General features: G+C 35.4%; 2 protein-coding genes across 2 annotated transcripts; one reads left to right on the plus strand and one right to left on the minus strand.

Moving 5' to 3' along the window:
• Positions 1-703: 703 nt before the first annotated feature.
• LOC124360968 (histone acetyltransferase p300-like) lies at positions 704-1,424 on the plus strand. Its single transcript, XM_046815004.1, has one exon. It carries the CDS (start codon positions 714-716, stop codon positions 1,422-1,424), a length of 711 nt encoding a protein of 236 aa, XP_046670960.1. The 5' UTR covers positions 704-713.
• A 12,512-nt stretch (positions 1,425-13,936) lies between these two features.
• Positions 13,937-120,290, minus strand: LOC124359065 (prolactin-releasing peptide receptor). The gene is made up of 7 exons (XM_046811472.1): positions 120,113-120,290; positions 72,534-73,330; positions 63,632-63,918; positions 45,965-46,345; positions 35,043-35,231; positions 18,501-18,666; positions 13,937-15,063 (listed from the first exon to the last, which is right to left on the minus strand). Exons 2-6 carry the CDS (start codon positions 72,856-72,858, stop codon positions 18,511-18,513), a joined length of 1,338 nt encoding a protein of 445 aa, XP_046667428.1. The 5' UTR covers positions 72,859-73,330; positions 120,113-120,290; the 3' UTR covers positions 13,937-15,063; positions 18,501-18,510.
• Between the last annotated feature and the right edge of the window lie 23,889 nt (positions 120,291-144,179).

Genomic DNA, 144,179 nt, shown 5'->3' on the forward strand with positions numbered 1-144,179 from the left:
TAACTTGCATATGCAATATGGCTGTCACAGAAGAGGAAATAAAGAACAAACAACGCTGCTGTTACTGTCAGCTGAATCGCAATGGATGGCTGCGAGAAATGTTAGTGACATGCCATCACTGTAAAATGCATTAGTGTTACAAAATTGTTCTAACTAAAAAGAAAATAACAGCTAAACTATCATGTTCATAACATATTAGATAAAATGCAGTTGCACAGGTTCATACAATGCAAGCAAAATAACTTTATAAAACAAAAGTAAAGATAGGGTCAGAACAATAAAAATGTTTTTAAACTATAACAGTACAATACACCAAACAAGACAGCTGATGACTACTTTATACTTCATAAAGTATGCATATTTTAAATTTTATCGTTTTCCCCTTGTTCCTTTGATCTTAATGCTTTATCATAACTTCAACAATTAAAACAAAGAAATATAGTAACTGTTAACGATTCACCTAACCAATTCCAGTATCTCCAAATAGCCTCCAGCCTAACATCCCCGCTAGTATTTAAAATAGAATAATATTGTTAACTATATATTATAATATTCTAAGCTTCGCTCTTGCTTGGAATAACATTTTGTTTTTGAAAACCGGAATAATAAATTAATGCAATGTTTTACCCAATACGTAGTTGAACAAAACGTGTTAAATGTAGAATCTAGGAGCATTGGAAAAAAGGGTTTATTTTTTGATAAAGACTGAACCTATGGATCATGAGTCCATAAAAGAAGAGCACACAACGATAAAAAAAGAACCAAGATCACCCAAAGAAGAGCCTGATATCAAACCACCTGTTCCCATAGAACCAATTGCCCAAGGATCTGACAAAAAGAAAAAGTGCCTGTTTAAACCTGACGAGCTGAGGCAAGCCTTGATGCCGACCTTAGAGAAATTGTATCGGCAAGACCCTGAATCACTGCCATTCCGCCAGCCCGTGGATCCTCAGTCCCTGGGCATCCCTGAATATTTTGAGATCGTGAAGCGGCCTATGGATCTGTCCACAGTGAAACGCAAGTTGGACACGGGGCAGTATTCAGACCCCTGGGAATACGTGGACGATGTCTGGCTTATGTTTGACAACGCCTGGCTGTATAACAGGAAGAGTTCTCTTGTATATAGGTATTGTACAAAGTTATCGGAAGTGTTTGAGGTGGAAATTGACCCAGTGATGCAACTTCTGGGTTACTGCTGTGGTCGCAAGTACACTTTCAATCCACAAGTCCTCTGTTGTTACGGCAAGCAACTGTGCACCATTCCTAGAGACGCAAAGTATTACAGCTACCAAAACAGAAGCTATGGTGTTGTGTCGGATAGATATACGTTCTGTCAGAAGTGCTTCAACGACATACCCGGTGACACAGTCACGCTTGGTGAAGACCCAACACAACCTCAAACTATAATAAAAAATGAGTATTGAACTATTAACATTTGATAATTTGTGAAGTGCCTGATGATGGAATCTTTGATTCAGAAAGGCCTTGCACAGAATAAAAATTATATATTGGAAAATTTTAAATTTGTTTATACTAGTGATAGTACGATAAAACGTGTTAAGTTAAAACTATTTATTTATATTACAATCAAAACAAAAATTCAGGTAAAAATTAAATATTTAGTTTTGGTAATAACGCTTGAAATACTACCTTGTGCTCTCAATATGTATAATAGAGATTGCCATAAGATAAACCAACTAAGGGTAGAAACTCTTAGAACAACGGTGTATTTGTTTTTCTGTTCATATGTTCGGGAAAAATGAAATCTCACTAAGAAACTAAACAACAAACTTACAGGGACACCGAAAATGCCTTACACCAAAAATAGATAACAGGGGCAGGAAGTAGAAGCTTTTTTGTAAAGAAGCCTTCTCTTACCGTAAGTATATTTGTATGTATAATTATGATATTGATCGTGACAACAAAACAAACTCAGCTATGCAACATAATTCATTTTAAACAGAATCCTACTATGAGGACAAACCCTGATATAAGAAGTGGTCACAAATTCTGAACCGCTTTGCATAAGCAACAAAAACAATATATCTTACTTAAGTCTGTTTCAAACTTAAAACTTATCACAGGAATCATAAATATCAAAATATCAGGAATAAAAAAATATCATAAGTGAATTTAGAAATAATTTTTCCCCAATCATCTAGTATTCTAGTATTACTGACATTTTTGGAGCTAGATACATAGTTTAGAACATTGAAGAGGCATGTAAGACATTTCAATGACCCTTATAAATACTGTTTTACTCTCTGTCTCCAGGCCTCCCAAAAACTGTTCTTTAAATTAAAATTTCAATTATTCTGAAATGGATCAAGAAATCAAATATCTTCCAGTGACTATCAGGAGTTTTTATTAAAAAATGGGAGAAGTATTTGCCTAATTTGTCCCTGCTATTCAATAAAAAATAGTCTACGAAACATAGGTTAGCTTATATGCCCATAATCACTTTATATAATTATAAAATAACGGTTCTGTTGAATCACCGTTACATTACACCTAGTTTTTCACAATTAATCATGAGTTATTTAAATTTTATCAACAATAATTTCATATTGACTATTTTACAACAATGTTTTTGTTCACTTATCTATTTATTATTACATATTATAGTTCTAATATAAGAATAGTATTAAATTACTAATGCCCATAACTATTTATGATATTACCGTAAGGCATAATTAGAATTGTATTTATAATGAAAAATATTTAGGATAAGCGAAGTAAAGAATATCCAGATAAAAATATATACAATTTTTTATCTGGATATTTATCTGGCTTAGCAAATGTAGAAATAAATAATATAGGCTTAAGTTATATAAGGGAATGAGAGCAACGCACTTTGTGGTCAAAATACACTCTATGAAATCTACAAAGAAAAATCATAAAAACCTTAGTAATATCATGTTCTTGAGTATTACAACGCCGGTTGTTTTGTTGGACAAGCGTGCGCCAGAGTTAAGTCTGGACAACGTATTATTGCGGAGTCTTGCCGCTTAGTTACACTAAAGAAACCTCACTTCTCTACACTTTAACAGTATATTTAAGACTGTGTGGTGCGGGGAGGGAGAACAACGGATATATATGAATATATACATATATAGTGACATACAACGTACGGTTGGTTTCTGGGCAGGGACGAGACTAGAGATCAGTATGAGACTAGAGGTAGAAGAAATATTAGGGTTTCTTTTGGCCAACGCTTAATTTATTAAATTGAATTTTTTTATTCCTGTTTAGTACCTACAATATAAGTTAAACATAGTGTTATTGTTAGGACACATATATTATTATTATTATATATTAACACTGAGTTCAGAACAAATGTTCTTTTTCTCCTAATATTCTTTATTAAGGCCAGATTTAATAGATAGCTATTCAGGCAGTGATTATAAAACTTTTAAAATCATAAATATGGAAAACACAATAATTTATTGCTAGGTTTTTAAGGATATGAGCTGTGTAGTGCAGGCACTCAGAGTTGGGAACCAGTTCTTTAACACTTTCTTATAGGCTAGAATAACAGACGTTCATAGCAGCTGTTCCCGGGTACCCCCGGCCCTACATTTAATCATATCTACATAGTTTTCCTTCAGCATTTCTAACACACTGTTTTAGTATTCACGTGCCACTGACGTCACGTACTTCAGTAACATTCAACGCCTTGTGTAATATCAACAAGGATTGGAAATGTGCGTAGTTTGTTTAGTAAAGCATGTAATGCATACTTATTTCCGTATACGAGGAAATCGCTTAATTTTAAATGACGTGATGCAACTACTTTGTAATCAAATTTTGTCGTGTTTTGTAAATACGCTGTGAAAAGGGAATAGTAACTTTCTCTTTTGGTGTAACTTGCCACTGACGTCACGTACTTCAGTATCAGTCAACGCCTTGTGTAATATCAACAAGGATTATTTAGTAAAGCGTGGTAATGCATTCTTATTTCCGTATGCAAGGAAATCGCTTGATTTTAAGTGACGTGATGCAAGTACTTTGTGATCTAGTTTTGTAAATACGCTGTGAAAATGGAATAGTAACTTTCTCTTTTGGTGTAACTTGCCACTGACGTCACGTACTTCAGTATCAGTCAACGCCTTGTGTAATATCAACAAGGATTATTTAGTAAAGCATGATAATGCATTCTTATTTCCGTATGCAAGGAAATCGCTTGATTTTAAGTGACGTGATGAGAGTACTTTGACCTAGTTTTGTCGTGTTTTGTAAATACGCTGTGAAAAAGGAATCATAACGGAAAACTAAATAAAGTGTTTCCAGAAACTGAGCATGATTTCATGTAACCATGATTTTACATGATGGCTTCAAAAAGGGACAGAATATTACGCCGAATATTGGCGAATATCGTCAAAAATGCGCGTGAAAACGTACTTTTCTTTTTTTATGCAACTCAAAAGTGTAATCAGTGACTGTTTTTTTTTCTTCGGTTACTCTACGTTATAACGGATTGTATCTAGATGTGAGCACTGCTGATCTCACGGCAGATTGTTGGTAAACAATACACGCAATCTGTGGAAGAAGAGTGCAGCAGCGAAACCTATTACTTTTTACCTGAAATAATCTTAAATGAGTAGTATCCAAAAGTAATAAGACCTTCAGTATTCAGATTTTTAAGAAAAGGGTTCATGTGGTTTACTTCGTAACATGGTTTTCTTATTTTTTATCTGCTGGCTCTGTAGAAACTAAAGTTGGTTTCAGACAAAATATTCAAAGTGATATTATTGACATAGTGGGATGATTATAAGTCACGTAGGTTCATTGCTTCTAAAAGTTTGATACTCTCGGTCTTTTTTTGGTACATAGAAGTATTCATGTAGGTACATATTTCCTATATTTCTGTTTGATTTCAATACTAATTCTCATAAAGGTATGTATTTTAAGAAATTCAAATATACGAACGTCATTAACTACTTGTACTGCTTTTCAAATACTTAATCAAGGTCTTATAATAGGTAAACAAATATACGTATTTTATACAAATAAATGAAAAGGAATTTAGCCAAACATATTAGTTATAAGCTTAGATGTTATATTGTGAATAACTAAATTGATTTTGCTTGTTCAGTTTTTGTACCAATGTATATGCTGTAGGTTTTAAGGAGTCAATCCATTTTGTTCTTTGCAAAGGAACTGTCTACAGACAGCACTGAAAATAAAACGTTTTACTAATGCTATCAAAAACACCTCGGTTTCTGCCAATTGAGAGGTGAAAAACTTTTCTAGCAAAGGCCTCAATTGGTTTTGTTCGTAATTTCTACTCAAAACGTTATGTAATTTATTATTCAGCAAACCTAATACCAAAAATCTAAATTGCTAAAAAAATACGTGAATGGGCTTGTGCAAGCATGACTCGTGACATACTGACACAGCGAGGCTCTTGCTTTAGTATTATCTAAAATCGCCTATCTGCAAGAACTATAAGGCTTTAAAAAGATATGTACATAATATAATCTAACAGATAACATGATGCCGGGTTACCTTGCTGTCCGATTGTGTAATGTGTTCAGATTTATTTACACCCAAACGATACAAACTATCAAGTTAATGTAGCAGATACGCTTGATAGCGGTGTAAAGCTTGGTAAAGAAACTCACATTTAATGGAACAATAATATGACCTAACGATGTTTACAATTACTGCAGTGATTGTAGCGGTAGAAGTAACTTTTGAAGGATTGAATTTTGAGTTTAACTCCAGTTGAACTTCCTTTTATTGCACTGTCTGGTATCTTACACCGCCTCAGACTTGACTACCGGAATCAAGACACTTATAAATAGGTGAAATGGTAGTCTCATTGCCTCATCGGGAACACAGCTGAGTGCACTACGATGTGATAGACACTATCACTAAGCAGGTAGGATGGGTTGATTCAATGTTTAGTTTTGAGCCTTATCCTTGTCGATTTTCTTTCGACATCTTCAGACGAACGTGAATTCAGATTCCAGGAGTCAATTCTGAGACGGTGTCAGTTACCAGATACTACAATAAAAGGAAAGAGAACAAGAGCTAAAATAAAAATTCAATTGATTAAACCTTCCTTTGGTGGGATGCTACGTTATTTGACAGATGTTATGACGTTTTGTGCCTAAGTGCTGGTGGGCAATATGTTATAATATACGACTTAACCAAACATTAAGAAGGAAATAAATACCATTATTTATGATTATGAAACAATTGTACATAATAGTTTTTGTGTAGTATAAACACAAATAAACAAACTACTACATATGTAGTTTTGACTATTCTGTAAACACCTCTGCCTGCAACATCGCCCAGCTTACCGGCATTATTCTAAATACTCTCAGTTCTCGCTCCTATATGTAAACCTAATACAATACATTGAACGTCCAGCTCACCGTCATTATTCTAAATACTCTCAGTTCTCGCTCCTATATGTAAACCTGATACAATACATTGAACGTCCAGCTCACCATAATTATTCTAAATACCCTCAGTTATCGCTCCTATATGTAAACCTGATACAAAACATTGAACGTCCAGCTCACCATAATTATTCTAAATACTCTCAGTTCTCGCTCCTATATGTAAACCTGATACAATACATTGAACGTCCAGCTCACCGTCATTATTCTAAATACCTCTCAGTTCTCGCTCCTATATGTAAACCTGATACAATACATTGAACGTCCAGCTCACCGTCATCATTCTAAATACCCTCAGTTCTCGCTCCTATATGTAAACCTGATACAATACATTGAACGTCCAGCTCACCGTCATTATTCTAAATACCTCTCAGTTCTCGCTCCTATATGTAAACCTGATACAATACATTGAACGTCCAGCTCACCGTCATTATTCTAAATACCTCTCAGTTCTCGCTCCTATATGTAAACCTGATACAAAACATTGAACATCCAGCTCACCATAATTATTCTAAATACCCTCAGTTCTCGCTCCTATATGTAAACCTGATACAATACATTGAACGTCCAGCTCGACGTCATTATTCTAAATACCCTCAGTTCTCGCTCCTATATGTAAACCTGATACAATACATTGAACGTCCAGCTCACCATCATTATTCTAAATACCCTCAGTTCTCGCTCCTATATGTAAACCTGATACAATACATTGAACGTCCAGCTCACCGTCATTATTCTAAATACCCTCAGTTCTCGCTCCTATATGTAAACCTGATACAATACATTGAACGTCCAGCTCACCATCATTATTCTAAATACCCTCAGTTCTCGCTCCTATATGTAAACCTGATACAATACATTGAACGTCCAGCTCACCGTCATTATTCTAAATACCCTCAGTTCTCGCTCCTATATGTAAACCTGATACAAAACATTGAACGTCCAGCTCACCATAATTATTCTAAATACCCTCAGTTCTCGCTCCTATATGTAAACCTGATACAATACATTGAACGTCCAGCTCACCGTCATTATTCTAAATACCCTCAGTTCTCGCTCCTATATGTAAACCTGATACAATACATTGAACGTCCAGCTCACCATCATTATTCTAAATACCCTCAGTTCTCGCTCCTATATGTAAACCTGATACAATACATTGAACGTCCAGCTCACCATCATTATTCTAAATACCCTCAGTTCTCGCTCCTATATGTAAACCTGATACAATACATTGAACGTCCAGCTCACCGTCATTATTCTAAATACCCTCAGTTCTCGCTCCTATATGTAAACCTGATACAATACATTGAACGTCCAGCTCACCGTCATCATTCTAAATACCCTCAGTTCTCGCTCCTATATGTAAACCTGATACAATACATTGAACGTCCAGCTCACCGTCATCATTCTAAATACCCTCAGTTCTCGCTCCTATATGTAAACCTGATACAATACATTGAACGTCCAGCTCACCGTCATCATTCTAAATACCCTCAGTTCTCGCTCCTATATGTAAACCTGATACAATACATTGAACGTCCAGCTCACCATCATTATTCTAAATACCCTCAGTTCTCGCTCCTATATGTAAACCTGATACAATACATTGAACGTCCAGCTCACCGTCATCATTCTAAATACCCTCAGTTCTCGCTCCTATATGTAAACCTGATACAATACATTGAACGTCCAGCTCACCGTCATCATTCTAAATACCCTCAGTTCTCGCTCCTATATGTAAACCTGATACAATACATTGAACGTCCAGCTCACCGTCATCATTCTAAATACCCTCAGTTCTCGCTCCTATATGTAAACCTGATACAATACATTGAACGTCCAGCTCACCGTCATTATTCTAAATACCCTCAGTTCTCGCTCCTATATGTAAACCTGATACAATACATTGAACGTCCAGCTCACCGTCATTATTCTAAATACCCTCAGTTCTCGCTCCTATATGTAAACCTGATACAATACATTGAACGTCCAGCTCACCGTCATCATTCTAAATACCCTCAGTTCTCGCTCCTATATGTAAACCTGATACAATACATTGAACGTCCAGCTCACCCTCATTATTCTAAATACCCTCAGTTCTCGCTCCTATATGTAAAACCTGATACAATACATTGAACGTCCAGCTCACCGTCATTATTCTAAATACCCTCAGTTCTCGCTCCTATATGTAAACCTGATACAATACATTGAACGTCCAGCTCACCGTCATCATTCTAAATACCCTCAGTTATCGCTCCTATATGTAAACCTGATACAATACATTGAACGTCCAGCTCACCGTCATTATTCTAAATACCCTCAGTTCTCGCTCCTATATGTAAACCTGATACAAAACATTGAACGTCCAGCTCACCACGTCATTATTCTAAATACCCTCAGTTCTCGCTCCTATATGTAAACCTGATACAAAACATTGAACGTCCAGCTCACCATAATTATTCTAAATACCCTCAGTTCTCGCTCCTATATGTAAACCTGATACAAAAACTTGAACGTCCAGCTCACCGTCATTATTCTAAATACCCTCAGTTCTCGCTCCTATATGTAAACCTGATACAATACATTGAACGTCCAGCTCACCGTCATTATTCTAAATACCCTCAGTTCTCGCTCCTATATGTAAAACCTGATACAATACATTGAACGTCCAGCTCACCGTCATTATTCTAAATACCCTCAGTTCTCGCTCCTATATGTAAACCTGATACAATACATTGAACGTCCAGCTCACCGTCATTATTCTAAATACCCTCAGTTCTCGCTCCTATATGTAAACCTGATACAATACATTGAACGTCCAGCTCACCTCATTATTCTAAATACCCTCAGTTCTCGCTCCTATATGTAAACCTGATACAATACATTGAACGTCCAGCTCACCGTCATTATTCTAAATACCCTCAGTTCTCGCTCCTATATGTAAACCTGATACAATACATTGAACGTCCAGCTCGCTAAATACCCTCAGTTCCTATGTAAAACTGATACAATACATTGAACGTCCAGCTCAACAATCATATGAACCACACCATTGAACGTCCAGCTCACCTCATTATTCTAAATACCCTCAGTTCTCGCTCCTATATGTAAACCTGATACAATACATTGAACGTCCAGCTCACCATCATTATTCTAAATACCCTCAGTTCTCGCTCCTATATGTAAACCTGATACAAAACATTGAACGTCCAGCTCACCATCATTATTCTAAATACCCTCAGTTCTCGCTCCTATATGTAAACCTGATACAATACATTGAACGTCCAGCTCACCGTCATTATTCTAAATACCCTCAGTTCTCGCTCCTATATGTAAACCTGATACAAAACATTGAACGTCCAGCTCACCATAATTATTCTAAATACCCTCAGTTCTCGCTCCTATATGTAAACCTGATACAATACATTGAACGTCCAGCTCACCATAATTATTCTAAATACCCTCAGTTCTCGCTCCTATATGTAAACCTGATACAATACATTGAACGTCCAGCTCACCGTCATTATTCTAAATACCCTCAGTTCTCGCTCCTATATGTAAACCTGATACAATACATTGAACGTCCAGCTCACCATAATTATTCTAAATACCCTCAGTTCTCGCTCCTATATGTAAACCTGATACAATACATTGAACGTCCAGCTCACCATAATTATTCTAAATACCCTCAGTTCTCGCTCCTATATGTAAACCTGATACAATACATTGAACGTCCAGCTCACCATCATTATTCTAAATACCCTCAGTTCTCGCTCCTATATGTAAACCTGATACAATACATTGAACGTCCAGCTCACCGTCATTATTCTAAATACCCTCAGTTCTCGCTCCTATATGTAAACCTGATACAATACATTGAACGTCCAGCTCACCATCATTATTCTAAATACCCTCAGTTCTCGCTCCTATATGTAAACCTGATACAATACATTGAACGTCCAGCTCACCGTCATTATTCTAAATACCCTCAGTTCTCGCTCCTATATGTAAACCTGATACAATACATTGAACGTCCAGCTCACCCTCATTATTCTAAATACCCTCAGTTCTCGCTCCTATATGTAAACCTGATACAATACATTGAACGTCCAGCTCACCCTCATTATTCTAAATACCCTCAGTTCTCGCTCCTATATGTAAACCTGATACAATACATTGTAAAACTGATTCAACTGCATTACGTCCAGCTCACCCTCATTATTCTAAATACCCTCAGTTCTCGCTCCTATATGTAAACCTGATACAATACATTGTACGTCCAGCTCACCATCATTATTCTAAATACCCTCAGTTCTCGCTCCTATATGTAAAACTGATACAATACATTGAACGTCCAGCTCACCATCATTATTCTAAATACCCTCAGTTCTCGCTCCTATATGTAAACCTGATACAATACATTGAACGTCCAGCTCACCCTCATTATTCTAAATACCCTCAGTTCTCGCTCCTATATGTAAAACTGATACAATAAATTGAACGTCCAGCTCACCCATCATTATTCTAAATACCCTCAGTTCTCGCTCCTATATGTAAACCTGATACAATACATTGAACGTCCAGCTCACCATAATTATTCTAAATACCCTCAGTTCTCGCTCCTATATGTAAACCTGATACAAAACATTGAACGTCCAGCTCACCATAATTATTCTAAATACCCTCAGTTCTCGCTCCTATATGTAAACCTGATACAAAACATTGAACGTCCAGCTCACCATAATTATTCTAAATACCCTCAGTTCTCGCTCCTATATGTAAACCTGATACAAAACATTGAACGTCCAGCTCACCATAATTATTCTAAATACCCTCAGTTCTCGCTCCTATATGTAAACCTGATACAATACATTGAACGTCCAGCTCACCGTCATTATTCTAAATACCCTCAGTTCTCGCTCCTATATGTAAACCTGATACAAAACATTGAACGTCCAGCTCACCATAATTATTCTAAATACCCTCAGTTCTCGCTCCTATATGTAAACCTGATACAATACATTGAACGTCCAGCTCGCCGTCATTATTCTAAATACCCTCAGTTCTCGCTCCTATATGTAAACCTGATACAAAACATTGAACGTCCAGCTCACCATAATTATTCTAAATACCCTCAGTTCTCGCTCCTATATGTAAACCTGATACAATACATTGAACGTCCAGCTCACCGTCATTATTCTAAATACCCTCAGTTCTCGCTCCTATATGTAAACCTGATACAATACATTGAACGTCCAGCTCACCATAATTATTCTAAATACCCTCAGTTCTCGCTCCTATATGTAAACCTGATACAATACATTGTAAGTCCAGCTCACCATCATTATTCTAAATACCCTCAGTTCTCGCTCCTATATGTAAACCTGATACAATACATTGTAAGTCCAGCTCACCGTCATTATTCTAAATACCCTCAGTTCTCGCTCCTATATGTAAACCTGATACAATACATTGTAAGTCCAGCTCACCATCATTATTCTAAATACCCTCAGTTCTCGCTCCTATATGTAAACCTGATACAATACATTGTAAGTCCAGCTCACCGTCATTATTCTAAATACCCTCAGTTCTCGCTCCTATATGTAAACCTGATACAATAAACTGTACGTCCAGCTCACCCTCATTATTCTAAGTACCCTCAGTTCTCGCTCCTATATGTAAAACTGATACAATAAACTGTACGTCCAGCTCACCCTCATTATTCTAAGTACCCTCAGTTATCGCTCCTATATGTAAAACTGATACAATAAACTGTACGTCCAGCTCACCCTCATTATTCTAAGTACCCTCAGTTATCGCTCCTATATGTAAAACTGATACAATAAACTGTACGTTCAGCTCACCATCATTATTCTAAATACCCTCAGTTCTCGCTCCTATATGTAAAACTGATACAATAAACTGTACGTCCAGCTCACCCTCATTATTCTAAGTACCCTCAGTTCTCGCTCCTATATGTAAAACTGATACAATAAATTGTAAGTCCAGCTCACCATCATTATTCTAAATACCCTCAGTTCTCGCTCCTATATGTGAACCTGATACAATAAATTGTAAGTCCAGCTCACCATCATTATTCTAAATACCCTCAGTTCTCGCTCCTATATGTGAACCTGATACAATACATTGTAAGTCCAGCTCACCATCATTATTCTAAATACCCTCAGTTCTCGCTCCTATATGTGAACCTGATACAATAAATTGTAAGTCCAGCTCACCATCATTATTCTAAATACCCTCAGTTCTCGCTCCTATATGTGAACCTGATACAATACATTGTAAGTCCAGCTCACCATCATTATTCTAAATACCCTCAGTTCTCGCTCCTATATGTGAACCTGATACAATAAATTGTAAGTCCAGCTCACCATCATTATTCTAAATACCCTTAGTTCTCGCTCCTATATGTGAACCTGATACAATAAATTGTAAGTCCAGCTCACCATCATTGTTCTAAATACCCTCAGTTCTCGCTGCTATATGTGAACCTGATACAATACATTGTAAGTCCAGCTCACCATCATTATTCTAAATACCCTCAGTTCTCGCTCCTATTATGTGAACCTGATACAATACATTGTAAGTCCAGCTCACCATCATTATTCTAAATACCCCCAGTTCTCACTCCTGTGTGTAAACCTGATAACAATAGCTTGTACGTCCTTGCTTGCCGATCTCAGGTCACTATATTGTCCTATTTCCTTGGTGCAGTCTAGGGATTAATTTCATTTGTATGCATAGTCAGTATGGTCGAGTATAGGGATCGCTGCGCTCTGCTCGAACTTTTCTAGATGTTGTTGAGGAGGGAATGGCGGAGGGAATTTTCGTATTTTATATAAGGTCATGTCAATATTCCGTGTCACAATAGGAACTCAATTTCGAGTACCCTAAGTACCACTTTCACAGTAAAGTTGTGTTCATTAAAACTATTAGGATAGCAATCTTGAATTAATAATGGCCAGAATAGACAAATCGATTGCAATCCATCATTGGTGTCACCTGTAGTAAGAGTGAGCTGATATTATCAGCATTGATGCTTACACTATACTGACATTGGAAACAGAATTGAGTATTGGTGGAATCAATATTTGCAAGTTGTCAAACTACTATTTTCTAAAAAAGCTTATTTGGGTTATGAAAAACATTTTAGACTAGATAGCCGTCAGGTTGGTTCAACCGTTCTCGAGTAACATGCTACCAACGTACAGCATTTAATTTTTGATAGCCTTTATAGATGTTTACTAGGATTATATATATATATATATATATATATATATATAATATATATATATATATATATATATATATATATACATATATATAAACAATATATATATGCTCTAATACAATCACATTATTAGTTAGGTAACAAAAGCAGGTTGTTAGCAATTTACTGAACACTAACAGGATGGAACACAAATGTTCATTAAGATGTTTGTGCAACGTCAAATATACAGAAAGGAATAATAAAGTGGCGACAAGTAAAGTGAATACTTTGATAAAAAATAAATATATTTATTGGCAAACCTGGCGGGGAACTGGTGGCTTGAGAGGAGCTCAAGTCTAAAGCCCTCAGTTCGACGCCCGAGTTAGCAACATGTACACAGACACAGTAACTCATAACACGATAATATATAACTTACAGTAAAAAAGCATACATAACAAATATTGTACAGTTGTACACTCAGTAATTACATCCATGGTACAATATAGGCCTTAATCTGAGTTCATCACGCCTGCACCTCCAACATATGATTTATAATATATATTCAAGAAAGACATTAAACTTAGAAGAATATTATAAATATACCTCAATCAGTCGAGTAAATAAATATAGAAAGTGGTCTCTGTTGTTACTTATAAACTTATATTTCATACCCAATATGAGAAATGTTCATGCTAGTTTAGCATTTCATTATGCGTGAAAACCTATGATACTATTATTTTTTTAAATAAATACTTTTATTAGAATTCTAAGTAATTTAAAATAAAAAATTACCTACAAAAATTAAAAAAAAAGTTTCTAGTTTGTAAGTATATTACTGTGTGACTAAATGTTTTCATTTTTAAATGAAATTAGAATATTATTGCAACATTACAGGAAACTCACAATACTAATTAATAAACTTCATACATATCAGTCTTTTCATTAAAAATAGTTAAGAGTATTTAAAATATCATATATAAACATTATATTTAAAATTACTACTAAAAATACAGAAATTAAAGCTACACCAAAGTCTGCGGTACTAACCTTTAACAATCAAAGTTAAGCGATTGAACTGAAAGATAAAACAACACCAATCTAAATACAATGTTCGGAGTATATTTAATCAAGAGAAATTTAAAAACCCAAAGTGTATAATAATTAAATACATGTTATAATCTGTACAACATGTATTTCAAGCATTATAAATGAGTATATGTCAACGTATCGCTATCTAATCTTAAAACTATATGTACAGTGAGACAGTGACAACACTCAACAATAAACACGAAAGTACAGTATAATTTATTACGTAGTATAACTTCTTCGTCCTTTTCTAGTTGTATATTGAGCAGTTGATAAATTTACAACTTTATAAATTTTATACTATTTTTGACGAAAACGTAATCCTTCGATTTCCTGAAACAGATCAGTTTTATTATTTTAAGGTAACACCAGATAAGTGACAGTGTTAAACGTAGATGAATAAATTATGAAAATCCTTTAGGATTAGTCGTTTTAATATTTGTGTTAATTTTAGAGTCTCACAAAACATCAGAAGTCACCACGCGAGTCTTTGAAAATTAAAATTATTCTTATCTATAAAGGCGAATTTTACATTAGTTTAAGAACAGAAGATGATGATGCGATATTGAAGACAGAAACTGAAAATGATATGCCAGTTGATGGAAAAAATTGCAATCAGCGAATTTCTTATTAGAGTTCCAATGATTGATTGATAAACCACGATTAAAAATAAATTAATAACATCACAAAAACTCAAAATATTATTTTAGTTGTCCCTGGAAAAAGACAAAGAAAGATAAAGAATGTGCTACAATTAACTTTATAGAATAACGATTTTGTTGGTTTTACTAGAATGTTAACAAATGTTTCAGTTATTTTTAAGATATTTTTCATAGATTTGAAGATAATACCAGATTACTCAACCTTGTAATAGATTTAACATTAATTCCCAGCAGATTTTAAATTGATTCCAATTAGATTTTACATCAATTCTGAGCAGATCTTAAAATGGTTTTTAGCAGATTTTTCATTCATTCAAAATAGAGTTTTTTTTAGTAACAGATATATAGTAAATATTTTCAATTTCACAATGAAACTTCTTAAAAGCACACAGCTAAAATAGGGTTAGATTTTTTTACATTTATGGTACATTAGACAGGCATTGGCAAAAACTTCAATTACATTTACACAGCATTGGTTAACGATACTTTGAACAAGATATTACATTAATTCCCTGTTGCTTTAAGCAGTGGTATAGAACCACCATATACATATCTACTTACATATATACACAAACATAAATATACATAAAACAGATAACAAAATATTAGGGACACATTGAATTACAACTGAAATAATTAAACTTAAAATAAAAAAATGTATTAATAGTATTTTTTATCATTTATCAGTAGTTGTTATTTGTTTAAAAAATTGTACATACATAAATTATACACAATGTTAATCTTTGTGAGATGAAAGACCCTCATATTTCAAGTATAATCTTATTATGTTACAGAAAATATGCTAATGATCGGTAAAATAAAAAATAATGAAAAATCTTTCTTAAGTGAAGTAGGCAACGTTGCTGAGCAAAGTAAATGCTAGATAACCCGTTAGCTTTACGCAATATGTTTGAAGAAACAAGGGCTTTATAATCTGCAGGGCCATTTCTGAACCAAGTTGAGAGTAATTTTACAAAAAGCTGGTGCCCCCTTGAAGGATAGTAAAAATCCAGTGTGTGTGTGTGTGTGTGTGTGTGTGTGTGTGTGTGTGTGTGTGTGTGTGTGTGTGTGTGTGTGTGTGTGTGTGTGTGTGTGTGTGTGTTTGTGTACGAAATTTGTGAGCAATCTTCATAACATTTAATTTATTTTAATACTAGAAGGTTTGTACTGGAATGTAGGAAATGTATATAAAACTTTATTTAACCAAATCGTTGAACTAAATAAATATGGTTTTATGGATAAATCATAATTCAATAATCAATATATCGTCAAGTTCAAATGTATGTGAAGGAAACAGTTTTTCTCCGGATATTTATGATCTGAACATATTACAAAAGTGTTACTGATTATTTTGCATAACCAAATGATGGCAAATGTCCGGAAAATACCATCGTTTTCCTCTCAATCCCCCATCTTCAAAAACTAATAATTAAATCTATGAACAATCAGACATCTATTAATACTTTAAGGTAAGTTTTATACATTCAATAATATAGAAACGCGTGAAAAGGTTTTAGTAAATATATTAAGTTATATTTTTATTTTTAAGTTAGAAATCTTAAGAAACGGCCACCAGGGAAGCTGTAGGACGTGTGAGATGTAGGCACAAATGCGAGCAGAGATTGATTGGCACAGGAAACGATATTAAGTTGTTATTTGAGATATTAGTACACTAGGGTTAGTTACAGAAACGTTATATAATTAACGAAGGTGATTATGTTTTATTCAGGGTTATACAGGAACAATACGCTTTAGATGTAATTAATAAAGATAAATAAATTAACAATATTTAACTTGCTTCGTACGAAGAATGTATAACTAAAGAAATAATTATTGCAATGACATAAGAATTTAAAATGTAAAAAACGTATCAGTTTCGAAAAACGTTGTAAGATTAAATTTAAAATTAATACTTTAGTATTTAATACTTTGCCTTTGAAACTGATGTGTACAAAACAAAGAAGTTGTATTCTACGTTAGAAACACAGTTTTTAGACATAAGTTCCAGTTTCACATTTTTCGATTGGGTACTAATTATAAATGTAATTACACTAGAATAGTTCTCAGCAACTTCACTATTTAAATTTTCTTTTGAAAATAAGAATATTCTTTATAAACGACTCTCCCTTACTTTTTTCTTTTACCTTTTTATTCTCTTCTCTTACTTTCCTAATAAACTTTTCAATCAATAATTGTTTCTCATCACATTTATGCGATCTACTGCAATACATGCACAAAAATATATAACAGTATATTATAGAAACTAGATATAGTTATTATGAGAAGACTACCTAATCGAATTTCTAACAGTTTATTTTTTTGGAATTAATTTGTCGGCCCACCACTAAAAGATTATGTTTATTTACTTTATATGATCCTAAATAATTTATATGTTTTATACTTTATCTTTATTCTTCATAAAGTTTTATAAAGAATAATACATAACGAGATCCGTTTTTGCTACAAATATTTTTATGAATATATGACAAACCATAATTACCTTAAGACTATTTCAATGGTTACTTGTTGAGACACAAATTGTAATTAAAAACATCGAATATGTTATCCATTTTGTGTATACTTATGGATAAATAAGGAATTAAATTTAAGAAAAACAGTTTTTTAATTTTATTGATACGAATCCTCCTTAAACTTTGAAATAAAAAAGATAATGTTCTGAGCCCCGCCGTACAATCCGTACAATTTGTTGGTTTAAATTGAACTTCTGTTCGTCAAAAATTTGGTTCGATTAAACAATTGTTAAATTCTAGACGTTTACCTCAGTTTTACTTTATCTTATACACTAAAATGCAGAACCATTGTTTACATAAATGGCACAATAATTGATAATTCATAAATTTGTTCAGGTTTAAAAAAAGGCGTTAATCAAATTTTAAAAATCTACAAAATAATCGGGATTGATGGGATACATCGCTTTATATGATTATTTTAAATATCAATGTACATAGGGCCGCTCAGTATAAAACGTTAAACTTAGAGCCACTTGTTGTAATCGCAATATAGATGCTGGTGTGAGCCCTTAAGAGGATACGTGCAACTCTCTCTCTCCTTAAGTAATAAAATAGTAAGTTAATACGTTGAGCTTACTTGGTCGCTGCTAGACTATCTCCGCTGTTAGATGTGTCTTATCCTTGTCCTTGGTTTTCTCCGAAGGGTCAGTGATGTGTACAACATCCTCACCGGCAGTGTACGCGACCAGCACCACCTCCACACTGTCGTGACTCTTGTTTATCCAGCCCCCTCTATTCGCGTCCTGCATCAGTACAATTACCCTAATTACTTGTATACTTGATGTACAACTTCTTAATGTTTATTATTATTACTTTATCTAGTTATATTGTATAGTTGAACGACTGTGTTACTACATCAGTAAGTAGTTAAATAGGATATATGGAAACAGTAAATGATATGTAAGAAAATCCTGGTTCCGATAAAGAGTGTCTAGTAGCCAGTCTGAGGTAACACTTACTAGGACATGTAAGTTATACGCTCCAAAACCTCAACAGTAACTAAGCTTCTGGAATTGGACTGAAGTTCGCCAAGACAAGTTTGTGGTGACACTTACTAGGACATGTAAGTTATACGCTCCAAAACCTCAACATTAACTAAACTTCTGGAATTGGACTGAAGTTCGCCAAGACAATTTTGTGGTGACACTTACTAGGACATGTAAGTTATACGCTCCAAAACCTCAACATTAACTAAACTTCTGGAATTGGACTGAAGTTCGCCAAGACAAGTTTGTGGTGACACTTACTAGGACATGTAAGTTATACGCTCCAAAACCTCAAAAGTAACTAAGCTTCTGGAATTGGACTGAAGTTCGCCAAGATAGAATTGTGGTGACTCTTACTAGACCATGTCAGATATACTCTCCAAACCATCAACAGTGACATAGCTTCTGGAATTGGACTGAAATTCGCCAAGACAAGTTTGTGGTGACCCTTACTAGGCCATGTAAGTTATACGCTTCAAACCCTCAACTGTGACATAGCTTCTGGAATTGGACTGAAGTTCGCCTAAAAAAGATTGAGGTGACTTTTACTAGGCCTTGTAAGATATACGATCCAATCCCTCAACAGTAACTAAGCTTCTGGAATTGGACTGAAGTTCACCAAGACAAGATTGTGGTGACTTTTACTAGGCCTTGTAAGATATACGCTCCAATCCCTCAACAGTAACTAAGCTTCTGGAATTGGACTGAAGTTCACCAAGACAAGATTGTGGTGACTTTTACTAGGCCTTGTAAGATATACGCTCAAAATCATTAACAGTGACATAGCATATGGAATTGGACTGAAGTTTGCCAAAACATAAGATAACTTAGTGTATACTTTATAGAGGTGAATTGCATTTTTGCAATTTCAATATCAAGTTGACTATTCATTTAAAATATTTCAGTATTTTAACCAAATGAACCTATCTAATACTATAAGAGTTTCGCTCTTAGCCCCGTTTTAGACTAAGGTATCGTGTAATAAAATATATTTTGTGCTTAAAATCTGTACATATGAATGAATTAAAATTGTAAAAACAAAAATCTTCCATACGAACAGTAGGGGCATCAAAAGTGTGCAGTTGGCACAACACGTGTACTGCCGCCGGGACCGGTAATTGACAGTTATCGACCTATTGCGATAACATCTACATTCTCAAGGTCTTTGAGAAATCAGTTTTAAATAGATTGACTTCTTTTATTGATAAACATGATACTGTATTTTCTGGCCAATTTGGCTTCTTACAGGGAAAGTGTACAGTTGATGCCATGTTTACTCTCATAAACATCATTGGAAAAGAGCTGGATCAAAGGAAATCTGTTGCGGGTGTCTTCTTTGACCTCCGAAAGGCCTTTGACATGGTAAATCATGGTTTGCTTCTTGAAAAACTTGAGAAAATTGGATTTCGGGCACTGCTCTAAACTGGTTCTCCTCCTTCATTACTGGACGTAGGCAAATAATAAAGATACCTTCCATACATCAAGATTGTATGACATATTCTTACTCAAATGAGAAGTTTGTAATCTCTGGAATCCCTCAGGGCTCCATCCTGGGCCCGTTACTGTTCATTTTGTACATAAATGACTTAAAAACAAGTGTTCATAAGGATAATCCGTGTATTTTCGCAGATGACACCTCACTAGCCATATCACATCGGGCACGACAAGATTTGGAAATTGACTCTTATGTTGAATCAAATAACATTGTGAATGGTTCCAAGAAAATCTTTTGTATGTCAATTCTAATAAGACTAAACTGCTTGATTTTTATATTGGCTATAAAGACACAATTCCTTTAAAGCTTTACATAGGTGAAAGTATCGTTACTGCGGAGGATAACGTAACATTTATGGGGCTTCACCTTGATGCAAATTTAAAATTTCACTCTCACATAGAACATGTCGCTAAACGTTTGTCGTCAGGAGTTTTTGTATTAAGACGTCTGCCCACCTTCTCCAGTATTGAAATCCATCTTTCAGCATATTATGACCTCATCTATCCTTTCCTTTCATATCCAGTTGTGATTTGGGGATCTGAAAGCTCATATACGAGGACTCTTTTCATTCTGCAAAAAAGAGCTGTGAGGATTATTGCAGGAATTGGCAGAACAGAATCATGTGCTGCTTACTTTGGATCTTTTAATTTGCTCACCTTTCCATCTATTTAGATTTTGGAATCACTTATTTTAATGAAAAAGAACCAGCATATTTTCTCTGAATTTTTACCATCTTCGAGTAGTAAAACCAGGAACAAGCACAGTTACAATATATCACCACACAAATCAAAGTTTTTCAAAAACCACACTATTTAAAATTGTATTAAAATCTTTAATAGCCTTCCGATCGCTCTGAAACAAGAATGTAATACAATTACTTTCAAAAGAAATGTAAAACATTTTCTCCTTAAAATACTTTTTAAAATATTAAAGATTATTTAGATAAGAAATATGTTTAGCATTTAGAAAATGTATGTAATGACGATTGTTGATGCAATTTATATTGTTTGATAACAATAAAGATATTTGAATTTGAATTAAGAATACAGACAATTTAGTTTGGTCAGTCCTCGTTGACCGCTTCAAGATCACGCGCCTCCCTCAACCGTACTCTTTAAAGTACTATTGTAAAATAAATAGCAACATAATAATCCACGAGCCAAGAGCCAATATACAGTGTATAAGAACACAGACTAATTAGTTAGGTTAGTCCTCGTTGGCCGCTTCAAGATCACGCGCCTCCCTCAACCGTACTCTTTAAAGTATACTATTGTAAAATAAATAGCAACATAATAGTCCACGAGCCAAGAGCCAATATACAGTATATAAGAACACAGACTAATTAGTTCGCTGAGTCCTCGTTGGCCGCTTCAAGATCACGCGCCTCCCTTAACCGTACTCTTTAAAGTAGGCCTACTATTGTAAAATAAATAGCAACATAATAGTCCACGAGCCAAGAGCCAATATACAGTATATAAGAACACAGACTAATTAGTTCGCTGAGTCCTCGTTGGCCGCTTCAAGATCACGCGCCTCCCTTAACCGTACTCTTTAAAGTAGGCCGACTATTGTAAAATAAATAGCAACATAATAGTCCACGAACCAAGAGCCAATATGCAGTGTATAAGAACACAGACTAATTAGTTCGGTCAGTCCTCGTTGGCCGCTTCAAGATCAAGCGCCTCCCTCAACCGTACTCTTTAGTGGTCCCTATTTTAAAATAATTAACAACATAATAGTCCAGAAGCCGAGATACAATATACAGTATATAAGAACACAGAAAAATTAAAATCGCTGTGTCCTCGTTAGCCGCTTCAAGGTTACGCGCCTCCCTCAACCGTACTCTTTAGTGGTCCCTATTGTAAAATAAATACCAACATAAGAGTCCAGGAGCCAAAAGCCAATATACAGTGTATAAGAACACAGACTAATTAGCTCAGTCAGTCCTCGTTGGCCACTTCATGATCACGCGCCTCACTCAACCGTACTCTTTAAAGTAGGTAACTATTGTAAAATAAATAACAACATAATAGTCCAGGAGCCAAAAGCCAACATACAGTATATAAGAACACAGACTAATTAGTTCGCTGAGTCCTCGTTGGCCGCTTCAAGATCACGCGCCTCCCTCAACCGTACTCTTTAAAGTGGTCCTACTATTGTAAAATAAATAACAACATAATAGTCCAGGAGCCAAAAGCCAATATACAGTACACAAGAACACAGACTAATTAGTTCGCTGAGTCCTCGTTGGCCGCTTCAAGATCACGCGCCTCCCTTAACCGTACTCTTTAAAGTAGGCCTACTATTGTAAAATAAATAGCAACATAATAGTCCAGGAGCCAAAAGCCAATATACAGTACACAAGAACACAGACTAATTAGTTCGCTGAGTCCTCGTTGGCCGCTTCAAGATCACGCGCCTCCCTTAACCGTACTCTTTAAAGTAGGCCGACTATTGTAAAATAAATAGCAACATAATAGTCCACGAACCAAGAGCCAATATACAGTGTATAAGAACACAGACTAATTAGCTCAGTCAGTCCTCGTTGGCCGCTTCAAGATCACGCGCCTCCCTCAACCGTACTCTTTAAAGTAGGCCTAACTATTGTAAAATAAATAACAACATAATAGTCCAGGAGCCAAGAGCCAATATACAGTATATAAGAACACAGACTAATTAGTTCGCTGAGTCCTCGTTGGCCGCTTCAAGATCACGCGCCTCCCTTAACCGTACTCTTTAAAGTAGGCCTACTATTGTAAAATAAATAGCAACATAATAGTCCACGAGCCAAGAGCCAATATACAGTGTATAAGAACACAGACTAATTAGTTCGGTCAGTCCTCGTTGGCCGCTTCAAGATCACGCGCCTCCCTTAACCGTACTCTTTAAAGTAGGCCTACTATTGTAAAATAAATAGCAACATAATAGTCCACGAGCCAAGAGCCAATATACAGTATATAAGAACACAGACTAATTAGTTCGCTGAGTCCTCGTTGGCCGCTTCAAGATCACGCGCCTACCTTAACCGTACTCTTTAAAGTAGGCCTACTATTGTAAAATAAATAGCAACATAATAGTCCACGAGCCAAGAGCCAATATACAGTGTATAAGAACACAGACTAATTAGTTCGCTGAGTCCTCGTTGGCCGCTTCAAGATCACGCGCCTCCCTCAACCGTACTCTTTAGTGGTCCCTATTGTAAAATAAATAACAACATAATAGTCCAGAAGCCGAGAGCCAATATACAGTATATAAGAACACAGACTAATTAGATCGCTGTGTCCTCGTTGGCCGCTTCAAGGTTACGCGCCTCCCTAAACCGTACTCTTTAGTGGTCCCTATTGTAAAATAAATAACAACATAAGAGTCCAGGAGCCAAAAGCCAATATACAGTGTATAAGAACACAGACTAATTAGTTCGGTCAGTCCTCGTTGGCCGCTTCAAGATCACGCGCCTCCCTTAACCGTACTCTTTAAAGTAGGCCTACTATTGTAAAATAAATAGCAACATAATAGTCCACGAGCCAAGAGCCAATATACAGTATATAAGAACACAGACTAATTAGTTCGCTGAGTCCTCGTTGGCCGCTTCAAGATCACGCGCCTCCCTTAACCGTACTCTTTAAAGTAGGCCTACTATTGTAAAATAAATAGCAACATAATAGTCCAGGAGCCAAGAGCCAATATACAGTGTATAAGAACACAGACTAATTAGTTCGCTGAGTCCTCGTTGGCCGCTTCAAGATCACGCGCCTCCCTCAACCGTACTCTTTAGTAGGTAACTATTGTAAAATAAATAACAACATAATAGTCCAGGAGCCAAAAGCCAATATACAGTATATAAGAACACAGACTAATTAGTTCGCTGAGTCCTCGTTGGCCGCTTCAAGATCACGCGCCTCCCTCAACCGTACTCTTTAAAGTAGGCCTACTATTGTAAAATAAATAGCAACATAATAGTCCAGGAGCCAAAAGCCAATATACAGTATATAAGAACACAGACTAATTAGTTCGCTGAGTCCTCGTTGGCCGCTTCAAGATCACGCGCCTCCCTTAACCGTACTCTTTAAAGTAGGCCTACTATTGTAAAATAAATAGCAACATAATAGTCCACGAGCCAAGAGCCAATATACAGTGTATAAGAACACAGACTAATTAGTTCGCTGAGTCCTCGTTGGCCGCTTCAAGATCACGCGCCTCCCTCAACCGTACTCTTTAGTGGTCCCTATTTTAAAATAATTAACAACATAATAGTCCAGAAGCCGAGAGCCAATATACAGTATATAAGAACACAGACTAATTAGATCGCTGTGTCCTCGTTGGCCGCTTCAAGATCACGCGCCTCCCTCAACCGTACTCTTTAGTGGTCCCTATTGTAAAATAAATAACAACATAATAGTCCAGGAGCCAAAAGCCAATATACAGTGTATAAGAACACAGACTAATTAGCTCGGTCAGTCCTCGTTGGCCGCTTCAAGATCACGCGCCTCCCTCAACCGTACTCTTTAAAGTAGGCCTACTATTGTAAAATAAATAGCAACATAATAGTCCACGAGCCAAGAGCCAATATACAGTGTATAAGAACACAGACTAATTAGTTCGCTGAGTCCTCGTTGGCCGCTTCAAGATCACGCGCCTCCCTCAACCGTACTCTTTAAAGTAGGCCTACTATTGTAAAATAAATAGCAACATAATAGTCCACGAGCCAAGAGCCAATATACAGTGTATAAGAACACAGACTAATTAGTTCGCTGAGTCCTCGTTGGCCGCTTCAAGATCACGCGCCTCCCTCAACCGTACTCTTTAGTGGTCACTATTGTAAAATAAATAACAACATAATAGTCCAGGAGCCAAGAGCCAATATACAGTGTATAAGAACACAGACTAATTAGCTCGGTCAGTCCTCGTTGGCCGCTTCAAGATCACGCGCCTCCCTCAACCGTACTCTTTAGTGGTCCCTATTGTAAAATAAATAACAACATAATAGTCCAGGAGCCAAAAGCCAATATACAGTGTATAAGAACACAGACTAATTAGCTCGGTCAGTCCTCGTTGGCCGCTTCAAGATCACGCGCCTCCCTTAACCGTACTCTTTAAAGTAGGCCTACTATTGTAAAATAAATAGCAACATAATAGTCCAGGAGCCAAGAGCCAATATACAGTGTATAAGAACACAGACTAATTAGTTCGGTCAGTCCTCGTTGGCCGCTTCAAGATCACGCGCCTCCCTTAACCGTACTCTTTAAAGTAGGCCTACTATTGTAAAATAAATAGCAACATAATAGTCCACGAGCCAAGAGCCAATATACAGTGTATAAGAACACAGACTAATTAGTTCGCTGAGTCCTCGTTGGCCGCTTCAAGATCACGCGCCTCCCTTAACCGTACTCTTTAAAGTAGGCCTACTATTGTAAAATAAATAAATAACAACATAATAGTCCAGGAGCCAAAAGCCAATATACAGTGTATAAGAACACAGACTAATTAGTTCGCTGAGTCCTCGTTGGCCGCTTCAAGATCACGCGCCTCCCTCAACCGTACTCTTTAAAGTAGGCCTACTATTGTAAAATAAATAGCAACATAATAGTCCACGAGCCAAGAGCCAATATACAGTGTATAAGAACACAGACTAATTAGTTCGGTCAGTCCTCGTTGGCCGCTTCAAGATCACGCGCCTCCCTCAACCGTACTCTTTAAAGTACTATTGTAAAATAAATAGCAACATAATAGTCCAGGAGCCAAGAGCCAATATACAGTGTATAAGAACACAGACTAATTAGTTCGGTCAGTCCTCGTTGGCCGCTTCAAGATCACGCGCCTCCCTCAACCGTACTCTTTAAAGTACTATTGTAAAATAAATAGCAACATAATAGTCCACGAGCCAAGAGCCAATATACAGTGTATAAGAACACAGACTAATTAGTTCGCTGAGTCCTCGTTGGCCGCTTCAAGATCACGCGCCTCCCTTCAACCGTACTCTTTAAAGTAGGCCTACTATTGTAAAATAAATAGCAACATAATAGTCCACGAGCCAAGAGCCAATATACAGTGTATAAGAACACAGACTAATTAGTTCGGTCAGTCCTCGTTGGCCGCTTCAAGATCACGCGCCTCCCTTAACCGTACTCTTTAAAGTAGGCCTACTATTGTAAAATAAATAGCAACATAATAGTCCACGAGCCAAGAGCCAATATACAGTGTATAAGAACACAGACTAATTAGTTCGCTGAGTCCTCGTTGGCCGCTTCAAGATCACGCGCCTCCCTCAACCGTACTCTTTAAAGTAGGCCTACTATTGTAAAATAAATAGCAACATAATAGTCCACGAGCCAAGAGCCAATATACAGTGTATAAGAACACAGACTAATTAGTTCGCTGAGTCCTCGTTGGCCGCTTCAAGATCACGCGCCTCCCTCAACCGTACTCTTTAAAGTAGGCCTACTATTGTAAAATAAATAGCAACATAATAGTCCACGAGCCAAGAGCCAATATACAGTGTATAAGAACACAGACTAATTAGTTCGCTGAGTCCTCGTTGGCCGCTTCAAGATCACGCGCCTCCCTTCAACCGTACTCTTTAAAGTAGGTCCTACTATTGTAAAATAAATAACAACATAATAGTCCAGAAGCCAAGAGCCAATATACAGTGTATAAGAACACAGACTAATTAGTTCGCTGAGTCCTCGTTGGCCGCTTCAAGATCACGCGCCTCCCTCAACCGTACTCTTTAGTGGTCCCTATTGTAAAATAAATAACAACATAATAGTCCAGGAGCCAAAAGAGCCAATATACAGTGTATAAGAACAAAGACTAATTAGTTTCGGTCAAGTCCTCGTTGGCCGCTTCAAGATCACGCGCCTCCCTCAACCATACTCTTTAAAGTACTATTGTTAAATTAAATAGCAACATAATAGTCCACGAGCCAAGAGCCAATACACAGTGTCCTCGTCCTCTGGCCGCTTCAAGATCACGCGCCTCCCTCAAACCGTACCCCCCTCTTTAAAGTTACCTATTGTAAAATAAATAGCAACATAATAGTCCACAGCCAAGAGCGAATATACAGTGTATAAGAACACAGAAACTAATTAGTTTCGGTCAGTCCTCGTTGGCCGCATCAAGATCACGCGCCTCCCTTAACGTACTCTTTAAAGTACTCTATTGTAAAATAAATAGCAACATAATATCGTCAGGAGCCAAGAGCCAAATATACAGTGTATAAGAACACAGACTAATTAGTTCGGCTGAGTCCTCGTTGGGCCGCTCCAAGATCACGCGCCTCCTTCAACCGTACTCTTTAAAGTACTATTGTAAAATAAATAGCAATCATAATAGTCCAAGAGCCAAGAGCCAATATACAGTGTATAAGAACACAGACTAATTAGTTCGCTGAGTCCTCGTTGGCCGCTTTAAGATCACGCTCCTCCCTCAACCGTACTCTTTAAAGTACTATTGTAAAATAAATAGTAAACATAGTCCACGAGCCAAGAGCCAATATACAGTGTATAAGAACACAGACTATTAGTTCGCTTGAGTCCTCGTTGGCCGCTTCAAGATCACGCCACGCGCCTCCTCAACCTCTTTCTTTAGAGTGGTCCCTATTGAAAAAAAATAACAACATAATAGTCCAGTAGCCAAAAGCCAATATACAGTGTATAAGAACAAAGACTAATTAGCTCGGTTAGTCCTCGTTGGCCGCTCCAAGGCCACACGCGCCTCCCCTTAAACCAGTACTCTTTAAAGTAGGCCTATTGAAAAAAATAATAACAACATAATAGTCCACGAGCCAGAGCCAATATAGTGTATAAGAACAAAGACTAAATTATTAGTCCCTCGTTGGCTGTATTATTAGATATCATAGTCCCAGAGCCGTATATTTATATAATTAGTCCTCGTCCGCTCCAAGGCCACGCGCCTCCCTTAACATACTCTTTAAAGTAGGACCTACTATTTGTAAAATCAAAATAATAGTGAGGCAAGAGCATATATATAGGACTAATTATATTTATGTGACTGACTGTCATATTTTAAACTGATCAATGTAGAAAAATACAATTGAAGAGCAAACTATTGTTTCATATCTTAACAAATTTCTTTCGAACTCTAAGAAATCTATTTCGTGCTTGACGATTAATTCCTTTCTCAGAAAAGTTCCTCTTTCGATTCAAGGGAAACCAGGTTGTATGCCTACGCAATCAAAAGTGTTCTCTGCTCCTAGAATATCTTAGCACTATCATATTTATCAAAAATACAATGTAAATTTTAGTAAGAATCACATAAGAAAAACTAGTATAAAACTTGGAAAGAATTCATAACAACAATAAATATTCTCTCGTATAATAATATATATATATATAATTAAATATAAATATATATATATAATAAATAATATATATATATATATATATATATATATTATATTTATTTATTTTTTATACAAAGGTAAATATGATAAAATATGAAATTAAAGTTATAAGTGGAACAGAATCTTCTGTTTTATTAAAAAACCAGCAGTTACTCACTGATCCGCACACAATTTCGTAGGTTTTGCTCATATATGAGCACTTCTGGTTTTAGTGAATTATATTTTTAACCTGAAGTTGAGTTAGCCTTCTTCCTACGATCAAGAAAAACAAGTCAAACAAAGTGAAAGCAAACGAAACAAACAAATGCACTTTTGCATTTCTAATATTGTTAAATCATTCCATACCCGATAGTCATATCTCTCGACTTCATAACTGGAATCGTTTCGGCTGTTCCCGAGTTTTCTGAAGAACAGGATGACTGCATTCGTTGCTGTCAGGGCTCGCTCTTAAGCGATATATTCAAAATGTCACCATGTAAGGAGGAACTGTAATGCTAAGAATTTATGAAAACAGATAATATCTAAAACTTTAAAACACTTGAAACCACACTACCGCCTTTGTACCCGGAGCAGGTACGTCGATGATAACAATGTTTGTCTCTTTCTTTCATGAAATAAGTAAAACTGATAAGAAATAAGAACGCGCTTAAGTAGTAGACGATACACACGCGGTTCCTTAATCCAACTAGTAATCGTTGCTTGAGTCCAAAAGTAGGGCTACAAAATAAACCATATAATATAAAACCTTAAGTAAAAATTCAATTATAAGAAATAGCTTTCTGGAACCATTGAACCAGAAACTTAAAACAAAGAAAAACATGTGCACATGTCAAGCTCTTGCCATTATTAAAGCTGAAAATGACTTAAACACGAATAAAACATAATAAGAACCATGTGTAATAAGAGTCTCTTAGAGGCATTATCGTAATGATAAACCAGAAAACGGTCATTCTATATCTAAAGATGTAAAACTGCTTTTGCAGTATCCAAGTAAAATGTCAAGTAAATACTGCTAGCTGGTCTAAACATCATGAGGTTAATCAACCAACTAACGAATGAATACTTTATTAAAGACATATAGATTTGTTCACGATTGTTCGAATATAAACACAACAAAGTTTTAAATGAGTATGGTTTTCGTGACGGTTGCCAACATATTCTTGTTACTTTTCGCACCTTCACCTTTTCCATAGTTAAATTCGAATATTTAAAACATTTTAACACCATGTATCAATTACGTATGAATAGTGAAATTCGTTATTTTTCCATGCATTAACTTTCAAAAGCTTTAAATACCTAATACACGTCCTATATTGACTGGTATAAAATGAGAAACCACTGTTTAAGTAATAAAATATACATTGTGGCCTGTAATGTATTGAGGGATCGGTATTGTTAACATAGTAAATTACTGCGGAAATTAAGTGTGGAGGTATATAAATAAATTATAACGAATCTTCGATCTAAACAATAAAATCCTAATAATATTATAAATGCGAAAGTGCCTTTGCTTGTTTGTTTTTTTTTCAATCGTAAAATATATAACCTATTGTAATAACAATTTACATGGAGATTCCTGCGCACAGCTGATCTTTAAAGTAACGAAAAATCCTATCATGGACACTAGATTTGAGAAATATTAGTTTTTAAAAAACCTGCCAAATGCGATCACCTGTTCTGTATGCAAATTTGGTATAACAGCACAACCGTATGTTTAGTTAATTTAACCACTATTTTCAATTTGTTTACATTTATAGTGTATAAACTCTCTAAGGAGCAACCATTAGTTTTAACGACATTTTTACATTTCAGCGATTAGGTAAGTAATCATCTACTTTAGAAAATACCCTAAAATAGAAGATGATCAGAATTTGACTCTTAAAACTCCTTTTGAAGCAGTCGGCAAGAACTATGCTAGATGAAAATTAGCTGGACTGTGTTTTGAACTAATGTACCGACCTCACCTCTAAATTTTATAAATATTAAAAATATTTTTCAGTTCATAAAGAAGAAAGCACGTAAATAGTGCCAGTTGTAGTGTAATTTGAACTGCACTTATTGATCAAATTTTAATTATGAGATATTAAAGACAAAGTTCCTATTTAAATGTTGGAATAAATTTAAAAGCTCTAATACCACTTATATTAGTTTTCCTTTGACAGAAGCATGCTTTTCTGATTTATGATATATATTTTCTTGATCGTGAAACAAACAAAAATCGACTACGGGACAAAAATACCAAGAACAATAGTAAAATGGCCATAAATACACACTTTTTGACGTGTTTTCTTAATCAAGGTAACAAGGCAAACTCAATATAATTTACTCGACCACCTGTGGTCATACACGTGCTACGCCTACTAAAGTGCGTGACAAGAAGTGTGTAACTGTTAGCAGTACTGATATAACAGACAGAGGTCTAACTTTTACTATACATTTAGAGACTGCTATGAAACCTATATTAGTTGTATTTTCACAGAAGTAAGCTTTTTAGAGCGGTGTATGTATTTTCTTGATTGGGAAAAAGTCAAAATCGATTAAAGAATAAAGAAAAAGAAGAAAATGTCCAGAAAAAGAAGAGTTTGGAAAAAACGATACGTAAACCCGTACAAGTTTTGGAAGAGTTTTGGAAAAAATAAGATTTTAATAGTACATTTTAGAAAATATTAAGTATGCAGTGCTTGGTCAGCACTGTATATATATAAAAGACTATTATAAAACCCATATTATTTTTCTTTTTATTGAAGTAGGATTCTCAGACCTATATGATGAATATATGAATATATTTTCTTGATCGGAGAACCATGCAAAATCTACTATGGTGCAGCAAATACTTACACCGGAATAAATTAAAATGGCCGCACAGGTACACATTTAAGTATTTTTTTGACCGTGGCAAGAAGGTAAACTCAACATTGGCGTCAGAAATATAATTCACTGGAAGCAGAAGTGCTCATACATGTGCAAAGGCAACGATATTGCGTGCGAAGTCGCGGGTAACTGCTAGTTAGAGATAAAATAAAACATCTACTGGTTCGGTTTTAATGTTTAAAACTTTAATGCACAAATATAAATGGTATAAATCTAACCATAATTTTCAAAACATTAATACAATTAAATTGTTATTTTTTCTAATTGAAAACTCATATACCATGTAATTGAGCTTGAAAGCTAAATAAATATTGGATATTTTCTATAGTAAATATATATATATATATATATATATATATATATATATATATATATATATATATATATATATATATATATATATATATATATATATATATATATATATATAACTTAAGATCTCTGTTTTTGTGCAATCATGTTAAGTATTGGAGTTAATTGTTTCTGGTATGTATCTTCTTTGCATGTATCTGGGTATTTTTATGATGTACATTTTTATATGTATATTTGAGGAGCAAACTTTCAAAACGTGTTTTGTCCCGAAAAATAAAAAAATGGGTTATGCATTGAGAAATAATTGTTTTGCTTCAAGGAAGGTCTTTAAAAGCCAATATCGATCGAAAAATTCTCTCCTATTATAAAACAAGGTCCAAATATTACACTTTCGATCAAAAAGTGTTTTGTCTTCTGACCAGTTTAGGTCAAAGAATGTTTCGTCCCACAGCCAATCAGAGTGAGCCATACAGTGCAGCTGATTGGTTGGCTTAGTCACATGACCATACACCAGTTTTATTTGTGAAATTGGAGGTTAATGTGCATTTTGATCTTGAGAGCATATTATTTTAGTGAAAGTTATCAATTATTTCATGGAAAATCAATTTAGTATTGATGAATTGGATGGTGCTGTTCCTTTAGGTTCCATTAACAGTGGTTCCAGGAAAAGGAAGAAAATAACAAGAAAAGTTGATGCTGCGAATACCAAAAGGTATTCTATTACTTCAGGAGTTAAGATATTTGTCCCTTGCAATCATTATAACAGGAAATTGCAGTGTAAACACATTAGACCTAGAGATGCTAAATTAACTATGGAAAAGATTTATAAACAACTTGTAAAACTTCAACAAGATGTAATTGTTTCACATCTAGTACAGATCAGCCATGTCAAAAGGCGTAGGCCTAGAAAAGCAGTTGCAAACCTAGATTGTGATGGTAACTTCAAGGGTAAACATGCATTTACTACATAATATTTCATTCCTTCTGCAGTAAATGGTAAGAAGATTCCTGTTTGTAAAAATTGTTTCTTGGATATTACAAAAATTAGCAAAACAAGGTTGTCTAATATAACTAAAAGAATCAATGCGAGTGAAGTTATAGCAGTAAATAGAGACGGAGACCGCAAAAGTCACAAAAGTGTTCATAAGAAGGAGAAAGTTCGTGAATTTATTTCTTCTTTGAAAGCCACTGACAGCCACTACAATCGAAAAAATATAAACGGGTTTATTTAAACAGCCAGTGTAGCATCTCAAAACCCCATCAGGTATATCTTTCTACATTAAGTGAAGAGGAATCTTGTTTTAAAGTTTCCTTTGCTATGTTCAGAAATGTCTTTACTAACGAGTTCAATATTGGCTTTCGAACTCCAGCATCGGACGTCTGTAGTACATGTCTACTTTTAAAAGAGAAAATAAAAAGAGCTCCTCCCAATTCTCAAGAAACAAATAATCTTATGGCTGAAAAACTGAACATAAGAGAAGAGCCAAAGCTTTTTATGACGCTCAAAAATTTAGCCTGAAGATTCAGTAAGTTTATGTTTTGATTTACAACAAATACAGCCTCTGCCCAGGTCATGTGCTCAAGAGCCTTACTATCTACGCTAAATAAATTTTTATGCATTTGCAATAGTGGACTTGCCCACAAAATATCCAGTATTTTACACATGGACTGATGTACAAGGTGGAAAAGGGAGCACAGAAATTAGTTCTGCTTTGTTAAATTACTTGGAAAATTCGGAATTCCATGGAAAAACAAAGCTTTATTTATTTTACGATGGTTGTGGAGCGCAAAATAAGAACAATATTTTAGTACAGACCTTTTCATATTATATGCATCAACCTAAAACTCAACTGACTGAAATAACAATATACTTTCCAGTCAAATGGCACAGCTTTTTACCGGCTGACCGCGTCTTTGGACGCGTTGAAAAAATCCTTCGTAAGAATCCCATAATTTTGTCAAAGGGAGAGTATAAAAACTGTTGGAGATGTTAAACAGTTTGCTGAAGATTAGCATATTTTTGATACCAAATCGAAATTAGAAAATTATTTTAAGAATTTGGAGAACATTAGCAACATGAAAAGAATACTTTTCAAAAGGGATGCAATTGTTGAAAAGCAAATTGTAAAGAAGACTGGGACAGTTACACAGACATTTAAGTTAACCGTAGGTGTTAAGGGACTACAACACCATCGTTTCAAAGAGGATGTGAATTATTTGCCATTGTACAAGACAGGTGTTAAAGATGAAACCATTAGGAACAACGTGAAATTTCAAAATCTTCCTCTCAACCACTATATAAGTGATGAGAAAAAAATACGAAAACAAACTGTTAGGTGTCATGTTCGGACCTGAGTGGAAAACTTTACCAGGAGATCAGTTTGATTTTTACAAAAATATTTTGAACTCTGAAAGTGTTGTAGATACTGAAGAAGGTAATCAAGATGATGACTTTGTGAATGTTCGGAAGAAGATGTTGCCGTCAGGATTTAAGCTTTTTTATGCAATGTTAAGTAACTTTTCAATGAGTGAATTCCTACAGGGTACATAAATAATTTTAATTTGCTATGTTTTCTACTACTGGAACAGCAATGTATAAATTAAAAAAAAAACTATTATATTATTTGTACCATTTACTTTACTTTTTTACTCTACCTCCTATATGAAGTGTTCAAAAAGTGTTTTGTCTGTTTCCAAATGTTCAAAATGTGTTTTGTCCATATTGCTCGTTCAAAAGGCGTTTGGTCCTACATTTGAAGTCTAGGATTTTACTGCTTGATAATCATTTAAAATTGTATCATTGTGTGAATAAACATATAAAATTTTATATGGGTTTTTTGCAATTTGCCAACATTCATAGGAGTGTGACAAAACACGTTTTGAAACTTTGCTCCTCATTTATGCTTGATTGTTGCTATATTCGGCAGTAATATAAAGGTTTTAAATTTTCATTTAATTTATATTGCATGCATTTTTATTTTTGTAATGAATAACATTTTGTTTATGGTATTTAAACATAAAAATGAATACATGCATTCATTAATAAATGCAGTCAAAATATACGATTGCATGTAGGAAACTACTAATACTGACAGCAGGGATGTTGGCAGGAGGTGAATCCCCGCCCAACTTGTTAGGGATGACCACAGATGTAGGAAGTAAAGTTTCCTGACAGGTTTCGTTGCCATTACAGGTCCTCTCAGAGCGCCAGGCTCCCAACCGCCCAGTACTTCCAGCACTTCCGGCACCACCTGATCTGCTGGCATCAAAACACGGCAACACCTGGACACAAACACAAACAGCTGTCATCTACTGATTGATAACGTAAATATCTATGTATGTTGTTGAGGAAGGAATCATACTGTGGTAAGTACGCATCTCAACAGCCTAAACAGTTATGGAACTGACAAATATTCTGCGGCCCAATACACTTACACAAACAGCTGTCATCCACTGACGTCATAACGTCAATCCCTATGTACGCTGTTGAGAAAAGAAGTAATACTGCGGCAATTGCACATATAAACAGCCTAAACAGTTATGCCACTGTTAAATATTCTGCAGCCCAATACACTTACACAAACAGCTGTCATCCACTGATTAATAACGTCAATCTCTATGTATGTTGTTGAGAAAGGAAGTAATACTGCGGCAATTGCACATATAAACAGCCTAAACAGTTATGCCACTGTTAAATATTCTGCAGCCCAATACACTTACACAAACAGCTGTCATCCACTGACGTCATAACGTCAATCCCTATGTATGTTGTTGAGAAAAGGAAGTAATACTGCGGCAATTGCACATATAAACAGCCTAAACAGTTATGCCACTGTTTAAATATTCTGCAGCCCAAAACTTACACAAACAGCTGTCATCCACTGATTAATAACGTCAATCTCTATGTACGTTGTTGAGAAAGGAAGTAATTACTGCGGCAATTGCACATATAAACAGCCTAAAACAGTTATGCCACTGTTAAATATTCTGCAAGCCAATACACTTACACAAACAGCTGTCATCCACTGATTAATAACGTCAATCTCTATGTATGTTGTTGAGAAAGGAAGTAATTACTGCGGCAATTGCACATATAAAAACAGCCTAAACAGTTATGCCACTGTTAAATATTCTGCAGCCCAATACACTTACACAAACAGCTGTCATCCACTGATTAATAACGTCAATCTCTATGTATGTTGTTGAGAAAGGAAGTAATACTGCGGCAATTGCACATATAAACAGCCTAAACAGTTATGCCACTGCTTAAATATTCTGCAGACCAATACACTTACACAAACAGCTGTCATCCACTGATTAATAACGTCAATCTCTATGTATGTTGTTGAGAAAGGAAGTAATACTGCGGCAATTGCACATATAAACAGCCTAAACAGTTATGCCACTGTTTAAATATTCTGCAGACCAATACACTTACACAAACAGCTGTCATCCACTGATTAATAACGTCAATCTCTATGTATGTTGTTGAGAAAGGAAGTAATACTGCGGCAATTGCACATATAAACAGCCTAAACAGTTATGCCACTGTTTAAATATTCTGCAGCCCAATACACTTACACAAACAGCTGTCATCCACTGATTAATAACGTCAATCTCTATGTATGTTGTTGAGAAAGGAAGTAATACTGCGGCAATTGCACATATAAACAGCCTAAACAGTTATGCCACTGTTAAATATTCTGCAGCCCAATACACTTACACAAACAGCTGTCATCCACTGATTAATAACGTCAATCTCTATGTATGTTGTTGAGAAAGGAAGTAATACTGCGGCAATTGCACATATAAACAGCCTAAACAGTTATGCCACTGTTAAAATATTCTGCAGCCCAATACACTTACACAAACAGCTGTCATCCACTGATTAATAACGTCAATCTCTATGTATGTTGTTGAGAAAGAAGTAATACTGCGGCAATTGCACATATAAACAGCCTAAACAGTTTATGCCACTGTTAAATATTCTGCAGCCCAATACACTTACACAAACTGTCATCCACTGATTAATAACGTCAATCTCTATGTATGTTTGAGAAAAGAAGTAATACTGCGGCAATTGCACATATAAACAGCCTAAACAGTTATGCCACTGTTTAAATAGCTGCAGCCCAATACACTTACATCCACTGATTAATAACGTCAATCTCTGTTAAATACTGCGGCAATTGCACATATAAACAGCTAAAACAGTTTATGCCACTGTTAAATATTCTGCAGCCCACACTTACACAAACATGTCATCCACTGTCAATCCTGATATCTGATATTAACAGTATCATACTTCGCGACAGTAAACAGCGGTCAATAAGATCACGTATAAACAGCCTAAACAGCTGCATGTGAAGTTAAATATTCTGCAGCCCAATACACTTACACAAACAGCTGTCATCCACTGATTAATAACGTCAATCTCTATGTATGTTGTTGAGAAAGGAAGTAATACTGCGGCAATTGCACATATAAACAGCCTAAACAGTTATGCCACTGTTAAATATTCTGCAGCCCAATACACTTACACAAACAGCTGTCATCCACTGATTAATAACGTCAATCTCTATGTATGTTGTTGAGAAAGGAAGTAATACTGCGGCAATTGCACATATAAACAGCCTAAACAGTTATGCCACTGTTAAATATTCTGCAGCCCAATACACTTACACAAACAGCTGTCATCCACTGATTAATAACGTCAATCCCTATGTACGCTGTTGAGAAAGGAAGTAATACTGCGGCAATTGCACATATAAACAGCCTAAACAGTTATGCCACTGTTAAATATTCTGCAGCCCAATACACTTACACAAACAGCTGTCATCCACTGATTAATAACGTCAATCTCTATGTATGTTGTTGAGAAAGGAAGTAATACTGCGGCAATTGCACGTATAAACAGCCTAAACAGTTATGCCACTGACATATGTATATTCAACTGCCCTAATCAGCCAGAAATGAATCTTCGTTGGGAGCGTCTTATATACGATATAGGTTTTAAGAGTATTTACTGAATATACCGCTCCAAGATGATTTCAGTGATGATATCTAAAAACTGTCCATAAACAAGAAGAACTCTACACTTATAAAACATTTATTCATATCAAAATGAAGATAAAATATTAAACAATGATTTTAGACCTTTTCAAAATTCACCTTTTCTTTCAAATGTACTAAATTCTTTTTAATTAAAACTTTTATGCATATATTTATTTTTTTAATTTTTAACCACACAAATCTTGTGTTAAGCTTTATTCAGCTGATAAATGTTTTAAATTGTAAAAGTATTTATACTGTTTCAAATTGTTGATTCTGACCTAACGATGGCATCTTAGATGTCGGTGGAATGGCTTTGTGAAAGAAATTAAAATATATTGGAAAACTGTGAATATGATTTTTTTTTTAGAAAATTTATTTTTCCAAAAACACCTTCTGCAATAAAATTTAGAGTTGTGTTCATAAGGTTAATTTTATTGCAGCCATTCTATGATATTTTTCATGCATAAATGGCTAAGTTAGCAAACTTGTTCAATCTATATTAGAAACTTAAAATCAACATCGATTTTTGCAATCTGCATTACACTACTGATAAAGGACTGCATGTTAATATTTTCTAAATATTAGGTGTCAACAAATGCTTATGTGCCTCTTAGGCAAACTTTAGCTGAAAGTGTCAACCGCTGATAGCTTTGAGTTAAACTTTGATTATGTTTCGTAAATATTATCATTAGTTTTCCGAATTATAGATTATTCTGAGAAATTTCTCCGATTTTTCTTTTCATTCAAACCATCTCGTATGCCAAAATTAAAACTTCTGTGATATCCGCAAGTTGGAGAAGTAGTGATGAGTTAGTGACGGCTTTGTCTTATCTACGAGGTATGGCTATTAAATAACGAGACTGACGCTGCTGCGGATCAAGGAGGCATGTGTCAACCGCCAATAATCAACAGCTGTTTAGGGTGGACCTTTCTCTTTAGTATGCAGCCAGTCTCGTTTCTGTAAACAACACCATTCAGTCAGAGTCTAAGTTCGCGTTATTGTTGTTTTTCCAGATAAAATATAGTAATAGTAGAGCAACGAATTATACTGAAACTTATAACTAACTGTAAAAGTGTATGGCAGTGAATTTTTACCGTGATCACGTGATTTTAAATGGTTTAAGCGATTTAAAGATGGCAAAGAAAACGTTGAAGGTGATCTGTGGCCAGGTCGCTCTTAAACGTCAAAAAAACGTCAAAAATGGTCAGACCCTCGGGTAAATGTAGTTGGTAAACTGCGCAGTTGGTAAACTGTAGGTGTTAATAAAGAATGTGTTCAAAAACTTTAGCATGATAATTTTAACACAGAAAAGGTGTGTGCTAAAATGGTGCCTAAAATTTAAGTTTGAACAACAAGAAGCTTGCATAATGTTTGTAATGACACTTAGTATGCGATTGAAAATTAGCCTATTTTTTGGAAACGATAACAAAATATGACGAATCGTGGTTTATTACTTATGATCCCGAGACGAAGCGTTAATCCATGCACTGGAAGAGCCCAACTTCACCGAGAGTGAAAAAAGCTGAAATGAGCAAAGACGATTATTTTCTTTAATCCATGGGATTGTTTATTATAATGAATCAGTATTACTACCTTAAGGAAGTGTCCAAAGTACGTCAAAGACTAAAGAAAAAACACCCAGAAATGTGGAAAGACAAATCATGGGTTCTCCACCAAGACAATGTGCCAGCTCATTCCGCTTTATCTGCCAAGAGTTTCCTAGCCAAGTACATCACAGTATTATAACATTCACCTAATTAACCATAACGTGCACCATGTGACTTATACCTGTTTCCTAAGATGAAATGCACAAGGACGAGACTTGAGTCTGTGGAATCTGCAAAAGAAAAAGCAGCGACGGGAAAATAGAACATACATAAGATTTTAAACAAACCCAGATTTTAACATGTGGCATATTAAAACATCCAGCCTAACTACCCTAACATATACATCATTTTATGGTGATTTGGTTTGTAGACACTAATATGAAATTCAACTTAGTACTATAAACAGATGTACAAATCTCACATGGGAATATACCTTGAGAAAGAAATTTCATTTGTTAATTTGAAACATAATTTTATTCCTACATAGAAGAAGAAGGAGCCGCACGATTGTGCTTGTCCTGCCATGTAATTTGGATGAGCATAATAATTATTATTGAAAGCCTACCACTGAGTAGGCTGGCAAATATTATTTTTTTGCTTAGGGGTACAAAGTTTCGCATGATTATCTTTTTTATAATGAAATGAGCGATAGGCCTGACATTCAGAATTGGCCTTTAGAGAAGCCTGTTACGTTACATGTGGTGTGGCGTATTCGTCCCTTGTTATTTTAGTGATTCTCAGAAGTCTATATTTTATAGAAGTTATTACTACTTAGCGTGGTTTTGCCCTCAATTTCTCTGAAAAGTCCCAACATTCCATGCATTTTAAGGGGACCCGGCCGAACGGTTTTCTCCATATAACTCAATAGTAACATAAGGAACATTTTCTCAGTCATCTTTAAAGTTACATTGTTATAATTTTTACCATAGTTTCTATGCTTACTTACACACCTTTTAACATAGGCTTTTTTATTAATTTCAATTTGAAGTGGAATTATAAATTTTTTTGTATATTTTCAAATAAAATTCCATTTTTTTACATTTAAGCTATAACAACTAAAAATATATTGGTCATATTGAAAATTCCCTGTGCCTAAATGTGTATTGGGACCTAATAAACAAGTTCTGAAAGTTTCATAAGGATATCTCAAGTAGATCCTGAGAAAATGTTCCTTATATGTAAAAAAATGCAAGTTTCGGTAAATCGGAAAAAACTATAATAAACTTACATTTGTGATGTTAAGACTTACTTCTAAAACATTCCAGCTTCATATTGCTGCTTATCTTCATACTGGTCTTCTAATTTCTTAGTCTGCAACCTCTTCATCCTCCTAGCTTTCCTTTCATAGTCGGTTATAGCTTTATCAGCCGCATAAACTCTCGCCGCATCCAAGGCCTTCATCGTTGAGATCATATGACAACCAGGTCTTATCTTCATACAGTCCAAAACTTGACACTTTGTTACTAGTCCTAGGTTGAATGAGGCTATGGCATCATAAACCCCAAGTTCCAATGTGTCAATACCTACAAAACTTTTTTTTGGAATACGGCTCCAGATCACGTTGTTTAGGCTCTCGTTTACGTTCTGCGTATTTCCGTGAGTACACTTTTTTAACAAATTCTCATCTGAGAGATCTCTAAAAATTGGTTTAATTTCTGTCATAATTGCAGATGGTAAGCTATTTGTATGATCATATTTTTCATTTGTAATGAGGGATCTATTATATTTGCACCAGGTTGTCTCTTCTTTTGGACATAGCCCATGCTGAGGCGTCTCATTAGTTGATAGTTTATGGAAAAAAAATTGCCCATATGGCTTTCTTCATCTCTGTGACAGATGATACATTCTTTCTAATGGCCTGGCCATAATAGGATTGTAACACATCAATATATACGTACGAATAGATATTCGATTGAATAGCTTAAATTATTTTATATCAATGAACTGATGTGGAGGAGCCCTAAATTCCAAGTCCGTGGCTTTCTTTACGAACGAAATTGTGTAGAAACGATAGAGTCCAACGATATTTTTGAATAAAGACTCAAAATCGTTCAGATATTTAGTTGATCCTAGCTAAATTAAATTTAACAAACTTTCTTAGCATTTTTACAGTGGCATTCAGTATATTTCTGAGTAGTTTGCATTTTTTTCTTTACCGTATATCGTTACGTTTAGTTTTTCTAAAAAATATTTAAAAGTTTGTACTTCAGCTTTGTGAAACGGTGGAATATTCTGGTTTTTCTTTCCTTGTTAATCCTTTACAAACTATAGGCGCCTGTTCATTTAAATATTTGTAACATAATAAACTTCACGATATCTTGGGGAGTATCTATCTGATAATTCTCTTCCCATTCCATCTCTGACATTTTTGTGACAACAAGATTCATGATAAATTTGGAGAAATCTCGATAAAATAACTGTTTTAGAATATTTTTGTCCTATTTATACACAATAGTACAACATACCAGTTTGTCAATTCAATTCTACAACTTGGAGTAGTATCTAACTGTTCACCGTAATGTGTGTGGTCTAACCTCGCCACAAGGATGAGAGACAGACATTGCATCCGTAGATCGCAGACATGGTATCCATAAACAGCGATCCTAGGCGAGGAACACCTTTACGGTCGAAATGTACCGCGTCCCTTGCGAGGCCGTCGTACTAGCATGACGATGTGCCTCTACAAATGTTACATGAAAATAATGCACATAATTATAAAGGTGAATAAAAATCACTTATTGCTTTATTAATAATGTCACGTTGAATCAGCACTCTATCGAGATTTATTTTTGAAATTTGAAAACATTTTTGGCTGTGCAATGAAAGCATTAGTCTAGGATTTCCTCTTGGAATATACACCTTCTCTTATACCCTTACATTACAACCTATATGCACGTATATCACAAAAAGTCTGTCTTTGTGTCTGATATTTCATCTATAATACAGATTATATCATAATAATATCTATTTGTATCAAATAACGACATCTGATATTTATTTATGAAAATATACAGAATGGCACATTTCGTTCAATGAATCGATCAGCTGTCAATAATATTGCCTACTTGCAGGTCGGTTTGGTATACCTCAGGGTATACTGACAGACCTGCGTAGTGGTTGCTGCCACAGGCTTTGAGGCGTATATGATCGTCTGAGTCGACGATTCCTAGTATTAAGTTCCTAGTAGTTACGGGCGCTTACATTCCCGCACTTGACTCCCTCTGTTCGTCACAAGTCAGAGCCACACCACCAGGCAGAGAGCGCAGCGAGCTCGAGGAGACTGTGCACCTTCGAGGATCGCCACAGACCGGTTGGTCAGAGTGATTCACAGTGGTTTTGTGTGGAAACCCGAGGACAAGACATTCTATCTTCACCTCTATTTATTAAGTGTTTCACCGGTGGCCTGTATATCCCGGAGTTACTGAGTACATTTTAGCCTGAGCCGTTCGTAGTGATTAATTTAATATTCTTGTGAGAATTTCCTTTTACCGGAAGACGATTCCCCGCATAGTAACCGATACGTAATACACGCTTTTCCACTAAACTAACTATTGTGAGTACGATAATGTACTGCTACGTGACAATGTAATGTGGGCTTTACATTCGGCGCAGGTAAGTTAGTTCCAGTCTCGTTGTAATTAATTACTGTATCACTATCAGTGCTATCATGTCACTCCCTTGTGTGTTCATCTAATGATAATTGAGCACCGCTACGCCACACCGCGCCACACCATGCCACACCGTGCCACACCGCTGTCACCATTGTCTCTACTCTACCGAGTTTACCAGAGTTTCATAGATCAATCTAAATACTTTCGATATATCGATCCGATCGAGTTTTAGAATAAAATATGTAAGAACTCGATTTATCAATGAATATACTGAAAATAAAAATAGTTTATTAATAAGTACCGCATATTTCAGCGTTAATCTGAAGTACAAATAATTGCTATATTCGTAGAATCAATTTTGTAAACATTAATGGTTTTGCTTACTGAAAAATGATAATTTTTCTTGTAGGTAGTAAGTATTCAATGGAGTGTCTAGTGCCAAGGAGGGTTGTGGAACTTAGGGAAGGGAGGGTTAAAGAATGGAGCGAATGAGTTTGTTTTTTAGTCTATTAAAACTTAACTCAGTAAATGCTGGTTGAAAGCCAGGCGATATTGGATTGCTATTTAAATTTTACCGATGGACAAATACCTAAGGATTGAGCGTTATTCATAGAAGTTAATAACGTGTGGTATAACACACGTTAAGAAACAAGTTGGTGGGTCTAGTTGTTTAAGTTCTACGTTTTATACCAATACACGTTAGGAAATAAGTTGGTGGGTCTGGTTGCTTAAGTTCTACGTTTTCTACTAACACACGTTAGGAAACAAGTTGGTGGGTCTGGTTGTTTAAGTTCTACGTTTTATGCTAACACACGTTCGGAAACAAGTTGGTGGGTCTGGTTGCTTAAGTTTTACGTTTTCTACTAACACACGTTAGGAAACAAGTTGGTGGGTCCGGTTGTTTAAGTTCTACGTTTTCTACTAACACACGTTAGGAAACAAGTTGGTGGGTCCGGTTGTTTAAGTTCTACGTTTTTTTACTAACACACGTTAGGAAACAAGTTGGTGGGTCCGGTTGTTTAAGTTCTACGTTTTCTAACACACGTTAGGAAACAAGTTGGTGGGTCCGGTTGTTTAAGTTCTACGTTTTCTACTAACACACGTTAGGAAACAAGTTGGTGGGTCGGTTGTTTAAGTTCTACGTTTTCTACTAACACACGTTAGGAAACAAGTTGGTGGGTCCGGTTGTTTAAGTTCTACGTTTTCTACTAACACACGTTAGGAAACAAGTTGGTGGGTCCGGTTGTTTAAGTTCTACGTTTTCTACTAACACACGTTAGGAAACAAGTTGGTTGTTTAAGTTCTACGTTTTCTACTAACACACGTTGGTTGTTTAAGTTCTACGTTTTCTACTAACACACGTTAGGAAACAAGTTGGTGGGTCCGGTTGTTTAAGTTCTACGTTTTCTACTAACACACGTTAGGAAACAAGTTGGTGGGTCTGGTTGTTTAAGTTCTACGTTTTATACTAACACATGTTAGGAAACAAGTTGGTGGGTCTGGTTGCTTAAGTTCTACGTTTTCTACTAACACACGTTAGGAAACAAGTTGGTGGGTCTGGTTGTTTAAGTTCTACGTTTTATGCTAACACATGTTCGGAAACAAGTTGGTGGGTTTGGTTGTTTAAGTTATACGGTTTATACTAACACACGTTAGGAAAAAAGTTGGTGGGTCTGGTTGTTTAACTTCTACGTTTTAATCTGCAGTGTAGATTTTTAGTATGAGATTTAAGCTTTCTCTATGTACGTGCACAGTCTTTACGACTAAGTGCTTTTAGTTTACCTGTACCTTAAACTTAGATTTGGAGTGAGTTATACTGATTTTAAACTGCATGAGTACTCTCTTATCGGACATGCCAGAATCTTTTTAAGAGAGTTCTGTAAAATTTTAACTCTTTCGTTACACACAAGGTACTTTTAATGCTATGTAATGTGATGCGTAGATCTTTTTATTCTATAAATATTCTACTAGTGAAGTATCAGCCAAAGGTATTGGAGATTGCAGCAAAACCTACAAGACATTTAAGTTTTATCTAAGTCCCTGAAAGTGAAGGGCGTGGTGGATCTTTAGATGCTTAATGGACGGTGTCACTACTAGTTGTTATTCTCTTCACTTACATATTTAGTTTATAACAGAAGCAAGCGTCAGAGACCCATGGACTTTTTATATTTGGTTATACATGCCATAATAAACACGCGTGCCAAAAGTCAGCTTTTACCTTGCAGTTTTAGGGCATAATATATTAACTGGACTATCATTATATAAGTATCCCGGCAACTTTCAAAAGATGCTATGCTACCCTCGGTATGAAATGACCTTAGCAAACAACAAAACAACTAATGTAGGTTATAATATCTTCTTTAATGCCGTTTTTTTAATCGTTCAGATCACGTTTCCCCGAAATTTATACGTATAAGAAATAACTGCCGGAAAAATATCCCAGAATGGGTTGCATATATTTTGTTACTTGTGTGTGTTCCATGTAACTGCGGTCATTACATTAGTGGAATACACCTGCATGTAGGCTACAGTTAAATTGAAACTGTTTAATCCAAACCGTAATTACTGATGCTATTTCGCATTCAGTGTTTCCAGCAGTACCTTTTAAGTCGATTAACAATTGTGCATTACATAATTATCAGCAGTGTAGAGAATTAATATTAGCATGCGTTATTGTATAACGATATTTCTACAACAAGCAAACGTATTCGTCCCAGGGATGTCGAGGAAGTATATTAGTACCTGTTTAAACTCCTTGCGGAAGTTGTCGTTGAGCCAGGCGTACAAGAACGGGTTGTAGCAGGTCGAGGACATGGCGAGAGCATGCACCATGAAGAATGCCAGGTAGTAGTAGGTCCAGGTGCCGGTGGGAATGTAGATGTCATTTAGCAGGTTGATGAGATTCAAGGGCAGCCACGACACACCGAATATCGTCACCATCGCTATCAACATCCGGTTGGTACGTCGCTTCCGCTCCCGGTCTGCTTCCTCCTTCCTCGTGTTCTTCGAGCCCGGCTTGCAGCGCGCTCTGTCGTTCAGCTTCAGCGACACTCTTACATAGCAGAAGGCGATGATGAAGAAAGGCAACACAAACTGCATGGTCGCCGTCATACCTCCGAACACCTGGCCAACACATACGGTTATCACATTATTCCCTGCGGAGAAGCTAGAAAATATATTACAAGCTGGAGTAAAACATAAACTTAGTTCATTTAACTATTGTTATTGTCAACTGTGTATAGGATACAGTGTTAAATAAGGCAGTCATTATTATATATGAAATTTATCGTCTTAAAGACACTTTTTTCGTGAACGTATCAGAATCGCTAGACTGTCAGGAGATTACTTAGGAGAGCAGGCTACATACAACTGGGCTTAGGAGAAACTAAGCTCCTTAAATCCACTCTTGCCGTTTATAACGATTGCTCTTTAGATATTTTCTCTGTGAAATACAGACAGAGTTAGGCTGAGAACTGTGGTCTGAATACGGGATATGAAGACTGTTTAACCTGTCCTACAGCCAGTGAATATTGTACCTATAGAATATTTCTTTGCAGTCTTGTACCAGTGTATAGGTTAGAACGGATCACGTTACGTAGAAACATTATTAAAGGTGTAGCTTTTAAATACAGATCATGAAGTAAAGTTCCTGGCGGGTTAATATTTTATAGAAGTTTAACAGGATAGTGAACAGCAGCGTCTTCTGGTTTTACTTATGAAAAGAGCTTTTCCAATAAAAGATTGTTAATATCATGTTTTTCAAAACTAAACTGCCTTTAAACGGTTAACGTTGGGTATAAGGTTCGTATTCACTTGACTGGTATTTTATAAATACCAACTCTTTTATTATTACTTTACCAAATATGACATTAGTTATGTTAATTATACGGAAATAAGGTTAAGAAATATATAAATTAAACGTTATGTCTATAAAGAGGCGTACAAATGTAGTTTTAATATTCTTGAAACAAAATACAATAAATATTGCATGAATGAATTGTAAGATTTTACAAGATATACTGGACGTCAGAAGTCAATTTAACAATAGGAGCTTTTTGTACCAAGGTTACAACATAGGAAAGGACGCGCTTATAAATTATAATTATCGATAATACTCAAAGCTGTATGGCTTCTCATATGTAATTTTGTTCAAACTACCTGTAATTGTGATTATTGAGTTTTATACTCATAATGTAGCTGTTGTACATCTGATGAGACAATGACAATACCCCTTCACCCACATTTCACTATATCTAGTGGTCTAGGTGCCTCTGATGACACACATCAATCTAGTCATCAATTAAATCTTACTCATATATGGACTCACTGTTTGGTTTCAGCGATGTTGCAGCTTTGGACCTTTATGAAAAATTAAATACTCTACTCAAATTCGAAAATGTTGAATTGTGTCAAGGAGAATGCAAGAGACGAAGGGATGGCTACAGCTGTGGGCTCGAAGTTATAAAAAACGCTACTACACAAGCACTTGATTGTGGTTCGTTGTGTTGTGCACAGACTCGTCTGCCGGTCACTGAACTTCCTCAGTTGCACTTCCTACTGTTCTCATGAACATAGACCACCATTTACATAGAAAAACGCATTCTTCTGTTTGGTGATAGCCATGCTAGGGACCTGGATTGTTTATTGCAGGTTCATATACCACAGCATAAAATCAGTGAACATTGCTTTCCTGAAGCTACTAACTCCTAGGTGTTAGAAAAGTGATACTGTTGACCTACTGGGAGGTACAAATGTAACTAATGCTGACCATTGCTTACGTGTCCGAGGTAACCTTTTAAACATCATTAAAAGTTTTACGTTTAAATACTTTTTACTGAAATACCCCATTTACTGGGTCTTCATAAAATTAAACAAGCGCAGATCAAATAAAAAATAGTATGTTGTGGCAAATCTTTTTATGTTTTCAAACACACAGTTTATTTTTTTTTTAGTTATCTTACCCCAAGACACTACGTAAGGAGTGGTCTGCATGTTAATACTTTAAAAAAGAAGCAAATATGCTCTGGACTTGCTAGTTGGGTAAATAGTCTTTTTCCGTGCCCAACAGTTAGAACGAGCCTCCCTAGAGATTCTAAGACTTTTTTATAAAATCTAAGTCTTGCGATGATGGTTCACCTCCATTGAGAGGTATTTGCCAAAATGTGCAAACGCTGGTAAACAAAATTGGTATAGTTGAGTCCTTCCTTCACACTGAAACTGTTGACATAGCCTGTGTATCTGAACACTGGTTCTCTAGCGTTACCCAATCAGCTGCGTCTGTAGAAGGTTACAAATAATTTGGTTCCCTTCTGTAGGTCCTCTACAGCAAGGGTTGGAGTGGGAATCATTGTACGTGAGCACTGCCCACACCCTGTTTATGATAAGCGGAAATTGGGTAAGCTCAATTATAAACCTTAAAATTACATGTGAAATTATGTGAAGCTTATAATAAATAAAAAATCGGAACTTAATTTTGAGTCAGCTGCATGTGCATTGGGTTTAATCGTTGTTGTACTTAATAGACCACCTAACGGTGACTCCAGAACATTTTGTGACAGGTTTGAAGATGCTTTGCGAATTCTTATGAATATGTCAAATGTCATCTGTGGGGACTGTAATGTTCACTTCTGGAATCAAAATAATAGACTTTTTTTATTTCTTTCAGACAATCATTTCTTTTTGTTTTCAAATCACTATAAATGAAATAACACGTCATTCACCATCTGAGGATTCTTGTATTGATACCGTCATAAGAAATATTGATTCTCTTCAAATGTCTGTTGCTATGATCCATAGCTGTACATCTGATAATGAAGCGCAGGTAATAGTTTTTTACTAATAATCCTAGAACAACAGAATTTATTAGTTGTCCGCCTTTCAGACTTTTTGTCCAGGGCTAATGCCGAACTAGTCTTGACTACTGATTGGCAACCTGTCTTCATTGAACAGAACATTTATGTTCAGTTTTCTTTGTTTATGACAGTCTTACTGACCTTGTTAAATAATTAATTCCCGTTGGTCTTATATAAAAAATAAAAAAACCGTAAGCCGAAGTGGGTACCAAATGATATATTACAATTAAAGAGGACCTAAGAGACTCTTATACACTCCAGCGTCATTACCCAACTGACAGCCTTCGCAACATTTCTAAAGAAGAAATCGAGATTACAGAAAACTCATCTGCAAGGCTAAATCAACGTCGGCAGAAAATCACATGAAATGGCAGTATCACTAGAGGCTAGAGCCGTGTGGCAGGTTGTATCTAATTATTCTGGAGAGACTCATACATGTAACAAAATTCAGATGTTGAACGTGAATAAATCATCTTTAAACCCAGCCGAACAAGGCAAAACCATCTACATTAACTCGGACAGCAGGGCTGCTCTGCAGGCCTTGGCCAACCACGACGATTTAGGTGTTTTGTCATACAATATTTTATATTCTAAACATATTTTTACTAAGTTCCTTTGCCACATAGATGTTGGAATTAAACCTTTATATATTCATAACTTTATGTCTTAAGTCAATATTGTTGATAGGAAGGAATGGTCAAAAGGTGAGCCTGACTACATGAAGAAGGCTCTAACCTGGTACACGGACGGGTCAAAGACTCTGAAGGGTACTGGGGCAGGGGTCTGGGGAGCCAGACCGAAGGTTAACTTAACCTTTAGCCTAGGTAAACTGGCAACTGTCTTTCAGGCTGAAGTTACAGCCCCTGTAGAATGTGCAAGAGAATGTTGAAAGAGGCTACAAAGGCAAAAACATCTACATTAACTCGGACAGCAGGGTTGCTCTGCAGGCCTTGGCCAACCATGACTGTAATTCGAAGACAGTCTGGGAATGCCATAAGGTCATGAAATTGCTGGAGAAAACCAATAAAGTTATTCTAACTTGGGTGCCTGGACATAGAGGAATCACAGGAAATGAAGGGGCAGACAGTTGCGCTAACTTGGGAGCCAACTGTCCTCTTACCGGTAATGAACCAACGTGTGGGGTCTCATATAACTTAGCACGTAGATCAGTTACCAAGTGGATGGCTAACAAACACCTACAACATTGGAGAAATACTGAGGGGAATGTACAAGCAAAGCGGATGCTCAAGGGACCATCAAGGAACATTGCAGCAGATGCCCTTAGAATGAGTAGAACGGAGATCCGAAAGGTGACTGGTTTTATGACAGGTTATTGGATATTCCGAAGTCACCTGAACAGAATAAGTATTCCAGTTCAGGAAACACTGTGCAGGAAATGTGGCGAGGCTGACGAAACAGCCAAGCACGTCATATTTGAATGCCCGGCATTACAGAGCAAACGCTCAAGATCCCTAGGTGTTCTTATGCATACGGAAGAGGGGTTGGAACAGGAAAGCATTGTTCAGAAGATCTCATGGTTTTGTAAACGCCTGGGATTTGATACAGCTTAAACCTGGGAGAGGGTGCACAATAAGCCGGATGGCTGAGAGGCAACTACCAGGCCTAGGAAACCTGGCCCTCTGTTACAAAAAAAACCAGCCGAATGAAATTCCAGAATTTTTGAATAATATATTTTAAACCTTTCAAAAGTTCCTAAAAATGTACCTAATATTCAACTATGAACTCCTTTTTTCTGTGCAAATCTTCTGTTTTCTTAGACCAGTCTCAGAAAATAAAGTTGTTAATGTAATTTCAAACCTTAAGTCTAGCTACGCTACTGATATTTATGACTTGTTTCTGGCGATAATCATTCCAGTAGCAGCACCTTTAGCAGTGCTGTTGACTGTGCCGTTACTTAATAATTCAATATTCCAGGGTAAATTTCCTTCGAGTCTTAAACATTCAAAAGTTATAATGGTATTCAACAAGGGATCCAAGAATTCACCAGACAATTATAGACCGATATCTATTCTTCCTGTATTGAGTAAATTTTATGAACGTACTGTATATTGACAGACTGATTAACTTCCTTGAGCAGCATTCTCTTATCTCGCCAACTCAATTCTGATTTTTAAGGAATAAATCTATTACTGATGCCATAAACGGCTTTTTAGTTGCTACAATCACGGCTTTGGATCAGGGGGAATGCTCGGCTGAGATCTTTTGCGATTTTAGTCCAGCTTTTGACACCGTGAACCGTCAACTTCTAAGAAAATTGGAAACCTATGGTGTTTTACTGCAATGGTTTCACTCCTATATCTCTGGTAGAACCCAATGTGTTGTGGTGATGAATTCATGGCAAAACATGTTCTAGGTCCTTTTCTATAACCTCTGACGTTCCCCAAGGCTCTTTTACAGGTCCTCTTTTGTTTTTGCTATATGCAAATTATCCTACTTAAAGAATCACTTGGTGCAATACGCTGATGATACAAGTGTTGTTGTACGAGCGAAGACTACTCAATTACTTGATGCTTCTCTGCAGTAAATGTTACTGCATCTTGGTGTGGTTCGAAAGACACAATTTGTCTATGAACAAGCTTGCTTTATTTTGGACCACATAGGCCTTCGACTGAGATTCTAAACTTTGCCACTGTATATAATGGGGCTCCAGGTTTTGAATCTAATTTTTGTTGGTGTTTTAGGGATGCATATAAACTCTGACTTTAACTGGAAAACTTACATTGATCAGCTGTAAAGGAAATTATACAGTTGAATTTCTTCTCTTAGATATTTATCTAGATTCTTAAATAATTCTATTATTAAAATGGTTTATTATAGTTATTGTTTTACACTGGTATCATATGGTATTATCTTCTAGGGAACTTCATCGTCACCCCCTTTCAACCGGGGTTTTAGATTGCAGAAAATGACTGTGAGGGCGATTTGTGGTCTCGGGAGCCGGGAGAGTTGCCGACATGAATTCCCTCGTGGACCAATTCCTTACCCTACCATCCTCATTCATATATTCGCAGTGTGTGTTTACTTTTAAAAACCTGTCCTCCTTTCCAGTACTTACATCCTTATTCCACACGATTCAAAACCTATCCTATGATTCCAAAGTATCACCATGAATTCTTAAAAAAAAGCAACCATATATCTTGGGAAAATATGTTATAATGATCTGCCATACTATATAAAAGATAGTTAAATAGTCATTCAGTAAACCTTGAGTTGACTGTTATAACGGTCTGGTGGAGTTACTTTTCATCAGGGACAACCTACCGCACAATTTTATAGTATGTTACGTGCTTCAGTAAACCTTGAATGGACTATTATAACGGTCTGGTGGAGGTACTTTTCATCAGGGACAACCTACCGCACAATTTTATAGTACGTCACGTGCTTCAGTAAACCTTGAATGGACTATTATAACGGTCTGGTGGAGTTACTTTTCATCAGAGACAACCTACCGCACAATTTTATAGTACGTCACGTACTTCAGTAAACCTTGAATGGACTATTATAACGGTCTGGTGGAGTTACTTTTCATCAGAGACAACCTACCGCACAATTTTATAGTACGTCACGTGCTTCAGTAAACCTTGAAAGGACTATTATAACGGTCTGGTGGAGTTACTGTACATCAGAGACACCCTTGCGCACAATGTAGCCGTACAAAGGGGGTGTTTGTGTGAAACAATTCATGCTTCGGACTAAAACCAATTGTTATCCTGTGTACAAAGCAAATCCTTTTATCGCTACAAACGTTTGGCGGATACAACATCTACTGCGAATATCACCTAATCTAGAAATAAACCACCAAACACTGTTTATTATATAAAAACAACACAACTATAAAATGGAACTATTTTTAAATTATAGGCGCCTTCACAGAAGATATTAGGTTCATATTATGTACGGAAAATTTGGATACGTTACTCATGGTATTCACGTACTCGTACTCTTAACTCTTACGGCTCAATTATAAAAATGTGAAATGATTTTTTTTAGTGGAAAACATGATGCTAAATAGTCTTCAAAATTAATAATACACTAAACTGTATATTGCAATTTATACTGAAGAATTGTTAGTTGCTTGATATTGATACAAGTTTTCATAAAGATTAAAATGTTATATATTATGGTAGTATGACATTTATTGCAAATTTCCGCACACATACACATTAGTTATATTTGTTCGCTAATTTCGGCTTATTGGTCCACTGTCTAATAAGGTTTATGAAGAGTACAGTGTTCTTGACGATAGAAAGCAAGAGGCTAGTCTTGTCAATGTAGCTTACATAGGATGTATTATAGCAGCCTCGTGGTGATAACCACACACCTTCTATTGGATTTTATATAATTAAGTATAGTAGGTAATATTCCTAGTTCTGAAAAACATACAAACGCACAAAAAGTGATAAAAAATGTCGTACTTTATTCTACGTTGTTAAGGACTACTGAGCTTAGTTTTACGAGTATGTCGTTGTTGTCAGGAAACGATCTTAATCAAACGTATTATCACTGTAAGATAGGGGAAAATATTTTTAAGGGACAAAATTATATTATGACCTTACAATATTTGTTAGCCATCTCACCCAAACCCTCTTGAATATCTTCTGTTACATGGTAGGCACTATCGCGAGAGTGCTGCCTGAAGCCACACAGATGGTTGGAGGCATTCCTATCAGACTTTTCGAACACTATAAATATTCTACTTTAAACAATCATTAAAACAGCTGTTTTCGGTTTGCATTAAAATTTGAGAAGTTAAACTGTCATAGACGCAGTACTGACAGACCTATTGTGTATGATTGACCCAAAGACATACCTAATTGATTGACTATTATACTGTATGTCTATGGTCAATTAATCAATTAAAATCAGCTTTGTTTCTATCTATATTGTGCGTGAAAAAATGAGCCCCATTAGTACAAAATAAGTTTCTTACGGAAATATTTAATATTTCAAAATGTTTATAAAAAAATGTAAAAATTAATTACCAGAACTGAGCTAAAAACTTCTGAATTAAGAAAAAATCGCAATGGTCAAGATAGACAATTCAACATAAAGTTGTAAAAGAGACGCAAGTTAACATTATCATCGGTGTATAAAGGTAATAGAAAATAGAAGTAAACAGATAAACGTACGGACGAAGTAAAGGTGTTTTTTAGAGTTGGCCATATGCAAATAGTTCTACTTTCAAAGGTTTATGAAAGCTATTGTTTAAGGAATGATGAGAGCACTGTAACGTAACATTTATATTACTTGTTGGGACGATAAAAACTATTCTCTCAACAGCTTGTCTGATAGCAACACTTACAATTGTGTCACTACAATTAAACGTAATCCTTTGATTAACATTTAAATTTAACATTAACATTTAATTAATTCCAACACTAGGCAATAAATTATTCAGGGACTCAAGTGTTGCAGTGTACAGACCCGCGCCGCGACGATATGAGGCCCAAAGGCTGATATGCTTGTCTGCGAATTAACCAGTATGTTCCACTCGACGCAACGAGGGACTCTGGGCTCGAGTGTTGCAGTGTACATCACCGCGTGGCGACACCCTGAGGGCTGGTTGTGTGTCTGCGAATTAAGCAATAATTCCTGCTTGAATCAACGAGTGACTCTGGGCTCGAGTGTTGCAGTGTACATCACCGCGTGGCGACACCCTGAGGGCTGGTTGTGTGTCTGCGAACTAAGCAATAATTCCTGCTTGAATCAACGAGTGACTCTGGGCTCGAGTGTTGCAGTGTACATCACTGCGTAGCGACATCCTGAAGGCTGGTTGTGTGTCTGCGAACTAAGCAATAATTCCTGCTTGAATCAACGAGTGACTCTGGGCTCGAGTGTTGCAGTGTACATCACCGCGTGGCGACACCCTGAGGGCTGGTTGTGTGTCTGCGAACTAAGCAATAATTCCTGCTTGAATCAACGAGTGACTCTGGGCTCGAGTGTTGCAGTGTACATCACTGCGTAGCGACATCCTGAAGGCTGGTTGTGTGTCTGCGAACTAAGCAATAATTCCTGCTTGAATCAACGAGTGACTCTGGGGTCAAGTGTTGCAGTGTACATCACCGCGTGGCGACACCCTGAGGACTGGTTGTGTGTCTGCGAACTAAGCAATAATTCCTGCTCGAATCAACGAGTGACTCTGGGCTCGAGAGTTGTAGTGTACATCACCGCGTGGCGACACCCTGAGGGCTGGTTGTGTGTCTGCGAACTATGCAATAATTCCTGCTCGAATCAACGAGTGACTCTGGGCTCGAGAGTTGTAGTGTACATCACCGCGTGGCGACACCCTGAGGGCTGGTTGTGTGTCTGCGAACTAAGCAATAATTCCTGCTCGAATCAACGAGTGACTCTGGGCTCGAGAGTTGTAGTGTACATCACCGCGTGGCGACATCCTGAGGGCTGGTTGTGTGTCTGCGAACTAAGCAATAATTCCTGCTCGAATCAACGAGTGACTCTGGGCTCGAGTGTTGCAGTGTACATCACCGCGTGGCGACATCCTGAGGGCTGGTTGTGTGTCTGCGAACTAAGCAATAATTCCTGCTCGAATCAACGAGTGACTCTGGGCTCGAGAGTTGTAGTGTACATCACCGCGTGGCGACACCCTGAGGGCTGGTTGTGTGTCTGCGAACTAAGCAATAATTCCTGCTCGAATCAACGAGTGATTCTGGGCTTGAGTGTTGTAGTGTACATCACCGCGTGGCGGCACCCTGAGGGCTAGTTGTGTGTCTGCGAACTAAGCAATAATTCCTGCTCGAATCAACGAGTGATTCTGGGCTTGAGTGTTGTAGTGTACATCACCGCGTGGCGGCACCCTGAGGGCTAGTTGTGTGTCTGCGAACTAAGCAATAATTCCTGCTCGAATCAACGAGTGACTCTGGGCTTGAGTGTTGTAGTGTACATCACCGCGTGGCGACACCCTGAGGGCTGGTTGTGTGTCTGCGAACTAAGCAATAATTCCTGCTTGAATCAACGAGTGACTCTGGGCTCGAGTGTTGCAGTGTACATCACCGCGTGGCGACACCCTGAGGGCTGGTTGTGTGTCTGCGAACTAAGCAATAATTCCTGCTTGAATCAACGAGTGACTCTGGGCTCGAGTGTTGCAGTGTACATCACCGCGTGGCGACACCCTAAGGGCTAGTTGTGTGTCTGCGAACTAAGCAATAATTCCTGCTTGAATCAACGAGTGACTCTGGGCTCGAGTGTTGCAGTGTACATCACCGCGTGGCGACACCCTAAGGGCTAGTTGTGTGTCTGCGAACTAAGCAATAATTCCTGCTTGAATCAACGAGTGACTCTGGGCTTGAGTGTTGCAGTGTACATCACCGCGTGGCGACACCCTGAGGGCTAGTTGTGTGTCTGCGAACTAAGCAATAATTCCTGCTTGAATCAACGAGTGACTCTGGGCTTGAGTGTTGTAGTGTACATCACCGCGTGGCGACACCCTGAGGGCTAGTTGTGTGTCTGCGAACTAAGCAATAATTCCTGCTTGAATCAACGAGTGACTCTGGGCTTGAGTGTTGCAGTGTACATCACCGCGTGGCGACACCCTGAGGGCTGGTTGTGTGTCTGCGAATTAAGCAATAATTCCTGCTTGAATCAACGAGTGACTCTGGGCTTGAGTGTTATAGTGTACGCCATCACGCGACGCTCTGGGGCCCGAGGGATGAGGTGTTTGTTTGCTAATTAACGAATAAGTCCCGCTCGAGGCAACGAGTGACTCTGGGCTTGAGTGTTGTAGTGTACGCCATACCGCGACGCTCTGGGGCCCGAGGGATGAGTTGTTTGTTTGCTAATTAACGAATAAGTCCCGCTCGAGGCAACGAGTGACTCTGGGCTTGAGTGTTATAGTGTACGCCGCGCCGCGACGCTCTGGGGCCCGAGCGATGAGGTGTTTGTTTGCTAATTAACGAATAAGTCCCGCTCGAGGCAACGAGTGACTCTGGGTTTGAGTGTCGTAGTGTACGCCGCGCCGCGACGCTCTGGGGCCCGAGGGATGAGTTGTTTGTTTGCTAATTAACGAATAAGTCCCGCTCGAGGCAACGAGTGACTCTGGGCTTGAGTGTTGTAGTGTACGCCGCGCCGCGACGCTCTGGGGCCCGAGGGCTGAGTTGTTTGTTTGCGAATTAACGAATAAGTCCCGCTCGTGGCAACGAGTGACTCTGTGGCTTGAGTGTTCTAGTGTATAGCGCCGCGCCTCGACGGTCTGGGGCCCAAGGGCTTAGTTGTTTGTTTGCTAATTAACGAATAAGTCCCGCTCGAGGCAACGAGTGACTCTGGGCTAGAGTGTTGTAGTGTATGCCACGCCGCGACGCTCTGGGGCCCGGGGGCTGAGTTGTTTGTTCTCGAATTAACGAATAAGTCCCGCTCAAGGCAACGAGTGACTCTGGGCTAGAGTGTTGTAGTGTATGCCACGCCGCGACGCTCTGGGGCCCGGGGGCTGAGTTGTTTGTTCTCGAATTAACGAATAAGTCCCGCTCAAGGCAACGAGTGACTCTGGGCTAGAGTGTTGTAGTGTATGCCACGCCGCGACGCTCTGGGGCCCGGGGGCTGAGTTGTTTGTTTTCGAATTAACGAATAAATCCCGCTCGAGGCAACGAGTGACTCTGGGCTCGAGTGTTGTAGTGTACCGCGCCGCGCCGCGACGCTCTGGGGCCCGAGGGCCGAGTTGTTTGTCTGCGAATTAACGAGCGGGCTCGGATTGCTGATCAAATACCGCTACGGAACCTCATTACTGCTGGTCGGCACCACCTCCCCCTTCCTCTCACTTTGTTTACTCACCGTCATTTCTTAGAGCCTTCCACGAGTACTTTCCTTCGTGTAACCTGAATCAATTTTAAAACATCAAGACCAACATTATGTAATTTAGTGTGGTAAACCAGTTTTCACCACAATGAACCGATAATTGTGCTTACTCAAACGTAAAATTGTTGTTTTCCAAATGTTTATTCAAACAAACAATTAGTAAATGTCCTTTATTGTGCCCTTAGGTGTGCATCGTACTACATTTTAAATGTTAACGTACTTTATCCAGAAATTGTGTTAGCAGCAAGTACGTAAACATGGCTTAACTGACCGTAATGGGTTCCAGTCCATCCGTGGATGCAACGAGAATAAGCCAGTTAAATTCTTCATATTTGTTTATGTCGTACTGTCGCATATTCCCTCGCTCGGAGAGGAAAATACCTATTGAATAAAACAATTCCTCAAATCTGCGATCTAAAATTAAAAGAGATTAGTTAAGCCAACTCTATAAAGTTAGAAAACAAAGACATAAACAAATCATCGTGAGCTATTTGCAATATGATGGCGACCCTCCAAGATTCTTTAAATACAAATGAAGGTTCTTGACAACAACATCTAATCCTCGCATGGTTCCATTACGTGTATACTAATTTGCCACTCTAAGATTTACAAATATTGAGAGTGGATTTGTTTTATGTTTGTTGCTGTAAGAGTACCAGAGTGGATTAGTTACTGTAAGAGTACCAGAGTGGATTTGTTTTATGTTTGTTGCTGTAAGAGCACCAGAGTGGATTTGTTTTATGTTTGTTGCTGTAAGAGTACCAGAGTGGATTTGTTGTATGTTTGTTGCTGTAAGAGTACCAGAGTGGATTTGTTTTATGTTTGTTGCTGTAAGAGTACCAGAGTGGATTTGTTTTATGTTTGTTGCTGTAAGAGTACCAGAGTGGATTTGTTTTAGTTACTGTAAGAGTACCAGAGTGGATTTGTTTTATGTTTGTTGCTGTAAGAGCACCAGAGTGGATTTGTTTTATGTTTGTTGCTGTAAGAGTACCAGAGTGGATTTGTTGTATGTTTGTTGCTGTAAGAGTACCAGAGTGGATTTGTTTTATGTTTGTTGCTGTAAGAGTACCAGAGTGGATTTGTTTTATGTTTGTTGCTGTAAGAGTACCAGAGTGGATTATATTCATGGAGAAATAATCCAAGTCTGTAAATTTTTACCGAGTGCTCTTTTTTACGTCGTTACTACATAAATGAACATAAAATCGTGAAAATTTCTCAAATTTAAACTTTTAATCCCACCATTCCTTAGTTTTACGTTGCATTAGTCATAATTGTATATTTGTTATCCAATATTTGTATGTAGTTTTCTCTTTGACATCCCGCTGCTTGTGATTGATTGATACCATACGAACGAGTATAGATGTGTTTATAAGCTATGATTCAGGTGCAGTTTTGAAAGCAAACTAACGTGGTTCTTTAAAATATTGTATTAGTACAAACTTCTTTTGAAAACATTGATTTAAATTGTGTAATAGCAATTAAATGCACGTTTATGTGTAAGAATATAAATGAGATGAAAGAATTCTTCAATATTATCCGATTCAATGGCTTTATCATAATTTGGTGTAGAATGAAGAATATAATCAATTTGATCTCCTTCCTCTAAAAATGTGCTATTGAAGACGCCTATAACATTCAAACTATAACATTTAATAACGAAGGTGTTGTCAAACATTAGTATCCCTTATCTAAAACCCATCATTTCCAAACAAGGCGCGATTCCCACGAGGATTGTTAGAAAATCCATCGCTTTCAATAATATTTCTAACTAGATTTCTGGTAAAATGAGGCATGAAGTTTTTAATCTTAACTGGCACACACACTCAGTGATCATATTTGTGTATAGTATTATAATTAATCACTCATCTTCACTATCAACTCCAAGGTAAGGGTATGCTACACCAAGTGTCACGTAACATTCATCGCTGAGACTGCTTGAAGAATTTCAAATATATAGTTTATTTTATTCTCGAGATGTCCAGCAGACAGGAGAAAGAGGTTCAAAAGTTTTACTTCACCCTGGCAGACAAAAGAGAGATTGTGTAAGCTTTCAATGGCACTTAGACGAACTCTATGTATGGACATGTACACTCATGAAACTCATTCTTGTACAGATAGAAATTAAGCTTAATGGAAAATAAGTGTATTTCTCAAGTATCTTGCCACATGATAAACTACAGTTTTTGTTCATTAAGATTTTTACAGTAGTAAAAATAATAAAAGTTCTGACGAGATAGTGACGGAAAAAAACGTATGAGTGCTCTGAAATCAAACCTAATGTATTTAATTTCTAATACATTATATTTTACTCTATGAATAAGAATATTATATACTAAAATCTTATACACTAGTAATTCAGTTTGCTTACAAAATTATTTATTCTCCTAGTCAAAATGGTTTTCCAGAAGAACAATATAAAATATTTTAACCAACTCCTACAATAGAACGGTATATTAAAGATTTATAAATAGGGATCCTAAAAGACCTAAACTCTTCTGATATTTTCAGAAATAACTTCTCTTCATAGTAGTGGGTGCTCAAGAGTATTTTAGGTGCTTTGTACAAAAATCAGTACGCATCACATATACGAGTAGAATCGATTACGAGCTGGAAAGTTATAACATCATGTAAAGTTAGAAGAGATAGTTAAATACGTAAATATTAAAAGCATGTAAACAATGACCTATTTGCACTTCCTCCCAAAAGTGGACGCTGAAATATATTTTTTAGGGCTTTGTATAAGTAAGAATGAAAGCAGGCGGCAGACCTGTATGAAGGCGATTATATGCAAGCAACTGATAATAGAGTGAAAAGTTACAGGTGGTCACTATGGACATAAATATTAGTATCACCTAAACCCTGACCTGCCTGAACTTCTCAGAAGGCCAGTTCTCCTCACAGTAGTGTGTGCTCTCGAGCGTGTTGTGCGTCATGTATATACCGTAGGGTAGAGTGACCAGCAGACTGAACACCCAGATGATGGCGATTATATGCAAGCAACTGATAATATAGTGAAAAGTTACAGGTGGTCACTATGGACATAAATATTAGTATCACCTAAACCCTGACCTGCCTGAACTTCTCAGAAGGCCAGTTCTCCTCACAGTAGTGTGTGCTCTCGAGCGTGTTGTGCGTCATGTATATACCGTAGGGTAGAGTGACCAGCAGACTGAACACCCAGATGATGGCGATTATATGCAAGCAACTGATAATATAGTGAAAAGTTACAGGTGGTCACTATGGACATAAATATTAGTATCACCTAAACCCTGACCTGCCTGAACTTCTCAGAAGGCCAGTTCTCCTCACAGTAGTGTGTGCTCTCGAGCGTGTTGTGCGTCATGTATATACCGTAGGGTAGAGTGACCAGCAGACTGAACACCCAGATGATGGCGATTATATGCAAGCAACTGACAATATAGTGAAAAGTTACAGGTGGTCACTATGGACATAAATATTAGTATCACCTAAACCCTGACCTGCCTGAACTTCTCAGAAGGCCAGTTCTCCTCACAGTAGTGTGTGCTCTCGAGCGTGTTGTGCGTCATGTATATACCGTAGGGTAGAGTGACCAGCAGACTGAACACCCAGATGATGGCGATTATATGCAAGCAACTGATAATATAGTGAAAAGTTACAGGTGGTCACTATGGACATAAATATTAGTATCACCTAAACCCTGACCTGCCTGAACTTCTCAGAAGGCCAGTTCTCCTCACAGTAGTGTGTGCTCTCGAGCGTGTTGTGCGTCATGTATATACCGTAGGGTAGAGTGACCAGCAGACTGAACACCCAGATGATGGCGATTATATGCAAGCAACTGACAATATAGTGAAAAGTTACAGGTGGTCACTATGGACATAAATATTAGTATCACCTAAACCCTGACCTGCCTGAACTTCTCAGAAGGCCAGTTCTCCTCACAGTAGTGTGTGCTCTCGAGCGTGTTGTGCGTCATGTATATACCGTAGGGTAGAGTGACCAGCAGACTGAACACCCAGATGATGGCGATTATATGCAAGCAACTGATAATATAGTGAAAAGTTACAGGTGGTCACTATGGACATAAATATTAGTATCACCTAAACCCTGACCTGCCTGAACTTCTCAGAAGGCCAGTTCTCCTCACAGTAGTGTGTGCTCTCGAGCGTGTTGTGCGTCATGTATATACCGTAGGGTAGAGTGACCAGCAGACTGAACACCCAGATGATGGCGATTATATGCAAGCAACTGATAATATAGTGAAAAGTTACAGGTGGTCACTATGGACATAAATATTAGTATCACCTAAACCCTGACCTGCCTGAACTTCTCAGAAGGCCAGTTCTCCTCACAGTAGTGTGTGCTCTCGAGCGTGTTGTGCGTCATGTATATACCGTAGGGTAGAGTGACCAGCAGACTGAACACCCAGATGATGGCGATTATATGCAAGCAACTGATAATATAGTGAAAAGTTACAGGTGGTCACTATGGACATAAATATTAGTATCACCTAAACCCTGACCTGCCTGAACTTCTCAGAAGGCCAGTTCTCCTCACAGTAGTGTGTGCTCTCGAGCGTGTTGTGCGTCATGTATATACCGTAGGGTAGAGTGACCAGCAGACTGAACACCCAGATGATGGCGATTATATGCAAGCAACTGATAATATAGTGAAAAGTTACAGGTGGTCACTATGGACATAAATATTAGTATCACCTAAACCCTGACCTGCCTGAACTTCTCAGAAGGCCAGTTCTCCTCACAGTAGTGTGTGCTCTCGAGCGTGTTGTGCGTCATGTATATACCGTAGGGTAGAGTGACCAGCAGACTGAACACCCAGATGATGGCGATTATATGCAAGCAACTGATAATAGAGTGAAAAGTTACAGGTGGTCACTATGGACATAAATATTAGTATCACCTAAACCCTGACCTGCCTGAACTTCTCAGAAGGCCAGTTCTCCTCACAGTAGTGTGTGCTCTCGAGCGTGTTGTGCGTCATGTATATACCGTAGGGTAGAGTGACCAGCAGACTGAACACCCAGATGATGGCGATTATATGCAAGCAACTGATAATATAGTGAAAAGTTACAGGTGGTCACTATGGACATAAATATTAGTATCACCTAAACCCTGACCTGCCTGAACTTCTCAGAAGGCCAGTTCTCCTCACAGTAGTGTGTGCTCTCGAGCGTGTTGTGCGTCATGTATATACCGTAGGGTAGAGTGACCAGCAGACTGAACACCCAGATGATGGCGATTATATGCAAGCAACTGATAATATAGTGAAAAGTTACAGGTGGTCACTATGGACATAAATATTAGTATCACCTAAACCCTGACCTGCCTGAACTTCTCAGAAGGCCAGTTCTCCTCACAGTAGTGTGTGCTCTCGAGCGTGTTGTGCGTCATGTATATACCGTAGGGTAGAGTGACCAGCAGACTGAACACCCAGATGATGGCGATTATATGCAAGCAACTGATAATATAGTGAAAAGTTACAGGTGGTCACTATGGACATAAATATTAGTATCACCTAAACCCTGACCTGCCTGAACTTCTCAGAAGGCCAGTTCTCCTCACAGTAGTGTGTGCTCTCGAGCGTGTTGTGCGTCATGTATATACCGTAGGGTAGAGTGACCAGCAGACTGAACACCCAGATGATGGCGATTATATGCAAGCAACTGATAATATAGTGAAAAGTTACAGGTGGTCACTATGGACATAAATATTAGTATCACCTAAACCCTGACCTGCCTGAACTTCTCAGAAGGCCAGTTCTCCTCACAGTAGTGTGTGCTCTCGAGCGTGTTGTGCGTCATGTATATACCGTAGGGTAGAGTGACCAGCAGACTGAACACCCAGATGATGGCGATGATGAGGAGGCATGTGGACAGCTTCATGCGAGGCTGGAAGGGGTAGATAATGACGAAGAAACGATCGATGGCTATTGATGTCAGTGTTAGTGTGGATATGTAGACACTCGTTCCTTGGGCGTAGGCGACAAGGTGACACAGCAAACGCCCGAATATCCAACGTCCTGTAAAAAGAAATATACATATAATTATCTAAGTCTTTTCACTTAACAAAGTAAGTAACTTCATCTATTATTTAACTTGTTTGAATTTTCCAGGAATCCGAAACTATTGACAATAAACTCCAATATCCTGTAAATATGATTAAAAAGTAAATAAATGCAAAGAAAGTAGTTTAATATACAGACGAATTATATTACTTTTGAACAATATTGTGTAAATTGGTTGTTCAGATTATTTGGTAACCGGAAATAAATAATATAAATGTTTTAGGAAAAAACTTTTTCAAAAAATTCCAAACGTCTTTGAAACATACCAGATGATATAGAAATCTAAACCAGGTGTGTTTAAGAGAGCACACAAACTTATTAGTATAAACAAATAATTATTATAAACAATAAAAAAGTATAAAATTAAGAATGTTTTATATTACCGTGCGAATAGAATAAAAAATAAAGATACCAGTTAGTTAGATTGAAATTTAATAATTTATCTATATTACAAATATTATAAATTTAAAACAAACACTCCAATAATATACTTTTTATATTTATGTGTGGCCTTTCGTACTCAATGAGGACATCATCAGACCCACATAAATAAATAACAGTGACTACAATAATAATAAAACAATTTTGTGCTAAATAAAAACATATGCCATTAAAAATACAAAGAAATAATATTCTATGACAGGGCAATATGTCTATATATATATATATATATATATATATATATATATATATATATATATATATATATATATATATATAATTCACCGTTACTTTACTTGATGTAACTAAGTATCATCTTTATGTGTTATATATATACATAGATGCACTGCCTGTCATAGAATATTATTCCCGTTTATTTTTAATCATATATGTTTTATTTAGTACAAAATTATTTATATTAACTACTTTTATTCAGTTATGTGGCTCGGATGATGTGCTCCTTGATTACGAAAGGCCACACAGAAATAAAAAAGTATATTATTGGAGTGCTTGTTTTAAATTTATAACTTATTCTAATAAGAACAGAGCTTCTAGAATGTATTGCAAATAATGTTTAATTTTGTAATTTTTGTGTTTCACAATAAATGAAATTAAATAGTTATTGATGACCTAAGAGTTATATGTTTACTATGGAAAATTGAATATAGCTATCAGTTTTAATAATTTAAAGCCCATATTTGTGTGGATTATGAAACTCCTAACTATGACGTACGCGGAGTGCCACTAGTATGACCCTATTTCCATCTCAGTGATTTATTCTAGTTGATACAACAAATCTTGATAGTGGCGCCCTGTAATGTTATTCTAGCACCGTTCCTTTATAGTCCCGTGAATTATAACTACGATAAGGCAATAGTCGGACTACTTACCATATGATTTGTAGTCTGATTTACTCAGTCTGCTCTCTTTGCTTACTATTAATAACACTAATAAAGACACAACCCTTAACGTAACAATTAACAGATTATTGCAGGAGAATATTATAAATCTGTTAATTAGGAATAAACTAAATAAATGGGTTTGGGTGATAAGATTCCACCAAGAGATTACATCTAGAGACTGTCTGAGAAAATGTGCGAAATCAATTAAAGCGAAGTTAAACAGACGCAATTTATCCTAATTAAACTTAGATCGGTATTTACTGTTACACATGCCTGAAAAACGTTAAGAGTACATAATGACACAGTCAAGACTATATTTCATTTATGGCCTTATTATGCACCAATTCGTTTGATGCCATCCATAATATTTATACTAAATATTACGGCCTTTTTTACACTTTCTAATTTTTCTAGTTTTGCCCTCTTCCTCCATCTCTACTTTGGAATTCTTATTCTGTACGATGAAACATTTTCATAAGGTAGCTTAGTGGTGTCATTAATAGACCTCTCCTTGATTGAAGGATTGGCCAGAGAAACAGGATCAATAAATATTTTGACCTTGTTTCTCCAGACCGCTCCGATTTCAAGCTTTCATAATAAAGCGTTCAAAATGGTAACCTAGATCACATGATTTAGAAATTGTGCAGCATTCATATCAATAAATGGCAATCGGCGGCGTTTACTTTTTTCCATATATAGATTTATATATTTTCTCAGCCGCTTTTTAGATATATGCAGCGCAGCTTTTTTAAAACATATTAAAAGTTCGGAAACACTGTTTGCTGGTGTACCATAAATGACATGGACCAGAGCTTTTATAAATATATTGTGGTGAACTAACGTTTTTAATCACTTATAGAGAATCATTATGTAATTAGTGTCAATTCGTTGATAAGTGTTTATGGGATCAAAGATTTGAGTGCTGTAATGCTGCCAGATCTAGATGCATATTTTCGTAATGTGGCAAACTAGGACAATTCAGTTTTGGGATTCGTGATGAAGTCGGGTCGAGATGGACTTTCCATTGACTCATTAAAGAATATCTTTACATAACTTTTAAGAGCGCATACGGAATATGCTTCTGCTATCTTGTCCCCTTCCCTAAGGAACCACTGTGAAATTCTTGAGAAACTGCAGCGCAGATTCGTTAGGGTGATTGGTGTCCAGCCAGGTTACAACTATTTTAATGATCTAGTGTGTCATGTTTTAAATATGCTTCTGCTATCTTGTCCCCTTCCCTAAGGAACCACTGTGAAATTCTTGAGAAACTGCAGCGCAGATTCGTTAAGGTGATTGGTGTCCAGCCAGGTTACAACTATTTTAATGATCTAGTGTGTCATGTTCTAAATATGCTTCTGCTATCTTGTCCCCTTCCCTAAGGAACCACTGTGAAATTCTTGAGAAACTGCAGCGCAGATTCGTTAGGGTGATTGGTATCCAGCCAGGTTACAACTATTTTAATGATCTAGTGTGTCATGTTCTAAATATGCTTCTGCTATCTTGTCCCCTTCCCTAAGGAACCACTGTGAAATTCTTGAGAAACTGCAGCGCAGATTCGTTAGGGTGATTGGTATCCAGCCAGGTTACAACTATTTTAATGATCTAGTGTGTCATGTTCTAAATATACGCGGGCTATCCCTTCTTGAGTCGTGTACTTGGCACCTCTGTTTGAACTCATTAATTGGTCTGTCGATTGTCCGAATCTGCTGGCAGAGATCAACCACCACCACCAGACTACTCGCTACCAGACTACTGAGCTGTTTGGCTAACATTTCAATTAGATTGAATAATTGCATTTTGTTGACTCTAATTTTTGTTACTTTAAAGTTTAAGAAATGAGTAAAATTTATTAAAAAATCAAAACTAAATAGCATAGGTCAAAGGCCAACATAATAGCTTTTATAGAAATATGGATAGAAAGTGATGAAGCTAGTATATACGACTTACTAGGATACGCTATGATTCAGATAGTAATGATAACTGTGCTGCTGGTGGTATATATTGACGAACATATTAAAGGTAAAAGGATTGACTGTAAGATGATTTCGGCAGATTGCGTAATTTTAGATATTAAGTTAAGGAGCCACAAAATCATAATAGAAGCTTTATATAGACTCTAGGAATTTACAATTCAATTTTTTCTAAATGAATGGTCAGAACAGATAAAACTGTTAAACGGGAATATAATTTATACAGCCTATATCGATGTAGATATATTGAAAAAGAATACACAAACAGAACATTATTTATTAATAATGCATGGTCTTACATTTTAAGCGTTTTAAATCAACCTAAAATAGTAAATAATGTATCACAATAAATTGTTTTGTAATTAAATATGTAAATTGGTTCACTGTGTGTACATAATTATGCGATTTACATAATTATTTAATGTAAATCTTAAATACTTGAATGTCTGATAAGTCTTTGGTGGGTACAAAATATAATAATAATGAATAATGAATAAGTTAAGGATATATTAGAAAGAACTAATTGGAGGACTCTATTTTATGCCATAACGTAAACACATGTATGGAAATGTTGTAAAGTATTCTACTGAATATAACGCCGTAGATATTAATACTGAGGATAAATACTGCTCTTGTAAACTTACAAAAGCCAGAGAGCATAGTCCCGGGATTAATGCTAATATTTAAGGAAGTATTAAGCTAACAAACAAACTATAAAAAAATCAGTTTTCAAGATCATATGAAAGTACCTTTGAAAATTACTTTTATACGTTAGCCAGAAACCTAACCGATGTAACTAAACAGAAATTATTATACTACATTAATAAAAAGCTAAAATGGAAATACCCAGAAACAGCAGAAAATTATAAACACATTAGGTGAGAATAAAACAAACATTGAAGCTTTAATATTCGCTGGTATCGGATGAAATAAACAATGACATGATAAATGTTCACGAAGAGCTGATGAACAGTAGTGGCTCGCCAGTAAGTGTTACGCCGCGCCGCGCTGCTGAAGTACAACTCAGGTACACAAGGTGATAACCTACTTCTTACTGTATGAGACGGATTGTGAACAGTTCAACTAAATTATAAACACATTAGGTGAGAATAAAACAAACATTGAAGCTTTAATATTCGCTGGTATCGGATGAAATAAACAATGACATGATAAATGTTCACGAAGAGCTGATGAACAGTAGTGGCTCGCCAGTAAGTGTTACGCCGCGCCGCGCTGCTGAAGTACAACTCAGGTACACAAGGTGATAACCTACTTCTTACTGTATGAGACGGATTGTGAACAGTTCAACTAAATTATAAACACATTAGGTGAGAATAAAACAAACATTGAAGCTTTAATATTCCCTGGTATCGGATGAAATAAACAATGACATGATAAATGTTCACGAAGAGCTGATGAACAGTAGTGGCTCGCCAGTAAGTGTTACGCCGCGCCGCGCTGCTGAAGTACAACTCAGGTACACAAGGTGATAACCTACTTCTTGCTGTATGAGACGGATTGCGAACAGTTCAACTAAATAATAAACACATTAGGTGAGAATAAAACAAACATTGAAGCTTTAATATTCCCGGGTATCGGATGAAATAAACAATGACATGATAAATGTTCACGAAGAGCTGATGAAGAGTAGTGGCTCGCCAGTAATTGTTACGCTGCGCCGCGCTGCTGAAGTACAACGCAGGTACACAAGGCGTCATAATAAATGTTATTTTTTCTAGTGGATCCTTTCCAAAATTACTAAAGAAAAGTGCTGTTCCCATTGCAAAGAAATCGTCTGGAACAAAACTGAAACTTAGAATGATATTGAAAAAAAAAAAAAAAACTATAAAACCTACAATCCTAGATTACTTAAGTAGTATAACTTAAATAGTTGTTCAACTAAAAACTAATTCAAACTTAGAAATTGAAAAAAGCCTTTCATATTTTTTCTGAGAATATATATATACAGAGTGAGTTTTATGTCCCGGCACACCTGGATATAATTTAAACGGCCCGAGATATCTATGTGAAACCTTGACCCTACGTATTATAACATGTTTTTTTAATTTTTAAAGTTGGTGGAAATTTTCCCCCCCTTTTCTAAAGGGGGGGTAAAGAGGGGCAACTAAAAATTTTCAAATACAAACCCCTATCATGTGACCCCTCATTTTAAAGGGAATAAAAACAGAAATCCAAAATGCAAACTAGAGGTCTCTACGTTTATTTTAACAGATGCTATGATAAATTTACAATTGAGTAAAGGGGGGCAACTAAAAATTTTCAAATACAAACCCCTATCATGTCTGAAGTTTTTACACACGTCTAACACACTGTCAAACAGCCGAAGGTGAACAGTTTGAACACCTGCTACATTAAAACTGGTAACTGTTTTTAGAATTTGCGTTAGTGTTGACTCATGTTACGATAAACAGGACGAGACAGTTACTGATTTTGTTATTGTAAATTTGTCATAAAATCAGTTAAAATAAACGTAGAGACCTCTAGTTTGGATTATTGAATTTACTTTTTTATTCCCTTTAAAATGAGGGGTCACATGATAGGGGTTTGTATTTGAAAATGTTTAGTTGCCCCCCTTTACCCCCCTTTAGAAAAGGGGGGGGGAATTTTCAACAACTTGAAAAATTAAAAAAATATGTTATAATAGGTAGGGTCAAGGTTTCACATAGATATCTCGGGCCGTTTAAATTATATCCAGGTGTGCCGGGACATAAAACTCACTCTGTATATATATATATATATATATATATATATATATATATATATATATATATATATTTCGATGTAAATAAAGACAACGAATGCTCAGCTATTTTCATTTATCTCCGTAAAGATTTTGACTTTGTAGACCATGAAATGTTTTAGTAAAATTGAAAAAACAAGGAATATGTGGGATAGCTCTTCATTGGTGAAAACAGTTTTTAACAGATAGAACACCAGTAATTAATAATATGATCCAGCTTTAGACAACAATTTTGAAGGAACGGTGACTGCTTTGACGGAAGATGTGGTACTTTTATTGGTGAACAAAGACACACGTCAGTTGCAGAATGATATCGAAAATGCACTAAACATATTGAAACAGTAGTGGAATGATAAAAAACTAGTATTAATGTTTCTAAAACAAAATTCATGAAGTTCGTTAAAATATTTGAATAATTTACGATAACTTAATCATAATTTGTTAAATTATCTACAAAATTCAAATTGCAACTGTGAAGTTATAAATAGAACTATAGCTTCAGGTATATTTATTTAATGTCAAAATTGCATTAAAATAGCGTGTAGAAGAGCGTTTGAAATGTTTAAGAACTAGCACCAGAACGTTCTATTTATAAACGTGCGATATAAGAAGTCTTTGCGCTAATAAACTCAAAATTACAGTACGGTATTTATTGCTGGGGAGCGACTTTAAAAATAATAACATTGAATCAGAATTACACTTAAAAAAGGTAAAAAGAGGCCATCTTATACATTTTATAGTTTTTTGGCGTTAAATTTGTTGCCAGTACATTTTTAAAGCACCACACATTTTTTCATAAGAAGTGGCAACAGTAAAAAAGAGCAAATACGCATAGAGTATATCACCTAAGGTCTTTTGTTTTCATTGGGAAATATATATATATATATAACAAATTGCCTGTGTTGATCAGAATAAGTAAAAGTACAAAAATAAAAAAAACTATCATATTAAAAAAAGTAAAACATAATTTATCTAACACAGGTTCCAAAGTAGGAAAGAACCTGTTTAATTTTATTCATTACCTTTTGGTTTTTACAGAAACGCATCAAATTTACTCATTGCACGGTTATTACTCTGAACTGCACTACAGCAAGTACCTGCCTTACACTGAGTAAGCACAGGACATTGGTAGCCCCTCTAAGGAACCAAGCTTGAATATGTTTTATACTTGTCGGTGTATTTATGTTTTGGAGATTGTATTTATTTTCATGCAATATTTATTGTTGTTATTGGTATTAATTGATAGTCAATAATATTTGTATTGTGTTGGTAATAGTTTGAGCTGCAGAATACAAGTATAAGGTAGACTGATTTAGTTTATAAGTAAAGTATTCACACAGAAGGATGATGATTATTATACTCTTAGATTAAATGCACTCTATTAAGTAGAAGCTTCAAGTGGACTCAGGTGACTCTCCACTACCACGTGGTCATCCGCCTGGAAATCATGCAACATTTAACCTCACGGCTGATTAGGTTTATATGCTATATAACGCCTCGATCCCTTTCATGTATGGATACCTACAGGTGATGGGCGGCTATTATATTACCAAGAAATAATATCCAGACTAGTTAACGTACATGTTGAGAAAAGTAATTTTGTTTGTCTTGATTAGCAAGCAGAGTGACGTTGCATATCGTACATATGGTTGTAGCTCTAGCGTTGTAGAATATATCACAGATCAAAACACGTTTTATAACAAGGCAAGTGAGCCTAGCTCCTCTTTTGTATTTAGTGACAAAACGTTAAATGGTCGTTGGAACATTTACCTGTGAAATCCGTTTCTTAGCATTATAACTGTTGTGTAATTTACCAGAAAGTAATTACCAAAATATTTATGACAGTAAAATATGAATCAGCCACAAAAATATTGTGAACAAAACTATCATAACGCATTTGAAAATATTTATACGACCTAACTTTTAAAGTCCGGTTGAATCAATACTGATGGTATTTACTGATCTTATTTCACTGTACTTTTACACTTAAAACGGTAAGCTTATTTCTTGCTTTGATTTGAAATTTACTTCAGAGTGAATTTTGCAGCATATTAGTTATTACTCATTGGGTTATATGAAAACTGTGATATTTAAAGGAATGTTGAGTTTAGCTCCAGTTAACCTTCCTCTTAGTGGGGCGTCTGAAATCTGACGCTATCGTAGACTTCACTCCTGAAATATGGAATCATGTTTGTGTGATTCCAGAGGAATTCCTGGAATGTGTGAGATTCCAGGAGTCAGATTTTAGGCGGTGCACCACAGCTACGTTGTACCTGTATAGTATTCAAGTTAATACAGTTTCGTACTTTCATACTTTATTTTAAACTTACCTGTATGAACAATTGCCTTAAGTATTTCGAAAGACAATTAAATAAAAGTACCGGGTCGTTGTAATCCCACTGCGACCAGATTTCAGTGCAACAGACACAGACATAGTCTCAGTTGTTTACATAACAATAACAATAGCAACGTAAGTACGAGTGACCTGGAACTCACCCAGGAAAGAGTAGAGCGGAGTGAAGGGCACGGCCAGCACACAGAGCAGGATGTCGGAGAGGGCTAGGTTGGTGATGAAGCAGTTGGTGACGGTGTGCATGGCCTTGTTTCTGGCCACGACATAGCACACCAGTACGTTCCCGAACAGGCCCAGCACGAAGATGGACGTGTACAGGAGACAGAACACAGCTTGGACCGCCTTATTGTCGATTATATTTCCCTGGTAGGTGTTGTTGACATACTCGCCTGACGTTACGTTGTTAGTCACATTCAATAATGGTTCTGAGTTGTTGCGCTTGAAAGCTTCATAATAGGTAAAGTTCATCTTTTAATACTGATAAGCTTTATCCTATGAACGTTTTCAATAAGTGTCAATCACTCGCCCTCGATATGCCGATGTTGTATGGAACCATTGTTTTATTCGAATTACGTGCTTTTTAATAAGTGCTACTTAAAATAATTTCTTATCCAAGACAGGAACATATATATCAAAAAATTTACTTGGCAATATATTACAACGATTAGAACGCAAACTTTTAGAACCACAAGCGTCATGTATGTTTATGTCGTTGGAAATTTCAAAGTGGAATCTTTAAACCTTACAAAGCTAAAACTTTCCATAAATTTTAATGTATTAGAGAAACGAGATCGCAGCGCGAACGTTGGTAACGTATAGAACTCGGAAGTATTCATAGTATTTTACTTGATACGTCACTTTATTTTCTCCAAAGGATGTAGGGGAGTGTCATCTGTGACACGAGTGACTGGTGAGGCTCTCTGGGACAACCATTCATCATCTGAAACAAAGACAGGCATGCCGTTAGTTACACTATATTGGAGTTAGTTACAAGTATTTATAAAACCGTAGGTCTAAAATGCTCTACAGTTACAATAAAAGTTACGCGGTCGCAATGTTTAAAATTTTGTGATAGGGCACTTTATTTGCATAAATTAAAACCTTAAAAATATGGGAAAATGTGTCATGGTCATTTTCTGACATGATATAAACTCTACCACCTCAAATTACACGTTACAAAAAAGCCCTTCAAAGAAGTGTCCGATCTTGAAGTTATATAATCCTTAAATATGTTATTAAGATAGTAATTATATTATTGAAAGTAAACATGGTTTCAGTTTTTCCGCAGGACCTACGAGACACTTTCTCATAGTATATCGCAAAGACCGCTCCGATTGTGTTATCTCATAACCTTCCGCAGGTTATAATACTATTGTCATCCATTTTCCATAGCTCTTCTTAACCTCTCTCTTGACTTCTACAATCCAAGTCGTAGCTTATTGTTGGTATACTAACATCCCAGGGAAACGTTCTTCGGTATTTTCCTTGTGACTTATCTGCCACCAAGACCTTGACACGGATCAATGGACTGCTGTTGTTGAAGGGAAATCTAGCACCAACGGCGAATTCCTGGTCCTTCATGTGGAAGAAGACTCCCTGAAGAAGCTGAAGACTCTGGCGATGCGCCCATTTTTGGGTAGCGACAGGATCACCTTCAAGCTGCAGGGAGGTAACGATCAATAGTGGATGACAGCGGAGCTCCAGATAAACCTACACCACAGCAGAGCAGCTACGGCAACACTCTGCCAGAAGATCCTGGCTGACGACATAGGCGTGGTCCTGATCTAAGAACCATGGAGCGTTGGCAGCCGTGTGATGGGGATGAGCACCGCTAAAGGTAATTTTATATATGATTCTGGCAGTAACAACCCTAGAGTATGTATATATGTCAGTAACAAAATCAAATCACTAAAAATGGCACAAATGTGTTCTAGAGACACAGCCGTGACAGAGGTTCACTTGCAAGCAGGTGATCGCAACATCAGAATCCTGTTTGCAGCGGTTTACCTCCCATACGATTCTCCAGAACCACCGCCAACTGCGGAGATGAGGCGGATTGTGGAGTTCGGAACCCTTACGCGGAGGCACCTGATTGTCGGTTGTGACGCGAATGCCCACCACACCGCTTGGGGGAGCAGCAACATCAACAATCGGGGTGAGTGCCTCTTGAATTTCATAGTAGAATCTAACTTAGTTATTATGAATCAAGGCCGTAAACCAACTTTTTTACAAAGAAGAGGTACAGGGGTAAGAGAAGAGGTCTTAGATATAACTCTGACTAGCAACTATATTGCAACTAAAGTTTTAAACTGGAGTGTGCTAGATGAAGCATCTGATTCGGATCATAAGTATATCTCCTTTGACATGAGGTCATATAAAATAAATGAGAAACCAAAGAAAACAGATTGGGTAGCTTTCAATGCAGAGCTAAAAAGCAATCTAGTAAGGGAAAATGGGTATCAGGGGCAAGGGGTCGAGGACATGGCGAACTCTTTGCAAAACGCCATGATAGAATCGTACCACAAAGCCTGCCCCGTGATGGAGAAAAACTCAGGGAAAAAAGCATGCTGGTGGAACCAGGGGCTGGAAACCTTGAGGAAAAACCTTCGCAGAGCATATAATACATGCAAACGTGCAGGGAACTGGGATAGTTACTCTGCTGCTCTAACAGAGTACAGTAAAGAGGTGAGAAGAGCTAAGAGAAACTCGTGGAGAGAATTCTGTCAGAGTATTGATAAGGCTCCTGACTGCGCAAAACTCCAAAAAGTCCTAGCTCGAAGCCCCACAAATGTGGTGGGTACTATACTTAGGGAAAATGGGACTCACACCAAGGATCATGAGGAGACTCTTCAGTGTTTACTGAATACACACTTCCCAGGATCGTTTCAAACCAGTGAAACGGTTGTTAGTGAGTGGCAGCGAGAACCTAGAGATAGCTCGTCTAAGGAGGACTGGAACTGTGCAAAGACTGTTATCAACTACTTAGGGATAAAACGGGCCCTGGAGTCTTTTAAGCCGTTCAAATCACCAGGTACCGATGGAATTTTTTCCGCTTTACTGCAGGAAAGTGGGGACTTGGTGATACCTCTGCTCCTACGACTGTTTCGAACTAGTCTAGCGACAGGAGTCATACCCTCATCTTGGAGGACCTCTAGGGTTATTTTTATCCCGAAGCCAGGCAAACCCTCCTATGAGGTTGCAAAAGCTTATAGACCAATAAGCCTAACATCCTCCTTCGTCAAGACCATGGAGAAGGTTCTGGATAGGCATTTAAGGGACACAGTCCTCATCAACCGTCCCTTACATCCAAATCAACATGCCTATCAGAAACGTAAATCTTGTGAAACAGCCCTACACTGTCTGTTTGGCAAGATTGAGCAAGCTATTGAACAAAAGGAAATAGCTTTAGCAGTATTCCTGGATATAGAAGGAGCTTTTGATAATACGAGTACTCACTCTATAGTGTCTAAGCTTACATCCAGGGGTACTGAGAAAACCGTTGTTAGATGGATAAGTAACATGCTTAAGAGCAGAAGAGCACAGGCATCTCTGTGCGGAGTCACAAGAGAGGTCAAAACGCAGCGAGGATGTCCACAAGAAGGTGTATTATCACCAAGCCTGTGCAACATAGTTGTGGATGGCTTACTCTGGACTCTGAATGAACAGGGTATGTATGCTCAAGGCTATGCAGATGATGTTGTCATACTCATAAGAGGCAAGCATATGGTTACGTGTCTGGAAATGATGCAGAGAGCACTGGCCATTGTGGAGCGATGGTGTGACGAAGAAGGACTTGCAGTAAATCCTTCGAAGACCGTCATGATACCATTTACAAGTAGAAGGAAACTGGAAATCACACAGCCAGTCCTATGTGGGGGCCAGATACAGATAAGCAGGGAGTTCAAATATCTAGGTGTCAAACTGGATGATAAACTCACCTGGAATTGTCATCTGGAATACATAATCAGACGATCTCAGACTACATTAATGATGGTGAGACGTGCGGTAGGATGCACATGGGGGCTTAGACCCGACATGTCACATTGGCTGTACACCAGAGTCATTAGGCCAATGTTGGTGTATGGCTCAGTGGTATGGTGGCCAAAAGTCCAACAGGTGACTGCCGCAAAAAACCTGTCAAAGGTACAGAGGTTGGCATGCTTGGGGACAATGGGTGCCATGAGAGGAACACCAACCGCTGCTATGGAAGTAGTGCTAAACCTCCCACCCCTAGACACATTCGTCATAGGAGAGGCTAGGATGGCTGCCTACAGACTGAAGTGCAATGGGAACTGGCATCATCACCATGCTAGTAAGCACTCCAAGATCATTGACATTCTCAAACTGGGTATTCTAGAAATGATCTCTGACAGAATGGCAAAGGTGACGGACTGGAAAAACCATTTCAAGTCAATATTGTTGAAAGGAAGGAATGGTCAAAAGGTGAGCCTGACTACATGAAGAAGGCTCTAACCTGGTACACGGACGGGTCAAAGACTCTGAAGGGTACTGGGGCAGGGGTCTGGGGAGCCAGACCGAAGGTTAACTTAACCTTTAGCCTAGGTAAACTGGCAACTGTCTTTCAGGCTGAAGTTACAGCCCTTGCAGAATGTGCAAGAGTTAATGTGGAAAGAGGCTACAAAGGCAAAAACAACTACATTAACTCGGACAGCAGGGCTGCTCTGCAGGCCTTGGCCAACCATGACTGTAATTCGAAGACAGTCTGGGAATGCCATAAGGTCTTGAAATTGCTGGCGAAAACCAATAAAGTTATTCTAACTTGGGTGCCTGGACATAGAGGAATCACAGGAAATGAAGGGGCAGACAGTTGCGCTAACTTGGGAGCCAACTGTCCTCTTACCGGTCCTGAACCAACGTGTGGGGTCTCATATAACTTAGCACGTAGATCAGTTACCAAGTGGATGGCTAACAAACACCTACAACATTGGAGAAATACTGAGGGGAATGTACAAGCAAAGCGGATGCTCAAGGGACCATCAAGGAACATTGCAGCAGATGCCCTTAGAATGAGTAGAACGGAGATCAGGAAGGTGACTGGTTTTATTACAGGTCATTGGATATTCCGAAGTCACCTGAACAGAATAGGTATTCCAGTTCAGGAAACACTGTGCAGGAAATATGGCGAGGCTGACGAAACAGCCAAGCACGTCATATTTGAATGTCCGGCATTACAGAGCAAACGCTCAAGATCCCTAGGTGTTCTTATGCATACGGAAGAGGGGTTTGAACAGGAAAGCATTGTTCAGAAGATCTCATGGTTTTGTAAAGGCCTGGGATTTGATACAGCTTAAACCTGGGAGAGGGTGCACAATAAGCCGGATCGCTGAGAGGCAACTACCAGGCCTAGGAAACCTGGCCCTCTGTTAAAAAAAAAATAATAAAAAAAATAAAAAAGTGCCTTTCTCTGATCTACGAGTAGATACCATGTGGATTGTCCACGAGATATTTCCACTAGACCATCCCTCTGTACTCTGGTCGGGGTGCGTTGGCACTTCTTGAATGTGACCTCTGGATCACTTAAGCTCGAAATGAGAGTAAATCCTGCAGAGGACATTGTCAACAAGCAGATCCGCCTCGCTTCATCAAATAATGATCATTAAAAGGAGTGGTGTAACATATGTTATGAAGGATGGGTTGCCAAGGACACAAATCAGACGCTCAAAAAGAGGTTGTCACTTACTGACGGAAGTTCAACATAGGTTTGTTGTCTGAGTAAAAATCTGAAAGTTCGGCCCTGTAAAGTGTCGTAACGGAACACTTTGTATACAATAAGATTTTAGTTACTATAAGCCATCGTGAACATTAATTGAAAATCAATGGCGTAACATTTTATAGGTAGTCGAAAAGATTTGCAGATTTGGAAAGCAGATTGAACAGTTTAAATAGTGGTTATGTTGGAAAGTAACGTAAATAATACATAAAAAGATTTTATTATTAATTTTTATAACCTATGACAGGTATAAAATCATACTGTACATAAAATTCATAGTTGCATGAATATTTTTGGATCAATATTTACTCAGATAAGTTATCATAATCGATTTAAATTAATATACTACTAATATATTCCAGATGTGATATTGAGAAAAGTCAGCTCGAAAATACTATGACGCAAGTTGATTTACGAATATGATGGCTCATGTCAAAAGTCAAACAGACGAGTCATACAACTCGGACTCTCAACAAACAGTGAATGCGACTGGCGGCATAGCAAACACCACGTGCAAACAATGCAATTGTAACATACAAACAGCTGGATTTGTCTTTCTTCAAAGTTTGGAGCAGAGTCCATATTTATTGTTCACTGATTCCAGTACGTTCAACAGAGCACAACATTATGAATAATGCTACTTACGGAGCACAGTTTCCACGTATTTATATATTGTCGGCAACATGGTATTCTGTACATGTACATCTCGACTAATATTCGTTATAGTGGTGTAGTGTAGTAGGTCTAACTCTAACAATGCTCAAGTTAATAACATGGTTAGACGTAGCAAACCACTTAATGAATTGCTATGGAATATTCATATTTACTGTCAAAACTCCAATTAATTATAAGCTTAGACGTAGCAAAACACTGTTGTACACAGTACAATGTAAATATAAAAACGCATTTAAATATTTAATGGAAAACTAGCAGTTATCCTCGGCATTTCAAGCAATTTAGAAGGCTTTGCACGTGTATGAGCAACTTCTGATTTGAGTGAATTATATTTCTGTCGCCAAGGTAATGTTTTCTTTGTTGTTTTCTTGATTGATTTATGGAATTGAACTCTGGGGAGGGGCAAATGATTGTGTATTAAAGCCTGTTGAGATAACACCAAAATATTTTGTAAGAATGATATCGCATAAAGTAAAACGTGAGTGCTCTTTGCCCCTTTTCAAAACTTTAAACATTCTCCCCCTTAAGTACCTATTTGTCTTGAAAGTACTTAAAGTGTTCTACGAAAGAAGCGGTAATCTTAGTTCTAAACAATTTCAGTATTATACAAGAGCCTCTACTCAAGGTGATTACATAAGACCAAAGTAAAAAAAAAAATATTTTCAGAAAATCTTTTTTATTTCTAGGGCCAAAAATGTTTAATCATGTTCATAATTCTATAAAAATACTAAAAACATAAAACTATTTCGAAATAAGTTAAAAACTTGGCTTTTAGGAAAAGCCAAAATAAGTGACTTGCTTGAAGTTATTGGTTAGTCAGACAGGTTCTTTTAATGAACATTGAAGATATATTTTTGATTTTGTATTTGTAAATATGAACATAATTCATTTTCTTAATTCTATTACATTTAAGTAACTTTATTATTTATAGTATTTTCACTTTTGTTTTGAATTTTGTGTTAGGTATATGTTTTGTCAAGAAAAGAGAATTTGTAATTTTTCACATTTAATTAAATTAAGAACGCTCAGTGTGAACCGCAAGTTTTTAAGTTGAAAATGATCGACTGTAAATATATAAATAAATTATGTTAGTTTAAGTTTTGATAGCCATAGGTATTTAATATTATGGCTAGTAGTTCCAGGCAAATATCTATATTAGTTTAATTGTAAACTAATAGAGGAATAAATTATTTCTTATATTTCTATTTCTTATTTGTTGCCATGATCAAGAAAATACGTCAACAATATATTTTCAGGCTCTGTATTTTATTCTGGACTTAGAAGTTTTTGTGCCTACGTTTTTTTCCATTTGTATCCCTGATAAAGAATATATATATATATATATATATATATATATATATATATATATATATATATCTTCAATAAGAATAGAAATAAATAGAAAAAAGGAACATCAAAATTCTCTATTATCGTCTTAAGACGGTAAATAAGTAAATATATCAACAAAAATTAATAAACAAAAGAAAAATCATATGTTAATAAAATTAATTTTGAATTACGTACAGAGAGTAAATAATTTTGCTTAATACAAGGAATATAAAGTTATACATTAAATTTGTAGTTAAATTTGTAATGTTATAAATTAAAATTTTAAAGTGTAATTTATACATACTGCTATCCATATCTTGAATTTAGACTATCCGGATGTTTAGTTTGTAGCACCTTCTGATGAGCTATTTCTAAATAATTCATTTTAAGTTTATAGGGGTTCTGAATTTTTGTAATACTTTTTAAAGAAAAGCATTCATCGAATTTTTTGTTATGCTCCATTGCATGGGCCGAAATGTATAGGATTTAATTTTAAGGTTTGTATCGCTGCGATGTGTGTTCATTCTAATGTGCAATGGAGTTATGATCTGACCAACGTAGTCTTTCGGACACTCTTTACATGACAATTGGTAAATGACATTGCTGGATTCACAAGTCATTTTACCAATTATCGGATAATTTATTTTCGTTGTGCTGCTACAGACATGTTTTGAATTTATTATGAAATTAGATGTTTTGTATCGAGGCTTAAAACAGGGTTCATAGCAAAAAGGTTTGTTTAAATATTTTGAGATAGGTCATCAAAGGGTAGTTTTGGTCTTAATAATATGTATGACTTCGATCCAACGTCCCCGAGTGATTGGTACAATTGAACGATTAACTGGGACGGAAAATTTGTGAAGATAACCCGCTCAAGCCGATATATGAATTCTCCTAGTTATTCATAACATATTTTACCTGATATTCTAAACATTTTTTGATGCCACTATGCCAAGAACGATTCTCTTTGCGGAATTAAAAAGTTAACGTATTGGCCAATTCCCCTACCTGACTTCCTAAGAATCTGTATGGCTAGCTTATATTCTCATGTCGGTATACGAGTACAGGAGTATAATTGATTTTTTAAATAGAAATATTACTACTTCTGCAATACATATTTTAATATATATTACACTTAATCATGTTTATTAAATATATACCATTTCTCGTACTATGTACATTTACTTTATTATTTCCCCTTATAGATCAATAAAAAAAAAACTAATGCCACTCTTTAATACCTAAATTTAATCACTAAGTACACTTCCAGTTCGTTGAAAGTAGGAAATCAGCAATGACTGTAATTACCAAGACTTTTGTATACTTTACTATAACGATGGGCAGAACTACATTATCAAAATGATAGGAAGCACAAAAGACAATTTATTTAAAATCTAGGCTCGTAAATTTCCAAATAGATTAATTCACTGTTCTAATAATCATTCTTATTTTGCCCAATAACTAGTTTGGCCAAATACCAATGTAATAAGTATTAAATTAACCAAAGAAGATGCACTAGAGAAAACATATCAACTTTACTCCCCAGCCTTCCACCTATCCCGGTGAGTGTACCACATGAGGTTCACGCCAATGTGTTATGTAGTGGTTTTTGTTCTGTGCAAAATCTGTAGGGTTCATTCTCAGCAGTCTGAAATTTATGTTATTATTGTACCAGTCAGGTATATGCTTAACTTTTTAGGTGCGATGGTATTTATTGTAAAATGTAGTTAGTATGTTACAAATGCAATGCCACACATTTTAGTTACAGTTTAAAAAGTATTATCCATGTTTAATATTAGGTTAGGGTTTTTAAACACCTAAGCAATATCGTACATTTTAGTCTTCGAAACATAATGTTCTATTTTTGCATCGAATAACGATGGGAAAAGTCCGAAACCATTCTGTCCTTTTTAATCATCGCCAATAATAAACCTAAGAAAATATATATTTTTTGTTTTTCAATAATACTTCTCGAGGTCGTCTACAATATTAAGAATGACGGTGAGGAACTATTTATGTGATTGTACTATAAAAACCCAAACTACTGTGGCACGGGAGACCATGCCGCGGCCGTGGCTTCAGTTTTTCACTATTTGTTGCGCTCACTGAACAGTGTGGAAAATTGGACAGAAGCTATAAATAGAGTCCTGCCACTAGTTCAGTCCATTCGTTCTCTGTCCAACCATGATCTAGACAACAGACTGCTATTTTTATTGTCCGACCTCAAAATGTACATTGTTTGTTTCAGGGGACTCTGATCTCCTAAGAGAAAACCTACAGTCCATTCATTCTCTGTCCAACCGTGACCTAGACAACAGACTGCTATTTTTACTGTCCGACCTCAAAATGTACATTGTTTGTTTCAGGGGACTCTGATCTCCTAAGAGAAAACTTACAGACCATTCATTCTCTGTCCAACCGTGACCTAGGAAACAGACTGCTATTTTTATTGTCCTACCTCAGGTTGTACATTGTTTGATTCAGGGACTCTGATATCCTAAGTGAATACCTACAGTCTATTCCTCTCTGTCCAACCGTGACCTAGAAAACAGACTGCTATTTTTTTTGTCCTACCTCAGGTTGTACATCGTTTGTTTCAGGGACTCTGATATCCTAAGTGAATACCTACAGTCTATTCCTCTCTGTCCAACAATGACTTAGACAACAGACTGCTATTTTTACTGTCCTACCTCAGGATGTATATTGTTTGTCCGGTCAGTATATGTTCAGTATATGTATTGTAACCTTCAGTCATAAATCCAAAAACTGTACTTCGATGCCGTGTCTCAATAGTACACCATCATTGTTAAATCAGTACAAAGCTTAAAAATCCTTTAGCAACACACACACGGAAACAGTATGTAAAAATGTTTAGGCCAAATTTGCATGGGCGAGAAGCTGTATTTCAAGTCCCACTCCATCGTCAATGAATTCTGACCTATGAAACAAGGGCAGAAAGGTCCGCCACGGTCATCTGCCACTTGCCCAGCTTGATAGCCGCAACCGTGGTAAAGTAACTTATAATCTTCAAAATTTAGTCTTTGTCCAGCGAAGAGAAGGTTTCTACAAAAATCTATACCCAAATGTGTTTTGTGTTTACGAATAAAGACTTCGAATAGTGCTGAAAATAAGTATTTTTATTGCTTTGGCAATGATATTGATCAAACGAATAAGTGTAATACTCTTGAGTGAAACTATTGAAATAATACAACATCAAGCCCTGAGTTTAAACACATATACTAAGCCATAGTTAGAATACTGACAATTGTCTCTGGCAAAGGATTTCTCTACCTCAAGCATTACAGGGTGATGGACCTACATGTACTCTGGTGTTGTTTTGTGTGCTTGTTATATACCGTGACATGGTTGGTACTTGTTACGCTCTATACGCATTAGGTGTTTTGTCATACAATATGTTACATTCTAAACATATTTTTACTAAGTTCCTTTGCCACATAGATGTTGGATTTTAATCTTTATATATTCACAACTTTATGTCTTAAGTATTTAAGACACCTGAAGAAGAGGTTATAGTCCAAACATAAAAAGTAGTGTTCTGTTTTGCCCGTTAATAATGGTGAATGTACAAAAAACGTGTTGTCTTTTCAGATTACCCATCTTCAATACCAAACTTCAAATAAAAATAAAACATGCTTGTGTTTTAGGAACAACACTTTATTTGTATTGTTGTAACATAAGAAGAGTTATTTTTGTTCCGGAGGGATGTTATTTTATTCTTGGATAGCAAAATAATAATCATCAAGAAACACAATCAGATGTATAGTTATTACAATCCAAATTATAAGAAAGTTCATATATAAATTATTGAATACAATTGTTATTATACATTTAAAAAATAACATTCCGTATGTGATCGTCTTTGAAGACAATTATTTGAAGTTGTGTAATCAGCGCATAAATACGATGAAGCGAGGAAACCCTTTTAGCGAGTGATTCCACTCGACGAGGGATGAGCCAATATCCGACATTAATGTCACGGAGAGAATGTGTGCCTGAGTACCCATGTACAGATTGAGACTATACCTTCAAAATAAATTATTCGTTGTCATGTAATCAGCGCATAGATAGGATGAAGCGAGGTAACTCATTTTGCGAGTGATTCCGCTCGACGAGGGATGAGCCAATATCCGACATTAATATCACGGAGAGAATGTGTGCCTGAGTACCCATGTACAGATTGAGACTATACCTTCAAAATAAATTATTCGTTGTCATGTAATCAGCGCATAGATAGGATGAAACGAGGTAACTCATTTTTTAAGTGATTCCGCTCGACGAGGGGATGAGCCGATATCCGACATTAATGTCACGGAGAGAATATGTGCCTGAGTACCCATGTACAGATTGAGACTGTGTCTTCAGAGGAAATTATTTGTTGTCATGTAATCAGCACATAGATAGGATGAAGCGAGGTAACTCATTTTGCGAGTGATTCCGCTCGACGAGGGATGAGCCAATATCCGACATTAATATCACGGAGAGAATGTGTGCCTGAGTACCCATGTACAGATTGAGACTATACCTTCAAAATAAATTATTCGTTGTCATGTAATCAGCGCATAGATAGGATGAAACGAGGTAACTCATTTTTTAAGTGATTCCGCTCGACGAGCGATGAGCCAATATCCGACATTAATGTCACGGAGAGAATGTGTGCCTGAGTACCCATGTACAGATTGAGACTATACCTTCAAAATAAATTATTCGTTGTCATGTAATCAGCGCATAGATAGGATGAAGCGAGGTAACTCATTTTTTAAGTGATTCCGCTCGACGAGCGATGAGCCAATATCCGACATTAATGTCACGGAGAGAATATGTGCCTGAGTACCCATGTACAGATTGAGACTGTGTCTTCAGAGGAAATTATTTGTTGTCATGTAATCAGCGCATAGATAGGATGAAGCGAGGTAACTCATTTTGCGAGTGATTCCGCTCGACGAGGGATGAGCCAATATCCGACATTAATATCACGGAGAGAATGTGTGCCTGAGTACCCATGTACAGATTGAGACTATACCTTCAAAATAAATTATTCGTTGTCATGTAATCAGCGCATAGATAGGATGAAACGAGGTAACTCATTTTTTAAGTGATTCCGCTCGACGAGCGATGAGCCAATATCCGACATTAATGTCACGGAGAGAATATGTGCCTGAGTACCCATGTACAGATTGAGACTAGCTATGTCTTCAAAATAATTATTCGTTGTCATGTAATCAGCGCATAGATAGGATGAAACGAGGTAACTCATTTTTTAAGTGATTCCGCTCGACGAGCGATGAGCCAATATCCGACATTAATGTCACGGAGAGAATATGTGCCTGAGTACCCATGTACAGATTGAGACTGTGTCTTCAGAGGAATAATTATTCGTTGTCATGTAATCAGCGCATAGATAGGATGAAGCGAGGTAACTCATTTTTAAGTGATTCCGCTCGACGAGCGATGAGCCAATATCCGACATTAATGTCACGGAGAGAATGTGTGCCTGAGTACCCATGTACAGATTGAGACTAGCTATGTCTTCAAAATAAATTATTCGTTGTCATGTAATCAGCGCATAGATAGGATGAAACGAGGTAACTCATTTTTTAAGTGATTCCGCTCGACGAGCGATGAGCCAATATCCGACATTAATGTCACGGAGAGAATATGTGCCTGAGTACCCATGTACAGATTGAGACTAGCTATGTCTTCAAAATAATTATTCGTTGTCATGTAATCAGCGCATAGATAGGATGAAGCGAGGTAACTCATTTTGCGAGTGATTCCGCTCGACGAGGGATGAGCCAATATCCGACATTAATATCACGGAGAGAATATGTGCCTGAGTACCCATGTACAGATTGAGACTAGCTATGTCTTCAAAATAAATTATTCGTTGTCATGTAATCAGCGCATAGATAGGATGAAACGAGGTAACTCATTTTTTAAGTGATTCCGCTCGACGAGCGATGAGCCAATATCCGACATTAATGTCACGGAGAGAATATGTGCCTGAGTACCCATGTACAGATTGAGACTAGCTATGTCTTCAAAATAATTATTCGTTGTCATGTAATCAGCGCATAGATAGGATGAAACGAGGTAACTCATTTTTTAAGTGATTCCGCTCGACGAGCGATGAGCCAATATCCGACATTAATATCACGGAGAGAATGTGTGCCTGAGTACCCATGTACAGATTGAGACTATACCTTCAAAATAAATTATTCGTTGTCATGTAATCAGCGCATAGATAGGATGAAACGAGGTAACTCATTTTTTAAGTGATTCCGCTCGACGAGCGATGAGCCAATATCCGACATTAATGTCACGGAGAGAATATGTGCCTGAGTACCCATGTACAGATTGAGACTAGCTATGTCTTCAAAATAATTATTCGTTGTCATGTAATCAGCGCATAGATAGGATGAAACGAGGTAACTCATTTTTTAAGTGATTCCGCTCGACGAGCGATGAGCCAATATCCGACATTAATGTCACGGAGAGAATATGTGCCTGAGTACCCATGTACAGATTGAGACTGTGTCTTCAGAGGAAATTATTTGTTGTCATGTAATCAGCACATAGATAGGATGAAGCGAGGTAACTAATTTTTCAATTGATTCCGCTCGACGAGTGATGAGCCAATATCCGACATTAATGTCACGGAGAGAATGCGTGCCTGAGTACCCATGTACAGATAGAGACTATGTCTTCAAAATAAATTATTCATTGTCATGTAATCAAAGCATAGATAGGATGAAGCGAGGTAACTCATTTTCAATTGATTCCGCTCGACAAGCGATGAGCCAATATCCGACATTAATATCACGGAGAGAATATGTGCCTGAGTACCCATGTACAGATTGAGACTAGCTATGTCTTCAAAATCAATTATTCGTTGTCATGTAATCAGCGCATAGATAGGATGAAGCGAGGTAACTCATTTTTCAAGGGATTCCGCTCGAGGAGGGATGAGCCAATATCCGACATTAATGTCACGGAGAGAATGTGTGCCTGAGTACCCATTTACACATAGTGATCATGTCATCAAACACATTTTTTGTCATTTAATCAGCTAACGCAATTAAACGATAGGCATCTTTAGACTATTTAAATAAATATTTAAATTTTTAAATATATCTTATCATTTTTTGATTACAACTATTATTTCCAAAACGTAAAATACTTTACATCATGACAATGGTAACACCTGATTGGAAGAAAAACACTGTAGAAATGTTACTAAAACGACTGATGAATTTGGATGAATAACTAGCATAGTGAAATTTAGCATAAATTGAATGAATTTAGTTACGTTAAAATTAAATATTTGTTCAATAACTTTTTATGTTAGAACTCCTGAACTATAGCGATAGTCATATATTTGATACCTTAATGTCATTTCAGATGTCAGATACGAAAATATTTACAGAAAGATATTATAGGTGTGGTACTAAATATGAATTAGTAGTGCTGAAAATCCAATTGTATAAAAATAAACTAATTGCAATTTTGTACTGAATACTCTTAAAACCGTCTACGCATCCGTATGCAATGTGTAAGTAATACTCAAACGGCGAGTGTAAAATATATCTTATGCATATCTGAGGAACGAAATTGTTTCCAAAACGTAGGATAACACTAATTTCAACATCCAATAAATATACGGAAATATGGTTCAGTTTACTTTTTTATCAATCCTAGTGTGCAAAAGTAAAAGCTATTAATTAAAGTTAGCACGCATTGAGCCAGAAAGCACAAAGAAACCTGTACGAAGATGACGAGAACGATGGCAATAATAGTTACCAATTTTCTAGCTCAAACTTGAAATTACGCTATGCATTCGAAGAATAGTACAATAACAACATTACCTCACTTTACAAAATTTTAAAATAATAAAACTAAATATATTTGAACAAAGTTCAACGCGTATTGAGTTTGCAAAGATTGTGGAAAAGATTATTATTTTCAAAGAGAGTAGTAGCAAAGGTTGAATTTTCAAATTGACTTCAAATACAATATGTTCATATATCAAATACAGAAACAAATTTTTACATGTGAAATGTACTCTCTTAAAACGTAGGAAGACGTGTTACTGAACTTGCCGTATAACTAATATTTTAGAATACCGTTTTTATGAATGGTATTGTTATTGAATTACTATGCGAATATATAAAGTAAAATAATTAAGTTGACGTATATTTTTACAAACTCCTTGTGCTACTCAAAAACTAACTAACATAGCTAAATAACAATAAACTTTCTCATTACAGACTAAATTATATTACTAATAACTTTATACCAGTAAGTAAAATATAATTTGAACCTTAAAACTACAGAAGAGAATCGGTGAGAAGGATATTTGAACTTAGGTATTCGAAGATATCTTTTAAACTGTCGTCCTTTTAACCAAATCCTTGCAATTTACGAGGTTGTGATTCAAATAGGCCATAAATATATTTTTGCTGTTATTCATTACATTAAACAGACTCAGGTATTAAATACATGACATACATGGTGTATAAATAAGGGATTATCATCGCACTACCCTTTCCTAAATTAACACGTAAATCCACTATTGTAGTACATTAGCCTGTAACAGCGGACTCTGTAAGAACATGACAGTCCAGCCGTATTTGTCCGTGGGAACTGTAAATCAAGATTATTGTCAAGGTTCGCCGTCGACATACATCATGTATAGGAAACCTACATCTTTCAATTACCAAGTCATGTATATCATCCAACCGTATTTGTTTATTTGTGCTATGCGGCACGATTACTTAAAGTCACCTGTTGACGTATATTGCGTACAAAAGACCTTTATAATTCTATTACTAAATTATCCATATTTAATCGTATTTGTTCATGGGTGCTACAAATTAAATCACAGTTATGTTCCACCGTCGACATACATCATGTATAGGAAACCTACATCTTTCAATTACCAAGTCATGTATATCATCCAACCGTATTTTTTTTATTTGTGCTATGCGGCACGATTACTTAAAGTCACCTGTTGACGTATATTGCGTACAAAAGACCTTTATAATTCTATTACTAAATTATCCATATTTAAACGTATTTGTTCATGGGTGCTACAAATTAAATCACAGTTATGTTCCACCGTCGACATACATCATGTATAGGAAACCTACATCTTTCAATTACCAAGTCATGTATATCATCCAACCGTATTTTTTTTATTTGTGCTATGCGGCACGATTACTTAAAGTCACCTGTTGACATATATTGCGTACAAAAGACCTTTATAATTCTATTACTAAATTATCCATATTTAAACGTATTTGTCCATGGGTGCTACAAATTAAATCACAGTTATGTTCCACCGTCGACATACATCATGTACGGAACATCTACTTCTCTTAATTACCAAATCGTGCATATCAATCCATATTTGTTTATGGGTAATACAAATTAAGATAACAGTTAAGTTCCACCGTCTACATACATTATGTACAGAAAACCTACTACTCTCAATTACCACATTATATATATCCAACCATATTTGTTCAGGGGTGCTACACATTAAGATTACGGTATAGTTCCACGGTCGAAATACATTGTGTATAGAATATCCACTTCTCTCAATTACCAAATGATGTATATCCTAACATATTTGTTCATGAATGCTTCAAATTAAGATCACAGTTAAGTTCCACCGTTTACATATATTATGTACAGAAGGACTATTTCTTTTAATTGCTATGTAATGTCATTCTTGTTGAATATTTTCCTGTAGATATTTGACAGTCTAGCTGTATTATCTGTGGGAAGGTAAATGAATATTTCTATCATGTATACATACCTACAACTGCATAAAGGCCCTTCTTCTTTGAATGAACAATATGGCTTTATTTGGTTCATTACAAAAATCGCCTTCTTGTAAATGGTTGGTTTTTGGTATTGGACATTATTAGAAAATGGATTACCAGCCATAATCTCCGTAAACCCATAAATAAGGTTTCCAGTCAGGTTCCTTCAAAGTTAAACATCTTAAAATGACCTATGTCTCTCAATTATCAGTTAATGGCATCCTTGTTTAATATTTGTCTGTATACAGTATCACTGTGCGAACATGAATGTCCTACAGGATCTCTCCCTATGAGATACAAATCAAGATTACTGTCATTTTCTACCAGCGATGAATTATTATTTTTAAAAGACTCTATTCGATCTCCTCTTGTATTCTAATGGATGTTAGTCACTTACGATACCGTGGATGTCCATTCAAATTTGTGCGTGGTAGTTATATTTCAAGATAACTGCCTAGTTGCACCATAATTTTCTCACTCACTTAGGTAAACGTTCTGTTATTATTTGGGCACTTAAGATAACGCACATGTTACACTTATTACGACACTCTAAACAGATAAGCTGGCGGCGTGGACGAAATATTTCCTGGGAACGCCCAATAGTGCTCCTGAGTGTTCGTGATAAACAGCTGGAGAGCATAGTGTAGAACAGAATTTCGCCTATTGGCAATAGTAATATTTCTGCTAGAAAAAGCTACCTGCTCCGACCAGGTTCTGTCTGTACTAAAGATATTTATGTAAGAACATTAACATAGGGTTGATAAAAAGACGAAGGCATCTGAAAAGTTTGTAGATCCTTCAGCTTATGGTACAGAGTGGAAAAAGTGACTGTTATTTAAATTACATTATTCGATTTACTGTCATTTTTAACACTTATTGATTAACACGTTAATCAGTCATATTTCGTTGTAAATAATGCTCGATTAAACATCGTAAGGAGTACCTCCCTCGCAGATCAGTTACTTTTTTTATCTCTTGTTAAACGTTACACAGCAGCCGGTATGCCAGACACGATATTCAGGAAGTTCATTTACGAAAATGTTATTGTTGTAGCTTTCCAACACAGGGACATAAACGGAACTAAAAGCACACTCATAATGATATTACTATCCTCGAAAATCACCCTATAATCTGAAAACTAAAGCCAAACTCTGCAAGGTTATAGAGCGATCAATCACATTTATAGGTCACTTTAAAAACAACAAGAAAAGCGAGAGTGTGCTAAGTTAGTGTGCCATATTGCGCAAGTACACACTCGTAAAGGATTTATGAAAAGTATTACTATAGTATCTTCAGTTATTTGTTCTCAGTAAATTCCATAAATGGCTAATACCGTCGTTTTAGGCGAGTTTCAGCTACGAGTTTATGAGCTTCCATATTTTGAGTTCCAGTTGCTTTTGAGAGCCCTAGTATATTTATTACAACTTCGAGTACTTCCAGTGTTCATGTTCTAGACTTCTAGTCTTCTATCTTCCTTTTTTCTGACTACAGCTGCAATTTCGAGCCAAGATGCTGACGCTGTGGGTGTAAGTCGACTTCTTCTTGAAGAAAAGGCAATTTACAATTTTTAGTAAACGATTAAGTTAGTTAAGTTTAGTTTAGTTCCCAAATAAAATTCCAAATAACATTGGAACCATTAGTCCCACCCCAAGATATAATTTAAGCTCATTATTACTTTAATTTTAAAGACACGTGGCAACATATTATTATTAGAATTACATCTAGAACTGGTGCTTATAGATTTTTAATGCCACAATTAAACGTATTAGTCGACTTTGAAAACCGATTATTTTTTTACTACGACCTCAATGATATTCCACCCCATGTGTTTCGTTCATTCGGTACGAACGGTTGTATATAAAGTATTAGAATACAATCCTCAAACAGGTATTTGTTTTGATTACAGTTTTCGTTTCTTGAACTTAGAGACGGGGTATACACACTGTGATGCAAGTAAACGTAGGTACACGTGTGTACGTGCACTATAACGGTTGTATGTAAAGTAATACTATAGTATTCACAAGCAGTTATTCGTTCTCAGTACAGTTGTTGTTTATTAAACTTAGAGACTGAGTGAACATGTTTGTCTGCCATGTTTGTCCATGGAAGCTAAAAATCAAGATTACCATCAGGTAGCACCATCGCTTTACTCGCAAAATGTATGTAAAAACTGTGATGCAAGTAAACGATTGTGTGTAAAGTATTACTATTTTATCCTCAAGCAGTTATTCATCATCTGTACAATTGTTGTTTGTGGACTCTGGAGACTGAGCGAACATAGATAGATGTCTAGCCACATTGAAGCCGCCTCTCAGGATGACCTCTGATGGTCATGGTCACCGTTCTTCTCCAGCCCATAGTATGGCCTTGTATGCATTGAGTCACATTGATGCAGTTCAATCGATGAATGTTTTTTTGAGTCTAAAGAATTCGAAATCACAAGACTATTATGCTATTTCACACTTCGTAGTAAAGTCGTGTGCTAAATGTATTTGTGCACTCCTTGTAACTTTATTAAATAATTTATTTTTTATGTTGTACGAGTATTTCCTTCCAAATTGAAAGCTGCATTCATAAAACCAATCCTAAAAAGCTGAACAGAGAACTATCCAGTTGTAGATCTATATCAATAATATCTATACTTAGCATGATGTATGAGCAAATATCTATACTTAGCATGATGTATGAGCAAATATCTATACTTAGCATGATGTATGAGCAAATATCTATACTTAGCACGATGTATGAGTAAATATCTATACTTAGCATTATGTATGAGCAAATATCTATACTTAGCACGATGTATGAGCAAATATCTATACTTAGCACGATGTATGAGCAAATATCTATACTTAGCACGATGTATGAGCAAATATCTATACTTAGCACGATGTATGAGCAAATATCTATACTTAGCACGATGTATGAGCAAATATCTATACTTAGCACGATGTATGAGCAAATATCTATACTTAGCAGATGTATGAGCAAATATCTATACTTAGCATGATGTATGAGCAAATATCTATACTTAGCACGATGTATGAGCAAATATCTATACTTAGCATAATGTATGAGCAAATATCTATACTTAGCATGATGTATGAGCAAATATCTATACTTAGCATGATGTATGAGCAAATATCTATACTTAGCATGATGTATGAGCAAATATCTATACTTAGCATGATGTATGAGCAAATATCTATACTTAGCACGATGTATGAGCAAATATCTATACTTAGCACGATGTATGAGCAAATATCTATACTTAGCATGATGTATGAGCAAATATCTATACTTAGCACGATGTATGAGCAAATATCTATACTTAGCACGATGTATGAGCAAATATCTATACTTAGCATGATGTATGAGCAAATATCTATACTTAGCATGATGTATGAGCAAATATCTATACTTAGCATGATGTATGAGCAAATATCTATACTTAGCATGATGTATGAGCACATATCTATACTTAGCAAGATGTATGAGCAAATATCTATACTTAGCATGATGTATGAGCAAATATCTATACTTAGCACGATGTATGAGCAAATATCTATACTTAGCATGATGTATGAGCAAATATCTATACTTAGCACGATGTATGAGCAAATATCTATACTTAGCACGATGTATGAGCTAATATCTATACTTAGCATGATGTATGAGCAAATATCTATACTTAGCACGATGTATGAGCAAATATCTATACTTAGCACGATGTATGAGCAAGTATCTATACTTAGCATGATGTATGAGCAAATAATTTTCAAACGTTTATTTAGTTTACTACATAGTTTAAACAAATTGGATTCACACAAAATAAATAGACTATTGACGCAGTCGTATCAGTGGTGAGGAATCTGGCTTAATAGCCGGACACTGGTGAAAGAACTATGGCTGTTTTTCTTAATCTGAAAAGAGCCTTTGATTATGTTAGTTAACTAACACTTGAGATAAAGCTGGTGATGAAGGGTGTTCGAGGATTACCCATACAATGTCTGGAATCTTACTTGGACAATAGAAGCCAGTGTATAGGCCTTCAGAATGTCAGGTCCACATGTCTGTCTGTTACGAAAGTGGTGTGCCTCAGGGTTCGGTATTGGGACCCTTCCTCTATAATATATAAGTAAATGATTTTAATTATGGTGTCGAACAAGGAACTCTCTATGCTGATGATATGGTTATTATATTAATTCTGAGTTTGACACGGTTGAACAGCTTGAAGTGAAATCAGTTGGTGAACTTAGTACCTGAAACCAGTACCTAAAGAACCTAAATCTTGAAACATTATTGAAAAATCATGTAGTGTTCCTTTCTCTTCCTTTAGCTCTCCAATATTTTAGATAATGCAATACAGTTTTTTGTTAACGATAATTTGCTGAATTATGAGAATCACTCTCAATATCTAGGTGTTATTATTGATAAAAATCTAAAATATAATGTATATATTGATTTTGTATCAAAAATAGTCTCATACGTATTACTTTTACTTTTACAATTGGATCATTACAAAAATAATGATTTGTTACAACTTTGTTACTATGCTATTTTTGAGAGCAGAATTCGGTATGGTATTGTAATTTAGGGCAGGGCAGCTCAAACTTCATCTAAATAGACTTTTGGTAATACAGAAACGGGCAGTTAGAATGATGGCCGCTTTACGTAGGGATCAATCATGTCGGCAAGCGTGTAGGAAATTGTCTATTCTTACCTTGTCATTTCTATTCATAGTTAAAACCACTTTTCTTACCAAGTTTGTAGATAATGTTGTTCTAAACTCTGATGTTCATGGCTATATCACAAGAAATAGACACGACCTTAGACTTGGAATTGTTGACTGAAGATTTCCGACTCACTACCACAACACGGTCGGAGAGTTTCTGGGTCAGTTGAGTGAGTGAGTTTGATCTTAATGTTGGTAGATTATTTTATCAAGTGTGTATACATGTAGATACAATTTAGTAAAATGTTGCTATTTTGCATTCAGCTCGTCTTGTAAGGCAAGCAGTGATTTTAAATAATAACCTAAACCACAGTTTTACTATTTTAACTAAAAATGTTTAATTAGGTAACAGTGCAATCCGTATAACATTATTAACTTGTTATAAATTAATTTTAATAAGTTTTGCTGTTGTTGTAAATGTAAATCATGTCTGAAATAAAAAATAATTTGTATTTATATTTGTAACACAGATTATAAATATTAAGCCCATTTACTTTGGATTAAAATGTAAATATAAATATATGTAGGCCTAATACTATTTCTGAGTAAAAGTAAAATAGACTTTTTAATTGTTTTTATACGTAATACATTATGAATTCTAAAAATAAAGTGATTTAATTAAAAACATTTCATTCATAAAACATTGTCCTTAATTTATAACTCAATAATTATTATACTCTTAAATTGAATACATATGCACCTTTATGAGCACGCTAATTTTGAGTTTGCCTTGTTGATACGATCACAAAAATATGTTAAAAAGTGTATATTTATAGTAATTTTAATCTATATATATATATATATATATATATATATATATATATAATAGATTTTATAACAGTCCAAAAATATATATTAAAAGTAAGGCTACATTATATTTTATATCTGCACTACTGCCAGTTACTCGCTTCTTTGCACGCAATTTAGTAGGCGTTGCACGTTTATGTCCCCGGCTGGTTCCAGTAAATTATATTTACGACATCAATGTTGAGAGTACCTTATTGACACTTTCAAGAAAATATGTCAAAAAGTTTATAATTGTGGCCATTATAAATTACTTCGTTCTTAATGAGTTTTATCCCATAGTTGCTCTGGTTTTGTTTCCCGATCAAGAAAATATATATAACATATAAGAGAAGCCTACTTCTGTCAAAATAGAAATAAGATGGGTGTTATATAAGTATTTAAATTTATAATAAACTTTTTTGAAGATTTAGAGCTGGAATTTGTACATAAGTTTAAATTATCCGAAGAAATTCCATCTAACTTAGCAATTCTTGTTGACTGCTTCAAAGAGTGTTCGGAGTTAAATTCTGACCTTGTTATGTTTATAATATTTCCTAAGGTAGATTAGTACTTACCTAATCGCTGAAATCTAAATTCCTAATTCCTAGTAAAAACTATACTCTTTAGTCCATTTACTCACTAGAAATGTAACCAAATAGAAAATAATAAGCAATGTTTACTCACAAGTTGATCACATGCCAGGATCCATAAGAATGTCAATGTAAAATGTCGGTGCAATCTGTTGAGTAGTTTACGCGTAAACAAGCAAACAAAGGCACTTTCGCATTTGTAGTATTATTAGTATTTATAAAACAAAATTTTTATTGTTTACAAAACTAAAAATAGCCGGCGACACTGATAGTGACACGTTATATTTACATAACTAAAAATAGCCGGATACAGTCAAGAGAAAGCTAGATCAACAAGCCGATATTTGTACAGCCAGTGACAGCCGGCGACACTAATAGTTTCATGTTATATTCACACAACTAAAAAAAGCAGATACGGTCAAGAGAAGGCAATATCAACAAGCAGATATGTACGGCCAGTGAAAGCCGGCGACACTGATAGTTACATGTTATATTTACATAACTGAAAATAGCAGACACAGTCAAGAGAAGGCAAGATCAACAAGCAGATATGTACGGCCAGTGAAAGCCGGCGACACTGATAGTGACATGTTATATTTAGCACGTGCCCAAGCACTTTACGAATACCCTTGAATTTTAAACATAACTCCGAAGGCCCACGCTGCGCAGATCGAGCTCCGCATATCACAGTGTCTCATTGTCTCTAGTGCGTACAGCACATGATGCGCATATCACACAAGCCCAAGTTCTCTGCTGTGTACAGTCTCTCACCTTCTCTAGAGTGTACAGCTCGAGCTGTGCATAATACAGTTCCTTACTTTCACCAGGGTGTACAGCACGACTTTAACCGACTCAGGTAAGTATAGCTAGTTCAGTGTATATCGTAGTCTCTAACCGTCTCTAGTTTGTAAAGTTCAAGCTGTGCATATTACAGTCCCTTACCTTCTCCGGTGTGTACAGCATTTGCGGTGAAAGCTGTCTTTAACCGACTCAGGTGAGTACAGCTAATTCAGTGCATATCGCAGTGTCTAACCGTCTCTGGCGAATACAGCTCGAGCTGTGCATATTACAGTCCCTTACCTTCTCCGCTGTGTACAGCATTTGCAGTGAAAGCTGTTCTTAACCATGAGTACAGCACGTTCAGTGCATGTCATAGTGTCTCATCTTCAACGGCACCTGTTGTTGATACCATAGTCTATTAAATTCTATGCTGCGTACAGCAAGAGCTGTCTCTCACATTCACTGGTGCGTAAAGCAAGTGCTGTGCACATTACAGTCTCTCCCCGCCTCTGGTGCGTGTAGCATGTTCTGTACGTATCATCGTCTCCCGCTTTTTCTTGTTTATACAATAAGTGCTGTTCCTATCTAGATTTCCAACTGTCTGTGATACGTTCAGTACGTGCTGTGCTTATATCAGTCTCTCACTATTTTGATGCGTATAGCACGTAGTATGCATATCTCTATCTCTCACTTTCTCTGATCCGTACAGTACGTGCTATGCAAATCACGGTCTCTCACTATTTTGGTGCGTACAGCACGTACTATGCCTATCTCTGTCTCTCACTTTCTCTGGTCCTTACAACACATGCTGTGCAAATACAGGCTCCCACTGTGTTAAACTCTCGTTTTGTGTCTATGTCAACTGAAGAAGAGGATTTATTTTAATTCTTGAATCGTTCCCATTGTTTTAACACCATAACCACTCAGAAAGTCCAAAGTCCTGTAATACTTCAACTCATACATTTTTATCAATACATTTAAATGAACAGTAGCAAATTTTTGAAAACTATTTATATGAATGATTATACACTCAAATATTCTTAGGCTAGCGTTAACTATATACTAATTATGGATGTAAATGCAGTTTTAGCTTTTGCATAAAATGTTTGTTTGCCTCACGAGATCTGTTGACATATTTTTGGATTATTTTGATTTGGAAATTAGCTCTATTGTTCTCATCAAGTGAGCGTAAATTTGCGTTAGTTAGAACAAACTGACGTTACCTAGCCGTAATATTAATATAATATAAAATAATTAATTGTTATACTCTATGTTATATAAAAGTTATGCATATATTCATTACACTTCCATAGATTAAAACTATATAATCTGCCTTAAAATGTTCCCCATAGTAATATAAAAATAAGATTGATTCTATTAGGCCTGTGAGAAATGGTGTCGATGAAATTCCTCTATACAGATGATTAACATTGTAAATTGGATACATACATTCTAGGATCTAAGGTAACACAGTGCTGACAAATAGATTCGTTTTTAGTTTTAATAGGCTATGCTTCTTAATTGAAATCAATAATTTCGGATGTAAGTATTCGTAACTTATGCTAAGTGCGTATTAGTGTATGTCCACTCTATTTTCCAATATATGAAATAAGCTTCTAAATAATTAATATGCTTAAGAACATTTATGTTGTTACGGGTGTTGATATCACACAGTGACGGGGTGAAGGCGAATTAGTTGCAGAAGGTACAGTTTGTATTTTATGCATATCAATAGACCTCATCTGGAGTTCATTAGCGGGTTGACTGTCTCGACTTCTTCATTCACTACTAATGACTTATTTAACAACAGTTCAAACATTATTTTCTATTGGTGCAGTGGCCAATCAAACTTCCTAAATACGTGCGCCTATTTCAGATGGCTTGCAGGCCGCCATGGTAAAAATATTCGAAAATTCTAAATTGAATGAACTATATTGCAAAATGGTTTTTATATTTTGATATAATATTTTGGTAAGAAATGCATTTTTTACTAGTAGTAACTATCCCTGAGCTATTTGTCTTCTAGATTTATTTTTTCCTGTCAAGAATGGAAAACAGCATAATATTTTGATGTATTTAAATTGAAGTAAAACTTTATTTATTACAATTTTCTTTAATTAAATAGTTATTTTTATTTTAAAAAACCAAAATTGATTCTTACACTTGATTCTTAAAGTAATTTTGTATACAGAGTTCCTATCTACACAACACTTGATTGTGAACAACAACTTTACATCAATACTTTAAAAAAAATAAACCAAGTGACGAAGTGATAGATTTCCAATCTTCGTAGTCATTTGTGGTTTATACCTTAGTATAAATATATTAACAGGATGGCAAGTTGACCGAAATCCATGTTTACCATTCATAATAATACAGTCATTGCATCGCATCTACAGGCGTAAAATATATAGGTTAGAAATCTCCTTATTCGATGTGTTACTATTGCCATCATTATATCATGTAATATTAACAATGCAATTAAATAAAGTGGTCTAAGGAAGCCCGCTCCACGCTCCCTCACCCTTTTTTTTTCCCTCAGGCGTACTCCCCTCAGGTTACCTTCTGCACGATATAGCAAATAACATCTGAAGGTACCTTCAGGTTCCTTTTCTCCACAGTTTCTGTTTGAAAGTTACATACAAAAGCAGGATCACACCACCATCTACAGGACGTATCAATTTTAAGTTAAATATCAATATATTTTGTATTTTTCAATTTTAATTTCAATACAAACAATGAAAGTTTATGGATTTTTCAAATGAAATATTAAACAAATTTAAATTCACTTAGACCTAGTTGTTTGGACAATTCAGAATGTAACGTGATATTGATTACATTAATTATTGTATATGACCCCTTTCGTCAAGCAAGGGGTACAATGAGTTAATGCTGGTAATGGATCACTACGACATAACGATTTTTTACGGTGTTACTTACTTGGTCGAGACATGGTGTATCTCTATCGCGGCTATGGTTTTTCATTGAGAGAGATGACTAGTTATGATGCCAACGTCCTATAAATACCTGTTAAGATAACACTACTTGTGAACTTGTGGGAGACTGTGTATTACCTTCTCTTACTTGGCTTTTAAAAGCAATGTGGAGTAATCGCTAGGTATTATCACACAAGTCATAACGATTTCGGTTTAGATACTGGTGAGACTGGTTTGTACTCTTATCGCCGGCTTAATGGTTCTTGTGTGAGTGATGATTAGTATGATGCATAGCCGTCCTAAACAATACCAGTTAGATTAACACATACTTGTGACTTGTGAGACTGGTATTTACTCCTTAACTTTGGTAATAGCACTTGTGAGTAATGCTGTATGATCCACTACGTCATAACAATACCAGTTTTTAGATAACACTTACTTGTGACTTCTTGTGAGACTGGCTTGTATACTCCGCTTACTTAGGTATATAAGCACAATTGGTGAGTGATGATAGTATGATACCTACGTGTCCTAACAATACCAGAGTTAGATAACACTACGTTGAGACTTGTGAGAGTGGTATACGCCTTACTTGGTGAATAGCACTTGTGAGATGAATGAATAGTATGATCACTTCGACTAAACGTCCATAACAATACCAGTTAGATAAACACTACTTGTGACTTGTTGAGACTGGTATACTCCTTACTTTGGTAATATCACTTGTGGAGTGATGATAGGATGATACCTAGCGTCCTAACAATTACCAGTTAAGATAACACTACCATTGTGGACTTGTGAGATACTGGATATACCTTCCTTACTTGGTAAGTAGCACTTGTGAAGTGAGTGTGATAGTATGAAAATACCTACGGCACTAACAATTACCAGGTTAGGATAACACTACTTACTTGTGACATGTGATACTTGGTTATACCTCCTTACTTTGGTTAATAGCACTTGTGAGTAATGCTGTGTATGATCACTACTTCCCATAACGATTTCCGGGTTAGATAATTGGTGTAGACTGTGTGTACTCTTAATCGCGGCTATGGTTCTTGTGAGTGATGATAGTATGATGGCATACGTTCCCCTAACAATACCAAGTTTAGATAACACTACATGTTGACTTGTGGAGACTGGTATACATCCTTAACTTGGTAATAGCACTTGTGGAGTAATGCTGGTATGATTCACTACGTCATCATAAACAATCCAGTTAGATAACACTACTTAGTGGGACATGTGAGGACTGGTATAACTCCTTTACTATTGGATAATCAGCACTTGTGAGTGATGATAGTATGATTAACCTACGTCCCTAACAAATACACAATGTTAGATAACACTACTTGTGACTTTGGTGAGGACTGGTATATCTCCTTACTTGGTAATAGCACTTGTGAGTGATGATAGTATGATCACTACGTCATAACAATTACCAGTTAGATAAACACTACTTGGTGAACTTTGTGAGAACTGGTTATAACCTCCTATACATTGGTATAATCAGCAGCACTTGTGAGTGATGATAGTATGATTACCTACGTCCTAACATAATACCAGTTTTAGATTAACACTACTTCGTGAATAGTGAAACTGGTTATAACTCCTTAACTTAGGTAATAGCACTTGTGAGTGATGATAGTATGATACCTACGCGTTCCTAACAATACCAGTTAGATAACACTCCTACTTGTGACTTGTGAGGATACTTGGTATACTACCTTACATTGTGTAATAGACACTTGTGAGTTGATGCTGGATATGATCACTACGTACGTCATAACGAATTCGGTTAGATACTGGTGAGACTGGTGTACTCTTAATCGGCGGCTAATGGTTCTTGTGTGAGTGATGATAGTATGAAGCATACGTCCTACACAATACCAGTTATATAACCCAACTTGTGACTTGTGAGAACTGGTAATACCTCACTTACTTGGTAATAGCACACTTGTGAGTGAATGCCTGGTAATCATGATCACTTACGGTCCATTAACGATTTCGGTTTAGATTACTGGTGACGACTGGTGTACTTCTTTATCGCGGCTAATGGATCTTAGTGAGTGATTGATAGTATGAGGCATACGACCTTAACAATAACCAATACAGTTTAGATAACACTGCTACTTGTGACTTAGTGAGACTGGTATACTCCTTAACTTGGTAATAGCACTTGTGATGTGATGCTGGTTATGATCACTACGTCATAAACGATAACACGATTAATCTGGTGAGACTGGGGTTTACTGGCTTTCCGTAGGCGTTTGGGACCTATTGGAGTGATGTTTAGTGTAATCAGTGCGTCAATAACGATACTATTTAGATGTTCGGAATATCCTCGACCTCCAGGCAAGGAGATCTTAAGAAGCAAAAATTGTCTGAATTCGTTTAATAAACATCATAGCTTACAACATGATTATCTGCCAATTATTTTGAACTTTAAGTTTTTATATAGATGTTATGTTAAAAAAAAAATTAATGTAAATGTTAAATAAATTTGAAATAAATTAATTTTGTTTTATCTATCAAATAATAATTAATATTTAGTTTGCAACAAGCATTAAAAATTGAAATGGGTTTAAAATAAAAAAAAACAAATTTAACATTTTTCTAGCCATGACGTGCTACCATCCATCGGATTAAATCACTAATAATTTGACCTTAACGCTATGGTGACTATCAGATTTGCTGTTGTATGTGGTGGGTTTAATTAGAATACATGTTTTAAATCTTCTTATTGGTTGGTATTTAGTTAGTATTACAAATTTATTATCCTGCTACTTTCTCGTTGCTATCATTATTACTTATTAACAAATTGTTTGAACTAGTTCAAGCCAAATACATTGGTATTATTATCGAACTCTTGAAACATCTCATTATTCCCTACTATATATAAATGAAACTTCGTGCAAATGTTTAAGTCTATAGGAAATTCATTTTAGAAAATAATCGAGTGGGACAGGACAAACAAACATTGAAATTGTTTCCAATTCCCAAACAAGTGATAGGCTTTCGCTGAAGCTCAGACCAACTATGTAAACAACTTAACACTCAACACGCACGAAATCCCTACATAACGGGACAAATTTAGGTACTCACTTTGCGATGTGGAGTCAAACCACCAGAGTGAGTAGTTTATTCGAAAATTGCCCTGAGCGAAATACACAGAATACGTTACGAGTAAATATATCTACTTAATCGCCAAAGTAACTAGGTTCATTGTATGTTGGGTGAAACCATAATACTCACAACCTACGAGGACAAAAGAGATACCCATGTTGGCTCGAGGGTATTTTCAGTGTGCACAAACGCCGAACAGAGTGCAGGTCCAGACAGGTAACCCCCAACGCCCTAAATCAGGTGTAAAATACCTCAAAAGGTGGTGTATAAAGCTTAGAAGCTAGAAATACCAATGATTGGTTACTAAATGACCCATGGAAAATATCCAGGTTACCTTGCCACTGAGTATTATCCGCCTATCATTGTTTCTCCAGGTACTGGTACTTCCATATAGCTCATACTACACAATAATACCGATGTATCTGATGAACAAATTCCGTTGAAGTCATCTGGAGCTAAACTAGGTTTCATCAGTCGTGGTTACAAGAAAAACTATTTCGGTAAATCTTGTAAATATCTCAAAGTCAACTGCAATACTAAATGTCACGATAATACATTTCAGTACATCAGTTCTTATGCTGATATATAAATTGAATATTTGACAAGAACTATGCAATAAATATCTAAATTGATGTATTTTTAAAACTTAATCCAGGGTGTTTTGCTATTTACGCTATAAGCTACTGACTGTAATTGACTGATTTGTTCATTTTTACATCAAAACAAACAAACAAAATTTGGATATTATTTTACCTAGTGTTATGGGCTTTTATTTTACGACTAAATAAACTCTTTGTTCTTAAATGCCTTGCGATTTGATACTGTGTTCGTACAAATAATAGCTTAGTTTACAACAAATCAAAATAATGAAATTGCAATAACGTCTCTCATCAAGGTTTTTGAGTTCTAATAATAACTCAAATATAAAATATTAATAATAACAGAGAAAAATACAGACGATTTGATTGTGTAATAAGAATAATTTTATTTATTACATATTTTATTTATTCGATAAATCAATGTCACAAGGTATATTTTATTCAAGTAATTTTAGATATGCAATATTTAAAGCTATTTAATGATATATTATATTCTCTAAAAGTTGAATGCATTATCATTAAGCAATACAATTCTTTTTCTAGTTTACTCTTACTTACCTATTTACTTTTATAAATTAAAATGATCCGACACAATTCGAGTTGTACGTGTTAGCATGTAAATGTTTTTTCTAGTTTACTCTTACTTACCTATTTACTTTTATAAATTAAAATTATCCGACACAATTCGAGTTGTACGTTTGCATGTTTATGTTTTTTTTAATAATTGCATGTTAATAAAGTTTTTTAATGAAGCTCTGATTTGCACTGTCCTCCGGGTCGTTCAGATATACGACACATAAGATCTCCCTTCCCATGTGAAGTTGGCGGAGACTGCTGGCACGCTTCCAGCTCCCAGTCTTGCACTGTCAGTAATAATCCACTCCTCCTCATAAATAACGAGAATTTCAACAAATCACTGAACACTCTTTGAGATTGTAGCACTAAACCGGTGAACCAGTGATCACAACACGTCACACGTGACTGTAGTCAATTATTCTTAACTTTAAGAGTATACCGTACATCTAACGTAGTATACAGCTAACGTAATTAGCAAATAAAACATACTTAAAACTGTAGGCCCTTCTGTAAAAGATTAAAATATGCCAGACATCGCGTAAGCGTGCTGTCATTACTTTACTAAATAATGATACAGTATTTTGAGAGAATATCCTAGGTATACTTATGTAAAGTATACTGCATTCCTTACCCCAGTCTATTAAAGATGTATACACTGTCCTTGTCTAGTCAAGATTTGTACATCAACCTTTTTAGTCAAGATGTTTATTTTAGCCTTGTTTAACAAGGATGTTTGCATTAATCTAGTCTAGCCAAGATGAGTATATTAGCCTTATGTAACAAGGGTGTTTACATTAGCCTTGCCCTGCCAGGACATTTACATAACCCTTGTCTAGGAAGGATGTTACATTAGCCTTTGTTAGCCAGAATGTGTACATTAGTCTTGCTTAGCCAGAATGTGTACATTAGTCTTGCTTAGCTAGGATGTGTGCATTAGCCTCGTCTAGCCAGTATGTTTATAACAGGATATATTAGAATGAAATAGAATATATTTATTGCCTTCAAGCCTTGTGAACAATGAACATTGTCAATTAACAATAAAAACCAAATAATTAAGACATGCCATGATGAGATCAACAAAGTTAAGGATGTGTTTTCTCAGAATCAAAACAGCATTAACATTAAAATAAGACTGTTGCCGAGTTAACAGAAAAAGACATAAATACTAAAATAATTAATAAATATAAAATAAAGAGACGATATTTACAGACTAAAATAGATAGTTGGCTTGGTTGAAAATCACAGCCAAGATTAGTACAAGACAGGTACTCATTGATTGAAGAGAAAGGATTTTTAAATCCAGTTGAAAAGCACACTTTTAAAATATTTTACGTCTACTGTATTTGCCTACTGGTCAAGATTATTAAAATAATAAAGTAATAGACGTTTATTAGGAATTCTTTTGAGTTTTGCTTAGTCTACAGTAACTTGTATATATTAAATTACTATTCCTTGTACTGTAGAGATCATATGACTTCTAAGAATATAATCGTCTGAATTCCTCTTAACATAAACTACATAAGTGTATATGTAAATATTTTATACACCAAGAATGGATTCTTGAAGAAATAAAGATAAACAGTACCAGTATTTCGATCTGATTTTGTTATGATTCTTATTGCTTTATTTTTTATTATTAGATCTCTATCAATATCAAGTTTATTTGCCCAAAAGAGTAGGCCGTATGAAAGTACGCTTTTAAAAAAAGCAAAATTGGAATTTATTACGTGTTCTTTAGGTACAAAAACATTTTAGTTGCCCAAGCAAAATACAACTCGACATAATCTACCAAAACCCCGATGAATGTGACCTGATCAAGTAAAATTAACGTCTAAAAACTACTTCTAACAGTTTTTTTACTAGGAAGAAAATTGTACTTGTTGTGCTTTATTGTAAATAAATATTTTTGTATTTTACATTCATTTGTCTAGCAAGGATTTATACATTACCCTAGTCTATCCGGGATTCGTAAATCACCCTGGTTTAGCAAGGATGCGTACACTGGCCTAGCATAGTCCGGATTTGTACATTAGCCTAGGATAGCCATGATTTGTAGATCACCCCTGTTTAGCAAGGATGCGTACACTGGCCTAGCCTAGTCTGGATTTGTACATTAGCCTAGTCTAGACAGGATTTTTAGATCACCCCTGTTTAGCAAGGATGCGTACACTGGCCTAGCATAGTCGGGATTTGTACATTAGCCTAGTCTAGACAGGATTTGTAGATCACCCCTGTTTAGCAAGGATGCGTACACTGGCCTAGCCTAGTCTGGATTTGTACATTAGCCTAGTCTAGACAGGATTTGTAGATCACCCCTGTTTAGCAAGGATGCGTACACTGGCCTAGCCTAGTCTGGATTTGTACATTAGCCTAGTCTAGACAGGATTTGTAGATCACCCCTGTTTAGCAAGGATGCGTACACTGGCCTAGCCTAGTCTGGATTTGTACATTAGCCTAGTCTAGCCAGGATTTGTAGATCACCCCTGTTTAGCAAGGATGCGTACACTGGCCTAGCCTAGTCTGGATTTGTACATTAGCCTAGTCTAGCCAGGATTTGTAGATCACCCCTGTTTAGCAAGGATGCGTACACTGGCCTAGCCTAGTCTGGATTTGTACATTAGCCTAGTCTAGCCAGGATTTGTAGATCACCCCTGTTTAGCAAGGATGCGTACACTGGCCTAGCCTAGTCTGGATTTGTACATTAGCCTAGGTCTAGACAGGATTTTTAGATCACCCCTGTTTAGCAAGGATGCGTACACTGGCCTAGCATAGTCTGGATTTGTACATTAGCCTAGTCTAGACAGGATTTTTAGATCACCCCTGTTTAGCAAGGATGTGTATACTGGCCTAGCATAGTCGGGATTTGTACATTAGCCTAGTCTAGACAGGATTTGTAGATCACCCCTGTTTAGCAAGGATGCGTACACTGGCCTAGCCTAGTCTGGATTTGTACATTAGCCTAGTCTAGACAGGATTTGTAGATCACCCCTGTTTAGCAAGGATGCGTACACTGTGCCTAGCCTAGCCTAGTCTGGATTTGTACATTAGCCTAGCATAGTCAGGATTTGTAGATCACCCCTGTTTAGCATAGATGCGTACACTGGCCTAGTCTAGTCAGGATTTGTACATTAATCTTGTATAGTCAGGATTTGTAAATTAATCTTGAATAGCCAGGATTTGTACGTTAATCTTGTATAGTAAGGATATGTACATTAAACATGTACAGTCAGGATTTGTACATTAATTTTGAATAGCCAAGATTTGTATATTAGTCTTGTATACCCAGGATTTGTAAATTAATTTTGAATAGCCAAGATTTGTACATTAGTCTTGTATAGCCAGGATTTGTACATTAATTTTTTATAGCCAGGATTTGTAAATTAATCTTGTATAGTCAGAATTTGTACATTAATTATGATTAGCTAAGATTTGTACATTAGTCTTGTATAGCCAGGATTTGTACACTAATTTTTTATAGCCAGGATTTGTACGTTAATATTGTATAGTCAGGATTTGAACATTAATATTGTATTGTCACGATTTGTACGTTAATCTTGTATAGTCGGGATTTGTATATTAATCTTGTATAGTCAGGATTTATACATTAATTATGAATAGCCAAGAATTGTTCGTTAGTCTTGTATAGCTAGGATTTGTACATTAATTTTTTATAGCCAGGAATTGTACGGTAATATTGTATATTCAGGATTTGTATATTAATCTTGTATAGTCAGGATTTGTAAATTAATCTTGTGTAGTCAGAATGTGTACGTAAATTTTGAATAGCCAAGATTTGTACATTAGTCTTTTATAGCCAGGATTTGTACATTAATTTTTTAAAGCCAGGATTTGTACGTTTATTTTTTTATAGTCAGTATTTGTACACTAATATTGCATAGTCAGGATTTGTACGTTAATCTTGTGTAGTCAGGATTTGTATATTGATCTTGTATAAACAGGATTTGTACATTAATCTTGTTTATTCAGGATTTGTAAATTAATCTTGTATAGTAAGGATCTATACGTCAATATTGTATGGTCAGGATTTGTAAATTAATTTTGTATAGTCAGAATTTTAACGTTAATTTTGAATAGCCAAGATTTGTACATTAGTCTTGTATAGGCAGGATTTGTAAGGTAATTTTGTATAGTCAGGATTTGTACGTTAGTCTTGTATAGTCAGGATTTGTGCATTAATCTTGTGTAGTCAGGATTTGTAAGGTAATTTTGTATAGTCAGGATTTGTACGTTAGTCTTGTATAGTCAGGATTTGTGCATTAATCTTGTGTAGTCAGGATTTGTATATTAATCTTGTATAGTCAGGATTTATACATTAATTATGAATAGCCAAGAATTGTTCGTTAGTCTTGTATAGCTAGGATTTGTACATTAATTTTTTATAGCCAGGATTTGTATAGTAAGATTGTATAGTCAGGATTTGTATATTAATTTTGTATAGTCAGAATTTTAACGTTAATTTTGAATAGCCATGTACATTAGTCTTGTATAGTCAGGATTTGTAAGGTAATTTTGTATAGTCAGGATTTGTACGTTAGTCTTGTATAGTCAGGATTTGTGCATTAATCTTGTGTAGTCAGGATTTGTATATTAATCTTGTATAGTCAGGATTTATACATTAATTATGAATAGCCAAGAATTGTTTCGTTAGTCTTGTATAGCTAGGATTTGTACATTAATTTTTTAAAGCCAGGATTTGTACGTAAGATTGTATAGTCAGGATTTGTATATTAATCTTGTATAGTCATTAATTGTAGTCAGGATTTGTACATTAATCTTGTATAGTCAGGATTTGTATATTAATCTTGTATTAAGTCAGGATTTGTACATTAATCTTGTATAGTCAGGATTTGTGCATTTAATCTTGTGTAGTCAGGATTTGTATATTAATCTTGTATAGTCAGGATTTTATACATTAATTATGAATAGCCAAGAATTGTTCGTTAGTCTTGTATAGCTAGGATTTGTACATTAATTTTTTTATAGCCAGGATTTGTAATAAATGTAGTCAGGATTTGTACTTAATCTTGTATAGTCAGGATTTGTACATTAATTTTGTAGTCAGGATTTGTACATTGTATCGTATATAGTCAGGATTTGTACTGTAATCTTGTATAGTCAGGATTTGGATTGTAATAGTCTTGAGTCAGGATTTGTACATTAATCATTTACATTTAAATTAGCAGCTCCCTTAAAATCTTTTTGGGGAAATGGGCAAATTTGTAACAGTGACTAAAAAGTTCACTTCTATTTCCAAGAAAGGTGTTCCGAATTCCATCCCTCCATCTTTATCCATAAAAAACTAAATATAATAACAAAGTTGCATAATTATACAGTAGGTGCTCATAACGTCATGTATTACAAATAACAAGCACAAGTACATGATCAAACATTCATGCAATCGATGAGTCAAAGTAAAGTCATATAAATTTTTTTTACACGAGTATATTACGATTATAGATTATACTTTTGTTTTGTTTTGTAAACAATCAAAGTTATAGCTTTTCTTTAAAAGAAACATAAAATCTCTAAGTATATATAATCTGTAACTTCAATCAGAAATCCACATTTAAAAGTTTCTCTCTGGAACAGAAACTGTTTTGCTTCATTTTATTATTATGTTTAAGAATGTATTCTTGTTTACGAAGACGCTGCTGCAGAGTTGGTTACTTTAACTCCGTTGGATTTAGCATTGTTTATGTTGAACTGTTCAATTAGTGTGATAATATGTCGTATGAACTATGCATTGTATGAATTAAAAAGTTTCAATATAAGGTCTAATATTGCATAATATCTGTGTGTATATATATATACACAAACCACATAGGTTGGCGTAAAAATTTCAAAAGAAATTCACAACTGAAATGTTTATAAATTTCGAGAATAAGTAAAACGTTAACTGGAATACATATAACATATTTTAATATTTTGCAATTATAAAGTAGTTATGTTTAGATTGTTTTAGATATCAATTAGATAACATGTATATCCCATAATAAATAAACTATTAGTACTTTAGTTGTCAAAAAGGATATTTTCGTCATTCTTGCATAACATTTTATTCGAATCCGTTATATAATATCATATAGGGTTTATGTACATGCCTAAATGGAAATACACCTCAAAAACTGGAAGCGTGAGGTGAAGAGTTTACAAGGTAATATAACTCAACGTTATTGAGTCAGTGATGTTTGATGTTATCCTTGAACCAATGCTACTCTTCACACCCAACAAATCGTCTCGGACAAAGATTATAAATTGAAATTCTAATGTACGTTCAGAAACATTTCCATTTTCTAATATAAAACACACACACTTTCAGGATTTCCTTTATTGGAACATTCTTGCTTTGTATTGGCCATGCATTTCAAATAAAAAATCTCAATATGAAAAAAGAAAAGGAAGCTGTTTTGCATGTACAGTTTAGATTAATGGCATTATATAGATCTCATTTTTGTAATATAATTTTAAATAATTATATTAACTTAAGTTAAGAGAAGATTAAGGAAGAAAAACAAACTTGTGTACATCTAACATAGTACCTAGAGCGGCGAGTTACACTTTATATTGAGGCTGGTGTACACATTGCGATGCAATGAGACTAGTGAGTTACAGTTTCTATTTTCGGTGGTGTACAACTAATGTTGTAACGAGACTGGTGAGGTACAGTTGCTATTGAAGCAGGTGTACACATAACGTTGTAACAGACTGGTGTAATACAGTTGCTGTTGAAACTGGTGTACACCTGACATTGTAACGAGACCGTTGAGTAACAGTTGCTATTGAGGCTGGTGTACTCGTTCGATGCAATGAGACTGGTGAGTTACGTTGCTGTTGAGGCAGGTGTACACATAACGTTGTAACAGACTGGTGTAATACAGTTGCTGTTGAAACTGGTGTACACCTGACATTGTAACGAGACCGTTGAGTAACAGTTGCTATTGAGGCTGGTGTACTCGTTCGATGCAATGAGACTGGTGAGTTACGTTGCTGTTGAGGCAGGTGTACACATAACGTTGTAACAGACTGGTGTAATACAGTTGCTGTTGAAACTGGTGTACACCTGACATTGTAACGAGACCGTTGAGTAACAGTTGCTATTGAAGCTGGTGTACTCGTTCGATGCAATGAGACTGGTGAGTTACGTTGCTGTTGAGGCAGGTGTACACATAACGTTGTAACAGACTGGTGTAATACAGTTGCTGTTGAAACTGGTGTACACCTGACATTGTAACGAGACCGTTGAGTAACAGTTGCTATTGAGGCTGGTGTACTCGTTCGATGCAATGGTCGAGGTCGGCGTACAACTAACATTGAGACCGGTGAGTTACAGTTGCCGTCGAGGCTTGTGTACAACCAATGTTGTAACGAGAGCGGCGAGTTACAGTTGCCTTTGAAGTTGGTGTACACTTGACGTTGGAACATGACTGGTGAGATACAGATGCTATTAAGGTCCGTTTACAACTAAAGTTGTAATGATACTGGTGAGTTACAGACATTTGCTGTTGAGGCTGGTGTACACCTACCGTTGTAACGAGACTAATGAGCGTAGCTATTGAAGATATTGTTGGATTTTTAAGTTTTTGGTATTCTGTCTGTATGCATGTATGTGTGTTTTTTATTGTCTTTGAAACCCTTATACATATATTAATTAAATTATGCGTTGATATTAACACTAATAATGTCTAAATTGTTAAATACTTTCTACTTAAAGGATAAAATCAACCACTCTAATGAATAATTAGATTTATTTTCGTAAGACATTTAAATTTAAAGAAAAGCAAGTGGCGTGGGTCTAAAAGTAGTTTTATTTGGATTTATTATAAACTTTACTATAGAAGTTACCCCTTGAAATTTTAATGGACACGATCTTAAAATAGATAAATATAATTTGTTTATAGTAATGTTTTCATTGTTTACATCTACACATAATATGTTAATATATGTTGCTTCAAATAAAAGTAAAAAAGAAATTAAACATTCTAATAAATTGATTTACCTTACATCAAAAATATTACTATGGTGAATTAGGGGAGATATACTAACTTAGACCTTAAGCCACGTATGTTACGATGAATAAGTAGTTTTATATTGTTGTACACTGTATCGTTATTAAAGAACATTGAACCTATTTTTCTTATGTTATAGGTACTTTTATTTTTAAAATGTAATTGAGAAACAATTAGCATTTACCCGCATGGTTACTAATAATTCAGTAAATAAGGTTGCCAATGGTAAGTCGCATAATGTCGTATTTGTTACTGATATTTGTTAACAATAACAATTTTGTTAGTAGCAGTAATATTCCCACTTTTCTTGCATGAAAGTTCGGTTCAGTATTGTTTGTTTTCTGCTATTTTGTTTGTAATAATTATAGTAAACAAAAGAACAGTAACAAAACATCATGCCTCACTATTTGGAAAACATTCAATGATTTGCAATCCGTATTCGACTTATTGTATCGAAAACATCCAATGATTTGCAACCCGTGTTCGACTTATTGTATCGAAAACATTCAATGATTTGCAACCCGTGTTCGACTTATTGTATCGAAAACATTCAATGATTTGCAACCCGTGTTCGACTTATTGTATCGAAAACATTCAATGATTTGCAACCCGTGTTCGACTTATTGTATCGAAAACATTCAATGATTTGCAACCCGTGTTCGACTTATTGTATCGAAAACATCCAATGATTTGCAACCCGTGTTCGACTTATTGTATCGAAAACATTCAATGATTTGCAACCCGTGTTCGACTTATTGTATCGAAAACATTCAATGATTTGCAACCCGTGTTCGACTTATTGTATCGAAAACATTCAATGATTTGCAACCCGTGTTCGACTTATTGTATCGAAAACATTCAATGATTTGCAACCCGTGTTCGACTTATTGTATCGAAAACATTCAATGATTTGCAACCCGTGTTCGACTTATTGTATCGAAAACATTCAATGATTTGCAACCCGTGTTCGACTTATTGTATCGAAAACATTCCATGATTTGCAACCCGTGTTCGACTTATTATATCGAAAACGAATACGTAAACCAAATCCTAAAAAAACAGTAACCACAAATAGTTTTCTGTTAGGAGGTGTCCTTCGATTTGCTGAAGATATTGAATTTGTTTTTATTATAACATCTAGTCTTGACAGAGCTATCCTCTGAGGCAGACAGCCTATGTGCAACCGAGTAACGTATTTACACAGTGACCCACACCACAATCTCAGGTTACACGAACTTGCTAAAGCTAGTCACATTTTCACAGGTTACGTGTACACAAACATCAATTAGAGACATGCCGTTAATTAGAATTACGTGTGATGTCATATACAAAGTGGAATTAGACACAAAGTTCCCATGTTCTTTTTCTAAATATATCTTAACGAAGCCGTTTCCATGTAATATATAAATGTAAGTACATTAAAGTTTACGATTACTGGAGTACAGAGAAAATAATTCCAAAGCTAAAAGCGTTTATATACAATACATGTAAACGTGTTCATTTCTTTTGTAATATTTTTTACTTACTCTTAACGATTATTATAATAAATTGTTATTAAACATATAGACATTTATATAAACTACAGTATTACTTTGTATGAATGTTAGGAATGAATTTAACACAACTTTACGTAATCAATAAGGTTCAAGAACCATGCACATTATCGATTCGGATTTTTAGACTGTTAATTTGGTACAATTATTATTAAAAGGCGAAAAAGCAAAAATAAGCATATGAAAATACATTTTCACAGTTCTAAAAGAATTTTTATGCAAAGATTACTTATAATTACCCACACATGGACCAATTTAGGTTTCGTAAAAAATATGGACACAGTAGCACATAACAGAAAGAGTTTTCCACACTATGAATATAAATTTATCCAAATTATGCGCTATGATGTGAATGAACAAAGGAATAAACGCCCGTAACAGTAGGAATAACTCTATAAAAAAATAACCAAAAATGAGCCTTAAAATTGTAAAATTTGAATACAGATATGTAAACTTAAATTATTAAAAATAATGACAAAATTGTAATTGTACTTTTTTTAAGTTGTCCAACTCTGTTTGTAAGAAGATATTTACATTTTCAATACCCAAATTTCTTCTAACTTTTGTGTTTATTTAACTAAGTATATCTGAGTTTTATATCATATGAGAATTTACTATAAAAACCGAAAAATTGCTTTTGCATTAATTTGTGTTACTGGAATTGAGGTGATTGTTTGGTTCATACCATAGAAAACGTTTAAACATGGCGAAGGGAAGCGGGCGGGCTGCTTTATCGTCTACTGTTGAACTCAAGGGTTCTAGAAGGGCAGACAATGAGATCACGGGGAAGTGACGTCGTTGAGTGTCGTTGAGGGGGGGGGGAGGGGGTTACCTCAGGGGCCACATTTTGCGTAGTGTCAGGTTCTACCCAATGATATAGCATGAATTAGTATAACCTACTCTGCAAGAAATTTGATTTTGATTTTTTAATTTAAATTCAAATTTATTGCATTTAGTCTTGAAATAATGCATCAATTTATTTGAAGTACATGAAATAAAAAAATCAACAAATGTATTCATATTTTTAATTTAAAATAATTAACTATTGAGGGCATTTAAAAAACAATTTTCTGTGGAATTTTCTTGTTTCAAGTTAAAGCAATATCCAAGGTTTGTATTCAATATTCGAATTATTTTCTTTTCAAAACCAATCAAGCTTACACAGCTTGAAAACACAACTAATATATTAATATTAAGTAGCACAGCAAAAGATCTTTTTAGGCAAGAAAATTACATACATTACGGCAGCGAAGAGGAAATGTTAATTTTAAAATTTAATTGAAAAATATTTATGGTGATTATAATAATATAGTTCTTATTTTATTTAGTAGTTGTTACTTAGATTGATTTTAATATAAATGTTTTAGTACCAAGTAATAGGATATTCACACATTTATTTGCATATTGCCCGCGAATATAAAAACTAAAATATTAAAATATTGTTTTTAAGAATCCAAAATAATTTTTAAGAATAAATTTGTCTCTATAAAGTGAATTATTAAAAATCAAACTGTGTTTTAATGTTACAAAATTTTTCTCTTAAATTTTGTGATTTTATTCAGTTAGAATATTGGAAATAATTTGAAAATTTTGCACGGCTATTCTGGTAGTTTCAAAATATAAAACCTGAATGTGTACATCACACCTTGAATGACAACGTACGTGTAGATGAGTAGTAATTCTAAACATGTTCAAGTATGTGCAATAATTATATTTATGTAGTACGAAGAACCTTAAACTGCCGACACAAGATACATGAGAAGGAAGAGATTACATTTATTATCAACCGTTATTTCTCTCGATTGAAAACACCATGCAGTAATTAGTTTTCAACAATGACAAACATAGACGATTGGGTCGATAAGAAACACTCAAACATGTCTAGAAGCCACTTTCAGAATCGATAAAATATTTAGAACCTGGTATAAATCAATTAAATTAAATGACCTCTAACGATAGGTAACGGGTAAGAATGACGATATTGGTATGTCCTATCTTGGAATCATCTAATTGAAAAATGAATTTCGGATAGTAATTTAATAACCATGACCTTGAAACCGCACTAGACAAAGAACTTTACAATAATTTAAGTTTCTTTGTAAAAACGTAAATTAATTTTTTTACAATTTTCCGAAATTATGTGTGTAAACACAATCACTTATATGCATATATAAAAACTAAATCCTACGTCCTAGTATACTACGTACAACCTTACGTTTAAGTGATGTTTAAGGTAATCAATATAAACAAAAGGTAAAACTCGGTTAAAAACTATTTACATAAACGCTTCTTTGATTATTTATTATTTGTGCAGCAAAATTCTCTCGTACTGAAATTCGAAGCGAAGTCACTGAGCTATCAGTGCTTGCAGAAAATATTGAAGGCATTGGTACTTTAGCCGTGCAGAATTTCGAACAGTGAGCGGGGAGACGTGCCTACTCTCATGTGTTTGTCCGCTCTCGCTTTCTTCTCATTCTTATGTTCCAAACTGTCATCAACGTCCACTGACTGCGCTTGAAGAGTCAACAGGTTCACTTACTTAAAGTTTTATTTAAAATGTTAAAGTCAAAATTTTGACGAAACTCACTAGCCGATATTGCACAGACTTCTGTTTAGTGTCGCAGCCTAGAGTCCTCATTGTTAGTTAGACATATACTATTATTTCCATAAACGATATTTCTCACAACAGACGACTGCGCCGCGGCCCTCAAACACTACAAAATGTTTCTGATACTGGTCACATTTGTCTTAGTACACAGTCAGGAAACTGACGCTTTCACAGATTTGAGTCCTCATTGTTGGTTAGTCATATATTATTATTTCCATAAACGATATTTCTCACAACAGAGGACTGCGCCGCGGCCCTCAAACACTACAAATCGTTTCTGATACTGGTCACATTTGTCTTAGTGCACAGTCAGGAAACTGACGCTTTCACAGATTTGAGTCCTCATTGTTAGTTAGTCATATATTATTATTTCCATAAACGATATTTCTCACAACAGACCATTGCGCCGCGGCCCTCAAACACTACAAATCGTTTCTGATACTGTTCACATTTGGCTTAGTGCACAGTCAGGAAACTGACGCTTTCACAGACTTGAGTCCTCATTGTTGGTTAGTCATATATTATTATTTCCATAAACGATATTTCTCACAACAGACGACTGCGCCGCGGCCCTCAAACACTAAAAATCGTTTCTGATACTGTTCACATTTGGCTTAGTGCACAGTCAGGAAACTGACGCTTTCACAGACTTGAGTCCTCATTGTTAGTTAGTCATATATTATTATTTCCATAAACGATATTTCTCACAACAGACGACTGCGCCGCGGCCCTCAAACACTACAAATCGTTTCTGATACTGTTCACATTTGGCTTAGTGCACAGTCAGGAAACTGACGCTTTCACAGACTTGAGTCCTCATTGTTAGTTAGTCATATATTATTATTTCCATAAACGATATTTCTCACAACAGACGACTGCGCCGCGGCCCTCAAACACTACAAATCGTTTCTGATACTGTTCACATTTGGCTTAGTGCACAGTCAGGAAACTGACGCTTTCACAGACTTAAGTCCTCATTGTTAGTTAGTCATATATTATTATTTCCATAAACGATATTTCTCACAACAGACGACTTTGCCGCGGCCCTCAAACACTACAAATCGTTTCTGATACTGTTCACATTTGGCTTAGTGCACAGTCAGGAAGCTGACGCTTTCACAGACTTGAGTCCTCACTGTTAGTTAGTCATATATTATTATTTCCATAAACGATATTTCTCACAACAGACGACTGCGCCGCGGCACTCAAACACTACAAATCGTTTCTGATACTGTTCACATTTGGCTTAGTGCACAGTCAGGAAACTGACGCTTTCACAGGCTAGAGTCCTAAACAATCCGGCGATGAAGAAGCTCAAAATGGACTTCTAATGTCATTTAGATATCAGAGATGCCTAGACTACAAAATATAGTGTACTCAAGATGAAGAGGTATTCCCATTTTATCATAAGTTCCACAATCGAGTGTTCTACGCTGCGCTTAGAGGAAGGTGAACATGAGATAAACTCAGTATTCATATTGAATTAAAGCTTCTCACCATAGCTACATTATCTGCATAATGTTTAATCAGTCATAAGTTCGTTACACTCGGGCATTGTGCCTTCGGGCCGAGGGAACTCTCGTTGAGCCACATTAGTCTTCATGTGTCTGTTTTTAACTTCAGTGACTGCCAATAAACATGCTACTAGTACGTCGTCCATTCCGATTTCAACACCTAATATGTCAAAATTTACTGTCAGAACATAACAATGTTCTGCCCGTAAGCATTACGGAAAAAGAACTATCCGTAACGGTACTTTTTTATAATTAAAACTATGGTACCTCAAGGATATATCGTAGGATTTGTACTTATTTCCGCTTTATATTAACAAAACTCTATCCTCGCTCAAATGTATAATAATAACACGATAACAGTATTTTCAATTTAATTAGTTATTTTGCAGAATCTATGTAATTATGGATAAAAATGAGTAATCGGTTAAAAGAGAACGGTATTGCCACAAATACTAAAAAACTGGACTTTTATGCAAAAGCTACAATATAATTTATGATTGCCTGTAATTAATGAAAATGGTGGAAGTATATATATACTTCTGGACTTTATCGCAAATGGAATAACAAGCAAAAATTTCAGTCAATATCCTTATATTAACTACGTTTCCCGTAAAGTACCTCTAATATTCTGTGTCGGGAAAAATCTACAACAACATAGCTTCGTGAACCGTCGCGCCGGCGGCTAACATAGCTATTCAATGTGCATTACTAGCATCCAATACACGACCCATGGATTGATATTTAGTTTAGTATTAAGTAAGGGTATTTTGGTACACGCAAATATTGTTTTAAGCATGAACATATAATCTTTTACTTTTACGTATATATTATAGATTAATTGTACAGAAAACCTGTATAAATGTTCAATAGTACCAATGGATATACCAGTCCTCCATTGTTATCTATAAGTTTTATTTACGGATAAACATGAATTAGTTTCGTACATTGTATTATTAAGCGGTTCGGATTCACCATCCAATAAGATTTAGATATTACTTTTATTATTGCTACTTTCTGTACATTACTTATTAAGTTCCGTACACCGTATATTTTACAGAATATGAATTTTAAAATATAGTTTTCAACCTTTATCTCTCTTACATGCGTAAACTCTGGGTACAATAATTATAGGATTCGTTAAATAACACTTTTTATGTGCACGTATTGTTTCAGCATCTCCTCCATTCCCATGCTTTTCAATTAAAATATAATATTAACGAACCCTATAGTAATTTCAATAAATGATTAGGCCAGTATTTAATACCAGTATGTGAACTAAACGCGCATGAAATTTCCACATAAAGGAAATATATCAGTACACCCGATCATCGATATATCAAAACTATAGAATTTGAGGATAAGTGACAAAACACCCATACATGTATACACCCACACATATAAATGTATACTTCAAAAACTGTTTTCGTACCGGTAATTAAATGAATCTGTAATAAAATTAAATGTTATGGATGGCTAAACCGGCCGGTACGGTGAAAACTGTAAATTTCATTGCCTGCTTATTTGAGGAGGTGCTCCATCAAATACATTTAGTCAATCATGCAATAATTAAATTTTTTGTACGAGGATATCATAAATTAATCTATTCGTTGAGTCTTACGTGATTTAGAGGTGTTTTTTAATAAAAATAATGTTGTATTTAACCACTTACATGTGAATTTTTTTACATTATTTTTTTATGTTAATTTGTATGGGTTTTTTTTTCTAAAGGTTTCGCACTGATTAAAATTAGTTTCATGTTATAATAATTTTAAAAAATAGTTTGGCCTAATGGGATTAATAACAATATACTTGCTTACACACTTTGATCTGGTTTCATGTTTTTGTTAACAGTCATTTAAGTAAACTGTAATTTAGTCGTCCTACAAGGCTTTGCAAAATTAGTTTGATTTTGAGCAATCATCAGTGAAAGAATGGAACTATGGATATATTAAATATTCTTACAATAAGAATCATAATAGGTGCTAAAATTGTCATAAATGTATTAAAATAAAAATTTTGTTTTATGATTTGATAATTTGAAAAAGTACCTAATACATTTGTTTCCTAATGAAATGGATGACAATAGAATTTCTTACATACTTTGCTCTGGTTTCATGTTGTTAACAGTTATTTTAGTAAACGGTGTTCATCTGTAAATATCATCGTCCTACAAGGCTTTGCAAAAATTGTTTTGAACAATTGTCAATGAAATAATGGAACTATGGATATATTAAATATTGTTACAGAATAATATGAGCTAAAATGTTTATAAATCAGATACAATTACGTGTGGAGCAGATGTTGACAGTTACCTCCCGCCTCGTCACGACGAAGGATCTGCTGGAGAAAGAATCACAAAATGAGCACACGAGTGAACACCGCAAAATGATGAGCAACAAGTACAAGGAGCGGGCTAGCGGTGGTAGAGAGCGTCACGACGGTGGCGGGTGGCTGACAGTAGCGTCGCGGCGAGTCTACTGCCACCACCACGTCCAGCGACGCCTAGCCTCTGCGGCGCCGGCGCCACGGCCTCTCCCCTCCCCGCTGCACGAGTAAAATAAAAATGTTAATGTCAGTGAAGAAAGTTCTGTCACCACACGTGGAATTTAATAAAGCGTTGTCTCTTCCATGGGTGTATGTAACGTCATTATTTACATGCGATTAAATAAACTATATCCATTACGTTGTTTCACAGATCAACTTGTAATAAATCACAACGAAAAAAACATTGAACTAAAGCGTTAACCTTTTTGTTATATATTATATTTACTAAAATAACATAATTCAATCTTTAGATCCAGTTGATTAAATATGTTATAAAATTTCAATATAGAAATTTAGGATGATAAATATGAAAATTTTATTTCTACATAATTATGCAGTGGTTGAGCTAATGTTAATATCAGTGCCTAATGCGTTCGCAGTGTCCTAAAATTTGACATCATATTACACTGCGATATATGAAAACCGTAATATTATTGTTTTTCACAAATATATATATATATATAATATGCCATATAATAAACTATATATATATATATATATATATATATATATATATATATATATATATATATATATATATATATAGTTTATTATAACATAGAAAAATTTTAATATTAAAAAAAATGTAAATGTTAGTTATGTATTTTTATATCCTTATGTATTTTACTTTGAGGTCGTTTTCCTTGCAGCTGCATTTTGCCCTACGCTATTCTATTAGAGTCCTCGAGCCATAGAACTCCACAAGACTTTCTATAGTACAAAAGTATGAAAAGATTGTGATTTAAATAAATTTGTTTGCGTTTTAATACTAAATATCTGCAACAATTCACAATTACAACTTTTTACTATCGCAGGAAATATTATACTAGAAACTACGTCTAACGTTACAAGAATACTTACTTTATTTACCATAATATAACCATGATATAATAATAAAATTTATTGTGAACAGAACATGTACACATTGTATCACAATCGTCCTAAGTAACCTTATCATTCATTCTGACAACAAATCGTTCGGACACACATTGTATCACAATCGTCCTAAGTAACCTTATCATTCATTCTGACAACAGATCGTTCGGACACACATTGTATCACAATCGTCCTAAGTAACCTTATCATTCATTCTGACAACAGATCGTTCGGACACACATTGTATCACAATCGTCCTAAGTAACCTTATCATTCATTCTGACAACAGATCGTTCGGACACACATTGTATCACAATCGTCCTAAGTAACCTTATCATTCATTCTGACAACAGATCGTTCGGACATACATTGTATCACTTACACCTCTCACACAATTTTACAGGCCCGGAAAATTTATTTGTTTTGATTGTATTTGAGAATTTTTGGTTTCAATCATCCCAGCGATCCATAATATACTCTCCAACTGAGTAAAATGCCCTGGAAATCAGAGGGGTTTTTGAAATTGTTTTCCGTTTTGATATTTGATGTGTTCAGAGAGACTATTGATCAATCTGACACCAACTTGGGATGGTAAGTTTCTGAACGCATTTGCCCTGTGCTGTTGGAAAGGTGCCCCTGCCTTTCGTCTCATCCCCTCCACGAATCAAAGCACACCTCGACACGGAGTAAAGGACACCTCGAAAATGTAGAGCCAGGACAGAGTCAGAAATTCCAGCTCCCTAAACGCGTTCCTACAAGAATTTCTATTTTAACTCAGTCAGAATTACTCTTACGGCATTTTTGGAGCCTAAAGACTTCCTCCAGCTTGTGCTGTGCACAATTGGCCCAGAGTCTGATTCAATATCCAATATGTGGATAAATTAAGCTATAATAGGTCATTTTCAATAACGTAATTGGGCAGTGCTTTGCCAAATTGCGAAGGGCAAAGATTCTCGACGCAACCTTGGCACATACGCGATACACGTGAACGTCCCAGGTTATTCCTCGATCTAGGAAATTTCTAGGAATTGTTTGATTCCGTTTTATCGAGCTGGAGTTTATCCACAAACAATGAAGGTCTTGTTTAAGAATCTCTTTTGCTTAGCAAAAGGTTTATGAAATTTGATTTTGTTTAATTTGTTTTCAGGTTTATTTTGGAAAAAACTTGAATGCAGGAATACAGCTCAGGAAAAGTAATTATTTCCAAGTTTTGAAGTGTTTTGGCTTTAACACAGAAATTCGTGTCGTCAGCATACTGAACCACCTTTCCATTCTGGATCGATGGATTCAGATCGCTTACGTAAATAAGAAAAAGAACTGGCCCAAGGATAGATCCCTGTGGGACTCTATGGGTGATCTTTGCTTTTGAGGATAAGGCATCCGTGATCTGCACATACTGCTCTCTGTCACTAAGATATGATCCAAGCCATTTTAGAGGCAGACCCCGTACACCACCACTGAGCACAGGCACGAGGCACTGACAAAACTGGATCAATAACGGCCACGTTTGAGACAAAAGTGTTATATTTATTTGCTATTTTGGAAGTCGGAAGGCGGAAGTGCTATTCCTAGTCGGATTTTCAAAGATTGTTTAATTAATATTTATTGAAATGTTTTTAGAGCCATTTGATTTTATATATTTAGAGTAACCATTCACTTCACCGACTGATTCTGCTATTCAAAGTGGATTATATTCTCGAAGAATCAAAGGGGGGGAATCGTATGTATCAATGAGAATTGTGTGATAAGAATTTAAGAAATTTATATTACAATCTTTGACGGTTGCTACACAATGTACTATTGTCGCTGCAAGAAAACTGATTTGATATTATTTGATTTCTGTAAAATACATTAGCTGTGCCTCATGGAAACGTGCATGAACAATCAGTCTGTATACCTTCCACGCTGTCAAAAAAATGACGCCTTATCTGCACAGAAGGTAGGTAAATATTTTTGAACAATACATACGCTTCAGGTAATCATAGCAAAGTGCATGAATACTTTTTTATACTTCCCGCACTATCAATAGCAGGCAATCACAACGCCCCTTACGCGTTTACCTCTGCGCTGTTACTGACAACCAATCACGCCGCGACTTCTTTGGACACCAGGAAAGTGTAAATATTTTTATAAAATACTTTAGCGTCAAGTACGTCATGGTGATGTATATGGATACTCACTCGGTTTACCTCCTCGCTGCCACTGACAGACGATCACGCCGCGACTTCTCTGCACACGAGGAAAGTATAAATATTTTTGTAAAATATTTTAGCGTCAAGTACGTCATGGTGATGTATATGGATACTCACTCAGTTTACCTCCTCGCTGCCACTGACAGCCGATCACGCCGCGACTTCTCTGCACACCAGGAAGGTAAATATTTTTGTAAAATATTTTAGCGTCAAGTACGTCATGGTGATGTATATGGATACTCACTCAGTTTACCTCCTCGCTGCCACTGACAGCCGATCACGCCGCGACTTCTCTGCAGACTAGGTCGGTAATTATTTTTTTAAATACATTGGTGTCAATGACGTCATGGCAACGCTGCATGAGCCTTACTCAGTTTACCTCTGCGCTGTTACTGACAACCAATCACGCCGCGACTTCTTTGCACACCAGGAAAGTATAAATATTTTTATAAAATACTTTAGCGTCAAGTACGTCATGGTGATGTATATGGATACTCACTCAGTTTACCTCCTCGCTGCCACTGACAGCCGATCACGCCGCGACTTCTCTGCACACCAGGAAGGTAAATATTTTTGTAAAATATTTTAGCGTCAAGTACGTCATGGTGATGTATATGGATACTCACTCAGTTTACCTCCTCGCTGCCACTGACAGCCGATCACGCCGCGACTTCTCTGCAGACTAGGTCGGTAATTATTTTTTTTAAATACATTGGTGTCAATGACGTCATGGCAACGCTGCATGAGCCTTACTCAGTTTACCTCTGCGCTGTTACTGACAACCAATCACGCCGCGACTTCTTTGCACACCAGGAAAGTGTAAATATTTTTATAAAATACTTTAGCGTCAAGTACGTCATGGTGATGTATATGGATACTCACTCAGTTTACCTCCTCGCTGCCACTGACAGCCGATCACGCCGCGACTTCTCTGCAGACTAGGTCGGTAATTATTTTTTTAAATACATTGGTGTCAATGACGTCATGGCAACGCTGCATGAGCCTTACTCAGTTTACCTCTGCGCTGTTACTGACAACCAATCACGCCGCGACTTCTCTGCACACCAGGAAAGTATAAATATTTTTATAAAATACTTTAGCGTCAAGTACGTCATGGTGATGTATATGGATACTCACTCAGTTTACCTCCTCGCTGCCACTGACAGACGATCACGCCGCGACTTCTCTGCACACCAGGAAGGTAAATATTTTTATAAAATATTTTAGCGTCAAGTACGTCATGGTGATGTATATGGATACTCACTCAGTTTACCTCCTCGCTGCCACTGACAGACGATCACGCCGCGACTTCTCTGCACACCAGGAAAGTATAAATATTTTTATAAAATATTTTAGCGTCAAGTACGTCATGGTGATGTATATGGATACTCACTCAGTTTACCTCCTCGCTGCCACTGACAGCCGATCACGCCGCGACTTCTCTGCAGACTAGGTCGGTAATTATTTTTTTAATACATTGGTGTCAATGACGTCATGGCAACGCTGCATGAGCCTTACTCAGTTTACCTCTGCGCTGTTACTGACAACCAATCACACCGCGATTTCTTTGCACACCAGGAAGGTATAAATATTTTTATAAAATACTTTAGCGTCAAGTACGTCATGGTGATGTATATGGATACTCACTCAGTTTACCTCCTCGCTGCCACTGACAGCCGGCCATCCAGAGACTTCTCTCCACACCAGGTCGGTAAAGGTTTTTGTAAAAAACTTTAGAGTCATGTACGTCATGGCGACTTAATACTCACCGTGTATGTAATGCTGAACCATCCCTATACATCAGGTGGATAAATATTTTTTTTTAAATAATTCAGCCATTTTATTAGATATAGTTTTGGATATCGCCATTGATAAAGATTACCATAGATTTGTAATGTAGGCTACTTATTACATCGTGGAAATGTAAACTTTATATGTCTGTGTATATATCCTCATTCATGGGACCGCAGTTCTTTACATATATATATATGAGTTTTCGCTTTTGTCGTCATTATTATTCTTTTTATATAAACCATTTCACAAGATGAAAACTTCAGACAATAGGTAACGTTTAGAGACATACTGTGTGACTCTAGACTCTGTATGATCTGCGGGGACGAGAAAAATCAGAGAAGGACCATCTTTGACTTAGTGTTTAAAGAAGTAATTGAAACGCAAGAAAGAAAATTTGACTGAATAAATAAACCTGATGATTAAGCATGATATATGTAATTTTGTAATGCAATTAGTTTTGTTTATGCTTCTCTGCCCTAGGTTCTCTAGATCACCCTGGTTCCAGAGTGTAGAGCAAGACAGTTATGCCTACAGCCGTATGTTTGGCTGAATACAGTGGCGCATCCAGAAGTCTTCTCTGGGGGTTTCCCGGACCACCGAGGGGTCGGTCAGTAGGGGGTCTGGGGCCCTTCCCCTACATATTTGTAATATCAGGTTCTAAAATCGTATTTTGCTAGTACTTCTGAACTATTGAAAGGAGGGCAAAAGACAGGTCAGAGTGTAGGTCTACAAAGTTTGTACTAAACCAACTTTGAAAATCCATAACTCGGAAACTTGTGATCCTTAAGTACAAATGGATAACTTGTAAATACAAGATAGGTAATCATGTACTGTAATTCAGAAGTATGAAAACAAAGTTGTTACTAAATTACCGTATTGCTAAATTACCACATTGCTAAATTAATTAAAATTTGTATTCTTAGATGATCTAAAAAAGTTTAGCATTATTCACGTTATGAGACGATATGATATTTGGCCACTTTTAATTACTATCTTGAGTAATTGTGTAATCCACTATTTAAGACGTTGAATGAAAAACATACATTAAATTGAGCAGGTTTTGTTCATTTACCGTGACCAGCAATTCACATGATTTGTTTTAACACGCAAATCGTCACAAGATTCACCGCGAAAGTAAGATTTTTAACACGAACAAATAAATAGAATTAATTTCTATTGCGTAAGATTAAAATATATGATCCTAATGTAATATATGATAACATGACTTTGGTGATACGAAAATGGCTATATGACCTATAATAAATTTGCGGACAAGCCTTTAACCATTAAGATATTTTAAACTGGTCTGATGAACGATTATAAATAAATTTTTACAAAAGTCGTCAGCTTTCTGATTTTAGAACCATGTGCTTACAATTTGTCCTCCTTTCAAGCAATATGCTGTCCCACCATTGCCTATCGTTCTTTACAGTTGTTTACTGCTCATTACAGAATCATTGAGTTGAACTGTAATGAAGACAGGTAGGTCCACATGTATTTTCTGCTTAGATACACTAGAATAAGTACATTTTGGAAAGGAACATACTATTATAAGGGAAACGGAAGTTTAATATTAAACAGACAGCTTTGTCTCCACTTCCCACATATCTTATCTGATAACACATTCCCTTTGTCTAAGTAACAATGTAGTGATTGCCCGGAGCGCCATGCCTTTGTGTCGTGCAATGATACAGGCACTTCTATATTGATTCACTTACAGACGCTCCTAATTTAACTATTATTTCCTTCCTGTCAAATTGCAGTCTACTCTAGCATGACGTTTCTTATTTGAGTGTGTTCTAAACAAAGAATAATTACTTTTTCGTAATACTTATTCTATATACACACAAATAATGAGACAGGCCTGTATTTAAAATCCTAGTTAGTATAAATAAAATACTTGAAATTATATTTGAACCAATAATGATTTATACATTGCATAATGGATACACGTGCTCAAGGTAACCTAAAAATTCACCCTTCACTAATGACGTGAATTTCACCCTTCACAATTGCAGATTAAATATATGTTTTATAGGGTGTAAAAATTCCCACACTGGCTTGGTAACTCCCGAATATTTTTAGGCAAAGCAATAAAACTTGGCACATCATTGCTGCACTTATAAATCTACTTTTAGAAGTAACTACCATTTTTTTGTCGTGTCAAGGAGATGGTCTGCAAGGAGTCCTTAAATAATAAATAAGAGAAAAGGTCGAGTAGTACGTCAAATTAAAGGTCTTTCTTAATAGAGTACAATGCCGCAAATCCGACCTCAAGGGTTCACTCTTTAAAAATTACGATTGTTTAAAGTTTAAAACATTTACAATATAGGTCCTGTTCAGAATGGTTTAATATTCTTGTCTAGGCTCAAGTTGTGAAAGTTAAACTTGGTAAATGAATACTAGACTTAATGAATACTTTTAATGTAGTAGACATAAAATGGAGAATGGTCTACAAGGAGCTTTTACTGTATGCTTACAAGATGTACATAATTATAATGGGGTTGATTAGCAGAGACGAATAGACTATTCTTATTTTTAAGTTGGGCTTTGGACTTCACTTGATGTACACCTTACATTACACTTTAAAATAATATACATCTTGAGCTATGCTTACGTTAAATAATTTTGCCGAACTCCTTAAAGACCATCCTCCATTGAATGTGAAGAATAACTAAACACGCATCAAAGAGTCACTTAGTAAAGTAAGAGTATATCTTATGGTATGGTATACATCAATGAGACCACTTTCTTCTGGTGTTGTAAATATAGAAGTGCAGCTCCTCAGAACAGGAGGAACTGAATGCTAAAGTAATTATCTGAGGACGAAACATCTTTGTGATACATTATTGTAAAGGGAACTAATACATTAACTAAAGGATGCATTACTAAGTGATACATTAACTAAAGGAAACCAAGAAATACATTCAGTTAGCAACTGTAGTCTGGGAAGACTGGTTAGTGTATGTTCCTCTGTGTTGTGTTATAGAAGTCATGTTGTTTTTAGACTGTAGTCTGGGAAGAATGGTTATTGTATATTCATCTGTTTTGTGATATAGACGTCATGTTGTGTTTAGAATGTAGTCTGGGAAGAATGGTTAGTGTCCGTTACTCTGTTTTGTGTTATAGAAGTCATGTTATGTTTAGACTGTAGTTTGGGAAGAATTGTTAGTGTATGTTCCTCTGTTTTTTGTTATAGAAGTCATGTTGTTTTTAGACTGTAGTCTGGGAAGAATGGTTAGTGTATGTTCCTCTGTTTTGTGTTATAGAAGTCATGTTGTATTTAGACTGTAGTCTGGGAAGAATGGTTAGTTTTACTCTAGGCCACTGTATTTTAAATGGCTTATCACAATGCCTAGGAAGCCAACCAGTTTCGATCATATGTGGAAAGGTAACATTCATAGCTTTGTTCATTGAGGTGGCTTATACATGTTTAAAGATTATTTTAAATGGAATACATGGTTTAAATTCGCCACTAGCGCTATTTGTTTTAAAAGTTGTATAGTAATTTGGTTTAGTTATTTGCAATATATTATTAACTAAGCACTGCATACTTCTATTTTTTAAATTTGCTTTAATGAGTACATCCTCCCTTCCCGCGCTACGGAAATTTGGGACGCACCATACCCAAACGCTACATATACCTCAAAATTTTTTTTTTTCCATAAAGTCAACGCAAATGTTGTATTTGAGTTTGTTGCCATATAAAAAGACTTTTGGGAACGAAAAAAGTATAATTTTTTTTAATACGTTTATTTAAATTATAAAACAATATAAATACACCAAATTTAACGAAATGTTGAACGAAATTTTACTATCGTGTATAATATTATATTATAGTATATTATATGTATAGTATGTATATTATACAATTAAAATAAAACATTAATGGGTATAAAAAGATCTAAAATTAGCCATCACGGTGTTCAAGATAACGTCAACGTGTGGTACGTCTTGAAACACGTATCCGGGTGCAGGTTCGGCCGGGCGGTGCATGTCTCGCACACGTAAATGGTCTCCTTGCGTAAACCGTTGCGTGTACACACAACACATCTTCCCAATATGTCAAAAACCAATTTGACAATGTAAACACAACAGTTCCACTCGCAGTCCGCGAACGAACTAAACCGGCGAGTTAGTTCGTCAGTAGCGCTTGTGTCTGGCAAAACAGGCAGTGGCATGGGTAGTGCGCTGCCATTTTGCAGCTTGGAGAAAAACCGGGAGGCGGGGACAACTATTACTGTGCTTTTCTATTGAGGGATAAATACTCCAGCAGTTGCTGCACTCCACCGGCAAAACTGGGAACTACTTACTCCCAATAATAACCTCAACGTATAAAAGCGAATATATTTGTCATCAGCGTTTTCAGCAAAGTAAATATTGGCGGTTATATTTGTCAACAGCGCGCAAAGGGTTATAACGTAGGGAGTAAGCATTCTATTTTGCTATGTAACATGTCAACGTACCGTGAGATGGCTTTGCGTTCCATCACGATGTAACTTACCCAAGCCGGTTCTGATCGACTATTATTTTGTTTGATATGATTTGAGAAATCCCAAAAACTGGTATACCTATCGAAGAGTTCTAAAGTACGCTTGTATTTGAACTGAATTGAACTTTGCAATTTGTCAGTGGATTAACCAATTAATTTAAATAGTTACAATATACGTTTTATGTATGAAATTGTATAAAGTTCAATAAAAAAAGTTTCTAAATAGTCTAGCTCTAAATGCTTATCATAAAAATACTCTCGTAAATGTGAAATATAATTTCTATATTGTTTTTAAATAAGTTTTTGGTATTAGCAGGTTAATACAATACTAATAATTACTACGTGAATACAATTTTAACCCGAACTAACTTAATTAAATTTTCTCAACAACGGCTTTTGATAGTGACGTGATCATGACGTGGATGAGCAAGCCAATGTTACTAGTTTACATGATTTCCGACTAAAAACGCATGAAACAGCACAGTAAAATTGGAGACGAATCCAAGAAAACAAATAGCTTGGTCAACAATCTCATATTTCCCGTGTTTGAATGACATCAAATTGAGGGATATATCTCAATAGCTTCATTGAAATATTGATAAACTAAATTCCGTGACATTTTAGTGAATCTTTTGGAATACTCTTTCATGGTACCTATCTGGGAAGTTAGGTCATGCGACAGTAACCATTTAAGAAATCAGTCTGCTTTAACCGATTACACCATTCTTAATTAGTTTATGTAGTTCTAAAATTAATTTCATGAATGAATTAAAACTTATAACAATTACTAATTACTCGAGGCCATGGTGCGACCATCGGTCTAACGGTTAATACAATTATATTATTACTTTTGTTTTTAATATACTGTACCTTGTAATTGTTTACATATTTATATCATGCTTGTATTTAATAAACAATACTTTATCCAAGGCAATAAAGTATATCATGTTTGTTTGTACTTTATATTATGTGAATGATAATAAGGTGGAAGGTTTGGGCCACATTTGAGTGAAATTATATTAAATACTGGACACGGTGTGTGCTTTTTTATATTATAACACAATTTATTAAAAATAAATATGATGTGGTAGATCGGTAGGGTGGTGAGAGCTACCGTAATTGACTCAGAGGCTCAGGACAAGTAAACACACCTCTGCATCGTCTGAGACACTCTTGGGACTTGTGCCAGATTTAGCTCGATTCAATCTATAACTTTGTCAAGGAGCGTATTTACCATTATGAATTTCAGTTGTACAAAGATATTCCAAACACATTTCAAAGCAACCTTATTCTAAGCATTTTACTTTTTCTTTTTTATATTGTTTTACCTGGCTTCTTAAATAAGTTGATGTTAAACAAAATATTGACGTTGTTTAAGAGTAAAATATTTTAAAACGGTTTATTGTTTTTAAATATAAATGAAAAGAAGTAGTGTTATAATATTTAAGTAAGACTGTGTGTTTGTGTGTTTTGTTATAAATAGTTATAAATATCAAGCAATATTTATGTGTACTTATTTTTATATTACTCTCCAGTTTTTTATAGTTCACGCTTTTTAAGTATACAGTTTAAGCGTTATATTTAATCACCTCCTTAAGATTGTGCCTTTTCCTTAACCGAAAACAAGTTTTCGTTCGTGAACAGTGATTATGTAAACTGTAGAAATTATTGACATTTTGTTACCCTCCCTCCCGAGTGAGGGTTTTTGAGTGTGTGATATAAATCAGAACCATGTTTTATTTTAATTTTCTGAGCGTCAGCAAGGACTATCATTTAAAGGTTTGGAAAGTATTTCTCTTGGTCTGTCCCCACGGTATATAGAAAACGGACTGACAAATCGAAATTTACACGAAGCTTTATTTCTATTTAGTCGAGACTGATTTCCATGATGGTGCATGATACTCCTTGACATTTTGCTTTGTGTCAGTGAAAATGTTTACTTTAGTCTAAGGGTAACCATGATGGCAACAAAACTTGCATAGTAAACACATTTGTAAAAAAAGCTGGGTACAACGTATGACATTCTATTATATGACTTGTTTATAACACGTGCATTAAAGTTACGTTGTAGAATTGGTTGGTAAAACTTCTGTTATGTTATGTGGACTGTACGCTTCACGGCAATTTTTTATTGGTTTATTTTATCTGAGCTGGATTTTAAAGATCTTAGTAGTAACACCTCACATCACAAGAATACTGTTTGGACAGTGGACTATGATCAAGAGTACATAACAATACAAATTTAATTAAGTAATTAATTGAATTTTATTTTGAATAATTTGCATATATATACATACATTTTAATTATTATTAATTTTTTACATGGTTTTTAGTAAGTTCTTTATAAGGCCTAAGGTAAAGAAAAAAGTTATCCAATATACTTAAATTTAATTAAACCAGGAGTATAAATATTTAGTTCAATATTTCAGCTAATTTAGAAAATGACTATATTGAATACCACTGTTTAATACTGATCGTCAAAATATTTATTTATATAATAGGTCTGTATGTAAAATGTATAGTTTTTATTATAAATTGTTCCTCAATACCTATGGAGTGAATGGATGTATGCGGTTTTGTCACTTTAATTTTAAAGTTTGATTTAATCTAGGGAACTTTTTGTTTTTTGAATGTCTCCTCCTACAAACATTTTTTATTGTGAACTCTAAAAGCTCTAAGTAATCAGGGGGAAGAGATATTTAAGTACTAAATTGTATTTCATATTTTATTGCTAATTTGCTGTAGTACAGGTAATTCACACTCTGGAGGCATTACATATTATATACTGAGACAATAAAATACAAAGACTATACTACGCTAATGAGGTTTTGTATCAAAGGTAATGACTGTAAAGGAGTCTATTGTGTCATATCAGACTATTGACTCACAGTAGACAGTGTCTTGTAATATGTAACTACAAGCCGCTCTAGGATAGGGAGCGACGTATTTATTACTTATGGAGTAGAATTAACTATAAAAAACAAAGCATTTTAAATACCGTGGCGTTTGCCACTTCTTCCTACCCTTAGCTATAGCCGGTCGTGTACGCTGTCAATTCTATATGTCTGGTTGCTTCTACGGTTTTACTTGTTCCATATTCTAGATTCTCTGGATGAGGTGAACCCGCTCTCTTTACTCCGGGCTCTCACAGAGTGTACATGAGCTGCGTGTAATGTTTATAGACCGAGTATTTTACAATTGAGTGATGTTCCATATTCTAGATTCTCTGGATGAGGTGAACCCGCTCTCTTTACTCCGGGCTCTCACAGAGTGTACATGGGCTGCATGTAATGTTTATAGACCGAGTATTTTACAATTGAGTGAAACCGAGCGTTACAACTTTGCTATATTATAAGAATGAATAGTTAAGTTTACAAAATGTTTATATACAATTGTAGTAAAACTATAAACTAAACTTTATACAACAATAAGTAACAGAATTTTATTGTTACGATTTAATCGTAACAATAATTTTATTGTTACGCGACTGGTATCGCGACACTGCAAGTCCTAATCCTAAGCTTTCTTATCTCCAACGCATGCGTGCAGAACTGCCACATTATTGTCTGAAATTCCTCACAGTGCTGATTACGAGTAATCACCACCGATCTACTTGAAGCTTTTATTACTCGACAGAAACAGTCTTCTAATAACTGACGTCTCCATCCTGTATCGCTTAACTAATGGTAGCACATTAACTTAAACCAAACTCTTAAAAGTATTTATGTGTTTGTGTGTGTGTTTATTGTGTGTGTTTGTATGTGTTCTGTTTGTGTATTTAAGTGTGTGTCCTGTCGTCAACTCTAAACCTGTCCAGTTATCATTACTTAAAGTATCAGTATTTTCATCATGAATTATTATTTACTTAATAGGAATATATATATATATATATATATATATATATATATATATATATATATATATATATATATATATGTTTTCGATGATATCTGCAACTTGCAACACTTAAGGCTGTTATAACGTCCAATAATAACTTAGATTCTTTGTTTGTTTACTCGCAAAACATTAGTTTATAAGATTATAATAGTTCGTTCGAAAGTTTTGATAATCTCTAAACGAGGGAAAACCACACAATAGTATCTTAAGCATTTGTTACATCCTCCATCTAACTAAAATTATTTGTTTGCTTATCTACAAATCTCAACTTAAGAATATTTATTCAAAATTAAATACTCTTCAGCACTAGGTCATATTTGAGGGAAAATTCCTGATTTCAATAATATCCTAAAACTTACACAGCTACTAAATTGAATCACTCACTTGAATCTTAATGCTTTCTAAGTTATTTAAATTTTGTATACAACAAAATCACTAACGTGTACAAGTACATTGCATATATTACACGTTCATGTCTATATCAGTTCGCACACGATAATGATCCACAAGTACACGTAGTGAAACGTCGTACGTCGTACGTTTCTGAGGTTTTATCCGCTTTATAAGTAAAGAGTAAAAAATAAATGTGGAAAATCCAAATGTTTAGAAATTTAAATGCAAAATTTGCATTTTTAAACATTTTTGTATATTACACATATGACATTTTTAATATTATATGTTGTGGCATATTGACATAAATAAAATTTAATTCTTCATATTACCAATAGTAATAATTTAAATTTGGATAAAACCTAAATATTAGGTAAATTCATGTCAATGTGGTTATAAACGAATTTAAAGAGGTTTATTTTCTTAACAACAACACTCAAGTATTACATTTACTTGTTACTGTTCTCAAACGAAATCAAAATCTCAAAATTAGCTTTTTGAAAAATGAGACATAATTTAAAACATGTAATTGAAATGTAGAAAACTAATAAACTCCCTAATAAACAAAATTATTTTTATGGAATTCAATTTCTTGAATCGTTCTTTATATATATATATATATATATATATATATATATATATATATATATATATATATATATATATATATACCAAAATATGTGATACGACAACAGTAATTACTAACTTGCTTTTGTAAAGTGTGTATGATTTCCATTGGTAATTTATTACACTTGACCAATAAACTGTGAAGGCTGTTTGATGAAATAATTTCAAAGTAATAATGATTTTAACGTTTCAGTAAAAGTGAACACTTCATAAATACCTTGAAGTAAAAAGAAAATTACGAAAATATAAAAATCCTCCGAACTGCTCCTGTGTCGACGTGAACTGTAACAAAACTTCAGCTTATATTATAATCCCTAAATGAAATAAGATAAAGGAGTAAACGATGGTAGAAATAAAACATAAGAGAGGAAGGCGGCAGGGTCGACGTGTAAGGGCGAAGACTATAGACAATCCGAGCCGCTGAGAGCCACGTTTCGGGGCCGGAGTACGAGCCAGCGAATTTACATCACTTTCTGTCTCAATATTCACATGATTAAATATAATTAAATTAAATCCAGTTTCTATAGAACAATATTTACAAAGATAGTGTTAACGTTCCATTCCCATAAAAAGAGCTTTACGCCTCCGTTATTACTGTTAAACTAAAAAACCGGTACTTTTCCATGATAATGTTTTTCCAAAATATCAACGTTCTTAGAAAAAAATTTCATTAAAGTTAGGGGAATATTCTTAAAATATCTTGGTATTATATTTTACTTACATCAGACATTACGCTAATTATTCTTATTAACAGTATTATTACACGTGCTATCCATTCATCTGTATCTTTTAAATAAATTAAATATTCAGTATATTAAGTATCATCTCAAAAGCGTTTAACCATTGTACTGTATCTAGTAAACTATAATTCCAGCGCCAAGACGAAGGCTATAAACGTTTAACCATTGTACTGTATCTAGTAAACTATAATTCCAGCGCCAAGACGAAGGCTGTGGACGTTTAACCATTGTACTGTATCTAGTAAACTATAATTCCAGCGCCAAGACAATGGCTGTGGACGTTTAACCATTGCACTGTATCTAGTAAACTATAATTCCAACGCCAAGACGAAGGCTGTGGACGTTTAAACCATTGTACTGTATCTAGTAAACTATAATTCCAGCGCCAAGACGAAGGCTGTGGACGTTTAACCATTGTACTGTATCTAGTAAACTTTAATTCCAGCGCCTTGTTCTCTGATTCCATAGTGCTACATACGAGTAGATTTACTATTCTAACAATTCTAGTATAACACTAATATTGAGTGCTGTTTGAAACATCACTTTTTAGAATAGCTGAACATGTACGCCTTGTTCTCTGATTCCAAAGTGATTGGGAATCCTCTGATACGAGTAGATTTACTATTCTAACAATTCAAGTATAACACTAATATTGAGTGCTGTTTGAAAACATCACTTTTTAGAATAGCTGAACATCTACGCTTTGTTCTCTGATTCCAAAGTGATTGGGAATCCTCTGATACGAGTAGATTTACTATTCTAACAAATCCAGTATAACACTAATATTGAGTGCTGTTTGAAAACATCACTTTTTAGAATAGCTGAACATCTACGCCTTGTTATCTGATTCCAAAGTAATTGGGAATCCTCTGATACGAGTAGATTTACTATTCTAACAATTCCAGTATAACACTAATATTGAGTGCTGTTTGAAAACATCACTTTTTAGAATAGCTGAACATCTACGCCTTGTTCTCTGATTCCAAAGTGATTGGGAATCCTCTGATACGAGTAGATTTACTATTATAACAATTCCAGTATAACACTAATATTAAGTGCTGTTTGAAACATCACTTTTTAGAATAGCTGAACATCTACGCCTTGTTATCTGATTCCAAAGTGATTGGGAATCCTCTGATACGAGTAGATTTACTATTCTAACAATTCCAGTATAACACTAATATTGAGTGCTGTTTGAAAACATCACTTTTTAGAATAGCTGAACGTCTACGACTTGTTCTCTGATTCCAAAGTGATTGGGAATCCTCTGATACGAGTAGATTTACTATTCTAACAATTCCAGTATAACACTAATATTAAGTGCTGTTTGAAAACATCACTTTTTAGAATAGCTGAACGTCTACGACTTGTTCTCTGATTCCAAAGTGATTGGGAATCCTCTGATACGAGTAGATTTACTATTCTAACAATTCCAGTATAACACTAATATTGAGTGCTGTTTGAAAACATCACTTTTTAGAATAGCTGAACATCTACGCCTTGTTATCTGATTCCAAAGTAATTGGGAATCCTCTGATACGAGTAGATTTACTATTCTAACAATTCCAGTATAACACTAATATTGAGTGCTGTTTGAAAACATCACTTTTTAGAATAACTGAACATCTACGCCTTGTTCTCTGATTCCAAAGTGATTGGGAATCCTCTGATACGAGTAGATTTACTATTCTAACAATTCCAGTATAACACTAATATTAAGTGCTGTTTGAAAACATCACTTTTTAGAATAGCTGAACATCTACGCCTTGTTATCTGATTCCAAAGTGATTGGGAATCCTCTGATACGAGTAGATTTACTATTCTAACAATTCCAGTATAACACTAATATTGAGTGCTGTTTGAAAACATCACTTTTTAGAATAGCTGAACGTCTACGACTTGTTCTCTGATTCCAAAGTGATTGGGAATCCTCTGATACGAGTAGATTTACTATTCTAACAATTCCAGTATAACACTAATATTAAGTGCTGTTTGAAAACATCACTTTTTAGAATAGCTGAACGTCTACGACTTGTTCTCTGATTCCAAAGTGATTGGGAATCCTCTGATACGAGTAGATTTACTATTCTAAACAATTCCAGTATAACACTAATATTAAGTGCTGTTTGAAAACATCACTTTTTAGAATAGCTGAACGTCTACGACTTGTTCTCTGATTCCAAAGTGATTGGGAATCCTCTGATACGAGTAGATTTACTATTCTAACAATTCCAGTATAACACTAATATTAAGTGCTGTTTGAAAACATCACTTTTTAGAATAGCTGAACGTCTACGACTTGTTCTCTGATTCCAAAGTGATTGGGAATCCTCTGATACGAGTAGATTTACTATTCTAACAATTCCAGTATAACACTAATATTGAGTGCTGTTTGAAAACATCACTTTTTAAAATAGCTGAACGTCTACGCCTTGTTCTCTGATTCCAAAGTGATTGGGAATCCTCTGATACGAGTAGATTTACTATTCTAACAATTCCAGTATAACACCAATATTAAGTGCTGTTTGAAAACATCACTTTTTAGAATAGCTGAACGTCTACGACTTGTTCTCTGATTCCAAAGTGATTGGGAATCCTCTGATACGAGTAGATTTACTATTCTAACAATTCCAGTATAACACTAATATTAAGTGCTGTTTGAAAACATCACTTTTTAAAATAGCTGAATGTCTACGCCTTGTTCTCTGATTCCATAGTGCTACATACGAGTAGATTTACTATTTTAACAATTCAAGTATAATACTAATAGAGAGTGCTCTTTGAACATATCATTTTTTAGAATATTCCAGAAGCGATATTTCTAAAAAGTGTTAACACATTTTAGAACTACTTTATTCGGTGAATGGTTTCCCACGCCTTTCTTGTCATACTTACTTGTAAACGATAGTCTTAGCTTTGTTTAATTGTTCATATGAAAACATTTTAAAAACAACTTTGTCAAGTAATTCTATTTTACAAGAGTGAGCTTAAAAGTTATTGTAAATTTTGTACTGGCACTTATTTCTTATGGGGATTAAAACATTTTCTTATCTTAAACATGCACATTTTGATTTATAAGTTTTGTGTAATGTTGACAGAAGTTACTCACACATATCATTATAACGTAAAACACATATACTACTTTGGAACCTCGCCCCGTCATTACGCATTAGTAGGATTTCACAATTCTCCGTCATTGTATGTAACAGCTCCCTTCAGTGAAGAGTAAATTCTTGCAACATAAAACTACAAGAAGACAAATTATTACAAAAAGCATGGATCCAAGTTTACTAAACAGCTTTGCCATGTATTTATGTAATGCTGTGTCGTGGTGTTTTTTCTGTTTTGTGTCTGGGCGTTAGTATATGTTTCTGTATTGTAACGTATATTTCATATCTGTTTAATGTTAATGTGTTGAATTTTTCATCTAAATACGAAGACATATATAAAACATTGGGTTTGAATTATTGTAAAACACACTTTTGGTAAACATCCATAATCCTTTCAGCCAACGATCACTGGTAACTGTTAACAACTATTGTTCGATAGCAACCCTGTAAATAAATAAAAATAATGTAATAATATAAGGAACTATTATGGAGAGTAATAACCATTTGCCTTACCAATCAAATGATTTTATGTAATTATTAAATACTTTTATTCTAATTTTTCTATAACTAAACTATTATTATTATTAATTACCTCAAAATATCTTTATACACGATATTTAAAGCAGTAAAAGCAGTTTACGTTGGAAACACAATTAGATTATTTTTCGAAATTACCCGTCAAAGAACAATATATATTGTCCATGTGAAAAACAATTAACGCTTAAATCTAATGCTGCAACATTAAATATTTGACATTAGGACTTATTAAAGGTCATTGAAAAATACAACTTCAATGGAAATTACAGCCCTTAAATTGGAAAGGTTAGTCTGTGTATATCAATTAAAGGAATCAAAGCAATTTTGTCTCAATATCCAGTCAGTGTTTTGAATTCTATATATAGATTTTACTAGTAATCGTGTACCATTGCATAATTTAGAGGGATTAAGTAGACAATGCTTGCTAGTTTGTACAAGATAGAATGGCTATCACCCTGAACCAATATATAGTTTTACAACTTATGTTATTGCTATCGATATATACTTTGCCGATCAATTCTAGAATGTTATTTACCATAGTACAAAGGTTTCATTGATCAAATTTATTCCACCATTTACTTGTAATAAATTTCAATTGTCAATTTCGAGCAGCAATTCTGCAAAATCCCTGTTTTCATGAATGTACAAAAAGAAACTCTCATATTAGTTTTAAGCTCTAATTTATTTACATATGATGGCCAGATGTTTGGTGGTTTTATTGATGCATTAATCTTATCAGTTCGCTTTCATTTTTTCACGATCTAATTATTAATTTGACCTAATCTTTTCGTATCGTAATGAGTTCTTATGCATACTTTGTTGATATAAGTAGCCTCGGAAATTGTAATAAGAAAGTTAAATTAAAAATAGAAAAATAGTTGTTGTTGGTTATTATTTCGAGACAGATATATGCCACTGTGGACATTTTTGTAGGTCTCTTAAAATGTATATTATTTTATTCTAAATCGTAAGGTTCGGTCACTAAAGCGGTAAAAATATCAATATTCGCTTTATAAAAACTTTTATTTACTTCATATAATTAACGTATTAAAGTATCATACCTAGGAACCTGCCCTAGATCACAACGAAGGCGACAGTGAAAAAGGTGTAAAGGCTATAACTTATCACATTATGTAATAAGTTATAGCCGTTTATAAAATATCGATGCACAATGGACCATGACAAAAGCGACTTCAATTTATGCTATGTATTGGTGATGTTATTGATAACGAAATTTATGCTATATATTGATGATGATGCTATTGATAAAACAATTTATGCTATTGTATTTAAGGTGATGATATTGATGACGTAATTTATGCTATGTATTTAAGGTTATGATATTCATAACGCAATTTATGATATGTATTTATGGTGATGATATTGATAACGCAATTTTTGCTATATATTGATGATGATGCTATTGATAAAACAATTTATGCTATTGTATTTAAGGTGATGATATTGATAACGCAATTTATGATATGTATTTATGGTTATTTATTTATTTTATTTACATGCAACAATACAGGTTACACACCCAATAACATTGTGCATGTTTAAATCAAGATGACATGCAATAATATCCACACAATCAAATATAATCCAGTCCACTCCAGTGTTCCACCAAAATAGTTCCCATTAAATAGATAATTAAGCCTAAAGATAAATAACAGATACATATATATATATATATATATATATATATATATATATATATATATATAGATATATATATATATATATATCTATATATATATCTATATATATATATCTATATATATATATATATACATTAAATTGTATAAATGGCAATAGCCTTATTTAATTTCAATAAACATTGAATCACAAAAAGTATTTGCTCCGCCGGGAGTCGAACCCGGATCATATATATATATATATATATATATATATATATATATAAAACAACGTAACTATAATAAAATTATAAACAAAATAACAACAATAATAAATAATCATAAATATTAACAAAGTCAAGATAAGCCATAACAAAAAGAACGTGTGTGTGTGTGTGTGTGTGTAATTAAAAGTATAAACATATTAATAAAAAATATTAGTGGTGTAGTATATTTGTTAAATGTGTGTATGTAAGGTATTAGATAGTCTTAGCTCACTTTATATCCCTCTGATAAAGTCTTTTGTATTGATTAATATTATGTAAAAATATATCAACCTCCCCAGGCAAAGAATTATGCAATCTCATCATTGTATTCATAGGCGATGAAAAATGTGCCATTGTACGAGAAAAATTAATATGAAACAAATTTTGGGATCTATTATAAAATTATGAAGTGTAAAAATTAATTTTTGACAAGAAAAATGAATCCATTACTTCACCTCTCAGCAATTTAAAAAGTAAAAGTAAATTCGCTAGTTCTCTACGTTTTTGAAGACCTTCCATTTCAAAAATGCTTAAAAGTTGATTATATGAAATATCGAAGGTAAATTGACCAGTTTCTTTAAAATATAAATATCGTAAAAACCTTTTTTGTACCTTTTCAATTAAATTAATGCGATTAGCAAAATAAGGATTCCATACTATATTGGCAAATTCTAAGTTTGATCGGACAAGTGATATATACAATGTTTTAAGGTTAAAATTGAATGAAAATTTGAAGACGGTCTAATAATAAATCCCAAATTTTTGTAGGCCTTATTTACAATAGATGAGATATGAGGATTGAAAGTTAAAGTAGGATCTAAAATTACGCCTAAATCCTTAAATTCAAATACCCTTTCAAGATTTCTACCATTTATGGCATAGTTATTCGAAATTGATATCTTTTTCCTTGTGAATGACACTACTTTGCACTTACTAATATTATAAAAGATCTTATATTTACTAGTCCAATCTACAATTGCATCCAAATCCCCCTGTCGTTGGAATCCTGAGGGCTATTGACTACTTTATAAAGTTTAAGGTCATCTGCATACAGTAAAATTTGTGAATTTTTTGTGCAGTTAACAATATCATTGATAAACAATTAAAAAGTACTGATAACAAATTAATATTATGATATTGATAACGCAATTTATGCAATGTATTGATGATGATGGGATTGATAAAACAATTTATGCTATGTATTGATGATGACGATATTGATTAAGTAATTTAAACAAAGAATTTATGAGAGTTTTAACTGAACAAATCACAAATCACCATTAAGAGGATTGCACATGCTTAAGCTGAACACTGGAGAGCCTAAGTGGAGTTTCGGCTGAGACATGCGGATTATAGATTAATCAAACTATTCTACATTAGCCAAGGTGTCTTAGGCTGCATTTGCATCATACTCTACAACGTATTAATTGTGAACTACATTGAATATTTTGTATCAATCATCAACATCAAATAAACTGTATGTTTCAAAGTATTAAGATACTATGTGTACAATTTTAAAGAAAAGACCAGTATAAGTTGTTCCATCAGTTTTACATTTTCTATAAAAAGCATAACACAAATATAAAATATTTTATAAACTTAATTTCTAATTTTTTTATCAATTGCATTGTAAAATACATACTGATTATTCCTGTAAATTAATAGTTGATTCTTCTTCGCCAAATATTTAAACGAATTAGTTGAATTAGTCTTATTGCATCAAATGTAGAAAAAATATTCTTATAACCAATAACATACATAGGTCAATCTTTTGCATCTTTCGCTTCCCTAGAATCTCCATAATTATTGAATTGAAATTACTCTTATTTAACTATTTTAGACAGAAAAAATGTTTTTCTTTAGTACCAAATTATATTTGGTATGTAGCTTGTAAACTTACGCCTATATGTATAAAAAATTGTCTTTCAGATACATCAAAAATAGTTTTAAAACCAACATTCATTACATTATTGACATTTTCATAGTAATAAGAAGAAATGTATGATTTTCATTATTGGAATTTATGCTATCCTCCTATATTAAAAATAGAAATATCAGCAACACATTATGTGGATTTGAACTCTAATAGTTGGTATGACGGCCATACACACATAGCACACATACATTATAACAAATACTATATAACCGATTTAGATACAAATATAGTTTCCCTCTAATTATCTAAGCAATACTTATTATATGTAAAAAATACATGGAACAATAAGAAACCAATGAAATTTAAGTAGAATATTCTAAACAATATAAGACGTTAGCAGTGTAAAAAACGAAAGAACTGTGACTGTGTTTTATTCACCATTCCCATAACCCTTGGCTACAAGTTATGATTTCCCCTGGGCGGGACCTCATGCACAATATGTCAATCACCGTTTGCTTTAAATATATATAAAATGTTCATACTTTCTTTGTGATCAATATCATTCTCAGATTCAATTAGATATCCCTGCTGATGTATATTCTGATGTTAGGTAAATGTAAAAAAAAACACTAGTAGAAAATAAAACTTTGGAGTTGCATACAATACAAACATCTCAAAACGACTTATTCATCTTTTAGTGATCAGATATCGAACCGCTAACTCTACTCAACAGTGTTAATATCACTCACTTCAATGTTTACTGTCCTCAATATTTTACTGAACTCTATATCGTATCATATTGTAGCATTTTCTACATTGGCAAACTAAAATGCAATTATTAGATACTTGTGGGAGAAAATATGTACGAAAATATTTTAGAATATAAGTAGATTTGTCCAAACGTACTTAAATTTAAAATAGTTTAATTTCGCCAAGAAAGGTTAAGCGAAGTTTTGAATGGTACAGAAAGACAGCTGTTTATCTGGAAGTGGAATACGATAACTAGTTGCAATACGGGTTGAGCAGTTGACAATTAATTAATTTCTGTAGGCTTGTGATTGGATAATCGTAGACCAATCAAGGATGTCGGTGATGAGGTAGTATTAGTTAAGGAAAGTGTGTTTGGTGTGTAAGGTTCAATTTGTTTTTATTTTAGTGGTTTACCAGTGCTTTCTTTTTTCCAAAACCATTCTGCGTGGGATTTCTCGCAAGTATAATTGTTATATTAGAATAATTACGATATTTGTATGAAAAATTTCTTGTCCACTATATTAGCCCTCTTTTACAGGGAATATTTTGTTATATTGATACAAATGAATTAAGATTAGATTTGAGCGTACTGCGTGACATTTGGAAGTTATAGTAAAATTTGTTAAAGAAAGTGTTCAACTATAATTTTAG

Source organism: Homalodisca vitripennis, chromosome 4 (assembly GCF_021130785.1).
Source record: "Homalodisca vitripennis isolate AUS2020 chromosome 4, UT_GWSS_2.1, whole genome shotgun sequence".
NCBI classification, from domain to species: domain Eukaryota; kingdom Metazoa; phylum Arthropoda; class Insecta; order Hemiptera; family Cicadellidae; genus Homalodisca; species Homalodisca vitripennis.

What these genes read in the sequence shown, in the direction of transcription:
- LOC124360968 (XM_046815004.1), top strand. Translation starts at nt 714, where the DNA reads ATGGATCATGAGTCCATAAAAGAAGAGCACACAACGATAAAAAAAGAA.
- LOC124359065 (XM_046811472.1), bottom strand. Translation starts at nt 72,858, where the DNA reads ATGAACTTTACCTATTATGAAGCTTTCAAGCGCAACAACTCAGAACCA. An exon ending in TCCGCTCTACTCTTTCCTGG is followed by an intron (nt 63,919 to 72,533) that starts GTGAGTTCCAGG and finishes TTCTTTTTACAG; the next exon opens with GACGTTGGATATTCGGGCGT. An exon ending in TCCGCAAGGAGTTTAAACAG is followed by an intron (nt 35,232 to 45,964) that starts GTACTAATATAC and finishes GTTTGTGTCCAG; the next exon opens with GTGTTGCCGTGTTTTGATGC.